The 143,129-nt window shown below is 46.1% G+C and overlaps 4 protein-coding genes across 18 annotated transcripts; 3 read left to right on the top strand and 1 right to left on the bottom strand.

Moving 5' to 3' along the window:
• Positions 1 to 1,852: 1,852 nt before the first annotated feature.
• Positions 1,853 to 22,857, top strand: LOC108178954 (uncharacterized). Of its 2 annotated transcripts, XM_017350820.3 has the most exons (4): positions 12,375 to 12,740; positions 13,474 to 13,519; positions 14,097 to 14,157; positions 14,415 to 22,856. In XM_017350820.3, exons 1-4 carry the CDS (start codon positions 12,591 to 12,593, stop codon positions 21,364 to 21,366), a joined length of 7,209 nt encoding a protein of 2,402 aa, XP_017206309.2. In that variant the 5' UTR covers positions 12,375 to 12,590; the 3' UTR covers positions 21,367 to 22,856. The 2 variants fall into 2 exon arrangements, with proteins under 2 accessions (XP_051689664.2, XP_017206309.2); XM_051833704.2 differs by lacking the exons at positions 12,375 to 12,740; positions 13,474 to 13,519 and adding an exon at positions 1,853 to 2,069 and having other exon boundaries at positions 14,415 to 22,857.
• Positions 22,858 to 28,293: 5,436 nt separating this feature from the next.
• On the top strand, positions 28,294 to 50,404 carry LOC100353975 (spermatogenesis-associated protein 31D1). 3 transcript variants are annotated; one of them, XM_017350822.3, is made up of 4 exons: positions 28,294 to 29,563; positions 40,667 to 40,712; positions 41,300 to 41,360; positions 41,643 to 50,402. In XM_017350822.3, exons 1-4 carry the CDS (start codon positions 29,354 to 29,356, stop codon positions 45,532 to 45,534), a joined length of 4,209 nt encoding a protein of 1,402 aa, XP_017206311.2. In that variant the 5' UTR covers positions 28,294 to 29,353; the 3' UTR covers positions 45,535 to 50,402. The 3 variants fall into 3 exon arrangements, with proteins under 3 accessions (XP_017206311.2, XP_051689663.1, XP_017206312.1); XM_051833703.2 differs by having other exon boundaries at positions 29,425 to 29,563; positions 40,445 to 40,712; positions 41,300 to 41,470; positions 41,643 to 50,404; XM_017350823.3 differs by having other exon boundaries at positions 29,425 to 29,563; positions 40,445 to 40,712; positions 41,643 to 50,403.
• An 18,064-nt stretch (positions 50,405 to 68,468) lies between these two features.
• Positions 68,469 to 142,267, bottom strand: LOC100353727 (spermatogenesis-associated protein 31D1). 12 transcript variants are annotated; one of them, XM_051833676.2, is made up of 6 exons: positions 141,892 to 142,091; positions 92,832 to 93,051; positions 79,625 to 79,754; positions 73,788 to 73,833; positions 72,845 to 72,905; positions 68,469 to 72,584 (listed from the first exon to the last, which is right to left on the bottom strand). In XM_051833676.2, the coding sequence occupies exon 6, from the start codon at positions 72,542 to 72,544 to the stop codon at positions 68,606 to 68,608; it is 3,939 nt and encodes a 1,312-aa protein (XP_051689636.1). In that variant the 5' UTR covers positions 72,545 to 72,584; positions 72,845 to 72,905; positions 73,788 to 73,833; positions 79,625 to 79,754; positions 92,832 to 93,051; positions 141,892 to 142,091; the 3' UTR covers positions 68,469 to 68,605. The 12 variants fall into 12 exon arrangements, with proteins under 12 accessions (XP_051689636.1, XP_051689637.1, XP_051689634.1 ...); XM_051833677.2 differs by lacking the exon at positions 141,892 to 142,091 and adding an exon at positions 94,698 to 103,486; XM_051833674.2 differs by lacking the exons at positions 92,832 to 93,051; positions 141,892 to 142,091 and adding an exon at positions 142,101 to 142,267.
• LOC100353475 (NUT family member 2G-like) lies at positions 108,644 to 122,542 on the top strand. Its single transcript, XM_070061123.1, is given in 9 exon segments — positions 108,644 to 108,746; positions 110,149 to 110,320; positions 116,316 to 116,827; positions 116,830 to 116,932; positions 118,747 to 118,875; positions 119,979 to 120,102; positions 120,461 to 120,814; positions 121,074 to 121,190; positions 121,659 to 122,542. Coding segments are annotated over 9 exon segments (2,430 nt in total). The 3' UTR covers positions 122,475 to 122,542.
• Positions 142,268 to 143,129: the final 862 nt, after the last annotated feature.

The following is a 143,129-nucleotide window of genomic DNA, read 5'->3' as shown; positions in this document are numbered from 1 at the left end:
CTAAGGGCTTCTGAGCACCCAGCCTCCCCCTCCCCAGGTGCTCTGAGAGCACAGCCTTGTATGTCCACCTGGCCCCTGACAACCCAACCTCCTCGTGTGCATCAGGCTGAGGCAGCACCCCTGGAGGGAACGGCAGCCTTGGAGAGGGGTCTGCAAGTCCAAGGTGTGGGAACCACCTCAATGTGGTGGGTGACACGAGAGGATAGCCTGCTTCCCAACAGGGGGACACTGCCAAGGTAGATTGCTGGGCAGGCAGACCGCATGGATTCTCACAGTTGGGGGTCAGTCACTCTCTCCAATGTGAGGGTGAATTGTTAAAAAAAATACTAGGGGCCAGAGATGTGGCATAGCAGGTGCCCTGACCTGCAGTGCCAGCATCCCATATAGGCGCTGGTTCTAGTCTCGGCTGCTCCACTTCCGATCCAGCTCTCTGCTATGGCCTGGGAAACAGTAGAAGATGGGCCATGTCCTTGGGCTCCTGCACCCACGTGAGAGACCCAGAAGAAGTTCCTGGCTCCTGGCTTCGGATCAGCGCAGCTCTGCCCGTTGTGGCTATTTGGGGAGTAAACCACAGGATGGAAGACCTCTCTCTCTCTCTCTGCCTCTCCTCTCTGTGTAACTCTGACTTTCAAATAAATAAATAAATAAATATTTAAAAATACTAAGTATATTCCCTTCCCTTTCAAAGTAAAAATCCCCCAAAGCTTATTTTTTAAATACTATTATTATAATTTATTTATAGCTCTATCCAAAAATGATACGGAAGATATTATTTACAGAACCTAAATATAATACATAAAATAACATGCTTATACAAGGAAAGACTTCTAATTGACAAATCTTATAGAAACATACTTCTTTTGCCATGGCAGAAGTCAGCTAACAAGTTGTCACAGTTCTGCAAGAAACAAACCAAAAAACCAAAAAAAACAAAACAAAACAAAAAAAACAAACAACAAAAACGAAACAAAACAACTATAAGGCTGACGGAAGGAAGAGGCTGAAAGCAGCGATGGCAATTGCAGGGAGAAAGGAATGAAGGGCCAAGGAGAAAAGCATGCTTCTTGTTGATGATAAAACCCCATGGACAGGGATCGGCAGCTCCTCCATTCCGTCACTGCATGGCCAGTCTGTCCTTGTATTGCTGAGAATGATCTCTTTCCTGTCTAGTATTGAATGTTACATAACTTTCCTGCTTTATTCTACCCCCAAATCAAATACTTAACTTGTAGGGCTTTTTTGATAATGCTAGTGGTAGGGGGGGAGAAAAGCTCCTTTTTATCCCTACCTACATCATTATAATTCACATTAAAAGAGTGTCGTTAGCCAATAAGCTACTGTCTCCTTCTATTTTACATTAATAACTAGGATAGAGGTCAGAATCTGGTGTGAACAAGATGAAAAGGGAGAACAAGGTTTCCCGCAGCACCCATAGCACCAAGGTGATGTCTGCACAAGGAAAGAAACAGCCGCTTTAATCTTCTCTGCCAATTTCTACCACTGTAGAGGAATCATCACTGAACTAAGGTGAGAGCGCTGGAGATAACAAAAGTAAGCCCTCTCTAAAACCATGGCTCAGATAGCTGGGGTAATAGGTAAGGAGCTGTGCTCACAGCATCAAGCAGAACAATAACAACATTATCTCCGTTCTGGACCGAACCCCCTCCTTGCAGGCTGGACCGGTGGGTGCCAGGACAGCTATGTGCGTCCCTTTCTGCTTCCCGAAGGATGCTGGACGCGGTGCCTTGGTCGCCATGGAAACAGCGGCGGGGCGGAACAGCCGCCGGGAAGGCGGAGTCTGGCCTTGGTTGCCCTGGAAACGCCGGAAGCCGCGGCATGGGGGGATGCCGGAAGTGCCGAGAGAGACTTCCGGCTTCCTTGCCTTGCCCAAGATGGAAGGGGAAACCGAAAGTGGCTTCTGACAGATTCTTAGATTTGACAGATGGTCAGGATCACCCAGGTCGGAATCCCAGTCATCGGAGTGTACTACTCTTGTCCCGCTCAATCAAAATCTCCACGCCAGGACCGGGAATCTGGGTTTAACCAGGAGGCTTTTAGAGTGTCCAGAGGTTCGTAGAAACGGGGTTCGGATATTTCCTTTTCTCAGCTCTGCACCATCGTCTCCATTCCACTTAGGGGGAAAGAAATTCTGCACCCCGCACCGCAGTTTCCTTCGCAGTGGCTCTAGGGGAGGGTGCCGGGTGGGTGGAGTGGGTCCTTGGAGCTGGGCTATGAGGAGCCCTTTCAGGTCCTGGAAACCAGGTGCAGGTTTATTGGAAGCATGGCTGCTTTTTGCGGGTTTCCACTGTGGGGCAGCCACGTCCTTTGCGCCTAGGCCTTCTTCAAAGCAGGAATCCACCCAGTGGATTCCAGTTCGTTCCTTATGCAGTCTGCTTAAAGTAAGCAGCCAGAGCTTGGATGCAGAAAATGCTGATTAGGCAGAATGGACAATGGCAGAGCCTAGGGCTTTACATGGAAGACTCCCTTAACTCCCAATTCCTGGTCACAGTTAGGGTTCACAACAAGGAATCTGTGCTTGTCAAGCAATGATGCCCTTTGAGGACAGCGCACACTGGAACACAGATTTCTCAGCCCTCTGAGCTTTATTCTTTACTGGGCAGTCAGGTGGGGCTTTAAGATTTTCACGGACAACCACTGGCCCTGGTTGGAATATGTGCTTTGGGATGTTCAAATCTTTTTTGTGTAGAAAGGGGCCCATAGTCAAATAAGTGTGTAAATATTTTATTAAATGTTTTCCTGTACTGGAGATTGTGTTTTGGAAACTCCAGCAATATAGTGTGTTTTGTGACTCTTTAAACTAAAGCTACCATGTGTAGCATTTCTAACATTTCCCATGGAACCCTCATTGTAGCATTGTAGCAGCAACGTGTAGAGCAACTCTTCTGCTGAACATGCTGTGGCAAACAGTGAACTGGCATAATGATGACCTCCTCAGGGTGTTTTTTTGTAAGGTAGAGTGGTACAGAGCTGTAGGACACTTGGAGCTTTTCGATGTGGCAAAATAGGATTGGGCTGCCTTCTTCCAGAGAAGGATGGTGTGGCCTTTTGCAGCAGAGGACGAAGACCTTGAGAAGGACCCAGGAACATTTATGTGTCAGGTGTGTGGCATTCTTTATTCCTCACACACCCGTGATCCCATGGCCAGGAGTTGAGGTGATGGGGCTGATGTTGGGAGCCAGTTCTTCCCCAGCTCAGCACCAGGCAGCTATCAGAGATAGGGGAGAAGAACTGAGCTGGTCTTCATGGTCCACCTAAGTAATACATTCATGGTGAAAAGCAGGAGTAGAGGGCAGTGGGCTTGCAAATAGCACAAGAGAGTCTCCATCATCAGGTTTGGGCTGTGGACAGGAAGTCATCCTTCTTTATAAGATATGGTCAGGAAAAAAGTGTGAAATTCATTTTGCTATAACTTCAGTTGCAAATAAAGGAAAACCTTACTCAAGGGAGAAGACTGAGGTGAAAGGAAGCCATTGCTGCTCATGTGGACCTGGGAAAGCTGGTGGTGTGGTGCATTCTAGGTCTGGATGCCTGACAGGGAGTCTGTGGTGTTAAGTCTCAGTAGAGGGCAAGAGAAGACTCATGTCCCAGCTCATTCAGGCAGATAGGACAGGGTGAATTCTCCCTCCTGGCCATTTTGTTCTCTTCAGGCCTTCAAGGGATTGGATGATGCGCATGCACACTTTAGAGGACCATGTGGACTCAGGTCCACCACTTCAAATGTCAGTCTCCTTGGGAAGTGCCTTCTCAGACACAGAAATATGTGTATTTAGTTAGCATGATCCAATCTAGTCCCAGCTGCTCCTCTTCTGATCCAGCTCTGCTATGGCCTGGGAGGGCAGTGGAGGATGGCCCAAGTGTTTGGGCCCCTACACCCGCTTGGGAGACCCAGAAGAAGCCCCTGGCTCCTGGCTCCTGGCTTCAGATCAGCTCAGCTCTGGCCCTTGTGGCCATTTGGGGAGTGAACCAACAGAAGAAAGACCTCTCTCTGAACCACATGATCCAATCACATTCACACAGTAACTTCAGCATCTTACCAAGGCTTTACAGGGGAGTGGGTCCCTCAGTCCTCTGTTCCTTGAAATATACATGGTGAAGGATGGGTTTGCCTTCTTCTCCACCTCCTTCTGTGCACTGTGGACTGATACTTGTGTGAAATACAATAAAAATGAATCAGAGGCAAAATGACACACGAAGCAAAGACATACAATTCTCAAGTTTCATTATTGCATTCAATTACCTTGCAAATTGCAAGACATGTTTCTAAGAACCCTTCATTTTATAAGTCGGCCATACATATCTTTGGTTTAAAATTACTTTTATTTTTTTAAACTTAACATATTATTATTTTTGACACTATATATTTTTACTTAACATTATAATCAAAAGCTAAGTGGCTCTGCTAAATAAAGAGTTCTAGAAATGTTTCGTTCTTAATTTGGGGTATTGATTATGTATGTGATCAGATGACCAAAAAACTCTTTTATCTGTATACTTACGTGCATTTTTTAAAAAAGAATTTATTTATTTGAGAGGAAGAGTTACAGACAGTGAGAGGGAGAGACAGAGAGAAAGGTCTTTCTTCTGTTGGTTCACTCCCAAATGGCCACAACGGCCAGAGCTGAGCTGATCCGAAGCCAGGATCCAGGAGCCAGGGGCTTCTTCTGGGTCTCCCAAGTGGGTGTAGGGGCCCAAGCACTTGGGCCATCCTCCACTGCCCTCTCAGGCCATAGCAGAGCTGGATTAGAAGAGGAGCAGCTGGGAATAGAACTGGCGCCCATATGGGATGCCGGCACCGCAGGTGGAGCATTAATCTACTGCTGTATGGCACTGGCCCCTACATGTATTTCTTAGTATATAAATTGTATTTCCATAATTTTTTTTAAAAAAGTAAAAATAAAGAATTTAACAAATAAAAAGTAAAAAGACCATAGTCCATCAGGAAAATAGGCAAGAGCTATAACAATAATCAAATGAAAATATGTTCAATTTTAAAATAGTCACAGAATCAGATAAACTGTAGTAGCATATAATTCCTATCAATTTGACAAAGATTTAAAGCAGAGTTTGACAAAACATTGTATTTGCAGTAAAACTGATACACATGGGCATGTCTGTCTGTATCTGTCTTACTTCACTTAGCATGATGTCATCCAATTCCAGCCATTTTGCTGCAAATGCTAGAATTTAATTCTTTTTTATAGCTGAATAATATTCCATTATGTGTGTGAGTATGTGTGTGTGTGTTTGTGTATCATATCTCTTTATCCATTCATCTGATGATGGACACGTTGGATGATTTCATATTTTGCCTACTGTGAGCAATGATGCTATAAACATAGTATCTCTTTGATACAATGAACTATGTCTTTTGGGTATATATACCTAGTAATGGGATTGCTGGATCATATTTTTAGTTTTTAAGGAAATCTGTATATTGTTTTCTACAGTGGCTGCACTAATTCAAATTCCCCCTTTCTCCACATCTTGCCAACATTTATTACTCTCTTTTTGATAATAGCCATTCTGAAAGATGATTTTCTTGTTGTGGTTTTGCTTTGCATTTTTTCTGATGGCTAGTGATATTGAGCATCTTTTCATGTATTTATTGACTGTATCTTTCTTTTGAGAACTCTATGTTAAGGTCCTTTGCCCATTTCTTAACCAAATTTTTTTGTGATGGTGTTCTGGTTGAGTTTTTTGAGTTGATGATTATATATATATATATATATATATATATATAAATCCTTTGCAGGATAAGTAGCTTGCAAACATTTTCTCCCATTCTGTTGCATCTACATCTTTCCATTCTATTGATTGTTTGCTTTTGCTGTGCAGAAGCTTCTGAGTGATATAATCCCATTTGTCTAGTATTGTTTTTGTTGCCTGCACTTTGGGGTCTTATCCAAGAAGTCGTCACCTACACCAATTTCTTGTAGCATTTCTCTTACATTTTATTCTAGTAATTTCATAGTCTCAGGTCTTAAATTTAAGGCTTTGATTAATCTTGAGTTGATTTTTATATGTAGTAAAAGTTAGGGATCTAATTTCATTCTTCTACATTTATACATCCTGTTTTGCCAGCACCATTTATTGAAAAGACTGTCCTTTCTCAAATGTATAATCTGGGCATTCTTGCCAAAAATCAATTGGCTTTATTACATGGATTAACTTCTTGGATCTCTATTCTGTTCCACTGATCTTACTCTGGTTTTTATGCCAGTACCATATTGTTTTAATTACTGTAGTTTTGAAGTATGCATTAAAATCAGATATTGTGATGTTTCCAGCTTGGTTTTGTTTCTGTGCTCAAGTTCATTTTTCCTATTCTGGGCCTTTTATGATTCCATTTGAATTTTAGTGTTTTTTTTCTAACTCTGTAAAAATGACACTGGTATTTTGATAGGGATTATACTGAATCTGTAGACGTTTAATGATGTTAATTCTGCCAATCTGTGAACAAGGAATATCTTTTCATATTTTTTTTTGTATTCTTGATGATTTCTTTCATGAATGTTTTATAATTTTCTTTGTGTAGATCTCTCACTGCTTTGGTCAAATTATGACTAAATATATTTTTTGTGGCTATTTTGAATGCCGTTTATCTCTTGATTTCTCTTTTGGTAACTTCATTTTTGATCATAAAATCCTATTTTTGTTTATTTGTTTACTTTGTGACCTGCAAATTTACTGAATTTGTTTATCAATTCTAATAGATTGTTGATGGAGTGTTTAGGGTTTTCCATTTACAACATAAAGTCATTTGCAACATGGGTATTTTGACTTCTCCTTTCCAATTTTGATGCCATTTATTTCTGTCCTCCCTAATTGTTCCTGCTAATACTTCCAAAACTGCATTGAACAACAGTGGTGAAAGTGGACATCCTTGTCTTGTGCCAGATGTGAAGGGAAATTCTCTTTCCTTATTCAGTTCAATATTGGCTGTTGATTTGTCATATAAATGTATGTAGTTCTGCAAAAACACAAAACAAAACAAAAACAAAACAAAACAAAAAGAAAACAAAACAAAAAAACCAAAAAGCCAAAAAACAACTATAAGGCTAAAGGAAGGAAGAGGCTGAAAGTAGTGATAGAAATTGCAGGAAGAAAAAAATTAAGGTGCCGGCACCACGGCTCACTAGGCTAATCCTCCGCCTGAAGCGCTGGCACACCGCGTTCAAGTCCCAGTTGGTGCGCCGGGTTCTAGTCCCGGTTGCCCCTCTTCCAGTCCAGCTCTCTGCTGTGGCCCTGGAGTTGCAGTGGAGGATGGCCCAAGTGCTTGGGCCCTGCACCCCATGGGAGACCAAGAGAAACACCTGGCTCCAGGCTTCGGATCAGTGTAGTGCGCTGGCCTCAGCGGCCACTGGGGGGTGAACCAATGGAAGGAAGACCTTTCTCTCTGTCTCACTTTCTCACTGTCCACTCTGGCTGTCAAAAAAATAAATAAATAAAAAAAAAAATAAAAAAAGAAAGAAATTAAGGGCCAAGGTGAAAAGCATGCTTCTTGTTGATGATATGAATCCCATGGACAGGGATCGGCAGCTCCTCCATTCCGTCACTGCATGGCCAGCCTTTCCTTGTATTGCTGAGAATGATCTGTTTCCTGTCTAGTATTGAATGTTACATAACTTTCCTGCATTATTCTATACCCAAAACAAATACTTAACTTGTAGGGCTTTTTTGATAATGCTAGTGGTGGTGGGGGGGAGTAGGGGGGGGAGAAAAGCTCCTTTTTATCCCTACCTACATCATTATAACTCACATTAAAAGAATGTCGTTAGCCAATAAGCTACTGTCTTCTTCTTATATTTTATATTAATAACTAGGCTAGAGATCAGAATCTAGAATTTACCCATTTCTTCAAGGTTTTCCAATTTGTTAGTATATAGTTGTTCACAGAAGTTTCTTATGATCATTTATATTTCTGTAGTATTGTAATCTCTCCCTTTTAACCTCTAATTTTATTTCTTTTTTCTTTTTCTCTGTTAGTCTTGCTAATGGTTTGTCCATTTTGTTTATCTTTTCACATAGGTAATCTTTTATTTTGTCAAATTTTTGTATTTTTTCAATTCCATTTATTTCTGCTCTGCTTCTTTATGGTGGTTCACCTTCTAGTAATATGGGTTTTGGTTTGTTCTTCAAAAGAAGAGTCCTTGAGATGCATAATCAGACCATTTGTATTAGATTTCTTTTAAAAAAATTTATATATTTTATTTGAAAGTCAGAGTTACACACACAGAGAGAAGAAGAGGCAGAGAGAGCGAGCGAGAGCAAGAGAGAGAGGTCTTCCATCTGCTGGTTCACTCCCCAGCTGGCCGCATCGGCCGGAGCTGTGCCGATCCAAAGCCAGGAGCCAGGAGCTTCTTCCAGGTCTCCCATGTGGGTGCAGGGGCCCAATCACTCGGGCTTTCATCTACTGCTTTCCCAGGCCATAGTAGAGAGCTGGATGGGAAGTGGAGCAGCCGGGATTCGAACCAGTGCCCATATGGGATGCCGACACTGCAGGCGGTGGCTTTATCCACTATTTCACAGCACAGACCCTATAGACATTTCTTTTTAAATTAAGCACTTATTGCTATAAACTTCCTTCCTAATACTGCTTTTTCAGGTTTTGATATGTAGTGTTTTAATTGTTGACTCATGTATACCTTATTGGCAGTCATATGGATAGTCCTTGGAAGCAGATATTGAGAGTGTGATAGAGAAGAAATATTCAGACACTCATGTTAATAGTGGGAGGAGAAAGTTTCTTAAGAGGTGACAAGGATACCATAAGAGCTTTTCTTTATTTCACATATTTCAGCATTTGCTGGACAAAGCGGATATTCTTAACCATACAGTTAATTTAAAAAAAAAAGTTTATATATTGGAAGGCAAAGCATCAAAGACAGAAGGAGAGAGAGAGAGAGAGAGAGACAGACAGACAGAGATCGACCTGGAGAGAGATCTTGGGGAGTAACCACTCCCTAAATGGCCACAACAGCCAGATCTAGGCCAGGTGAAATGTTGGAGCTGGGAAGTCTGTTGTGGTCTCCCACGTGAATGGCAGGGGCCCAAGTACTTGGATTATCTTCTGCTGCCTTCTCAGGCTCATTAGCTGGATAGGTGACCAAATAGCCAAGACTCAAACCAGCAGTCCTATTTGAGATGCTGGCATCACAAGAAAAGGCCAAACCAACTGTTCCACATCACAGACACCAACACAAACTGCTTTAATCTTAATCCCAGGGCATTTGTATGATGTACAGCTGACATTAATAGAAGGTGTGAGAGCTATGAATCTAAGCCATTCAATATCAGTGGTTATTTTTGTTGGTACCAAAAAAGTTGTATTTTTAGTCTCTTGTTCCTTTAAGTTTTGAAGAAGCTTGTGCAAAGTTATTAAAAGGAATCTTAGCATCCGGAGAAAAGCTTTTTGGCTGAAATGTCTTTTATGCTGTATGTAAACCTTGTTACATTTATTATGGAAGGCTATCAGAGATTGTCATTTTAAAAGAGAATGCTGTTCTTTGGCCATCTTCTCAAGGAAACTTTAATTAGCATCAGAAAATCTGGAAGGGTAGTCAAGGAGGGATGCCGGGCTGAGTAGCAGGTTGTGTTGGAGTCCTTATGACTCACAGTCTCTGATCTAGTCCAGAGATGACTGACAATAAAACTGGGGGCCAGGAGCTCTCTGCATTTATATAGCTCTTGAGCTGGGTGGGAATTTCACCTGTGACCACACCATTTGGTCCAAACGACAGGCCAATGACTTATAGATGCATGCATCTCCCAGTTTCTTGCAGTAAGTATTTATTAAATGCATACTTGGCTGAGGCTGCATATCAAACAAAAGAGGAGATGGTACCTGTTGGCCCATTTTCACTTCCAAGTAAGAGATCTGTTCCTGAATAATTGAGAAGAGACTGCCAGACAGGGAGCTTGTCCTACTCCTCAGCAGAGATCAGGAAACAGTGCCGTGTCACAGGCAGAACGCAAAGGGCTTCATGTTCAAGAAAATCATGGGGATAGGTGACAGGTCAGGGGACAGCTGTCATGGCAGTAGAGTTTAGACAAGCAGGTGTAGACAGAGTGGAGGAGGGATGTTGTGATGACATAAACCTGACAAGGAGCCTGAGCAAAGTGTGTAGGGGAGTTGATTTCTAGATTCTTGCAGATCTTCCCGTTCCTTTCCCATGGCAAGGCACTCTATGGAAATGTTTGCATTTCCATGGCCCACAAAGGAAATCTCATGAAGCTGCTTCAGACCAGATTCTGCCCAAGACTCTGATCCTCCTAGGATGCACCCTGCCACCCAGGACTCTGAGGAATTAGCACCTTAGCACACTGTAACCTGTACCTGTTTGAAAGAGTCATTTATTTATTTATTTATTTATTTATTTGACAGATAGAATTAGACAGTGAGAGAGAGACAGAGAGAAAGGTCTTCTTTCCGTTGGTTCACCCCCCAAATGGCCGCTACAGCCGGAGCTACACCAATCTGAAGCTAGGAGCCAGGTGCTTCTCCTGGTCTCCCATGGGGTGCAGGGCCCAAGCACTTGGGCCATCCTCCACTGCACTCCCAGGCCACAGCAGAGAGCTGGCCTGGAAGAGGAGCAACCGGGACTAGAACCTGGTGCCCATATGGGATGTCAGCGCCGAAGGTGGAGGATTAACCAAGTGAGCCACAGTGCCGGCCCTGAGGAGTCTTATTAATACTGAAAGTCTAATCCTTGTCAACAGTGCTGAATCAGAATAATGAAGACAAGGTTTGAGGGTAAAGGAAAGAGAAAGTTTAATTCACTGGTGAATGAGGATGGTAGGAGACTGAGGTCTCAAGAACTAATCAGTGTGGGAGGTCTGAGGCTTTTAAGGAGTGCAAAAGGAGGGTTGGGATGCTGAGGAGGTGACTAATGGCAAGTCAGTAGTAGATAATCAGGTCCCAAGGCTGGTTGTGAGTCTCATAACAGTATTTTATCAATCTTGAATGTCAATGTGGTTCCTTGAGAAACTTGTTTGATGACTTTCCTTTATGATGAAGAGGGAGTAGCAAGATTTTTTGTACAACTAAACCATTACAAAATGTTATTTGACTGGCATCTGAATGAGGCGAAGCATTGTATCAAGAGATTCCCTTGTGGGGGCTGGCGCGGTGGTGTAGTAGGCTAAGCCTCTGCTTGCAGTTCTGGCACCCCATATTTGGCACCAGTTCCTGTCCTGGCCTCTTCTCTTCCGATCCAGCTTTCTGCTTGTGGCCTGGGAAAGTTGTGGAAGATGGCCCAAGTGCTTATGCCCCTGCACCTGTGTGGGAGATCGGAAGAAGCTCCTGGCTCCTGGCTCCTGGTTTTAGATCATCTTGGCTCTAACCATTGTCGCCATTTGGGAAGTGAACCAATGGATGGAAGACCCCCCCCCCATTCTTCTCGAATAAATAAATAAAAAATTTTAAATATATTCTTTTGTTTCATTAATTAGGATGAAGTGCACTCAACCTTAAGTCTATATTTATTGTGACCTTGGTTATTCGTACTCCTTTACATACTGTTAAAATACATTCAGTCCTCTGGTCGTGTTGACTGGGAAGGACCAGATTACTTTGCAACTTCAATTGGTTTTCCTAAGGCTGATTTCTGGAATTACAGCAAGCATTATTTATGCGTTTGTACGGACACTCTAATTAGTCCCAAACACAGCAGCAAGCCTTTGTTAATCAGAATAAGAAAAAGAAAATAATGATGTATTTGGTGCAGTTACAAGACACCTGTGGTGATGTTGATATGGAAGCCAGGGACTGTCTGTAATTTAGGCCACATTAGAAAAAGTGAAATGATAATATGGAAGAGAAGATCGAAATAAAAGGAGGAAAAGATTGACCCTTACATTTGAAAATATGGATCTGTCAAATTACATGTATGTGCATGTGCATACATAAGTGAATTTGATATGTATCAAGTATGTTCCAAAAGTGTGCAGTCCAAAGTTCATTAACATCAGAAAAATAAGTGGTATAAACTTATTTATGACATTCCTATTTATGACATTTATAGAAATTTATCCCATTCTCATTATTTTTGTGATTTTTGAATAAAGAACTGTTAGTAGTTTTAATGTCAGCAAATGCTGACTGGAATTGAACTGTTCAACATTTACAAGAATAAATAAGTATAAAAGAGTGTTAGATTTACATCTGGGTTAGTGTAGGTCAGATGGACTTGAGGATGTATGTGGTCCTCTGAGTGTAGATGTCTGTGTACCAGCAAAAACCCCAGGCAGTGATTCAGACTTTCAAAGCCATGGAATTGGTGGGGCCCAAGTCAGGGGCTGCAGACATGGAAGGGGTCTCAGTTCACATCTGGGTTATAGAAGGGACAGAAGAATTCTCCTTGGCGGAATGGAGTGGCTGTGCTGGACAAAGGGATCTGGGGGCTGCATGTGGGGGAGGGGCTGTGACCACAGCCTCCTCTCCTTGTTCTTTCTCAACCTTCACAAGCCCTTTGTGACTCTCCCGTGCTCTGTGATGTAGGCCTGGGACTTTGGTGGAGCCTGCACACTCTCAGAACTCAGTTGCCTCAGGGAGCCATGCAGTTCCGACAATGGAGCAGGTTCTCTTGTTTCTAAAGAGCCACGCTGAGCCCTGGCAAAGCTTCAGCTCCGTGTACTTAGATACTGTCCCCAGCTGCATCTTTCTGATTGTGGTGGGGCTGCTGCTTCTCTACCTTTGCTACCTGCTGTTACCAACCAAGGTAGGGAACCATGGGGGAACCCCCAGGAGAGATGCTTTGTTGTTGGTGCTTCCCATTTCTAGTGTCACATGTCTACAGAAATGTGGTTGGGTCAGAGATGGCTCAGAAGGGAAGTGTGAGGAAAGGACAAGACCTCGCTCTTGTAGGGGAACAGGTTGGGTAGAGACAGGGGTTCAGAGAGTATTATGGTTTCTATCTGTAGCTTACAGAGTACCTATCTTGTGCAGTAGAGGCTGTCAGGACATACAATCCCAAACACAGTGATGCTGTGGTCCTGTCTGGTTTCATTAGAGGTTCTCTGATGGAGAAGTGTGTCTCTTCATCCTATGCCATGAGTCCTATTCCCAGAACAGGGGTTCCTCGACCAAGCCTTCCTTCCTGTAGGACTGAGCAGGACAGCAATGCTGAACCTCTCAGGCCTTTGAGCAGAGGCTGTAGCCTGAGCTCTGTACCCAGGACAGAGCATCCTCTGAGAACACAGATGGAATTGATGCCACAGATCCTATGCCTTGCTTGAGCAGAGGACATCAGACTAAGAACACTGGGTAATGTTTTACAAAGAAGGAAAATTGATAATATTTGGTCACTTTGAAAAATTAATAATAAAAAGGAACATATATTTGTTAATTAAAATAGAGAAGCATACAGTTCCTGAAAAATGAGTGTCAGATCCTCCTAGAGAAGAACGAGAGATGTGGGTCCCAGGTCTGCATTGTTTTCTTTCTGTTTCCAGCATCCGGGTAGAGCCAAGAGGAGGCAGAAAGGTGGAACATTCAGAGGTATGGTTCTCTGTATTTGCCCTGAGCTTTCTGAAGAACTTTCATGTTCCTTCTATTGAGTCCCAAGTCATGATCTCTGAAGCTGTCAGTCACCAAAGGCAGTACCTCTGCAAACAGAGGTGCAAGGGAAGGCATTGAGAACTGAGGCCCTTCTCATAGTCCCTGCTCTTTCCATCCATGGTCGGGAAGCATGGACATGAGCAATGGGTACTTCCCAAAACATGATGTGAGATGTGGAAGAAGTACTATTGGTTGGTTGGTTTGGGATAAAAATTTTTGTACACAACTTGTGTAAGTCATTTGACATCCTGAATTATCACTTTTCCTCTTTGAAGTCACCACTGACATCTATGTTTTGTATGTTGGTTTTTATTATCACGACAGAGGATATATGTGGAAATACTTTCTTACTGAAGGCACATGCACATCAGAATCTTGTTAATATTGTTGGCCATTTGACCTTGTCTACCATTTTGGGATTTCAGAGTTTCATGACCCAAATGTTTCCAGAAAAGAACATCTTTATGATTCTTGTACTTCTATTTTTTTACATATAACCCATCTCCTGGTTTTCCAGGTTGGAGATCTCATAGGAGAAAAACAGAGGAGACAAGGAAGCTGCTTTCCATTCTTAAAAGGTGACGTATTTTCTTTTCCTGTTTCCTTTTATAGCCTTCCCTATGCATGGCAAGAATTAACAGAGCCTGCCATAGTCATAGGGGAGGGTATGGGATTAAGGCTTGGGGAGGACTTATCAAGTGGTTTATAAAGTCATGGACGTGGGAAACATGAAGCAGGAAATGGGCTTGGGGTTTCCCCAATCCCGTTAGGCTAGTGGGCCCTCCTTTCCTTTTTGTGGTCCTGGCTACAGTTTTGTACTTCTTTTCTTCTGCAGTCCCCTGGGCCACCACCATGACAGCACACCCTTCCGTCACATGTTGTGTCCAGAGCCCTCCTGTGAGGTGTGTAATAGAACAACAGCAGAGATCCAGCAGCTGCTGTCCCAGGGGTCCCTGCAACATGCTGCACTCTCTCAGTATTTTTCACCATCCTCTGATTCTATGATCGAGTCCTCAGTAAGTCTCACCTCTGACCTCTTGGCAATAGCTCCAGGAGACCCAATACCACCCCCTGTGCCTGAGCCTTCTCCATCTCCCTGTTCAACTCTCTCAACTAACCTGGATACTTCCTTTGAAGACTTAATTTCCCCCTCAAATTTGCCCCCAAAGCCTACTCCTGGCTTGGATTTCTCATTCCCAGGGGGACATTTTCCAACACAACCGCTTCGCATTCTTCCTCCTCCACCTTGTCCAGGCCAGGGAACAGATCCTGTTCTCCAAGGAGAAGTCACAGTGACTCTGGGGGACAGCGTTTGTGGGTTGCCCACCCATGAGCCAAAAACCAAAGCCACTCAATCTCCTGACATGGCAACATCAGAAATCTGGCCTCAAGGTCGTACCAAGCACTTACCCATCTCAAACTGGGCACAAGGAGATGCCAAGCAGAATATTCTTGCCCTCAGTTCATCCAAGGCACCCATTGGGGTTGACCGTGAAGCCAGCCTTCTAGGTAATCTCTTATTTCTCAGTCCAGATGCCCTGGCACTCCTAGAGAGACAAGTCAGAAAGAGGGGTGACTTTCTGATACACAGGGAAAGGGAAAAGACAGCAGGACCTTTTCCAAAACAACACAGGCCAGATGTCCCACTTCATTCTCCAGGGAAAATGCTAGAGTCAGTTTCTGTCAAGCATGACTCAGCAGTGTCCCTTCCTCATTGGAGCAGCAAAGGCAAACCACAGGAGATGCACTTGGATCAGCAGTCCCTGTATTCTAAGACCTTTGAGGACCATCTTCAGAAAAAATGTATCCAGCTTCCCTGGGATCGCCCAGCTCTGAACCATGACTTCCTTTACCCTGCTGGCCTTGTCTCAGGTCGTTGTTCATCAACCCTTGTCGTCTTCAGTAGTGTGTATGATACCTCCACAGCACAGGAACCCCCAGCGGTTCCTGATCCCCAGGCCCAGGAATCCCCAGAACTGCCTGATCCCCAGGCCCAGGATTCCCCAGAACTGCCTGATCCCCAGACCCAGGAATCCCCAGAACTGCCTGATCCCCAGGCCCAGGATTCCCCAGAACTGCCTGATCCCCAGGCCCAGGATTCCCCAGTGGTTCCTGATCCCCAGGCCCAGGAATCCCCAGAACTGCCTGATCCCCAGGCCCAGAATTCCCCAGATCGTCCTGATCCCCAGGCCCAGGAATCCTCAACAGTTCCTGATCCCCAAGCCCAGGAATCCCCAGAGCTTCCTGATCCCCAACCTCTGTTGGAGCCTGAAATCCAAAGTCAACCCTTGCCTCAAGATATGCGCCAACCTCAGTCTCAAGTTCCCACTGAGAATCAACCTCAATCCTCTGTCCCAATCTTGCCACCTTATTCTCTACCTCAGATTAGCACCAGTGGAGTGGGTCTCCATGAACTCTTGAATGAGGCAGAGGCTCTCCTGCCTTCTGAAACTCAACACTTGGAACATCACTTGCTGAAGAAAAAGCAGGAAAATTTGTGGGGTTTACCCTCTGTTGTCTGTAAATCTCAGAAAGACTTTTGTCCTCCAACTCCCAACCTTTCATTGGTGAGCCAGTCCTCCAAGCCTCACATTTCAATTTCCATCCTTCCTGGAGATTTTGTCCTAAACAGTGAGCTTCGGGAGAAACTAGAGCACCACCTTCTAAAGAGGCTTATCCAAAATCGGTGGGGCCTGCCTTGTAAGGTCCTTGAGTCTTTGTTCTTGATTAACCCTCAGAGAGATGGTTCTGATACATCTGAGTCAAAGAGCAATCAGGATCTCTCAGGGGTTTGTTTATTTAAAGGTCAGATCAGTAAGGATGTAGTGGATTTGGGCTTGAGCCAACCTGGAAGCTTCTATAAGAGGACCTTGGAAATTCTTCCTCTAGAAGATGTGAGGAAGTCCCGGAGACCTACTCAGGAGAGCGGTTTAAGTGATCACTTGATGAGTGACTCAAGGAAGTCCTCAGATATGGATCTATGGTCTGATTCTGAGGAAGACCTGGAATGTCAAGTGTTGAATTTGTCAGGAAATAATTCAAGGGCCTCCTGTATGAGCCTAAATGAGAAACAACTTGAAAATGATCTGAAAGCAAATTTGAGCAAGAAAGGGAAGGAAATAAAGGAGAGTCCAATCCGTAGGACTCTTCCTGGTTCACAGCATTCTATCAAGAAGACATTGCCTCTTTCTGAGAAATCCTGTAGACGAGGGAAACAAAAAGATTCGGTCCCATTGGTTAGTAGAACCAGCAATGTCAATACCTCCAATGAAATTTCTTTCCTTTGTTCCAGCAACAAAAAGATGTTGGAATACCATATCAAAAGTTTTCGTCTGAGGATGATATGGGGCCTTCCGAAAAAGGTCCTTGATTCCATTGAAGTCTTTAAAATGAAAGAGGAGCTAGCGCAGTGCACTGACCACTATAACTTTCCCTCCTCAGCCAATCTTATATCAGAAGTGGATTCCCAACTTAGTGTCTCCCAGTCCTTTACAGACTCCATATCTTTGCTTGAAGACAAGGTGGGAACAAGAATCTGTGATTCCGATTTGGATCATCAGTTCCCTGCCACCACAGCTGTGCACAAGCCCTGTAGAGGAAGCTCTATATCTTTGCATGGAAACAAGGTGGGAACAAGAGTCTCTGATTCCAGTCTGGATAGGTCTTTCCCCACCACCTCACCTGTGTGCAAGCCTTATAGAGGAAGCTCTATATCTTTGCATGGAGGCAAAGTGGGAACAAGAGTCTCTGATTCCAGTCTGGATTGTCCATTTCCTGCCACCTCACCTGTGTGCAAGCCTAGTAGAAAAAACTCTGTAGCTTTGCATGGACACAAACTGGGAAGAAGAGTCTCTGTCTCTAGTCTGGATCATTCTTCCCCTGCCACTTCACCTGTGAGAGAGCCCTTTAGAGGAAGCTCCATATCACTGCATGGAGACAAGGTAGGAACAAGAGTCTGTGTTTCTGATCGGGATCATCCATTCCCTGCCATCTCAACTGTGTGCAAGCCCAATAGTAAAAGCTCGGTAGTGTTGCAAGGACACAAAGTGGGAAGGAGAGTCTCTCTCTCCAATCTGGATCATCCTTTCCCTGTAACTTCACCTGTGTGCAAACCCTGTAGGGGAAACTCTGTAGCTTTTCTTGGAGACAAGATAGGAAGAAGAATCTCTGTTCCTGGACTAGATCATACGTCCCCTGCCACCTCACCTGTGTGCAAACCCCACAGAGCAAACTCCATAGCTTTTCTTGGAGACAGGACGGGAAGAAGAGTCTCTGATCCCAGACTGGATCGTCCTTCCCCTCCCACGTCACATGTGTGCAGGCCCCATAGAGCAAACTCCGTAGCTTTGCTTGGAGACAGGACGGGAAGAAGAGTCACAGATTCCAGACTGGATCGCTCTTCCCCTCCCACATCACCTGTGTGCAGGCCCCTTAGAGGAAGCCCCATATTTTTGCATGGAGACAAGGTGGGAATACGGATCTCTGTTTCTGATCCAGATCGTCCTTCTCGTGCTCCCTCACCTGTGAATGAGCCCTATAGCGTGAGCTGTATATCTCTGCATGGAGACAAAGTGAGAACGAGAGTCTCTGATTCCAGTCTATGTCGTCCTGCTGCCACCTCACTTGAGTCTGTGCCCTGCAGAGGAAGCTCCATATCTTTGCATGGAGGAGAGATGGGAAGAAGAATCTCTTCCTCCAGTCTGGATCATCATTTTCCTGTCACTTCACCTGTATCCCAGCCCTACAGAGGAAGCTGCATATCTTTGCATGGAGACAAGCTGGGAATAAAAATCTCCTTTTCTGATCTGGACCATCCCTTTCCTCTCACCTCACACATGTACAAGCCCTATAGAGGAAGCTCTATAGCTTTGCATGGAGACAAGGTGGGAACAAGAGTCTCTGATTCCAGTCTGGATCGTCCTTCCCCTGCCACCTCACCTGTGTGCATGCCCTGTAGAGGAAGCTCCATATCTTTTCATGGAGACAAAGTGGGAATAAGGATCTCTGCTCCTGGACTGGATCATGATTTCCCTGCCACCTCACCTGTGTGTAAGCCCTATAGAGGAAGCTCTATGTCTTTTCTTGGAAACATGATAGGGAAAAGAATGTCAGTTTCCAATGTGGATCATCATTTCCCTGCCACCTCAACTGTGTGCAGATGTTACAGAGGAAGCTCAATATCTTTGCATGGAGACAAGGTGGGGACAAGAATCTCTAACCCTGATCCAGATGATCTTTTCCCTGTCACCTCACCTGTATGCAGGCCCTATAGAGGAAGCTCAATATCTTTGCATGGAGACAAGGTGGGGACAAGAATCTCTAACCCTGATCCAGATGGTCTTTTCCCTGTCACCTCACCTGTATGCAGGTCCTATAGAGGAAGCTCAATATCTTTGCATGGAGACAAGGTGGGGACAAGACTTTCTATGCCTGGTCTGGATCGTCCCTTCCCTCCCCCTTCACCTGTATGCAAGCCCTATAGAGGAAGCTCTATATCTTTGCATGGAGACAAGGTGGGGACAAGACTTTCTATGCCTGGTCTGGATCGTCCCTTCCCTCCCCCTTCACCTGTATGCAAGCCCTATAGAGGAAGCTCTATATCTTTGCATGGAGACAAGGTGGGGACAAGACTTTCCATCCCTGGTCTGGATCGTCCCTTTCCTTCCCCTTCACCTGTATGCAAGCCCTGTAGAGGAACCGCGAAATCTTTGCAAGGAGACAAGGTGGGGACAAGACTTTCTATCCCTGGTCTGGATCGTCCCTTTCCTTCCCCTTCACCTGTATGCAAGCCCTATAGAGGAAGCTCAATATCTTTGCAAGGAGACAAGGTGGGGACAAGACTTTCTATCCCTGGTCTGGATCGTCCCTTTCCTTCCCCTTCACCTGTATGCAAGCCCTATAGAGGAAGCTCAATATCTTTGCAAGGAGACAAGGTGGGGACAAGACTTTCTATCCCTGGTCTGGATCGTCCCTTTCCTTCCCCTTCACCTGTATGCAAGCCCTGTAGAGGAAGCTCAATATCTTTGCAAGGAGACAAGGTGGGGACAAGACTTTCTATCCCTGGTCTGGATCGTCCCTTTCCTTCCCCTTCACCTGTATGCAAGCCCTGTAGAGGAACTGCGATATCTTTGCATGGAGACAAGGTGGGGACAAGACTTTCTGTCTCTGGTCTGGATCGTCTCTTCCCTCACCCTTCACCTGTGAGCAAGCCCTGTAGAGGAGACTTTACAGCTTTGCATGGAGACAAGGTGGGGGCAAGAATCTGTGCCATAAGTATGGATCATCATTCCTCTGTCACATCACCTGTGTGCAAGAAAAGGCAGGGGGTCTTAAGGAAAACATCCTGTGATATTACCTATGAGCGAATAGATGACATTCAGAGACTTAATGATTGCAGGAAGCACTTTCTGCCTTGCACAGATGATGCCATAGACAAAGCAAGACAGAAACCACCTGCATTAGCCAATAGATGCAGTCCAACGCTACCTAGAAGGCAAATTATGGCAGGGCCTGAACCAAGTGATAATACAGGAATCTCAAGAAATAGAACAGAAAGGCTTCAGGGAAAACACTTGAAAAACCTAGAACATTTCCCCACAGATAAGAAGTCCGTGGAGATATTCAGGGCAAGGGAACGCTGTGCTCTTCCATCTCCATGGAGTAAAACCTTCACAACCAATGAGCCAAAAAGCTCCCCAGTGATAGGAATGACTTTGGGTGAAAAACGAACTATGTTGACCTCTAAACATCCTCCACCAAAAATATCTGAACCCAGAAATTCTAAATTATCAGGCATTAATACTAAGTTGCTTTGTGAGTTAAAGTTAAACTTGGATAACACAGATGATAGACAGACTCATGACCATTCCACTGATCCGTCCCTTGCCTCAGGGAACTTAAAATGTAGGCCTGCCTTGACTTACACCCGAGGCACCCACACTAGGCACACAGCAGATTCTCAGGTGTGGCATGTCCATGGGGAAAATACAGGGATCAGCAGGGAGCAGATGCAGGAGCCCTGTGTCCCTGTGTGTGTTTTAAGGAAGAACCAGGGTAAGAATCTCCCAGCAGCTTCCAAGACAGTAAGCCCTCCAGAACCCAAACCAGAAGAGCTTGGTGGAGGAGATGCAGGCTTAGGGCCATCCCAGCCTAGAAGAAGGATCCGTGCTGCTCAGGGTGGGACATTAAAGGACACGCTTGAGAGCAAATATTCCCCAACCCAGCCACTGAAGGGGCAGCCCCCTGCTGAAAGCCATTTCAGAAAACGGATGAAGCACTTTCTGCAGTGGATTTGGCCTAGCAGAAGATGTGAAAGGCAAAATCGTTTCCTGGAACAGGGACGTTCCCTGTCATCTGAGCAGAGCATGGGCCCAGGTAAAAATCAAGCCACGTGCATCGGGAACACTGAGGTTCAATCAGTGAAGCCAGCTAGTGGGAAGGTTCCAGGGAAGAAGCTGGGGCATGATCACGGAACAGGTAAGACCTGCCACCAAGTGCCCCTTTCGACCCAGGTCAAGTTTAGCAAAACTCAGCGGCAGGCAGAATTGCAGATGGGGGCAGCACCTGTCCAGGGCCATCCCTTCAATCACAGGGTCACTTCCTGTAAAGGGACAAGTACCAAGTCCTGCCGCCAAGAAGCTGCATTTGCTGGCCAGAGTTATCCTGCAAGGAATACACACATGAAACACAGAGACAGAGAGCCCAAGAAAGTTGTGCCATTCAGGGACCAGCTATGGTGTCAGAGGTATCCAGAGAGAGCCTGTGCCACATCCAAACCCTGCTTGTAGGTGTCAGTTTGGCCAGAGGCCTTGGGCTGCCGTTGCCACTACTGGCGGCTCTTAAACAGAGAATGCTTCTCCAGCTTTTGCATGTAGCAAAATTACTCTGCTAAAATCATTAAATCCTTTTTGAAAATACTGATTCTTCCCAATAAATATTCTCAAATGAGAATGCTATCTTGTCTGTGTACTATGTTGGAGGTGTGGGTTTGGTCAAGGAAGGGGTCAGATAAGCTCTTACTGTTCACCTCTGTTAGTGTTTGAAAGGTGACCAGTCTCTCAGAGCTCCATTGAGAATGTATGTTTAAGTGCCTTTCCATCTCAATGAAGTTTGAGGAGATGAGCTCTGTTTCCTACCTCTTCGTTTAGCTTTAATGACATTGTATGGAAGCCTGCACCTCTCTCCTCACTGACTATTTCAAATCCTTTAGTATAGTAAACAAGATAGGTTTTTCATATCCAAAAAGATTGTCAAGGACTGATGCATTTTCTAGAATATAATGGCTTAGTTATTTTTGGGGAATGTTTCCAGTGACCCCAGAGTCACATCATTGGGTGTCTCTTGAGTTGGGAGTGTCTGCAGAGTATTGCTTGTGGGTACTGGGTTACTTGTTGTGAGGTCTAGGATCAGGATAGGTGATTCTGTAATGCAGGGCATGATAATATGTTGGGTAAACATACTTTGTCCTTACCATTGAGGTTTGGAAAATCACCTTTTGTAAGTGATCCCTCATTTTGGGGATTTTTTCATGCTCTTGGGTTAATTAAATCTTTTTTCAGTACAAAAAGATCACACGGCTGTCAGGGGTAGGAATGTGCATCAGGAGACACCCTCCTCCCAGGGCAAAATAAAACGGCGTGTAAGGAAGAAATGCCTTAGATCACGTGGTAACTAAGGCAAAAGTGAAGAAGGGGAAGGATGATCTTGGGGGAAGAAGAAAGGCATATGCCTCATACTTCTCACATCATGGCATTTCCTGCTCACCCCTTCCCACCCTGATCTTTTCAACCCAGGTACCATTTCCCTGATGCTGAGCAAGGCACTGCAGAGCTTACTAAAGTCACATTGAAGAAGTGTACATGGGACTGTTCCTTAATCACTAACGCTTTATCTGCAGGGATTGTGTCAACCATGGCACCCTCTCTTTTTATTTTTTATTTTTTTTGCCAGGCAGAGTTAGACAGTGAGAGAGAGAGAGAGACACAGAGAGAGAGTTATAGACAGAGAGAGACAGAGAGAGAGGTTTTCCTTCCATTGGTTTACTCCCCTAATGGCTGCTACAGCAGGTGCTGTGCCGATCCGAAGCCAGGAGCCAGATGCTTCCTCCTAGTCTCCCATGCAGGTGCAGGGGCCCAAGCACTTGGGCCATCCTCCGCTGTCCTCCCGGGCCACAGCAGAGAGCTGGGCTGGAAGAGGATCAACCGGGACTTGTACCTGGCACTCCGACTGGGACTGGAACCGAGGTCCCCAACCTCAGAGGAATTACCCTTCATCAAATGTCCTATTGAGTTTAAGTTAAATTACTGACCCACCCCTGCCAGCTGTCCTTAGTTGCTACCTCCATCTTTTCATGGATAACAATGTTTGTTTTCTAAAAAGAATTTCAGGGGGCTGGCACTTTGGCTTAGCAGGTAAAGCTGCCACCTGCAGTGTTGGCATCCCACACGGGTGCCAGTTCAATTCCTGGTTGTTCCACTTCCGATCCAGCTTTCGCTATGGTCTGGGAAAACAGTAGAAGGTGGCCCAAGTCCTTGGGCCCCTGCAGCAATGTGGGAGACCTGGAAGAAGCTCCTGGCTCCTGGCTTTGGATCAGTGCAGCTCCAGACATTGCGGCCAGTTGGGGAGTGAACCAGCGGATGGAAGACCTCTCTCTCTCTCTCTGCCTCTGCCTATCTCTCTCTGCCTCTGTCTCTCTAACTCTGCTTTTCAAATAAATAAATAAATAAATAAATCTTTAAAAAAAGAATTTCATTAAAACATGTTTACACACACAAGAGCAAATATGGCAATAAAACTACTCTAGTGCTCATCACCAAACTTGCAGTGTTTTATTTGACATATGCAATACAGTTCACTTTTATACTATGACTGAAGTACAAGTGCCCATTTAAATAGCTTGTCATTCACATATTAGAATATATACTATGAATCCTATATCAGTGCCCTCCAATTTCTTAGATATTTATCTCATGAGTAACATATTCATAATACATGTCTACAGCATTGCTGAATAAAAATGGTTGAACTTTATAGCCATTGTTCATCAGTTCTGCTCTGCCTTTTTTTTTTTGACAGGCAGAGTGGACAGTGAGAGAGAGAGACAGAGAGAAAGGTCTTCCTTTGTCGTTGGTTCACCCTCCAGTGGCTGCCGGGGCCGGCGCGCTTCAGCCAGCACACCGCGCTGATCCGATGGCAGGAGCCAGGTGCTTTTCCTGGTCTCCCATGGGATGCAGGGCCCAAGCACTTGGGCCATCCTCCACTGTACTCCCTGGCCACAGCAGAGAGCTGGCCTGGAAGAGGGGCAACCAGGACAGAATCCGGCTCTGCTCTGCCTTTTAGTCTACCCTGAGGAGTCTTTTAAGTGAATCCCTATCCTACGTCATGGGAGTGATATTCAAGGCAAATTCAGTACATAATATTCCAGTTGATTAATCACACAGTAACTGCAACATGAAAATAGTGTACAAATAGAAAACTATGTGTGGATAGAAAGCTAAGATTCCCTTTTTCAAATGTTTAGAAGAAAATTACTTTTCCTGTCCCACATTCAAAATGAGATTTTGTGTTTCTAGATAATAAATATGAAAGGGGTTCTAAAACTTCTTTGAAAATGCACATCCACTTTCCATGGACTTTTTGAATCCCCCTGTGTACAGGGGCTTCAAATAGACATTTCTTTTCATTTCCAAAATAAGATTATTCAAAAGGTGCTTAATATCATTACTCTTTAGGGAAATGCAAGTTAAAACAATTATGAGATACCATGGCACACACCCAGTAGGTTGGCATGAATCAAAACCATCAGATAGTCAAGTTGGGAATTGATAATTTCTTTCTTTCTTTCTTTTTTTTTTTTTTTACAGAAGATCAGTTTAGTGTACATTAAGTAAAGATTTCAGTCGTTTGCACCCCCATAGAAACACAAAGTGAAATATACTGTTTGAGTACTCGTTATAGCATTAAGCCTCAGTGTACAGCACGTTAAGGACAGAGATCCTACATGAGGAGTAAGTGCACAGTGACTCCTGTTGTTGACTTTACCAATTGACACTCCTGTTTATGGCATCAGTAATCTCCCTATGCACCAGTTATGAGTTTCCAAGGCTATGGAAGCCCCTTGAGTTCTCCGACTCTTATCTTGTTTAGACACGGATTTCATCATCATTTAAAAAAAATCATCTATTATTTTTCACTTTATGTTTCTGTGTGGGAGCAAACTGTTGAAATACTTACTTAAGGTATACTAAGCTGATCTTCTGTATATTAAGATAATCGAAAATGAATCTTGATGTGAATGGAAGGGGAGAGGGAGTGGGAAAGGGGAGGGTTGTGGGTGGGAGGGACGGTATGGGGGGGAAGCCATTGTAACACATGAGTCGTACTTTGGAAATTTATATTCATTAAATAAAAGATTAAAAAAAAACCATCAGATAAATAGCCTCGTAGAGACTGTAGAAAAATGAAAAGTGTTTGTTCCACAGCATCATCCAACCGTACCTCAAAATGTTAAACAGAGTTTCCACATGACTTAGCAATTCCCATCTTCGGTATATGCCAAGGGGAATTAAAATACACATTTACACACAGGCTTGTACACAAATGTTCACAACAACATTATTAATAATAGCCAAAATGTTGGAAAAACACAAATGTCCGTCAACTGACCAATGGAGAAACAAGTGTGGTATATCTGTACAATGGGACATTCTCCAGTCATAGGAAGGAGTAAAGAATTGATGCAGGCTTCAACAAGGATGAATCTTGAAAACATTATGCTGAGAGACGGAATGAGTCAGAAGTAACCACATATTATATGTTTCTATTCTTATGGAATTTCTAGAAATGGGAAATCTGTGGAGGCAGAATGTGGATGGTTTTTTTTTTTTTTTTTTTTGACAGGCCGAGTTAGATAGTGTGAGAGAGAGAGAGAGAGAAAGAGAGACAGACAGAGAGAAAGGTCTTCCTTCCATTGGTTCACCCCCCAAATGGCCGCTACGGCTGGCGCGCTGTGCCGATCCGAAGCCAGGAGCCGGGTGCTTCCTCCTGGTCTCCCATGCGGATACAGGGCCCAAGCACTTGGGCCATCCTCCACCACCCTCCCGGGCCACAGCAGAGAGCTGGACTGGAAGAGGAGCAATCGGGACAGAATCTGGCGCCCCAACTGAGACTAGAACCCGGGGTTGCTGGCGCCGCAGGTGGAGGATTAGCTTAGTGAGCGCGGTGCCGGCTGGATGGGTGGGTTTTTCATTGCTAGGCTGTCAGGGGTGACGAGTAAAGCTAAAGGGTATGGAGTTTCTTCCTGAAGTCATAAAATGTTTGAAACTGGATTCTGGTGGAGGGCACACAAAGCTGAATATACAAAATACTCCAGGGTTATACACTTCAAATGCATGACTTGGCCTGTATGTGAACTATATTTCAATAAAACTGTCAGAAACGTAATGGGTTTGAAAAGGCTAAGTTCTTGAGTTTGGTAAGAGGAGAGAACAGCAGAGGCCAGGCTGGCGCCGTGGCTCACTAGGCTAATCCTCTGCCTTGCAGCGCCGGCACACCGGGTTCTAGTCCCGGTCGGGGTGCCGGATTCTGCCCCGGTTGCCCCTCTTCCAGGCCAGCTCTCTGCTGTGGCCCGGGAGTGCAGTGGAGGATGACAGGTGTTTGGGCCCTGCACCCCATGGGAGACCAGGAGGAGCACCTGGCTCCTGGCTTTGGATCAGCGTGATGCGCAGGCCGCAGAGGCCATTGGAGGGTGAACCAACGGCAAAAGTAAGATGTTTCTCTCTGTCTCTCTCACTGTCCACTCTGCCTGTCAAAAAAAAAAAAAAAAAAAAAAAAAAAAAAAAAAAAAAAAGGAACATGAGGCATGGGTGGCACTGAATAAGAAAGAAATGGATTTCAAGCTGAAAACATGGTTCCCTGAATTTCTTTCTTTTCTCTCTGTCTCTCTGTCTCTCTCTCTCTTTTTTTTTTTTTTGACATTGTGTATCACTAAAAACATCTTTGGTGATCTTTTCCAGCAATGTGTAAAACCCTGCTGAAATGATAGTTGCTTCAAATGTGGAAAGAGTGCCCCAGGTTGTTGCCTGGGACAGAAACTGCGACATCTGTTTGCTGGGGGCTGAGTGTGGTGGTGGCAAGTCCAGGAACTAAAGCCGAGTGTCTCAATGGTCAGGTGAAACTCAGAATAACAGAGGCGATGATTTGTTATTAAAATGTGTTTTTTGAAGGTCATTAAACTGGAAGAAATGTTGCATGGGTGACAAGCATCATACTCTATGTTCAGATTTACCTAGTGTAAACTTGATTTGTTGGGGGACTCTCATCTGTCTTTGTCTGTGTTTCACACACACAGACATATGGGCCAGAACAATATGCATACACTTGAAATATATGAAAATACATTTTATGTATCATTTATTTTCTCTCTAAACATTTCATGGTATTTATTAAGACAATTTTCTTGTGCACTCAGTTATACCCATTAGAAATTTAATATTGCTGTACCACTTTCAGTTCATCTCCCATTCATATTTTCGGCAATTTATCCAGTAGTATACTTTATGCCTTTCAAAGAATGCTTATGTATTGATTTTTAGTCTACTTGCAAGGCAGAGTTAGAGAGAGAGAGAGAGCGAGCGAGCGAGCTATTCCATCTGTTGACTCACTGTCTAAATACCTACCACAGTCAGGGCTGGGCCAGGCCAAAGCCGGGAGTCAGGGACTCAATACAGGTCTCTCACATGGATGAAAGGGGCCCACATGCTTGAACCATTGTCTGCTGTCCTCCAGGATGCATTAGCAGGAAGTTGGATCTGGCACTCTGGTATGGCATGTGGGCATCCCAAGCAGTAGCTTGAGCTGCTGGGCCAACAATATCCACCCTATGTGCCTTTTTAAAAAGTATCAGCACTGCAGGATTCAGTCTACAATCATGTGCTATGTTTAGTTTTATGTGTCTTTAGTTTCTGTTAATCTGGAACAATTTCTCAACTTTTTATTTTTAGTGACATGATTATTTTGAAAGAAAAAATTCAATGGGCCATTTTATAACCCCTTCTCACCTGGATTTTTTAATGAAATTTATCTTGCTCTGATTTCTAAGCATGTTTTTGCATTTGTGAGTCCCAGAGACCTAAGGGGTCTGCCAAGATTGTACTTGCTTCAAACAAACAACAACAAAAAGTGTGAGAGAAGCAATGCTACATGGAAGGATTTTATGAGCAGAGAGCACTACCATTACTGGTAGATCTTTATCATATGAGAAGGAAAGGATTAAGTGACAGAGTAAGGCAGATTCATTGGATTCAGGAAGGAATGTAGGCAAGCAATATAAGAAAATGACCTGGAGGGCCGGCGCCGTGGCTCAATAGGCTAATCCTCCACCTTGCGGCGCCGGCACACCGGGTTCTAGTCCCGGTCAGGGCGCTGGATTCTGTCCCGGTTGCCCCTCTTCCAGGCCAGCTCTCTGCTATGGCCAGGGAGTGCAGTGGAGGATGGCCCAGGTGCTTGGGCCCTGCACCCCATGGGAGACCAGGAAAAGCACCTGGATCCTGGCTCCTGACATCGGATCAGCGTGGTGCGCCGGCTGCAGCGGTGGCCATTGGAGGGTGAACCAACGGCAAAGGAAGACCTTTCTCTCTCTGTCTCTCTCTCACTGTCCACTCTGCCTGTCAAAAAAAAAAAAAAAAAAAAGAAAATGACCTGGAGATTAATTTCAGCAATTTATCATTTAAATAATAACACTGTAAGAGTTATAACAGTTAAAAATACCTAACATGGGATAAAACAAATTCAGATACACCATCAACTAAAATCACATCATGGTTAAAACCTCCATACATTTTGTACAGAGGAGACTATTGGAATTTTGGTGAAAAGTTACCACGAAGATGGGAAGAACTCATATAAAACCTGCCATGGAGCAAGTGACCATTGTGTGAAAGCATCGCTAAGTGTAAGTTCACATGTGCTCATCAGGGGTCACAGGTTGCTAAAGAGAAGACTGCTCCTTGAAGGAAGATGGGCTTGGCTGTGCAGGTTGTAGCCCAGGACAATCTCTGTGAAGCTGAAGCAGAATTTTAAATGTTGGGAAGGAGACAGGGTTTGGAAGAGGGAAGAATGAGGGAGCACCAGAGAGTGCACAGCATGGGTGCAGGGCACTAACTTTGAGACCCCTTAGGGGCAGAATAACCCCAAAGGGGTTCTGAGAAAAAGAATTACTGAGGGATTATAACTATCTTACCATGGGCAGGTTGCTCCTGTCTCCCTTTCCCCCATGCTTTTTGGCTTTGGCTCAGGCTACTCTGTTCTCTAATGGTTGCTGGTAAATGGAGATGCTTCTGAAGAAATGGGGAATGGGGTCAGTTTCTGTTCGGTGGCCTCTTTTTCTTTATTTTTATGCAGATTATTAACAACACTGAGTGTGTGGGGACAGAGTAGAACCGGAGGGTGCAACTCCCTGGGCCTGTCTGACACTGTGAGATTTTGTGGTGCTCAGAGGGGCTCGCCAAGCTGGGAACGGGTCTTAGGCAGTAGCTAGGCTACAGGTAGAGTAAACGGGAAATGTCACTAAGGCCAAAACACCTTATAGAGCACAGGTCAGGATCAGGGGTAGGGAGGAAGACTTAAAGGGCCCCAGGGAGATGGACAGTTCTGCTGGCCCAGAGGGTGGGGGACGACTGTGGGTTCATGGCCCAATGCTGCCCCCTCCCCCGCCCTCAAGAACCCCTGCTAGTGTGCTGAAAGCTCTGTGATGTGGGCCTGGAACTCTGGTCTAGAATGTGCACTGCAGTGCCCAGCTTCTCCGAGCGGGGACCACCCTCCTCGTCCGAGGGGCCTTCCTGCACCATGGCTGAGCTCCAGTTTGACCTCCTGGGTCTTCCAATCCCCGACTTCCTGTGTGGGCTCGGGATCTTCTTTCTGTCCCTGTGCTACCTGATGACGAGTCTGTGTTTCCCACTATTTTGGAAACAGAGAGACATCAATCAGGTAGGTGAACCAGAGCTGCTCAGGGATTCTAGACCTTTCTTCTTATTTAATCATATGGATTTCAAGCTCTCACTTCCCCTCTGAGAATGGCTTCTGATGAATCTCACACATTTGGATAAATTGTTTTTACATTTTAATTTAGTTTAAAATATTTTAAATTTGTCTTGATACTTCTTTGACCAATGAGTTGGTATTTTTAAAAAAAAATTATTTTGTGGCCGGCGCCGTGGCTCACTAGGCTAATCCTCTGCCTTGCGGCACCGGCACACCGGGTTCTAGTCCCGGTCGGGGCGCCGGATTCTGTACCGATTGCCCCTCTTCCAGGCCAGCCCTCTGCTGTGGCCCAGGAGTGCAGGGGAGGATGGCCCAAGTGCTTGGGCCCTGCACCCCATGGGAGACCAGGATAAGTACTTGGCTCCTGCCATCGGATCAGTGCGGTGCGCCAGCCGCAGCACGCCAGCCGCGACAGCCATTGGAGAGTAAACCAATGGCAAAAAGGAAGACCTTTCTCTCTGTCTCTCTCTCTCACTGTCCACTCTGCCTGTCAAAAAAAAAAAATTATTTTGCTTATTTAAAAGGCAGAGGCAGAGTTGTAGAGAGAGAGGGAGAATGGTCTTTTAATCTACTGGTTCACTGTCCAAATGGCTGCAATGGCGGGGGCTGGGCCAGGCTGAGGTCAGGAACTGGGAGCTTCATCTGGATCTCTCACGTGGGTAGCAGAGGCCCGAGTACTTGGATCATTTTCTGCTTTTCCAGGCACATTCGCAGGGAGCTGGATTGGAAGTGCAGCAGCCAGGACTTGAGCCAGGACTCATATGAGATGCCAGTGTTGCCAGCCCCTATATATATATATATATATATATATATATATATATATATATAGTTGACAGGTAGAGTTGTAGAGAGAGATTAGAGAGAGACAGAGAGAAAGGTCTTCCTTCAGTTGGTTCACTCCCCAAATGGCCGCCATGGCCGGCGCTGTGCCAATCCGAAGCCAGGAGCCACGTGCCTCCTCCTCCTGGTCTCCCATGTGGGTGCAGGGGCCCAAACACTTGGGCCATCCTCCACTGCACTCCCGGGCCACAGCAGAGAGCTGGACTGGAAGAGGAGCAACCGGGACTAGAACCTGGTGCTCATATAGGATGCCAGCGCTGAAGGTGGAGGATTAACCAAGTGAGCCATGGCGTTGGCCCCTTAATATTTTTTATAATCTGCAAGTATATCTGGATTTGTATCTGTTTATTTTTGTTGATGTATAGTTTAATTCTGCTGGGAAATTTAAAACATTTTGTATGATTTCTGTTTTTTTTAATGCTAAAGTCTTAAGGATTTATTCACTAAGCAGCATTCCTGAATCTATCATAGAATTATTCTTTATAGGTTTCTCTGCTTAAGTTATTATTGCCATATAATCTTTGGGTAAGACAGTATAAATAAACAGTAACAATAACCCAACATATCATAACAGTGTCTTTGTGTATGTGTGTGTATGTTTTAAAATGTGTTTAAAAGCCCAGAACATTGTCTTTCTTAGTGTGCTTGAGAAGAATGTGTATTCTGCTATTCTTGAATGAAGTTTTAGATACATGTCAATTTGATCAAGTTGATTGATGGTGCTATTCAGGCATACTTACTGATTTTCCTCCTGCTGAGACATGTCAAACATCTGCACCATGTGTCTCTTTATATTCAAATATTGTAGGCAGCATACAGATTAGTCTTGACTTTTTAAATCACTCAGAGTTTGCCCTTTATTTGTGAATTTGGATCATTCATATTTAAAATCATTTTTAATATGGTTGGGTTAACAGCTGCCTTTTCTGTAAATGTAACTCACCGAACCTGTACTTTCTGTCTTCCCCTTTTTCCTTCTGTTTATAGTTTTAAAGAAGAATTAACTTTATTTTATTTAGTATACTTTTATTTGGATAATATTTTATATGATTTTAATTGTATGTATTTATGGTATATGACAAATTGTGTATGTTTAAGTAACTGACTCACTTTCTCATTTCCTTCTTTTACTCCCTCTCCTCAGATAAAAAGGGTTCTACTCCGTATGTTTTCAACTTTATTTTTAAAGATTTATTTATTTATTTGAAAGGCAGAGTTACAGAGAGGCAGAGGGAGAGAGAGAGAGAGAGAGAGAGAGAGAGAGAGAGAGAGAATCTGTGGTTCTCTCCCCAAATGGCTGCAACAGCCAGAGCTGGGCTGATCCGAAGCCAGCAGCCAGGAGCTTCTTGCAGGTCTCCAATGCAGGTGCAAGGGCCTAACACCTGGGCCATAGTCCACTGCTTTCCCAGGCCATAGCAGAGAGCTGGATCGGAAGTGAAGTAGCCAGGACTTGAACTGGTGCCCATATGAGATGCTGGCACTGCAGGTGGCGGCTTTACCCTCTGTACCACAGTGCCGGTCTCACTGTTTTCAACTTTTTAAGCAAGCTTCCACGTGTGAGATAACACACTATTGGGTTATTTCACTTAGCATAATGTCTTCTTCTTTCATCCATGCTATGGCAGATGGCAGAGCTCTTTTCTGAATCTCAATATAGCCATTTTCCCCAGGCATCCCTTGGTTATTGTGAATCATGCTTTAATGGACATATGATTGCTGACTTTGCTCTGAGGTGCTGATTTCACTGCCCTTGTGTATATACAAAATCTGTTTTGTCTGATACGTTTAGCTACCTCTGCTTTCTTTGAGTTATCATTTACATGGAATGTTTTTTTCATCCCTTCTCTTTTAGTCTATGTGTACCCTTAAACATCATGTGTGTGTCTCTATATATTTATGAACAGATCTATTTATTTGAAAAGAAGTGTGGAGGCCAGCACTGTGGTGCAGTGGGCTAAAGCCCTGGCCTTCAGTGCTAGCATCCCATATGGGTGCTGGTTTGAGTCCTGGCTGCTCCACTTCCAATCCAGCTCCTTACTAATGTGCCTGGGAAAGCAGCAGAGAATTTCCCAAGTCCTTGGGCCCTTGAACTCACATGGGAGACCCAGAAGAAGCTCCTGGCTTTGGATTGGCTCAGTTCTGGCTATTTGGGGAGTGAATCAGCAGATGGAAGACACCTCCCACTCAACTCTGTTTCTCTGTCTCCACCTCTCTCTCTAACTCTTTCAAATAAACATAAAAGAAGAGTGAAAGAGAATGTTAGGGGAGAGAGAGAGAGAGAGAGAGAGAGAGAGAGAGAGAGAGAGAGAGATTTTGCATCTACTTGTTAACCACCCAAATGGCTATAATAGCCAAGGCTGGGTCAGGCCAAAGTCAGGAACCAGGAGCTCTGTCCTGGCCTCCCACAAGGGTGGCAGGAACCCAAGTGTTGAGCTGTCAACTGCTGCCTTCCTGGGCACACTAACAGGAAGATGGATTGGAAGTAGAGCAACTGGGACTCCAACTGGCATTCTGATATGGGATGCTGGTGTCTCAAGCAGTAACCTAACCAGTGTGCCACAATGTCAGCCCCCGAAGTGTGTCTCTTAGAGACAGCATATAGTTGGATCTTGTATTGTTTTAAAATCATTCAGTTATTCTGTCTTTTGGTGGAAATTTTAATTCTTTTATATTTAAAATTATTGATATGTAAAGACTTACTATTTCTATACTGTTGTTTCTGTTTTGTTGTTTCTTCATCCTTCTCAATGTTTTCCCTTAAGATATTGTCAAACAAACTTTTTATTGGATTCAATTTTCTTTCCTCTCCTAGCTTACCAATTGTATTTCTTTTAAAATTTAATATTTTCTCTAGAGTTTGTAATACAAATTTACAGCCATTCAAAGTACAATCTCAAACAACCCTAGACTGTTTCACAGATAGTCCAGGTTCCTAAAAATGAAACTTTCCAAATCCTTGTCTCCTGTCCCTTATAATATTGCTGTCAATCATTTCACTTACACATATACTGTGATCTCAGAATTTGATGTTGTTGCTATTGCTATTATTTTTTATTAAGAATAAGAAAAACAGTTTTATTTTACTTTCCTTTATTCCGTTGCTGGAGTCCTTTCTTTCTTCATATAGGTCTGTGTGATCAGTTCCTTCTCCTGATGGAGCTTCTTTTAACATTTCTCACAAGAACAGGCCTGCTGGTGATGGATTTCCTCTGGTTTTAGCTGTATGAGAAAGTTACTAATTTTTCACTTTTGAAAGATATTTTCCATTTTAATTTATTCTGTGGCCCATTGTTCATTCAGAAGCATGTTGTTCAGCTTCCATGTGTTAGCATACTTTCTGGAGACTGATAAATTGTTAATTTCCAGCTTCATTCCATGTGGTCAGAAAAGACATATAGCATTATTTTAAGTTTTTAAAATTTGTTGAGACTTGCTTTATTGCTTGGAATATGGTCTATCCTAGAGAAAGTTCCATGTGCTGATGAAAAAATGTTTATTCTGCAACTGTGGATAAAATATCATGTAAATATCAATTTGGTCCATAGTGTAGATTAGCTCTGTTGTTTGTTTGTTTTCTTTCTAGTTGATCTGTCCATTGATGAAATTGGGGTGTTGAAGTTCCCCATTATTATTGTTTTGGCGTCTATGTCTCCCTTTATACCTATTAATGTTTATTTTAAATAGCCATGCACCCTGGCATTGGTGCATATATAATGGCTACACCTCATTTTTGCTTTTCATTAACACGGAATATCTTTTTCTATCCTTTCAGATTTGGTCTGTGTGTATCTTTGTTGGTGAGTGTGTTTCTTACAGGCAGCAAATAGATGGGTCTTTTTTTTTTTTTAATCTAGTCAGCCAGTCTATATCTTTTAATTGGAGAATTTAAGTCATTTATATTCAAGGTTATTATTGGTGAAATATTACATGATCTTGCTGTTTTTAGATAAATATTCCCATTGTTCGCTTTGGATTTCTTTTGCGCTTTTAAGAGGAGATTTTCTGCTTTCACAGTCTGTCATAATGATGACTATGATTCTCTCTATGTGTAGCACATCACTGGATGAGTGGTGACAAATTCTTTTAATTTCTATTTGTTGGAAAGTCTTTATTTTACTTTCATTTATAAATGAGTTTTGCAGAGTATAGCATTCTGGGTTGACAATTTTTTTTCTTTTAGGAATTGTGCTATATCTCTCCATGCTCTTCTAGCATATAGGGCATCTGATGAGAAATCAGCTGTTAGTATAATTGAGGGTCCTCTGAAAATAATCTGGCATTTCTCTCATGTACATTTTAGACTCTTTTCTTTATGTTTTACTGTTGAAAGTTTGACTATCATGCATCTTCACTGAAATAAAAAAAAATTCTAGAAAGAAGATGATAACACAACATATCAAAACTTATGGGATACAGCAAAAGCAGGGTTAAGAGGGAAGTTTATATTAATTAGTGCCTAGAAAAATGAGAAAAAACCCCAAATTAGTAATAGGAAATAAAAATAGAATTAAAATTAGAGAAGAAATAAACAAATTTAAAACCAAAAATAATACAAAAAACATCAGTGAAGAGCTGGTTTTTTGAAGAAATAAACAAAATTGATACACCATTAACCTAACTAACCTCCCAAAAGGAGAGGACCCAAATTAGTAAAATCAGAGATGAAAATGAAAATGTTGCAAAAGATTTGTAGAAATAAAAATAATCATCAGGGATTAGTAGAAACAGACATATGCCAACAAAATAGAAAAATCTAGAAGAAATGGATAGATTCCTGGACACATACAATCTACCAAAACTGAGTCATGAAGACATTGAAAACCTAAACAGACCAATAACCAAGACAGAGCTTGTATCAGAAATAAAGACCCTCCCAACAAATAGGATCCCAGGACTAGATGGCTTCACTGCTAAATTCTGCCAAATCTTTAAAGAGGAACTAATTACAGTTCTTTCAAAGCTGTTTAACATAATTGAAAGGGAGACAGCCCTTCTAAACTCCTACTATGAGGCCAGTATCACTTTAATTGCAAAACCAGAAAAATAATGCAACAAAGAAACAGAGCTATAGACCAACATCCCTGATGAACATGGATGAAAAAATCCTCAACAAAATATTACCTAATCAAATCCAACAACACATCAGAACTATCATTCACCCAGACCAAGTGGGATTTACCCCTAGTATGAAGGGATGGTGCAACATAGGCAAATCAATGAATGTGATACATCACATTAACAAATTGAGGAGTAAAAACCATGATTATCTCAACAGATCAGGGAAAGCATTTGACAATATACTTTTTTGATAAAAACCTTAAACAAATTGGTTATAGAAGGAACATTGCTCAACACAATCAAAGCAATATATGACAAATCATCAGTCTGCATCATCTTGAATGGAGAAAAGTTGGAAGTATTTCCATTAAAATCCAGAACAAAACAATGACACCCATCTTCACCATTGCTGTTCAGTATAATCTTGGAAGTTTTAGCCAGAGCCATCAGGCAAGGAAAAGAAATCAAGGGGTTACAAATTGGAAAGGAGAAAGTCGAATTATCACTGTTTCCAGATGACATGATCTTACGCACGGGGGGATCTAAATACTCAGCTAAAAGACAATTGGAACTCATCAGAGAATTTTGTAAAGTTGCAGGATACAAAATTAACACACAAAAATCAATACCCTTTCTATACACAGACAATGGCATGGCTGAAGAAGAACTTGTAAGATCAGTACTATTCACAATAACTACAGAAAATTAAATACCTTGGAACAAATTTAACCAAGGACATGAAAGATCTCTACAATGAAAGTTACAAAACATTAAAGATATTTGAGAATGTACAAAAATGGAAAAATCTTCCTTGGTCTTGTAATTAGAAGAATTAATATAATCAAAATGTCCCTACTATGCAAAGCAATTTATAGAATCAATGTGATCCCAATTAAAATACCCAAGTCAATTGTTTTCAGATATAGTAAAAATGATGCTAACATTAATTTAGAAACATAAGAAACCCAAAGAGCTAAAGTAATCTTAAACAATAAAAAGAATCTTGAGGGATCACAATACCCGATTTCAAAGCAGACTGCAGGGCAGTTATAATAAAAACATAAAAAATAGACATGTTGACCAGTGGAACAGAATAGAAACCTCAGAAATTAATCCAACCAGTTAACCTTTGATAAATGTGCTAAAGTCAATCTCTGGAGGAAGGATAGTTTCTTCAAAATGGTGCTGGGAAAACTGGATCTATGCATGCAGAAGTATGAAACAAGACCCCTACCCTACACCTTATGTAAAAATCAACTCAAAATGAATCATGGATCTAAATCTACAGCCTAATTCCCTCAAAGTACTAGAGGAAAACATCAAGGAACCTCTGCAACATGGCATAGACACTGACTCCTTGTGAAAAAACCCAGAAACACACTCAATAACTGAAAAAATAGACAAATGGGATTATTCAAGCTAAGAAGCTTATGCCTGCAAAGTAAACACTCAAGGAAAAAGGCAATCAGAATGGGAGAAAATATTTGCAAACTATGCAGCTGATACAGGATTAATATCCAGGATCTATAAAGAACCCAAGAAACTAAAAAACATCAAAACAAACAATCCAGTTAAGAAATTGGCAAAGGACATGAATAGGCATTTTTCAAAGGATGAAATTCAAATGGCCAACAGACACATAAAAAGATGCTCAGGATCACTAACCATCAGGAAAATGCCAGTTAGCATGGCCATCATCCAAAAATTAAAAAAAATGCTGCTGCTGATGTAGGGTCAAAGACACCCTAATCCACTGCTAGTGGAAATGTAAACTACTGCAATCTTTATGGAAGACAGTATAGAGATTCTTCAGAAATCTGAAAATAAATCTATCATATAACCTAGCTTGTTGGGATTTTACCCAAATGAATTGAAATCAGCATATGAAAGAGTTATTTGTACCCCATGTTTATTGCAGCTCAATTCACAATAGCTAAGATATGGAAATCAACCTTGATATCCACCCACTGATGACTGATAAAGAAAATGTGGCATATATACACTATAGAATACTACTTAGCTGTAAAAAGAGTAAAATTCTGTCTATTGCAACGAAATGGATGCAGCTGGAGATCATTATGCTTAATGAAGTAAGCCAGTCCCCAAAATACAAATATATATTTTCTCTGATACGTGGTAGTTAATATAGAATACAAAAATATATAGGGATGAAAAGGACATTTTGTAATATGATTTTTGTTTTTAGTTCCTGTTTATTCTCCTTTGAAACTCTGGTCTCCCTACTTTCTACTTGCTCAAAATTATGATTAGCTGTGAATTAAGCCTGTGAATATAGGATGGCTTACAATTATATCTTTGCAAAAACTTATGAGAGGAGAGAGAGCGAGGGGGATGAGTTTGAGGCAGGGAGTAGGGGAAGTGTGGATATCTTCTTGGAACTGTATCTATGGAATGCATACAATCTATTCTCTCTCTCTCTCTCTCTCTCTCTCTCTCTCTCTTTTTGACAGGCAGAGTGGACAGTGAGAGAGAGAGACAGAGAGAAAGGTCTTCCTTTTGCTGTTGGTTCACCCTCTGGTGGCCGGCGCGGCCGGGGCACTGCACTGATCTGAAGGCAGGAGCCAGGTGCTTCTCCTGGTCTCCCATGGGGTGCAGGGCCCAAGCACTTGGGCCATCCTCCACTGCACTTGGGCCATAGCAGAGAGCTGGCCTAGAAGAGGGGCAACCGGGATAGAATCCGGCGCCCCGACTGGTACTAGAACCCACTGTGCCGGTGCCGCTAGGCGGAGGATTAGCCTATTGAGCTGCAGCGCTGGCCTCTATTCTCTTTATATTAATAAAAAAGAATTAAAAGAGACAGAGAAATAAAGAGAAAAAGAAAAAAATTTTCCTTGATATAGAAGTGTAGTTTTTGGTGCATTTTTTGTTTTCTTTCAACACTGTAACTATTTCACTCCACTTTTCCTGATTCACTATTTATGATGAGAAGTCTATAATTTTTATTCTTGTTCCTCTGTAGGATGGTGTTATTTCTCAGCCCCTGGAAGATTTGTTTTTGTTTTTGTTTTTGTTTTTTTTTTGTATCTCCTGCAGTTTGAATATGATATGCCTAAGTATAGATTGTTTTGTATTTGTTGGGTGTAGTTTTGTCTGAGATTGCATGATCAATGGTTAATTTGTCACTAATTAAAAAATCTCAGTCATTATTTCTTTAAATATTTATTCTTTCTTCTACTTCATTTCCTGTCTCTTCTACTTTCAGTTACTACAATTATACATATTTAGAAATTTTGAGACTGTCTCATAGTTCTCAAAATTCAGAGAATCTGGGTTTTAAAAGATTTTTGACTGCTTTCCACTTGTGTTTCAGCTCAGGAAGATTCTACTTGCATATATTCAAACTCATTCATTCCTTGCTTGGCCACATGTGGTGAATTGATGAACCCATAGAGGCATTCTTCATTTTCGTGATGATATTTTTTTTCTCCAAAACATTTCCTTTTGGTTACTATATTAACATTTTCACCTATTCTTCTATGTTTCCTACTTTCTCCATTAGAGCCCTTAACATACTGATCATAAACATTTAGTTTCCATGTATGATAATTCCAAAATTGGTACAATATCTGAGTATGGTCTGATGCTCGCTTTGTCTACTCAGGTTTTTTTTTTTTTTTTCTGACTGTTTGCCTGCCATGTGAGTCTTTAAGACATGATGAATTGGATAATAGGATTTGAGGTAAATAGGCCTTACATGCTGGAATTTATATTAATCTGGTCAGTTTACTGTAGCTTCAACAAACACAGGCTTCAGTTTCCTGTAATGTTCACATCTTTGACTCCCTTCATCCCTTAGGCTTTCCTTTGATCACTTCCTTGGGCAGAGTCTACACTTTGCTGTTCTTTCAGGTACTATGCCCTGACACCATATTAGAGCCCTATGAATGTGGTGGTAAGGTGTGCAGGAGGAGACATTAAATCTAAGTCTTTCTGTGGTCCCGTGTCCCTGGGCTGTGGCTGTGGTGTTCACAAGTGTTTCTAAGCTTTTCTCGCACTTTTTGATGAGATATAAAGACTAGAGAGGGATAGAGTTGAGTACCCTGACTTCTCCCATGTGGGACAAGGCTCTTGGTAGACTTTTCCCTTGCTTAGTAGGTGTCTTAAGCAGAACATTCAGAATATATTAAAAAATTTTACCTCTCCTCTAACCTGTCATAAATATGATGGTTTTCTGCTGGTTCTTTATTATGAGAACTTGAAGGGGGTCATAGATGGGAAAACCCAGGCAAACCGGAGTCTCCCTAAAACTGCAATCTCAGGAGCTTTCACTCTCATGTTAACCCATGCTCCTCATCCAGCAATTCACCAAACATCTAAGGAAGTGTTCCTACCATTTCTGGCTCCAGGGACTTCTGTTTGAAGTAGGCTGATGTCAACTATGATTCTCTTCATTCACTTTTTCTGAAGATTTTTAGGAGTGATTCTCTCTGATCTCAATTACCTGATGGTTCCAAAAAAGTCAATTTCAGATACTTCAGTGTCTTGCTTCTTCTAGAGATTGGAGTGTGACTTTCAAGCTTTTAAATGTCAGAGCTGGAAGCAGAAATCTCTCACCAGAGAATGATTATTTCCACCTGAAGCTCTCAGACTACGTATCTGATGAGGTGGAGGATGCCAGGATAAAATTCTAGGCACAGTGATGCCATCCACGTTCCTGAACTGACTTTGCTGGGGAGTTTGCATTCTCTGAAAGAGAAGAGTTTCTCCTAACTCTTAATCATGAGTCCTACTCCCTTATCAGGTGTCCCTTGCAAGCCTTCCTCCCTGCAGGGCTGAGCAAGACCACAGTGCTGAGCCCTTTAGAGTCTCTGAGCAGAGGCTGGGGCAGAGGCTGACCTTGGGATGTGAGGTCCTCTGAAAAGCAGAGATGTGACTGCTGGCCTTGGGTTTTGTCCCTTCTTTATTCAGACAACATCACATTGAGAACCGCAGGGGTGGATCCAACAGATACCATTCTCCTTAGCAATTTTGAAAGAAGGAAAAATGGAAAATATTTGATCACCAGTAAAAACAAATGAGAAGAAGTGAAAATGTTCTATTATTTATAATTGGGAGGAAAATGATTCTTGGATAATGAAAGGAGGGAGAGAAGTGAGCCCTAGCCTCTCATCATTTTCTTTACGCCCTCAGTGTCGGGGCAGAGTCAAGAGGAGGAGGAAAGGTGGAACATACAGAGGTAAGGTTCTCTCTATTTGACCTGAGCTTTCCGAGGATGACCCTTCATTGTCCCTTCCATGAATGCCCAGGTGGATGTAGTCACTTAATGCTGTCCGTTAGCAAGCAGAAACCTCGGAGGCTCAAGGAGGGCAGGCGGAGCTGAGACCCTCCTCAGAGTCCCTGCTGCACCCATCCATGTGCAGGAATCAGAGATGGACCTGAGCAGCGGCTACTGCCCAATACCTGGTGATGTAAGATGTTATGGAAAGACAGCTAGTTTGGGAATCAGGACTTCGGTTTCCAGTTTTGTGTAAGTCCTTTGACATCCTGGATGCTCAGATTACTTTTTGAAGTCACCACTGACATCTGTGCTTGATGTATCGGTTTTGAGCTCCACAATTCTTGATGTATGTGAAAATGCTTTATTAATGAATATACATACACAAATGAACTTTTTAAATATTATTGTTGACCATTTGATTTTGTATACCCATTTTGGAGTCTTCAGAGTTTTCTAATCCAAGGGGCTCCTGTAAGGGAACGCCTGTATGATCGCAATGCATTTACATTTATTTCGTATAGTAATCCACTCTCCTGGTTCCCCAGGTTGGAGAACATGCCAGAGAGAAGCAGAAGAGAGAAGGAAGTTGCTTTCTATGCTGGAAAGGTGATGAGTATTTCCCTGTCTTTCCTGGCTCTGTTATGTAGCAGGTTCTCTGCATTCCAGGGAATCAGTTCAGCCTGCTTTAGTCATGGGCAGAAGTGGTTCTGGAACAGGTATGTGATGAAAGCCTTGGGGGAGAGTCTGTGAAGTTATTGTGAAGACATGGGTGTGAGATAATGTGCAGGGGGTAGCAGCAGTCAGCTCATCTCACCCCAAAGAGCCCAGCAAGCTGTCCTTTCCCTGTTCTGGTGCTGGATAGAGTTTTGCACTTCCTGTCTTTTGCAGCCACCTGGGCCAGCATCATGCCATCATTCACTTTCGTCACCTGCTATGTCCAGACCCCCTCTGTGAGGTGTGTAATAGAGCAAGTGCTATGGTCCATCGTCTGCTGCTTCCGGAGTGCCTGGATGATGCTTCCTCTGCTGCGTCTTCGTCTTCCACATCTTCTGTGATTGAGCCATCGTTTCCTGTGACCTCCACTGTCTCTGCAGTCCCCTCAGGAGACGCAGTACCAGACACTTTATCTGGGCCCTCTCCAGGCACCCCCTCCATCATCTCACCTAAGCCAGCCACCCCCTTATCTGACTTTCTTTCACTCTCACCACTGGGTGACTCTGTGCCACCAGAGCCTATTTCTCCCTTGAATTTCAAGTCGCCAGAGGACCATTTCTCATCCCAACCACTTGCCATTCCTGGCCCTCAATCACATGGTGATAAGAGAACGGTTTCTATTGTTCACGCAGAGGCTGCTTTGTCCATGGTGAGTCACCCTGGCGAGTCATCCACCTACATCCCCACCACCAGCAGCACTGACGCTTCAAGTCTGGCTATGTCAGGATTATCTCAGTGGCAGGCTCCTACCAGGAATGTAATATTCCCCGGATTACAACACGGAGACTTCCAGCAAGCGCATGTTTCCCACCCTCCGCCCAGGACCTGTTTCTGTAGAGACTTTGATACTACGAACATGGATGTCAGTAGCCTTTTTCTCCTTGGCCTTAACATAAAGTCACTCTCAGAGACACAAACAGGAAAGGGAATGGCTTTTGGGACTTTGGAAAAGAAAGAAAATATGAAAGAAACACTTTCAAGCCAAATGGGGTCAGAACACCATCTGACTTCTTCAGGCGACTCTTTGCTGCCTCTTGTGCAAGAGCAGGATGCCACAGCCACCAAAAGCGGCTTGGGCACCGAAGGCAACCCAGCGCCACTGTGCCTCTGTCAGCAGCTCCTGTATGTCAAGAACTTGGGGGAACACTTGAAGCAGAAGTACAGCCAGCTCTTCTGGGGTCTTCCTTCTCTGCACAGTGAGTCCCTGGTGGCCACTGTCCTGGTCTCTAGGAGCAGTTCTTCATTTGAACATCACTTTGTCTTATTCAATGGAAGCTGTAATGCTTTCGCACTCCAAATACAGGAGCAAAACCTTCCGCATCTTCCTCATGTCCACACCCTTCCCCTCACTAACCCACATCACCAACATTTTCCTCAAAGCAAGCTCCAACCACAGATTCTATCCCCAGCTCATGTCCATTCCCATGCCCAAGTTCAGTGCCCTTTCACTCTACTGCCGTCATCCTCACCCCAGATCGAGGGCCACAGAGTATCTTTCCATAGACTACACAGAGGAGCTGATTCTTTCATCTCAAATGAAAATCAGCAGCTGGAATGGCATGGGTTTCAGAAACAAGAAAGTTTATGGGATTTAGTTCCTGGGCTCCAAAAATGCCAAGAACTCCCTAGTTCTCCAGATTCCAACTTTCCATTGCTCAGGCAGCCCTCCCAGACTCCAGTATCCGTTTTTCCTGACCATTTTCATATCGACAGTGGACATCAGGAGAGACTGGAGCTTCGTGTTCCAAAGAGGCTAACCCCATGCTGTTGTGCCCATGTCCACAGGAGTCAAGAATTTCCAGCACTGACCGAACCTCAGTGCAACTCAACAGGAACAGTTCAGCAGAATTTCAGACATGCTCACCCTCAACTCTCTGAGCTTCAGTGCCACAGAAGCAAGGATGCAGGTAACATGGAATTGCCAATCCCAGGAAGTTTCCACGAGAGAGTCCACACAAGTTTTCAGCTGAGGAAGGACATGGCAAAGAATCTTGGAAATATCCTGGGAAGGTATTCATTAGACAACCCAGCAACAGTGTCTGAATGCTACCCAGTGAAGACTCAGCAGGTTGTGTCTGAGACAAAAAATGACTTGATGAGAGACGACTCAACGAATGAATTACGAAGGGTCTCAAGGAGGGCCTTATATGAGAATCAGATGAAAAGCATCCTCAGGTTACATTTGAAAAGGAAGTTTTGGCAGATATCTGAGGGTAGGATTCCTTTACTAGTGTGTTGCTCGTGGCTGGCTGGTGATGATTCATTACCTCTTCCTCAGAGTTATCATGTCAGTATGCAAAATGGACATTTGGCACCCGTGGTGCATAGGACCTGCTACCAGATTACCACTTTTGTGCTTTCCTTTCTTGATCCCAAAACCCAACAGGTACTAGAAGCTCATATTATAAGGTTTCAGCTAAACCAGAAGTGGGGCCTACCCTTGAAGGTTCTCGAATCCATAAAACTCTTTACAACGAGAGAAGCAAAAACATGGGCGCTTCCACAATTAGGCGTTCGCTTGTCTGCCACCCATATTCCTGGGATGGCTACCAAGGCTAATGGCTCTAAATCCCTTGACAAAAGCTCCAAATCTTTGCATGGAGACAAGGTAGAAACAAAAAGCCCAGCTCCCGGGTTGAATTTTTCTCTTCCTGCCACCTCCCCTGTGGGAAAGGAAGGGCAGGAGTACCTGAGACAATCACCTGCTGACGCCAGCTGTGTGCTTTCAGGGAAGGATGAGACAGTCGGAGATGGCAGAGGGGCTTCTGGGCCCCTCTCTCACCGCATCTTTGACAAAGCAAGTCAGAAACAGGCTGTAACAGTGAAACGCGAGGGCCCAGAGCAGCCCGCAGTGCAAGCTGAAGCTGGCTGTGAATCACGATGTGGGAAAGTGAGATTCAGTGATCACAGTGAGCGCGTAGACGTGCGTCAGGAAAAGAAGATGCAGGATGAGGATTCCGAACACTTTTCCACATCCAACATGCACAGGGAAATGTTCAAGGCCCGTGACTTACCCCTGTTTCCACTACAAGCTGGTGACAGCTTAACCATCACCAATGCCCAGAGGAAAACTGTGACTCCAAGTGCGGCGGACATTCCCAGCACCAGTGAACACTCCCCACCAGGAATCCCAGGCCCTGAAGAGCCTGCACTACATTCCTGTAAGGAACAGCTGCTTAGGGAGCTGAAGCTTAAATTTCAGAGTGGGGATCAGAGCCAGAGTCAAGACTGTCCCAGTGATGCATCCATTTTTCCAGACAGTGTGACTTCTGATTCCTCACTGTCTGATTCCTACAGTGTTTCCAGTAGTGAGATGGCAGACTCCCAGGTGCTGCATTTCCACTGGAAGAGCAAAGGGTCGGGCCTGGTGCCACATCAGGAGCTCTGGGACCATGATCATATCCTAAGGGGGTGCCTGCGTAAGAACACCCCACCAGCGGAGAGGAGACTGTGCCCTAAGGGACTCACGGCAGGAGAGCGCAGATGTGAGGACACAGGACTGGGGACATCTAGAGCTGTAAGGAGGCGCCATCTTGCTGAGGACGGGAAGTTAGAGGGGACGTTTGAGACCCTGTCACAGAGGGAACCACATCCTCCTGAAAGCTACTTCAGAAGAAAGATGAGACAGTTTTTTCAGTGGCTCAGTCCCAAGAGAAATAGCCCAGGGCAGGAAATCCCTGAGAAAGACAGAGCTCTCTTTATGAGCTGTGGACCTCCTGAAGCCTATGAGCTCATGGCAGCCCTTGGAAAAATTCTAGAGGACACTCTGGCCTGCAAGCGGGGACTCGAGGCCTTGCAGTTAAATCAGCAGAAGGAGGACCTGCAGGCCCAGGCAGAACCCTGTAGGAGACAGCTCTCCCACTGTAGAGTGCCCTCTGACCTGTGGTGGGGAGAAAGGCCATGTCCTCACTTTAACAACCAGGAAGCCGGCTATCATGGCTCAAGTTGTCCTACAAGAGCTCGACAGACATCAGACAGGATCAGGTGTCCCCAGAAAGTTGTGGCTTTCAAGGACCGGCAATTATTCTGTAGTCACCCCTGTTCCCAGCCTGCGGAGAACTGGTGACCTTTTCAAGCCTCACTCACATGCAAGGACGCCAAGGCTTCCTGCTGCCCTCATGCCTGCTGAGGGCACCTGGTTGAGAGATTTCACTCTTCTATGCAAACAGGAAAAAAGCTTGCACAGCACTTGTGGGAAGGCAGAATTCTCCAAAATTAACCCAGGTCTTGTTGGAAGAGCTGCAGAGATGACAGTACATCCTCACCTGAGAACAGTCTCTCCCCTTAGCATAACAGAGAATGGCTATCTCCCCATTAAACATTTCTTTTAACAGACAGCCTGTTCTCTGTGTCCTGCACTGGGAGCATGGGATTTGTGAATCTGAACTTGTACTTAGGGAAAGGAAGGAGTTAGCTTGGCTCTTGTTATTGTGTGGTTTCCTTTTTGGCTTCTAAAGATGATCCATCCTGTACCCAAGAGTCTGTCAATGGCTGCCTCTGTCTTATCCTGAGGCCTCTGTTTTGGTCATTTTCTGATGTTTTAAATTTTAAACGCTTTATTTTTCATAAAATGTGCATAATGTACTGTAAAACCTTCTAGTCTTTTCAAAGTTAGAAAATCAAAGGTCTGAAACCAATAATTTAACTGCTTCCCCAGTCTCCTAAATGATTCACAGCTGTGGAGGAGAACATTCTGGAATAATAGAGCCGCAAATCCCTCTTGCTGTACCAGGAAGTCTGGGAAGTGGAGGCACGGGAACCTGTAGAAACTAAGGTCTGTGGTAGGGAGAAGTCCCCCTCCTGGGTTTCTTGGTGATGGATAAATGCTTCCTGCCCCACAGACCCAGCCCTCTCTCCCTCACGAAATGTGCATCGATGGGTCATGTTCCCTTCCTTTGTGAGCACATAAAATGGGGAGTGGTTCACCAAGTCCCTTCTATCTACATTTTTTGAAGCAGTATAGAGGACAGAAAATGCAGCTTTGAATGGGGCAACGAATAGGAATAATTTCCTGAGATGAGTGCTTGTTGTCATTAAAATGATGGCTGATTCTAGCATGTCTCAAAGGCAGTGGTCACGGAGTGGGGCATGTATAGATGGATTTTTCTCTTGTGGACACTGTGTCAGCTGGGGTGGGGTCCAGGAACTGGGTGGGTGCTGCTGACAAATCTGAAAGTTTGTCTGTCTGAGAAGCACACTTGGAGCTGGAGAACGAGGGGTGCTTGCTTGTTGGGGGAACATAAGGCAAGGGAGGAGCCCACCCCAGGGGACCTCTTCAGGTTGCCTGGCTGAGATCAAGAGGTCACCTGGCATTCTCTTGTAGGAATGGACATTAGACAGCTAACTTGAATTTAGGAAAGAGGAAGGTGTAATGATAGAGTGATGGGACAAGGAATACAACAAGGAGGAGAGGAAAGATAGAGCCCATCATCCAGACATGACCCCATCCTGGCTGTTCCCTCCACTTGCTACTACCTTTCCAAGGCCTCACCTCTTCAGGCTCATAAGGGCAGAAAGCCTGCCTGCCTGCCTACCTCCCTCCAGGTTTGTTTATTTATTCAAATGGCAGAGAAGAGAAGAGAGAGAGTGCACGTGAGCTGCTTCACTCCCCAAATGTCTGCAACAGCTGGAGGCTGGGTTAGGTTGAAGCCAGGAGCCAGGAGCTTCTTCTGGGTCCCATGAGGGTGCAGGAGCCCAAGGACCTGGGCCATCCTCTGCTGCTTTCCCAGGCTCATTAGCAGGGAGCTGGATCAGAAGTGGAGCATCCAGACTTGAACCAGCATCCATATGGGATGCTGGCGCTGCAGGCAGTGGCTTAACCTTCTATGCCACAGCGCTGGCCCCTTGTAAGGGCTTTCTGGAGCACAATGAGTGCATTTCCATGTAAGAAGGTGAGGATGCTGTTTGATCATGGGGAAACTGCAGATATGTTACTGAAGACCATATCTTCCTGTTTGGGGAAGGTAAACTTGGTCTCTGCCTTCCAATCATGCTATATCTTACATGCTACAAAATCACACTGATTTGCAGTTGTGTGTGTTTTCTATTGTTATCATTGGTACCTTAAAATTGAATGCCCTCCCCAAATTTTTGATTCACAATTTTCTGGGTGAGGAATCCAGACATGACCCACTTGGGTTCTCTGCTTCTGGGTCTCTCCCCAGTGCTGCAATAAAGATGTCGGCTGTGGCCAGGGTCTCTGGAGGTTTATCTGGGAAGGGATAAATGTGCCTGTTCATTTTTTTGTGTGTCCGTGGGCAGGATTACACTTCTCAAGGCCTGTTGGACTGAGGGCTTAAGTTCCTTGCAGGCTCCTGGCTGGAATTACCTGGAGGTCACCCTCCATTCTGGGCCCTGTGGGACTCTCCCATGTTGCAGTTTCATCAAAGATGGGAAAAGAGAAAGATTCCAAGCATGACAGAAGCTATAAATCTTTTGTGAACCACAGTTATAAGTAATATCCCATAATATCTTCATTATTCCTCTTATTAGGAGCAAATTAATAAGTCTTGATGACAGGAGGATGGAAAATTACCATGTGTGAGTGTCCAGATGCAGGGTTAGTGGAGCCATCTGAGAAGTCACCAGAACACTTCTTGGATACCACAGTGAGCTCGCTGAAGCCAGCACTGCCAAAGGCATCAAATGGATCTCTGTCCTCATCCATAACCATGTCTTCAAGGTGACAGTTGAGTAAAGGGGTGGATGGAAAGAAAGCCCCAGAGCTTGGAGTGTCTGAAGGACCAAAAATTGGTGTTAAGGTAAATGTGGGTGCGGGGCCATCATGAATGGTCAAGACACAGGAGCCCTGGAACCACCTGGCCTAGCACTGCCTGAGTCAGACCTGGAGGGGAAGAGGAACTAGGGGCAACGTGGCTCGTGCTCACCCGAGTCTCTCTCCTGGGACTTCACTCCCAGACAGAAGGAAACAACCTTCAGCTACTGCTGGGAAAGCCAGGCTGATAGAGAAAACCAGTCCATAGCATTCAAGATTTAATTTCTGCTCTTGTGAATATATTCAATACAGCATAGCCCTCACTTCAACTTTGATTCTCAGAGCTTGAACATCCCAGAGGATGAGTCAACTCGCTGGTGAAAAAATATATTCGGAAGCAACTCAGAGCATGCAACTTCCATGCGGGAATGTTTTCCATGTACCTATGGCCTGAAATTCTAACCAAGGTATATTTGGTGGCATAAAGAGGCCGAATTACTGGCCAAAGGGTCATAGAACAAGTCGTACCTGGTGCCCATGTGCTTGCTTCCATCAGAGAAGCATTGGTTGAGGCAGTGAGACAGTATTTTCACTCACAGAGCACACAGTGACCCAATGACAGTGCGGCACAGCAAGTGATCCCACTTGGTTATGAAGCACATTTCCCAGCACTGCCCTGTGGGAGGGGCTGTGCTGACATGAATGAGGGGGCAGTTTCCCCTGTGGTACCTGAGCTCTACTTATTCAGCCAGTATTACGCCTTCTGCATTGGTGGCAGGATCATTTACCAACCTATTTGTTTCCATTTCTGCTCCACGTCAATAATGATGTCAGAAACAATCAGAATTGATTTTCCACTTCTGTTGTCCAGAAAATTCCGGGTTTTTGGTCTCAGCATTGTTAATAACTTTATTGTTTTCTCAACACAAACAGAAGCTTTGGAGCATGCGAGAGACTCTCATTTGGGAGAGTAATTTGACTGGGTTTTCCTAGATGGCAGAAGCTGGGAGGGTGACACAGATGCCTGGTTTAAGAGGGAGAATTGACTAAGGATAGCAATGGTTCCAATACTTTGAGAATAGGGTGAAAAGATGGGTTGGTTGAAGGGATCAATTTTGTGTGGAAATACTCTAGGATACAGTACGATCAATAAAAGGACAAAGTGATGTTTGTTGAGATGACTAAACTTCAAGCAAGTCGGCTTGAGGGGTGCCGTGAAACATTGCATTGCCTGTGTTTAGCACCTCTGTTTGCTCAAGGAATGACTGATGCTGTTATGCTCCTACCTTTGAAATGGCTTCTCACAGGAGATGCTGAATCCTGGTGATGCCTCTGCCGCCCAAACTGCTCTAAAGCATGGGCACTGGGCTGCACCTGCTCTGAACAGCTAATGGAATTTGATAGTGAGGATTATAGCACCCAGAATAGCACTAATTAGATGACTATTGAGGCTTCATTTTGCACTGGTTGCATGCTCTTGCACATGGAATCTATCCTAAGTCATGAATTTCATCTGTTAATGTTGAGGGATACTAATACCCACTAATTGGGATGACCCTGAGAACTGGAAAGGACAGTGAAGAGGTTTGTCCACTCAAGGGCCAAAGTTGAGGAATGGGCTGAGGGCCCTGACATGGTTACTGTTTGGGCTGTGCCAGTCCTCAGAGAGCCCAGTGTCTTGGAAATGCCCACACTGGACAGAAGACAGTGTAAGCCATCAAATGCCAACGCAGACACCATAGTAAGGAAGCATCCTCCCTAGTTCTCTGCAGGATCAGTTGTAACTGGAAGAATGCTCACTAGCCACTCACTCTCAGAGGAGTCAACATGTGCTTTTTCCCCTTCCCCAGTGTACACAGCAGTGAATTTAGTAATAACAGTTGATGGGAATCAGGGTAAAGGCTTATCAGAGCACTGTTCTAGAAGCCAGAAATGAAGTCTATTCTTGGTTGTGGAAATTGTGGAATCAGAACCTCTAGTTAGGCCCCTTGAGATGTAGGATAGCAATACCAGGTGCTCTGCGGTCAACTACTTTTGATTTTACATGTGTCATTATAGTCACATGTTTACTGGGATCTACTATGTGCTTGTGCTCCCTATTAGATAGGAGCTATATATTTATATTCATAAGATATGGGAGGGAATGCATTTGTGACTGTTTTCTTTTAAAAATAGTGTCTAGCAAATTCAAAGGACATGGAAAAGTAAAAGGAAGAACCCCACAGATTCTTATCTTTAAAATCATTACTCTTTTTTTTTTTGACAGGCAGAGTGGACAGTGAGAGAGAGACAGAGAGAAAGGTCTTCCTTTTGCTGTTGGTTCACTCTCCAATGGCTGCCGAGGCCAGCACGCTGCGGCCGGTGCACCGTGCTGATCCGATGGCAGGAGCCAGGTGCTTCTCCTGGTCTCCCATGGGGTGCAGGGCCCAAGCACTTGGGCCATCCTCCACTGCACTCCCGGGCCACAGCAGAGAGCTGGCCTGGAAGAGAGGCAACTGGGACAGAATCCGGCGTCCCGACCAGGACTAGAACCCGGTGTGCCGGTGCCGCAGGCGTAGGATTAGCCTATTGAGCCGCGGCGCTGGCCTAAAATCATTACCCTTAATAGTTTGATGTTTATATATTTTGCTATGAATATTTTTCATTGTTTAACTATGTATTCTAAAGGAAAATCGCGAGCTGACACCCTTAGCAGAGGTTACCACGTTGCTTGGAATGCCTTCATCACCTATTGTTGGAGTATTTGAGTGTTTGAGTTCAAGTCCGGGCTCCTCTTCTGATTTCAGCTAATGCTCACCCTGGGAGGCACCATGTGATGGTTTAAGTGACGGGGTCTCTGCCACCCACATGAAGAGCTGGATTGAGTTCCTGGTTCTCAGCTTTGCCATCAGCTGGTGTTGGCTCTGGCATTTGGGATGTGAAACAGTAGATGAGAAGCCCTTTGTTTCTCTCTCTGTCTCAAAAACTTTTAAAAAGCACACTATAGGAGCCGGCACTGTGGCACAGTGGGTTAACGCCCTGGCCTGAAGCTCCGGCATCCCATATGGGTGCCTGTTCGAGACCCGGCTGCTCCACTTCTGATCCAGCTCTCTGCTGGGCCTGGGAAACCAGTGGAAGGTGGTTCAAGTCCTTGGGCCCTGCACCAGCGTGGGAGACCTGGAGGGAGCTCCTGGCTCCTGGCTTCGGATCAGCACAGCTCTGGCCGTTGCAGCCAATTGAGGAGTGGACCATTGGATGGAAGACCTCGCTCTCTCTCTCTCTCTCTCTCTCTGCCTCTCCTCTCTCTGTGTAACTCTGACTTTCAAATAAATAAATCTTTTTAAAAAAGCACACTATAATACACATTTATTCTATGAACATTCTTAAAATATTTATTTATTTGAAAGCCAGAATTGCAGAGAGGGACACACACACACACACACACACACACACAGAGTCTTCTGTCCACTGATTCACTCCCCAGATGGCCACAACAGCCAGGACTGAGCCAGGCCAAAGCCATGAGGCAGGAGCTTCATCCAGGTCTCTGACATGGGTGGCAGAAGCCCGAACATTTGGGCCATCTTCCACTACTTTTCCAAGACTATTTACCTGGGAGGCCAGGAAGCTAGATGGGAAGTGGAACAGATGAGACATGAACTGATGCCCTTATGGGATGTCAGCATCACAGGCAGTGGCTTTACCTACTATCCCACAAGGCTGGACCCTCTACGAATGCTTTTTGTAATGTTCTAGTAAGTGGTATTAATTAATTAAAAATTAAATTTAAAAATTAAAAAAATTCTAATTAGGGGCCGGTGCCGTGGCTCAATTGGTTAATCCTCTGCCTGAGGTGCTGGCATCCCATATGGGCACCTGGTTCTAGTCCCGGTTGCTCCTCTTCCAGTCCAGCTCTCTGCTGTGGCCCTGGAAGGCAGTGCAGGATGGCCCAGGTGCTTGTGCCCCTGCACCCACATAGGAGACCAGGAAGAAGCACCTGTCTCCTGGCTTCAGATCGGCACAGAGCCGGCTGTAGCGGCCATTTGGGGGGTGAACCAATGGAAGGAAGACCTTTCTCTCTGTCTCTCTCTCTCACTGTCTATAACTCTACCTGTCAAATAAATAAAAAAATTCTAATTAAAAAATTCATTTATTTGAAAGGCAGGGAAAGAGAGACAGCTGGGGCTGGGCCAGGCTATGAGCCAGGAGCCAGGAGCCAGGAACATCATCCTGGTATCCCACAAGGGTGGCATGGGTTCAAGTAGTTGGGTCATCATCTACTGCCTTCCCAGGTGCACTAGCAGGAAGATGAATTGAAAGCAAAGAAGCCACAACATGAACCAGAGCTCCAATATGGGATGGTGCTGTCACAAGCAGTGGCTTGACTGTGCCACCAAGCTGGCTCCATTAAAAGTATCTCCTATTTTGACTATTTGTTCATATTGTACTTGATTATAAACTGTACTACCCCAAACAACATAAAATTTTCTCTAAATGTTTGGTTTCTGCCTAACTCAGGATCCTGCCCTTGTCTTACTACTTTTACTTTGGCTCCTATAGATGAGTTATCCACTCATGGGCTTAGCAATTTCGAAACTTGATGCTCTCTGTTTGAAGGTTAAGACATAGCTTGCTAATCACCCTCAATGTAGCATCTTCCTCTGTCACTACATTTTTTTTCCTCTTTTGTTTCCGGTAACAGCTGTTAGCATGGGGACATCAAGCGTGAAGCAGAGGAGCCATGCTATACTCTTTCTATTTTCCCCATGACTACCAGGATGATATGGACATGTGTGCTGGAGAGAGAATCTTGAAGTTCTCATGCACACTGCATTCCCCTAACTTGACTTCAAGGTCCTTCAGGTCATGAATGTGCTTTTGAAAGCAAGTTTAAGTATGGTAACAGTACATGTTCACATTCTGATTCTAAATTAAGACATTCTTTAAAAGTTAAATATCTCATTCAGCAACAAAAACGCATATCCCATTCCATGTCAATTTTTCTATTTCCTTCGTTCCTTACTATTTATATTGATACAAACTCTTTCTTACCCGATTACATTAGTCTGGTAATGTCAATATTGATTTTGGTGCCTGACCTGGTACAAATGTAGCTGCTTACATCAATGTAGCCACTGACTTCTTTTTCTCTATTATTTTCTATTAACACCATCTCTATTAATACTATTAATTATCTATTTATACTATTAATTCTCTATTAATACTATTCTCTATTAATACTATTCTCTATTAATATCTCTATTATTTATTCCTTTCAAAATGATGCTTCTGGCTCATTTTGTCCTTTCCTGATTTGTGTTCTGAGTCTAGCCATTTCTTTGTATAATTTTGCTTCCTTTAATGGAGAATGCATTTCGTAGTCAAGGCCACTGTGCTACTTGTGCTCATAATTATTAGCCTGTTACTATTTCTTGGTCCTCTCAGTGGACAGAGCTATAGAGTGTGTGTGTTTGTGTGTGTACTGGTACATTCAAATCTTGATCTGTCTCTCTATATTAAATGTTGAAAATCACGAGTCCACACAAATACCTCCAGTTGCAATCCAGTACCGCAGGCTTCATTCTTGTGTTTTCCTTTCTGTGTTAGTTACTTCTTTCTTGAACAGTGAAAAATCTGCTCCCTATTATCTTTAACCTGTTTGCTTGCTCAATCCACCCCCCCTGTCTGTAAGCAATCTCTCTTGGCTACCATCTGTCTTTGTCACATCTGTGTCTGATGTCTTCTTCCTCCCACTTGGGCTCATGCATCTATGCACCTGGCACTGTGTTAGGCAGCCACCCTTCTGAACCCAATGTGTATCCAACACCTTGAACCAGGTAACACTTCCATTCCACCATCCCCGGACTGTGACCTTCCACTCTGGGACACCACTACAGCTCCCTAAGTGTCCCCATCACTTCCCTTTTAAATGTTGATGCCTAATTAACTTGTTTTACCTAATGGTTATGAGATTAAATTATTCAAAAAGAGAAATGCTGCAACATTCTCCCATTTTGTTGAGGTTTAATTACCATGAAAAAGACTGCATATATTTAAAGTGTAAAATTGGATGGATTTGTATATATGCATATTAAGTTATCAAAATCAAGATAACATATCCATATCCTCTGCTGAGTTTTTTAAAATGATTTTATTTATCTACTTGAGAGGCAGAATTACAGACAAAGAGAGGGAGACACAGAGAGAGAGGTCTTCCATCCACTGGTTCACTCCCCAGATAGCTGCAAGGGAAAAGCTGGGCTGATCTGCAGCCAAGCACTTGCACCATCTTCTACTGCTTTTCCAGGCTATCAGCAAGGAGCTGGATCAGAAGCTGAGCAGCCAGGTCTCGAACCGGCGTCCATATGGGATGCCAGCGATGCAGACAGATACTTAACCTTCTATCCTTCAGTGGCAGTCCCTGCTTTTTTTAATTAAAACTTTTTGGGGTCTGGCATTGTGGTGTAACAGGTTAAACTGCCATCTGCAATGCCAGGATCCCATGTTGGCACTGGTTCGAGTTCTGGTTGCTCCACTTGTGATCTAGCTTCCTGTTAATGCATACTGGAAAACAGTGGAAGATGACCCTGCCACTCAGATGGGAGACCTGGATGGAGTTCCAGGCTCTTAATTATTTGAGGAGTGAAACAGCAGATGGAAGATCTCTTTCTCTCTGTCTCTCCCTTTCTCTGTCATGCTGCCTTTCAAATAAATAAAATAAATCTTCTTTAAAAAAGAAATCTGTGTCTGTACTCTGTTTTCAAATTTATTAGTGATGACTTGTTCATTAAATTTCACTATTCATTAGTATTTTTAAGGATGTTGCCTTTATAATTCTTGATATAAGTAATTTAGTTCTTTAGTTCTTTCCTGGCCAGTCTGGAGAGAGTCTGCGGGCCAGCTGCACCAGTTGAACGGAACCTAAGGGAGGGAGAGGAACCTAAAAGAGAGACAAGTGATCACAGAGAATGGAGCCAATGAAACAAGGCTGATCAAGGCTCATTTATTCCAATGTCTCGGTGGTATTTATACATAACCAGCTGCAGAACAAAGAAGCACAAAAGATAACAACATACGTAAGCAACTTATTGGGGCCTCTGGTGGCACAGATAATTTTAACAGAGCGTTCTTGATTATCATCCTCCTTCAGGATGGGAGTATGTGACTTTCTTATCCCAAGAACTCCACAAGCCAAGACTGACCTTGATTTGTCCAAAGGCTGCCTACAAGAGAGGTTTATCAATTTTACTGATATTTTCAGAGGCTTACCTATTGCTTTCATTGGTCTTATTGTTTCATATATTAATGATTTCTTTTTTTACTTTATTATTTTTTTACTGTGAATTTAGGTAACTGGTTTGTAATTGCTTCAGGTAGAAGGTAAGGTCATTGATCTGAGAAATTTCTTTTCTAATAGAGGCATCTAGCATTAGCAATTTATTTCTAAGCAGGGCTTTAGCTGCTTCTCAGAAGTTTCAGTATGCTGTGTTTTATTTTGTTTTGTTTTTCCTCTTGGAGACTTATCTGGTATATTAATAAAATTCCTTCCTAGTAGGAAAATATATTTTGTCTAAATTGAATATTTTTTGAGATTTATTTTTATAACTAAAGATACATTCTTTTTTTATTTTTTTATTTTTTTAATCTTTTATTTAATGAATATAAATTTCCAAAGTACGACTCATGGGTTACAATGGCTTCCCCCCCCATACCGTCCCTCCCACCCACAACCCTCCCCTTTCCCACTCCCTCTCCCCTTCCATTCACATCAAGATTCATTTTCGATTATCTTAATATACAGAAGATCAGCTTAGTATACCTTAAGTAAGGATTTCAACAGTTTGCTCCCACACAGAAACATAAAGTGAAAAATAATAGATGATTTTTTTTTAAATGATGATGAAATCAGATCAGACCTATTGTCATGTTTAATCCCAGTGAGAGTCAAGTTGGGAATTGATAATTTCTTTTTTTTTTCTTTTTTTTTTTTTTACAGAAGGTCAGTTTAGTGTACATTAAGTAAAGATTTCAACAGTTTGCACCCCCATAGAAACACAAAGTGAAATATACTGTTTGAGTACTCGTTATAGCATTAAGCCTCAATGTACAGCACATTAAGGACAGAGATCCTACATGAGGAGTAAGTGCACAGTGACTCCTGTTGTTGACTTTACAAATTGACACTCCTGTTTATGGCATCAGTAATCTCCCTATGCACCAGTCATGAGTTTCCAAGGCTATGGAAGCCCCTTGAGTTCTCCGACTCTTATCTTGTTTAGACACGGTCATAGTCAAAGTGGAGGTTCTCTCCTCCCTTCAGAGAAAGGCACCTCCCTCTTTGAAGACCTATTCTTTCCACTGGGATCTCACTCACAGAGATCTTTTTGCCAGAGTGTCTTGGCTTTCCATGCCTGAAATACTCTCATGGGCTTTTCAGCCAGATCCGAATCTGGAACACATCATGCTGAGTGAAGTAAGCCAGTCCCAAAGGGACAAATACCATATGTTCTCCCTGATCGGTGACAACTGACTGAACACCAAAAAGGAAACCTCCTGAAGTGAAATGGACACTATGAGAAATGGTGACTTGATCAGCATAGCCCTGACTGTTAATGGACAACTTAATACATTATCCCTCGTAGTATTTTTTTTTTTGTCTGTTCTACTTAATATGACTGGTTTAATTCTGTAATTATCACACAGTTATTCTTAAGTGTTGAAAATTAACTGAAATGTGATCCCTGTTAAACATAAGAGTGGGAATAAGAGAGGGAAGAGATGTATAATTTGGGGCATGCTTGGGCTGACTTGCCCCAATTGGTAGAGTTGGAAACATACCAGGGGATTCCAATTCAATCCCATCAAGGTGGCATGTGCCAATGCCATCTCACTACTCCAAGTGATCAATTTCAGTTCACAATTGATCATAATGAAAGGACTAAGAGTCAAAGGGAGCACATAAACAAGTCTAGTACCTGCTAACACTAACCGATAGAATAAATAAAGGGGAGAGTGATCCAACATGGGAAGTGAGATACTCAGCAGACTCATAGAATGGCGGATGTCCTAAATAGCACTCTGGCCTCAGAATCAGCCCTAAAGATACATTCTGTCTTGGTAAATCATGTGTGTGCACTTCTATATTCTCTGTTTCTTGTGGAGTTTTCTATAAAGGCTCATCACGTCTAATTGAATGATAGTATTTTCAAGTATACTATGCCATTACATGTTCATAGTTTTATTTTTCTGGCAATTACTAAGAAGGAGGGCACTACCAAATACGTCACTGTTCATTTGCTTCTCGTGGGGATGTTGCTTTCCCTCATTCACTCTGGAGCTCTTCTCAGTGCAGCAATATTTAGGGTTCTTATATTTGATTAATTCATCAACACATTCATCTTTTTTTCAAAAAATATTTATTTATTCACTTGAAAGAGTTACAGAGATAGGGAGAGAGGTCTTCCATCTGCTGGTTTACTCCCCAAATAGCTGGTGGAAGCCAGTACCCAAGAGCTTCTTTCAGGTCTCCCACGTGGTGCAGGAGCCTGAGCACTTGGGCCATCCTACACTGCTTTCCCAGGTGCATTAGCAGAGAGTTGGATCAGTAGTAGAGCAGCTGGGACTCGAATTGGTGCCCACATGGGATGTTGGTGTTGTAGGCAGTGGCTTTACCCCTACACCACAACACCATCGCCAATACCTTCATCTGTATAAAATGGATCCTTCTCCCTTTTTTTTATTTGACAGATAGAGCTAGACAGTGAGAGAGAGAGAAAGGTCTTCCTTCCATTGATTCACCCCCCAAATGGCCGCTACGGCCAGAGCTACGCCAATCTGAAGCCAGGAGCCAGGTGCTTCTTTCTGGTCTCCCACATGGGTGCAGGCGCCCAAGCACTTGGGCCATCCTCCACTGCCTTCCCGAGCCACAACAGAGAGCTGGGCTGGAAAAGAAGCAACTGGGATTAGAACCCAGTGCTCATATGGGATGCCCGTGCTGCAGGTGGAGGATTAACCAAGTGAGCCATGGCGCCGGCCCCATATTCTTCTCTTATATAATACTTTTTTTCTATGAAGTTTGCTTTGATGTTGATGGATACTACAGCTCTCTTTTTTACTTTCTTCTCCTCAGATTGGTTAATTTCATAATTTTCTGTTTTTCACAATGTATTTTTTTTTTCATTTCATTTGAAAGGCAGAAAGAGAGAGAAAGGGAAGAGAGAGGAGAGAGGTGAGAAGAGAGAGAGAGAGAGAGAGAGAGAGAGAGAGAGAGAGAGAGAGAATAGATATCTTCACTCTGCTGGTTCGATCCCCAAATGCCCATAATAGCCAGAATTGGGCAAGGCTGAATCCAGGAGCCCACCACTCAATCCAGATTTTCTACCTGCGTCAGGAATCCAGCTTAGCCATCAGTTGTTGCCTCCCATGTGTACATTAGCAGAAGCTAGATGGGAAGCAGAGTTGCTATGACCCAAACCAGGCAACCAAACGCTTGCTCCATGCTCTCCAAGTTCACTGGTTCTTCTCCATGCCGAAATCCACTGTTTATCCCTAACAGTCAGGTTTTATTTCATTTATTGTAGTTCCAGCTTCAAAATTTCTATGTGGTTTCTTTTTATAATTGTTGTCTCTTTTGTGATTTTCTATAATTGATGATATGTTGTTTTCCTGATTTCTCTAAGTTTTTTGTCCATGTTTTCCTTTAGCTTTTTGAATATATTTAAGACAGTTGATTATTAAGTTTTTTTCCAATATATCCAATGTCCGTACCTCCTAGAGATTTTCTTTTAAATTGTTTGTGTGTGTGAATGGACTACACTTTTTTGTTTCTTTGCATGTCTTGTTTTTTTTTTTAAACTGAGAATTTGATTTTGTGGATTACAGTGTAGTATTTGGAAATCAGATTGCTCCTTCTCTCCAGGATTTGTTATTCTCCAGGTAGTAGAGTTTTTGCTTGTTTAATGACTTTTCAGAGCCTTATTGAGACATAATTCACATACCACACTGTTCTCCTATTGGAAGTACACTACTCCATGACTTCTAACATATTCTAAGATATATGGACCCATCACATAGTCAATTTTGTTCTAAACTAATTTTTCAAAGCCTGCATATTTTTGTCCTATCTCTGAAGTTTCTGTCCTTTTATCTTACTGGTCTACTAATGGTTTATCTTAAAAGCCTGGAGACAGGCCAGCCCTCTGCTGTGGCCAGGGAGTGCAGTGGAGGATGGCCCAGGTGCTTGGGCCCTGCACCCCATGGGAGACCAGGAAAAGCACCTGGCTCCTGGCTCCTGCCATTGGATCAGCGCGGTGCGCCGGCCGCAGCGCGCCGGCTGCGGCAGCCATTGGAGGGTGAACCAACGGCAAAGGAAGACCTTTCTCTCTGTCTCTCTCTCTCACTGTCCACTCTGCCTGTCAAAAAAAAAAAAAAAAAAAAAGCCTGGAGACAAAGAAAGGGGAAGAGGATGGCAAAAAGAAAAGAAAGGAGAGAATATCCTAGGTATTTGCAGATTGGCCTTGTGTCTCTGAGGTTTTCCAGGTCTACATTAGCCTTCACTTCCTGTTAATTCTGAACAAAACGGTCAGAAGCAGAAGGAAATTTGGGGTGGTCTTGGGTATCTTGTGAGTATCTGTCTTCCTGTGTGCATGTGTGTGAGTTTTTAGTTTCTTGAATATATGGAGGAACAGGCTAAGTGTTTTGTGTGTGAATTGTCTTCCTTTACTGTTAATGTTTGCCTCAGGTGGAAGTGGGTTGTTCATTTATAGGCTACCTTTTAAGAGACAATTGTTTAATTTTCTATGTATTTTACATGTCAAATTCACAGTCCAACAGTTCATAAACTCACATTATAACCTCAAATAATATCACACACATGATGAATTTCCCAAGTAATTATGATATGATCATAAGTGGAAGCAGTCTTACATACAATAAGAATCCATGTTCTCTGTTGTCTTAACTATATGATTTAAAGAAATTTCAGGGGTTACTGAGAAAAAAAACTTAGTCCCTTGATGATTGTTAGGAAATTTCAATTCTAGGTATTAACAAAGCTTCCTTTTTAGAAAAACACACAAAATACATAAACTCTGCACAAAGAAAAATGTAAAACTTCTGGAATATCATGTCGGATCACACTGTACAACTGATTAATCATTTTTCTGCCTTAAGCATTCCTAGGGATGGATTTTGAGCTAATATTTATTAGTTCAGCAGCATGTGTGGGTAGCACAAGATTTCATTTTGAAATGCACCAATTTTCCTTATTGTAATGGTTTTCTGTTGTTTTATATATATGTATTAAAGATTGACTTATTTTGGCCGGCACCACGGCTCAATAGGCTAATCCTCTGCCTGCGGTGCCGGCACCCCGGATTCTGTCCTCTTGCTCCTCTTCCAGGCCAGCTCTCTGCTTTGGCCCGGGAGTGCAGTGGAGAATGGCCCAAGTGCTTGGGCCCTGCACCTGCATGGGAGACCAGGAGAAGCACCTGGCTCCTGCCTTCGGATCAGCGCGGTGGCTGCAGCGGCCATTGGGGGGTGAACCAATGGAAAAGGAAGACCTTTCTCTCTCTCTCTCTCACTGTCCACTTAAAAAAACGATTTACACCCATACAGAAACACAGAGTGTAAAATACTGTTTGAGTACTAGTTATAGCATTACTTCACATTGGACAACACATTAAAGACAGATCCCACATGAGGAATAAGTACACAGTGACTCCTGTTGTTGACTTAGGTGCAAACTGATGAAATATTTACTTAATATATACTAAATCGATCTTCTGTATATAAAGATAATTAAAAATGAATCTTGATGTGAATGGAATTGGAGAAGGAGCAGGAGATGGGAGGGGTGTGAGTGGGAGGGAAGTTATGGGGGGAAGCCATTGTAATCCATAAACTGTACTTTGGAAATTTATATTTACTAAATAAAAGTTAAAAAAATAAAATCAAATAAAAGAGATTTACTTATTTGAAAATCAGAGTTACAGAGATAGAGGGAGAGGGACAGGAAGAGGGAGAGGGAGAGGGAGAGAGAGAGAGAGAGAGAGAGAGAGAGAATCTTCCATCCACTGATTCCCTGCCACAGCCAGGACTGGGCCAGGTTGAAACCAGGAACCAGGAACTTCATCTGAGTCTCCCAATGGGCAGCAGAGGCCCAAACACTAAGGCCATCTTCTGCTGTTTTCCCAAGGCCATTAGTGGGGAGCTGTATTTGGGAGTGGAACAACCGAGACACAAATCTCACAATGCCCATATGCAATGCTGGCATTGCAGGCAGTGGTTTTTTACCCACTACGTCACAACACTGACACTTATTGTTATATTTTTGAAAGGTAACAATTTGTAGAACAAATTATTTTATTTTAGTGTTTATGCATTTTTTAAAATTGACTTGAAAGACTCCATGGAGGAGAGATTATCTTCCATCTACTGGTTCACTCTCCAAATACCTGCAACACTTAGGACTGGGCCAGGTTGAAGTCAGGATCTGAGAACTCCATTTGGGTGTTAGGGGCTGAAGCACTTGAGCCATCATCTGCTGCCTCCCAGGATGCTAAGCAGGTGGATATGAAGTGGAGTATGTAGGATTCAAACTGTCATTCTGATACAAGATGTGAGTGGTGGCTTCAGCCGCAGCACAAAAACACCTACCCCAGAACAAATGTTTAACTATACTCACTTGCTACTTCATAATCGCCAGCTACGATAATTACAGAAGGTTAAAGACCATGTGGAAAAATCCACCCCTCCCCACCACGGTCTTACTCAAAGCTTTCCCCTCACTCTCATTTGTGACCTGGATGGGGACATGCAGGCGTCTCAGACAAGAGACCTCTGATTTTAAGTGAGTAAAAGGACAAGTATAAGACAAAAGATTCTGAGTTAAGACATGTTCCATGACCCAAGGAGGTAATTATGTGACAATCTAGAAAAAGTGAGACCTTCTGATGAGCCCAAGAGTCTTTTTAAATTTTTTTTTATTTATTTGAGAGGTAGAGTTACAGACAGAGAGAGGAGAGACAGAGAGAAAGGTCTTCGTGTGTTAGATCACTCCCCCATTGGCCGTAATGGCTGGAGTTGAGCAGATCCAAAGCCAGCAGCCAGTAGTTTATTCTGAGTCTCCCACATGAGTGCCGGGGCACACGCACTTGAGCCATCTTCTATTGCTTTCCCAGGCCATCAGCAGGGAGTTGGATCGGTAGTGGACCAGCCAAGACTCAAACTGTGGTGCGTATGGGAGGCCGGTGGGTAAGCAGAGGCTTAGCCCACTATGCCGCAGCAGGGCCCCTAGGGCTCTAACAGTCTTAAATCTGTAGCAGCTGAGCAGCAAGGAAGCCATCTGACTTGACTCTGAGGCAGTTCCCACTGCCTGTCATGGAAGGTGAGACTCCAGTGCTGTGGTTACTGTAGACGCACGTGTAGCTGAAAAGGTGGCACTAAATCACAATACTATACTATAGAGCAATACACACTGAGGGCTATGTATGGTTCTCAGGTGTTCTGCGTAAAGACAGATTAGATAAAGGGAATTGGCAAGTGAGTTCTCTAAATAGAGTCTGTGAATTTGGTTTTCATGGTAAGATGAACTCATAACATGCATTTTGCTACTGATATTTCCCTAAAAGCTGCCAACTGTGCAGAAGTATACCTTGGGAAGAACTTCAATTGAATTGCTGAGGAAATAGCCATATCTGGTAGATAGTGACATATTCCCTCTTGTGGAAACTCCGAGAAATGTTTTGAGACAGTCCTGAAAATGGCAAATTAGGTCCTTTGTCCAAATAGGTACTGGACCACACAGAAGTAGCCCAAATCCGCAGCTGGTGAATTAAAATTATTTTCTTGTGAAACAAGGTTTGGGGTGGTTGAGTTTCTGTAATATTAGGAATATTTGTAATTCACTCCAACTACAGTAGGCTTTGCTGAATGTTATGCCTGTGAATGAGAAAACAAGTGAGGGAGAAAATATATAATTAATTTGGAATGATGAAATAAACCAGAGACTGATGTCAAACGGGCAAGAAGCTGAGAAAATGCTTTGAAGGGAAAAAAAAATAAGTGAAAGGGACAGTGGGAGATACTATTAAGGCATCTGAAAATTTTTCACATGACTTTGGCTTATTATAACTATTTTCCAAATTTATTTATGTATGAAAGGAAGAATAACGGGAAGAGTGAGAAGCAAGCATTGGAAAAACAATGCAAATAGCCTGAAAACCCTACACAGCAACCTCACAGCTTGCACGTGTCATTCAAATGTGACAAAGTGAGGGTCCCTCTCCCTGTGGGGTCGCACGTGGAGGGAGCCTTTGCCCCAACTCTGTCTCTCAAGAGGTGTGGGCGGAAGTTCCCAGCAAGGAGCAGGGCGTGGCGGTCCCCACTGGTTGGAAACGACCAGATTTATGTCGGCGGAGACCTGGGCTCGTGTCCGTATTGCCCCCGGACCTATGTCAACCGGCTCTCCCCAGTGCTCCACCTCATCCAAGACTGTTCAGGGCGCATACAAGGAGTGCGCGCCTGGCTTCTGGTCGGGTTCTCAAACAAGCCCAGCCCTAGCGTCGCTGTCCTGGGACTCTATTCCGCTGACGTCTCCCATGCAGCACCGCCGGGCTCTCCCTGCGCCCCTTTCCTGCTCCTGGACAGCCCGCGGTCGGCGTGCTGCCCGCTCCTCCCAGCAGTGCTTGGTCCTCGCGCTCTCCGTGGAAGCTCGGTCCTAGTCGTCCAGGGTCCGCGTCGCGGCCCTAACGCGTGCCTGTCGGCGCAGCTGCTTCTCATGCCGCCGCCGCCTCCTTCTGGGAAGTGGGGACCAGGGCGAGCGCAGCGCCGGGGATCCGCGTGCGCTTGTGGGGCTGCCAGCGAGGGCGCTGAGCCCTGGAGCCGGCTTCGCGATCCCGCTCCTGAGAGCACCGAGGCCGGGGTGGAAGCGCCACCGCCGGGGGAGCCGCGACGCCGGCGGCTTGCGTGGAGCCCTCGGGCAGCCCGGCTGCGCACTGCCTCTCCTGCGCCCGTGCCGCTGCTTCTCTGCAGGACACAGGGCGCAGCTAGGAGAAACGAGGGCGAGCCCCTTGCTCTGCCCCTCAGGGAACTCTCACACGGGTCCAGACACGCAAACTGGACGCCTCGGGACAAGGCGGGCCGTGTTCCCCGGGGAGCACCATAGCGCCAAGACGCCCCGTGCTCGGGGCAGTGGACGCGTCGAGGGCGAGCTTGAGCCGCTGCGCTCTGTGCAGAGTTTCGGCGTTCTGCTCCTGGTCAAGTGTGTGTATGTTGTAACCCCGTGGCTGTGTCCCACGGCGCTCCTGATGCGGATTCTGACCGTTTTTTCCGAGTTCCGTCGTCTGCCCTTTTGCAAACTTCACTCTCCTCTGTTCAGCTTTCTTGTGATTAGCACGGTTTGTCTTCTGCTGTTCTTTTCCATCGAACACATCGATTTATATTTAAAGCAGATTTCTCATGGGCATTTATAGGTGGATGATGATTCTTAATCGAGAGTGGCAGTTGTTGTTTAGTGCGCCGTTACACCATGGCGCAGGCGCACATAAAAAAGACCCCATAGATATCCATGCCCTAGTCCCTGGAACCTGTGAGTGTTCCTTTCCTTGGCACCAGGTCACCAGGTGTAGGGTGGAATTAAGGATGTTTACCAGCCGACTTTAAACGGGAAGCTTCTGGTTTCTCCACATAGGTCTCATCTAAACATAACAGCCCTCAAATGCAGGAGTCAGAGAAATTGCCAGCCAGAAGCAGAGGCAGAAGAGAGTCCAGGTGTGACAGGTTCTCCTTCTGCTGCAGGTGTTGCAGGTGGAGGAAGGGGACTCTGAGCTCAGGCACCCAGGCGGTTTCTAGACTCAGAGGCTGTATGAGTCCTGGGCTCACAGACAATGCCAACGAGACCTCAGTCTCTCCACTGCAAGAGCCTGAATTCTGCCAAAAAATAAATGAGCAAGGGACCACATGTTCTTGCCCCCAGAAAGGAATGCAGCCTTGACCTTGGTTTATCCAGGTGAGACCTGCACCAGACTCCTGGTGGAAGGACCTGGGAAATGACAAATGTGTGCTCTATCCAGCCACTGGAATTATGGTAATTAGCTATGTCAGTGACAGAAAATATAGACTCTTTTTTTTTTTTTTTTTGACAGGCAGAGTGGACAGTGAGAGAGAGACACAGAGAGAAAGGTCTTCCTTTTGCTGTTGGTTCACCCTCCAATGGCTGCCGCGGCCGGCGCGCTGCGGCCAGCAGGAGCCAGGTACATATCCTGGTCTCCCATGGGGTGCAGGGCCCAAGGGCTTGGGCCATCCTCCACTGCACTCCCTGGCCACAGCAGAGAGCAGGCCTGGAAGAGGGGCAACCGGGACAGAATCCGGTGCCCCGACTGGGACTAGAACCCGGTGTGACCGCGCCGCAAGGTGGAGGATTAGCCTAGTGAGCAGTGGCGCTGGCCCTCTTTATGTTATTGTTAAAGACTTATTTGAGAGGCAGAGTTACAGAGAGAGAGAGGAAGAGAGGGAGGGAGAGAGGTCTTCCATCTGCTTGTTCATTCCCCAAATGCTCACAACGACTGGAGCTGGGAGCCAGGAGCTTCTTCTGGGTCTCCCACATGGGTTCAGGGGCCCAAGCACACATTCCACTGATTTCCCAGGCCGTAAGCAGAGAGCTGGATTGGAAGTGGAGCAGCTGGGTCTTGAACTGGTGCCCATATAGGATACTGGCACTGCAGGCAGAGGCTTAACCTACTATGCCACAGGGCTGGCCCCAACTCTTTGTTTTTATATGATGTTGTTATTGATAGAGTCATAATCACCTCTACTATAGTGTTCACTTTCATTCTCCACAATTTGGCCACATCACAACCACTAGAATCTCCATTCTTTAGCAACCCCATGCTTCACACACTGCAGTATCATTGGTGTAACTCAGGACAGGATGCTAGAAGTATGATAAAGGGAGAGGGCTGGAGTGAACATTTTTTTTTATTTTGATATTATCTGTACTTTAAAAAAACAGTCAAATGTCTCAATTGACCTGTAGAGGGGTCACCTCATTTTTTTAGACCCCATTAGTATAAGTAATTGTTGTCTTCCCTCATGGTCTCTATTTTCAGGGTAAGTTTATGCACAATTTTGGCTAAAAAACATTCTGTGAAGGTCATTGTGCATTCTCAAAAGTCTAACCCTGGTGCGGAGTCCAGGACTGCCATCTGGATCCTGAGCTGCCTGGGGCAGATCTACCATGCTTCAGAAACCCATGAAGATCAAAGCTGGAAGATCCACCCTTACAGGTGAAATTGAGACACTAGGGTGAAGTCTTGCAAGTTCTCATGTGGCATGGATGGAAGGCAGGCAGGCAGGCACCTGGATCGCCTGGTGTGATCCTTAACAAGAGGGTGCCATAATTTAGGGTATTTTTGCTTTTTACTTGTTAAACTTCTTATTCGGGGGGCTGGTGCCGTGGCTCACTTGGTTAATCCTCACTTGGTCGGCATCCCATATGGGTGCCGGGTTCTAGTCCCGGTTGCTCCTCTTCCAGTCCAGCTCTCTGCTGTGGCCCAGGAGGGCAGTGGAGGATAGCCCAAGTGATTGGGCCCCTGCACCCACATGGGAGACCAGGAAGAAGCGCCTGGCTCCTGGCTTCGGATCGGCTCAGCACCAGCCATGGCGGCCATTTGGGGAGTGAACCAACGGAAGGAAGACCTTTCTGTCTCTCTCTCTCACTGACTGTAACTCTACCTGTCAAATAAATAAATTAAAAAAGTATTATGCCTTTTTACTATAATGAAGATTAAAAATGTTATAAAAATTTTTAAAAAAGGGAGAAGGAAGGAGGGAGGAGAGAGGGGTAGGGAGGGAGGACGGGAGGATCATTATGTTCTAGAATTTTTTTTTTTTTTGACAGATGGGATGCTGGTGCCACAGGCAGAGGATTAACTAAGTGAGCCACGGCGCCGACCCCACGTTCTTAGAATTGTATCAATAAAGTACACTGAAGCTGTCAAAAACTCACTAAAATTGAAATAAATTAATATGTAAATAAATAAATCTTGAAATAATATAAAAAAGAGAGGATGCCGTACCTGATAACAGTCCTGTAGATGGTTTTAGTGATCAAAGAACAGCCTCATGTACAATTCTGACAATGTGGCCCTTGTAAGCTTTGTGCTGCCCATCAAGGAAATGGTTCTGGGTCAGATTGGGGGGGGTAAGGAAGGGCCATGATATGGGGATGAAGGGGCATAAACCTTTGTTCCTCCAGGAAGATCATCTTTTACACCCCTTTTCTTGCTTACTTGCTCAAGGCATCTTTTCTCTACTGACCACTGATCCTTTTGAACTGGAATGATAAAAATTAAAAAAAAAAATCCTCATTATCCAAGAAGCACAAGGAAATGCCCAGGGTACAGAGTCACTTCCCAAAGGTGATTTTCCAAACTTCAGTGGTGAGAACAAGGACTGCTTCCCCAACAGAGTATCATGCCCTGCACTACAGAATCGTAAGGATCATCTCCACTGATTCCATACCCCACCACAACCAGCCCAGTGTCCGGCAGAAATACTCCCTCGAACTCCTTACTCAAGACACACCCACTGGTGTGACCCTCTGGTCACTGATAACAGACTCTAAAAATAAATCAGCCACTGTATTCTGAAAAAATACATCAGTTTTTGACTCGCTTTTTGGAAGAACCGTCTTATTTACTGTGCTAAGGGATGTGAAATAGCCAGTGAGGGGAGAGGTGCAGGTGGCCATACAATGTCATTAAACTAAGAGAGTGGTAAAAAGAGCTCTTCTCGGGGCTGGTGCCATGGCTCACTTGGTTAATCCTCCACCTGCGGCACCGGCATCCCATATGGGCGCCGGGTTCTAGTCCCGGTTGCTCCTCTTCCAGTCCAGCTCTCTGCTGTGGCCCAGGAGGGCAGTGGAGGATGGCCCAAGTGCTTGGGCCTCTGCACCCACATGGGAGACCAGGGGGAGGTACCTGGCTCTTGGCTTTGGATTGGTGCAGCTCTGGCTGTTGCAGCCATCTGGGGAGTGAACCAAGCGAAGGAACACCTTTCTCTCTGTCTCTCTCCCACTGTCTAACTCTATCCATCAAATAAAAAAAAAATAGAGGTCTTCTCCAACTTTGTTTGGAGGGAAGGGCACTTAAATACACATCCATGATAGAGCTCCAAGGGACTGGTCACCCTTCAGACACCAACAGAGGCAGACACTGAGAGCTTATCTGACTCCTTCCTTTCTCTAAGCAGAGGCCCTGTGATGACCAAAACCCACACCCCCAACACAGTACACAGAGAAGACAGCATTCTTTGTGAATATTTATTGGGAAAAATCAGTATTTTCAAAAAGGATTTAATGATTTTAGCAGGGCAGTTTTCCTCCCTGGAAATGCTGGAGAAGCATTTTCTATTTAAAAGAGGCTTCAGCAGTGGCAAGGGCAACTCACGGCACTTGGCCAACCTGACACCTGCAGGTCGGGCTTGGATGTGGCACAGGTTCCCTCTGGGACACAGCTGAGGGGTACCTCTGACACCATAGCTGGTCCCTGAATGGCACAACTTTCTTGGGCTCTCTGTCTCTGTGTTTCATGTGTGTATTCCTTGCAGGATAACTCTGGCCAGCAAATGCAGCTTCTTGGCGGCAGGACTTGGTACTTGTCCCTTTACAGGAAGTGACCCTGTGATTGAAGGGATGGCCCTGGACAGGTGCTGCCCCCATCTGCAATTCTGCCTGCTGCTCAGTTTTGCTAAACTTGACCTGGGTCGAAAGGGGCACTTGGTGGCAGGTCTTACCTGTTCCGTGATCATGCCCCAGCTTCTTCCCTGGAACCTTCCCACTAGCTGGCTTCACTGATTGAACCTCAGTGTTCCCGATGCAGGTGGCTTGATTTTTACCTGGGCCCATGCTCTGCTCAGATGACAGGGAACGTCCCTGTTCCAGGAAACGATTTTGCCTTTCACATCTTCTGCTAGGCCAAATCCACTGCAGAAAGTGCTTCATCCGTTTTCTGAAATGGCTTTCAGCAGGGGGCTGCCCCTTCAGTGGCTGGGATGGGGAATATTTGCTCTCAAGCGTGTCCTTTAATGTCCTACCCTGAGCAGCATGGATCCTCCTTCTGGGTTGGGATGGCCCTAAGCCTGCATCTCCTCCACCAAGCTCTTCTGGTTTGGGTTCTGGAGGGCTTACTGTCTTGGAAGCTGCTGGGAGATTCTTATCCTGGTCCTTCCAAAAGGCACACACAGGGACACAGGGCTCCTGCATCTGCTCCCTCCTTATCCTTGTGTTGTCGATATGGACATGCAGCACCTGGGAAGGGGCTGTGTGTCCAGGGTAGATGCCTTGGGTATGTGTCAGAACAGGCTTGGGTTTCAAGTTCTCTGAGGCCAGAGGCATGTCAGTGGGATGGCTATGGACCTGGCTACAATCTCTGTTAGCCAACTTCAACTTTAACTCACAAAGCATACGATTTTTAAGGTCTGACAGTTCAGGATCTCCAGGTTTGGATAGTGTTGGTGGAGGATGTTTAGTTGTCAGGGTAGTTTGTGTTTTTTCCAAAGTCACACCTATTACTGGGGAGCTTTTTGGCTCATTGGTTTTCAAGGTTTTACTACGTGGAGATGGGGGAGAACAGAGTTCCTTTGCCTTGAATATCTCCCTGTACATGATATATGTGGGAAAATGTTCTGAATTCTGCATATTTTTGCTCTGAAGCCTTTCAGTTCTATTTGTAGAGCTCTCTTTCTTAGCATATGATTCCGGTATATCCCCGTCCTGCCTTGTGGGCAGCATCGGTCTACTTCTATTTGTTAATTTGGGAGGTTTCTGTTTTGCTTTGTCAATGATGCCATTTGTGCAAGACAGAAAATGCTGTCTGCAATCCTGAAACCCCTGAATGTTACCTACTGGCTCCTGAGAGATATCACAGGGTATTTGTCTCATTTCCCTCAGTCTTTCCTTGCATACAGGTGAGGTGACAGGGACAGTGAAATCCAGACTGGGGCCAGAGACTGTTGTTTCCAACTTGTCTCCCTGTGAAGATCTGGAGCTTCTTCTGATGGGCTTGGAGACTCTACCTTGGGAATCAACCTCAGAGATAAAGTTACTTGAGGAGGGAAAGTTTGAATGACAACTGCACTGGGATGGGTTCCCTTTTGTTTTAAAAATTTCTATGGATTCAAGGATTTTTTTGGGAAGTCCCCACATTATCCTTTTGCGAAAACTTTTGATATGGTCTTCCAATGTCTTTAGCTTGCTGGAACAGAGGAAGGAAATCTCAGAGGAGGTATTGATATTACTGTCTAAACTCACCAATTGAGCCAAGTCTTTGTGTTCCTCTTGGTTATATGACTTCTCAGGGAGAGGCAATGGTTGTTTGATAGAATACCATGAATTATATACACTCATAGGGATCTGACTGTCATTGATTTGCATAACTTTCTTGCTCAAATGGGCTTTCAAGGCATTTTCAAGTTGTTTCTGATTTACACTCATCCCTGAGACTCTTGAACTATGTCCAGAAAGATTTACCATGTGACTTTCTCTCTCAGAGACAGACCACGGACTCATATCTGAAGATTTCTTTGCATCATTAATTAGATGATCATATAAACCACTCTTCAAAACAGGGCCCTGGGACTTCCTCACATGTTTTTCTAGAGGAAGCATTTCTGAGGTCCTTTCATAGAAATTTCCAGGTTTTCTGAATTCCAAATCCATTGCATCTGTGCTCTTCTGACCTGTAAACAAACACACTCCTGAGCGTCTCTTATTGCCCATTGATTCAGATGTCTCAGGAATGTCTGTCTGAGGGTTAATCAATGACAGAGACTCTTGGACCCTGCGGGGAAGGCCCCACCGATGTTGGATTAGCCTCTTCCGAAGGTGGTGCTCTAGTTTCTCCCGAATCTCACTGTGAAGGGAAAAATCTCCACTAAGAATGCAGATTGGAATGCAAGCCTTGGAAGACTGGCTTGTCAAGGATAGGTTGGGAGCAGGGGGACAAAAGTCTTTCTGAGACAAAAGAACCACTGAGGGTATATCCCACAAACTTTCCTGCTTTTTTGTCAATAAGTGGTGTTCCAAGTGTTGGATTTCAGATGGCATGAGAGCCTCTGCCTCATTTGGGAGTCCAAGGAAATGTACACCACAGGAGTTACACTGAGGTACAGGAGAGGGTGGCAGGTTCAGGAGAAAGGATTGAGGTTGGTCTTCAGTGAGAATTTGGGGCTGGGGTTGGGGCATGGCTTGCAGCAGGGGTTGAGCTTGGATCTCAGGCTCAGACAGAGGTGGGGGATCTGGAAACGCTGGGGGTTCCTGGTCTGTGGAGCTGTCCTGCATACTACTGAAGACGATTAGGGTTGAAGAACAACCACTTGAGACAAGGCCAGCAGGGTAAAGGAAGTCATGGTTCAGAGCTGGTTGACCCCAGGTGAGTTGGATACATTTCCTCTGTAGATGGACCTCAAACATCTTAGGAGATACTGGCTGCTGAATCATCTGCAGCTCCTGTGGTTTGTCCTCACTGCTCCAAAAAGGAAGGGAGACTGCCAAGTCATGCTTGACAGAAATTGACTCTAGCATTTTCCCTGGAGAATGAAGTGGGACATCTGGCCTGTGTTGTTTTGGAAAAGGTCCTGCTGTCTTTTCCTTTTCCTCGTGTATCAAGAAATCACCCCTCTTTCTGACTTGTCTCTCTAGGAGTTCCAGGGTATCTGGACTGAGAAGTAACAGACTCCCTGGAAGGTTGACTGCAGGATCAATCTCAATGGATGGCCTGGATGAATGGAGGCCAAGATTATTCTGCTTGGCATCTCCTTGTGCCCAGTTTGAGATGTGTAAGTGCTTGGTATGACCTTGAGGCCAGATTTCTGATGTTGCCATGTCAGGAGATTGAGTGGCTTTGGTTTTTGGCTCATGGGTGGGCAACCCACAAACGCTGTCCCCCAGAGTCACTGTGACTTCTCCTTGGAGAACAGGATCTGTTTCCTGGCCTGGACAAGGTGGAGGAGGGAGAATGCCAAGCGGTTGTGTTGGAAAATGTCCCCCTGGGAATGAGAAATCCAAGCCAGGAGTAGGCTCTGGAGGCAGAAAGTCACCAAGATTTGAGGAGGAAGTTAAGTCTTCAAAGGAGGTGTCCAGGTTAGTTGAGAGAGTTGAACAGGGAGATGGAGAAGGCTCAGGCACAGGGGGTGGAATTGGGTCTCCTGGAGCTATTGCCAAGAGGTCAGAGGTGAGACTTACTGAGGACTCGATCATAGAATCAGAGGATGGTGAAAAACACTGAGAGAGAGCAGCATGTTGCAGGGACCCCTGGGACAGCAGCTGCTGGATCTCTGCTGTTGTTCTATTACACACCTCACAGGAGGGCTCTGGACACAACATGTGACGGAAGGGTGTGCTGTCATGGTGGTGGCCCAGGGGACTGTAGGAGAAAGGAGATACAAAGTTGTAGCCAGGACCACTAGAGGAAAGGAGGGCCTGCTGACCTATGGGGGTTAGAGGAACCCGGGAGCTGCTATCCCCTGCACACTGCCTCACTTCCAGGACTTCACAATGAACTTTCTATCTTCTCCTCAAGCCTTCCCCATCTACTCCTCCCTGCTCCTAGAGCAGGCTACACTGTTCCCCTGGAATGCATAGAACAGGCTATAAAAGGAATCAGGGAAGGGGAAGACTCTTCACCTTTTCAGAATGGAAGACAGCTTCCTTCTCTCCTCTACTTCTCTCTTGTGAGATCTCCAACCTGGGAAACCAGGAGAGTGGGTTATATGTAAAAAGTTAGAAGCGCATGGATATTCTTTTATGGGAGCCCCTTGAGTCATGAATCCCTGAAATCCCCAAAGTTGACAGACAAAATCAAATGGTCAACAATTATTAATAAGTGTCATACATGCATCTACATCCAATAACAAAGTATTTTTAATCTGCTTCATTCCTTGGTGATGCTGAGAACCACCACATGGGTGCAGGCTTTGTGGGCAGCATCTTACGTCAGCACTTGGAATGCCTGAATCTCATATTGGAGTGCAAGTTCAAGTTTCGGCTGCTCCCCTTCCAATCCAGCTTCCTTCTATATATGTGAGGCACTAGTTGATGGCTCAAGTACTTGAGTCCCTCTCACTGACAGGGGAGACTGGGATAGACTTCTAAACTGGCTTCAGACTGGCCTACCAATAGTGTAATGAACTAACATTGGAAGATCTCTTTCTTTTTCCTTCTGTTCCTGTCACTCTTCCTTCAAATAAATAAATGTGTAAATCTCTCTAGACGTGTCAGTGGTTACCACAAAGAGGAATGTGACCACTCAGGATGTTAAAGGACTTATACAAAGCTGTAAGTAGAAGTTCTGGCTTCAAACATGCAGTAATCCTTCCTCAACATCTCATGTCACCATGTATTGGGCAGCACCCATTTGCCATGTCAACTCTGCCTCCTGCTCGTGGGTGCACAGTTCTCAACGTGAGGTTTCAGGTCTCAGTGCCTTCCCTGGGCCTTTGACAATTTCTGTTTGCTGAGGGACAGTATTTAGTGACTGACATCCTCAGAGATCATGGACCTGCACCTTCATGGAAGGGATAGGAAGAGTCATCCTTGGAGGGTTTGGGTCGAATGAGCAGAACCTTACCTGTAAATGTTCCACCTTTCCTCTTCCTCTTGGTTCTGCTCCGATGCTGAGAACACAAAATAATGGGGAGTGGGTGGGTTGAGACACAATTCTCTCACTTTTTTCTCCAGGATGATTTGCACCTCATTTCTCAGGACTCCTACACTTCCTTATTTTAATCAAAATGGGGTATTCCTCCTTATTTTTTATTTTTTCAAGGTGATCAAATATTTTCAAATGCTCCTTTTTTTTTTGTAAAACTGAAAGAAGGATGGTGTCTCTGGAATCCTCAGGTATTCTCACAGTCTGACGACCTTTGCTGGCACAGGATCTGTGGCCAGCTGTCCCACCTGTACTTTTCAGAGGACCTTGTGTCCTGGGGACAGAGCTTGGGCTCCAGCATCTGCTTGTGGGCTCTAATAGTCTCAACCCAACATGATGGAAGGCTTGGTCAAGGAACCCCTGTTCTGGGAATGGAACTCATGGTGTAGGGTGTAGATACACTCCTCTCTGTTGGATGATCCAACTCCCAAATCAAGCCAAGCCAGGACCACAGCTTCACTGTGTTTGGGATTGTGTCCTGGCAGCCTCTACTTCACCATGAAGATTCTCTGAGAGCTTCACATGGAAACCTTAGTCCTCCCTAATCCCCTGTCCCTGCCCAACCTGTTCCCCTACAAGAGCGAGGTCTTGTCCTTTCCTCACACTTCCCTTCTGAGCCATCTCTGACCCAACCACATTTCTGTAGACATGTGACACTAGAAATGGAAAGCACCACCAACAAAGCATCTCTCCTGGGGGTTCCCCCATGGTTCCCTACCTTGGTTGGTAACAGCAGGTAGCAAAGGTAGAGAAGCAGCAGCCCCATCACAATCAGAAAGATGCAGCTGGGGACAGCATCTAAGTACACGGAGCTGAAGCTTTGCCAGGGCTCAGCGTGGCTCTTTAGAAACAAGAGAACCTGCTCCATTGTCAGAACTGCATGGCTCTCTGAGGCAACTGAGTTCTGAGAGTGTGCAGGCTCCACCAAAGTCCCAGGCCTACATCACAGAGCACGGGAGAGTCACAAAGGGCTTGTGAAGGTGGGGAGGGGACAACATGAGGAGGCTGTGCCACGCTCCTCCCTCAGCCATAGGCCCCAGCCCTGCCATTCTGTTGTCCACTTGCTCCCTTCTTTCACATCTTACATCCATCGTAGAGGACTTTTCTCCATTCCCTCTGTGAGAAACAGCCTCACCTGTCCACTCAAAGAATAAACTCAGACTCAGGGAGCACAGCACAATGGAAACTTTATTAATACTCTGCAAGATCAGATGCTTGGTGGATGGTTTACAGCAAGCCATTTATTACTTTTATTTCATTTTATTAAACAATTTTTTTGACAGGCAGAGTTAGACGGTGAGAGAGAGAGACAGAGAGAAAGGTCTTCCTTCCGTTGGTTCACCCTCCAAATGGCTGCTGCTGCCGGTGCACTGCGCCGATCCAAAGCAGGAGCCAGGCGCTTCCTCCTGGTCTCCCATGGGGGTGCAGGGCCCACGCACTTGGGCCATCCTCCACTGCACTTCCGGGCCACAGCAGAGAGCTGGCCTGGAAGAGGGGCAACCGGGACAGAATCGGGTGCCCCGACCGGGACTAGAACCCGGTGTGCCAGCACCGCAAGGTGGAGAGACAGAAGGAGAGACAAAGAGATTCATCTTCCATCAGCTGGTTCATTCCCAAAATGGTTGCAATGGCTAGAGTTGAGCTGGTCCAAAGCCAGGAACCAAGAGCTTCTTCTAGGTCTCCCTTGTGGTTGTAGGGGCCCAAGTACCTGGGCCATCCTCTACTTCTTTCCCAGGGGCATCAGCAGGGAGCTGGATCAGAAGTGGAACAGCTAGGACTCAAACCAGCAGTCATATGGGATGCTGACTTTGCAGGTGGTAGCTTAAACACCTTCGCCACAATGCTGGCCCCTTATTTGCTAATATTTTCAAAACGCATACGTTCAGGGCTGCTTGTATAGAATTGGAGAGCTGTTAGAAGCTTTTGTTGGCCGGCGCTGTGGCTCACTAGGCTAATCCTCCGCCTGTGGCACCAGCACTCCAGGTCCTAGTCCCGGCTGGGGCGCCGGTTCTGTCCCAATTGCTCCTCTTCCAGTTCAGCTCTGTTGTGGCCCAGGAAGGCAGTGGAGGATGGCCCAAGTGTTGGGCCTGCGCCAGCATGGGAGACCAGGAAGACACACCTGGCTCCTGGCTTTGGATTGGCACAGCGCCGACTGCAACGCGTCGGCCGTAGTGGCCACTTTGGGGGGTGAACCAATGGAAAAAGGAAGACCTTTCTCTCTGTCTCTCTCTCTCACTGACTAACTCTGCCTGTCAATAAATAAATAAATAAATGCTTCCCCAGAATGCCTTAATTTTCACCACCTAATACATCCATAAATATTCTTCAACCCTTAGCAAATTCAGCAAATTCTCCATTCATACTTCCTAGACAAACTTTACCATCATTAAGATAACTTAAGTTCATCATCATTGTCCTCTCAATGTTGCTGGGCGTCTCTTTTGGTTGTTCCCCCATGGTTCTTTACCTTGGTTGGAAACAGCAGGTAACAAAGGTAGACAAGGAGCAGCCCTTCTCTACCTTTGTTATTCTTAGCTCTTCATTTTTTCCCATGTTGCTGATAAAAAAGAAAAAAAAATCTTATAAGAGAAGGTTGTATTTCCCAAAGTGTGTTTTAGGGACAAAATGGATTGTAGGCTGTTAAATGACTTAAAAAGAGACCTATGGAGCAGTTGGTAAACACACTATTGTGCATATAGAATCCACAATGAAAGCACTGTGCCTACTCCCCAAACTTAGAATACATTTCCCTTACATTTCATATGGTTCTGTGGTCTACTGTTCTGAAGGAAAAGACAAGGGAAATGCTAGGAAAGGTGTAGAGAAGACGGAAGAAAAGTGTTTTACCCAAGAAAAACAAGATTATCCTTTCCACTAGTAAAAACAGTTATCTTCTTCAAACACATTTGCCAGAGAACAAGACACAAATTGTGATATAACAAACAATAACAAGGCTGACACATCTTATATGTGAATCAATTATTGTAACATACAGTCATGATTCTGATGTTTATGACAAGTAAACACCAACATGACATAAATGTGACCTGCTGGTGTGTCTTATTAATGTATATAATCCTATGAAATGCTTAATTAAACCCTAAACTAAATTAGATTCTCATAAATGTCAGCTTCTTCCAATAGTTCTTTTGTGGTATGAGGGAAAATGATATTTAGTAACTGCAATTCTTTTTGCTCTATTAAAATAGATTTTTAGTATTATACAGTGTGTCACAAAAATGAAATCAGGTAGCCTTTCCAATTTTTCATATTTTTTTACTTCAGTCTATTGAGTTTTGATTCAGCATGGTAGTTGGAAAGTTTAGAAATGTGAAGTGTAATAAATTTCAAAGATTTTTAAAAATTGAGAATTGTATTTTTAAATAATTTATTATTTTTAATTTATATATAAAATTTATATGTACATGGTTTTAAGAGCATGATACTTCCCACCCCACCCTCCTTTCTCTATTTTTTAAAAATATTTAATTAATTTATTTATTTGACAGGTAGAGTTACAGACAGTGAGAGAGACAGAAAGGTCTTCCATCTGATGGTTCACCCCCCAAATGGCCACACGGCCAGAGCTACGCTGATCTGAAGCCAGGAGCCAGGTGCCTCTTCCTGGTCTCCCACATGGGTGCAGGGGCCCAAGCACTTGGGCCTTCCTCCACTGCTTTCCCGGGCCACAGCAGAGAAATGGACTGGAAGAAGAGCAACTGGGACCAGAACCCAGTGCTCATATGGGATGCTGGTGCTGCAGGCGGAGGATTAACCTAGTGCACCATGGCGCCGGCCCCCCTCCTTTCTCTTTATCTTATTTTTCTTTTAATTTTTACAATGACATACTTTTTATTTACTTTATAATCACAAGCTTAATCCCCCACTTAATAAAGACTTTAACAAGTCGTATTTTATGTCTACTTTTGTGTCATTTTTCCAGTGATTCATTTTTACTGAATTTCACACAAGTACCAGTCCACAGTGGGCAGCAGGAGGTGAAAACAAAAGCAAACCCACCCTTTGCCAAGGATGTTTTAAGGAATGGTGGCCTGGTGTACATATGCCCCTATAAAGACTTGGTGAGATACTTAAGCATCTGTGTGAACTTGACTGGATCACGTGGTGCCCAGATATGAAATACACATCACTTCTACGTCTGAGAAGGTGTTTCCCAAGGAGATTGGCAATTGAATTGGTGGACTCAGTAAAGCACTTAGCTCTCCAAAGTGTGGGTAGGCCTCACTCAATCCCGTGAGAACCTGGCTGGAGCAAAAGGGAAAGGAGGGACACCCACCTTGTCCTCTGCCTGAACGAGCTGGGGCGCCGGTCTTCTCTTGCCCTGCACTGAGACTTACGCTAAGTACTCCCTCAGGCATGTGGACGTGCACTGCAGCACACCACCAGCTTTCCTGGGTCCATATGAGCAGGATGGACTTCCTTTCATTTCACTTTTTCCCTGAGTGGGATTTTCCTTTATTTGCAACTGAACTTCCAGCAAAATGAATTTCCTATTTTTTCCCACGCTATCTTTTTTTTTTTTTTATTTTTTTGACAGGCAGAGTGGACAGTGAGAGAGAGAGACAGAGAGAAAGGTCTTCCTTTGCCGTTGGTTCACCCTCCAATGGCCGCCGCGGCCGGCGCGCTGCGGCCGGCGCACCGCGCTGATCCGATGGCAGGAGCCAGGAGCCAGGTGCTTTTCCTGGTCTCCCATGGGGTGCAGGGCCCAAGCACCTGGGCCATCCTCCACTGCACTCCCTGGCCACAGCAGAGGGCTGGCCTGGAAGAGGGGCAACCGGGACAGAATCCGGCGCCCCAACCGGGACTAGAACCCGGTGTGCCGGCGCCGCTAGGCGGAGGATTAGCCTAGTGAGCCGCGGCGCCGGCCTCCCACGCTATCTTATGCAGAAAGATGACTTTCTGTCCACCATGAAAAGCTGATGTGGGGCCTCTTTTGTTCTCACTCTTTGTGAGATGAATGACTTTTACAACCGCTCCTCAGCATTGGTTACTTGGGTGGCCAGGAAGACAAAATCAGTTCTCTTCTGCTCTGCTGGCTTCCTGGCGCTGAGCTGGGGAACTCAGCGTTCTAAAGATCTGCCTCTCAACATCAGCCCCGTCACCTCACTTCCTGCCCATGGGACCATGGGTGTGGTACTGAGTATTTCCTGTCAGACTCCCTATCTGTGGGATGATGGATATCTACCCCGGAGTGGCTGTGAGGAATGAGGAATGCCACACACCTGACACTTTCTTGCTCCTGTGTCCTTTCTGTCAAGTTAGTTATCCTCTGTTCCAAAAAACTGAAGAAAGCAGCCCAATTCTTTTTTTTTTTTTTTTACAGAGTTAGACAGTGAGAGCAAGAGAGAGAGTCAGAGAGAAAGGTCTTCCTTTTTCGTTGGTTCACCCCCCAAATGGCCGCTATGATTGGTGTACTGCTCTGATCCGAAGCCAGGAGCCAGGTGCTTCCTCCTGGTTTCCCATGCGGGTGCAGGGCCCAAGCACTAGGGCCATCCTCTACTGCAGTCCTGGGCCACAGCAGAGAGCTGGACTAGAAAAGCAGCAACCGGGACAGAATCCGGCACCCCAACAGGGACTAGAACCTGGGGTGCTGGTGCCGCAGGCGGAGGATTAGCCAAGTGAGCCTCAGTGCTGGCCTAAAGCAGCCCCATTCTATTTTGTCACATTGAAAAAACTGGATTTCCCAAAACGTACCATCCTACCTTACAGAAACATTTTGGAAAAGTTAAAGTTACCTGGTTTAGTGCTCGCTGAAGCTGTTCTGCGGAATAGCTGATCTTGCTTGCACACTGCTGTCGTAAAGCACGGGAACTGAGAAATGCTGCTTTCGTTTAAAGGGTCACAATGCATGTCTTGCTGGAGTTTCTGAGGAAGGTCACCCAGGAAAACATTTAATGAACATTTTGTGAAACATTTACTCACCTTTGGACTCTGGGCCTCTTTCTTTTTTTTTTTTTAACTTTTTATATTTAATGAATATAAATTTCCAAAGTACGAATTATGGATTACAATGGCTTCCCCCACATACCGTCCCTCCCACCCACAACCCTCCCCTTTCCCACTCCCTCTCCCCTTCCATTCACATCAAGATTCATTTTCGATTATCTTAATATACAGAAGATCAGCTTAGTATACATTAAGTAAGGATTTCAACAGTTTGCTCCCACACAGAAACATAAAGTGAAAAATAATAGATGATTTTTTTTAAATGATGATGAAATCAGATCAGACCTATTGTCATGTTTAATCTCTGGGCCTCTTTCTTACATAAATCCATTTGTATTATCCCAAAGGACATATTGTGATCTACTCCCTTGGCCCTAACCATCTCAGTACCTTTACCCCTTTTAATAATAATCAATGATATGCAGGTTGGAGGAAGGACATTCCTGGCTGCTGTAGAACAAGCTGCTCCTATATGCCCTGCTTTCAAAAACACAGCAGTCAGTCTTATGAACAAGTTATCAAAATAAGGCCTGGGAAATGTGTATGGTACCAGGGAGCAGTGGAGTGTTTCACTCTATTAGGCTAAGAGGTGTGCAGGCATCAGTGGTCCCGAGTTTACAGTCAGGACTCGCATTAGTGTTGATGGGCATCCCGTGCCACCCTGTGCCGCGTCTTGAAGGCTCATGGTTCCCCAGAGTCCAGCCAGGGCCAGGGCTTGTATTTGTCAATCCTGATGTTCCCACCTGATAATAAGGGATAAAGATCAAATGACTGAGAAATCTATCTTCCAGTCCATGTATTATCCTCAAGAAGAACAGTATTACTTGAGAATCCACGAGTCCCTTATTTTGAACCCTAACTGTGAACCAGGAATTGGAACTTAAGAGCTTCTATGCAAAGCCCATTCTGCCTCAGGAGCCTTCTGTCTCTGCATCTAAGCTCTGGCTTCTAGATGTGCTTATATCAACCAAGTGGCAGGAGTAATGAATCAGAATCCACAGGGTGGGTCCCTGCTTTGAGGACGGCATAGGAGTAAAGGTCACATTTGTCCCCAGTGGAAACCCGCGGGGAGCAGCAATGTCTCCTATCAGCCTACACCTGGTTTTAAGGAATTGAGTGGGCTCTGTGTTCCCGGCTCCAAGGACCTTGCTTTCTAGGTTCATACACACACACACACACACACACACACACACGCTCTAACCTGAGCATGTGGGACATGAAAAGAACAAAGGAAGGGGCCGGCGCTGCGGCTCACTTGGCTAATCCTCCGCCCTGCGGCACCAGCACCCCAGGTTCTAGTCCCAGTTGGGGCGCCGGATTCTCTCCCAGTTGCCCCTCTTCCAGGCCAGCTCTCTGCTGTGGCCAGTGAGTGCAGTGGAGGATGGCCCAAGTGCTTGGACCCTGCACCCCATGGGAGACCAGGATAAGTACCTGGCTCCTGGCTTCGGATCAGCGCTGTGTGCCGGCCACGGCGGCCATTGGAGGGTGAACCAATGGCAAAGGAAGACCTTTCTCTTTGTCTCTCTCTCTCACTTTCCACTCTGCCTGTCAAAAAACAAAAACAAAAACAAAGGAAGGGCTGCATCTCCAGGGTTCTGACTGACACCAGTCAGCTCTCCAGGCTGAAGTAAAGGTCAGTGGGTGACTGTGGGCTTCCCTCTCAGCTAAGACTGAGAGCCACAGGATATTTGGCGGCTTCTTCCTAACTTGGGTGGTAAGAGGACAGCTCACAGCTGGAAGCCTGCAGTGCTACATACCTAACTGCACCTGTGTCCCTGTCTTCTCTTGTCCCAAAGGGACTATGTTTGTAAACAATGTTTTTCATGTCTCCTCTGACAGTTTCCATCCGTCAGACCCCTGTGCTCTCAGAATACCTGGGGAGGGGTGGGCTTGGCACAAGGAAGTCCTCAGAACTATTCCAATCAACTCTCCTTACCTAGGGGTGCTGGCTTTCCTGCTTGTCCACCCATAGGCTTGGCCATACCCCATAAGGTGCTATGAGTAGCTTGGTCTGCATGTCCCAGCTAGGCAGGTCCTACCCCAGAGGTCTGTGGGTCTGCGAGGGCTTATATTTGGAAAGGTGTAATGGACATCAGGACCCTGGAGGACACCAAATTCAGGCTTTGTTTCTGGGGGTCCTTTGACTGTCTAAGCTGGCCAAGACTGCGCGGGAATCTAGACATCTCAAGAACCTGAATGACATGCGGGCTGAATGCCCATGGAGAAGTAGAATGCTCAAATGTTGCAGGTGTTGTGGCATTTTGGATTTAAGATTTCCAGATTATGCATACTCAACTGTTTTTGGTAATGGGTTCTTTGAAGAAAAACGAGATGAAGATGAGCTGCCTGCACTCAGCAGGGCCCAGGGCAACTGTATGAAGACACTCGCCATCTGCATCTTTCGGCCATCACACAAGCAAACACCTTTCTGGGGTTGACTGGTAACAGATGTCTTCCACAGCTTGGTTCATAACTTTCTAGATTTCTTTTATGAAGGTTAGCTGATGCCAGGGTGTGCACCTCTGGAGCCTTATCCAGGTCAAGAAACTGAAAGTGACTCCAACAGGGAAACCTGGTGGTGCTTCCTGGAGCACAACGTTCTGTACGCTTTCTGAGCATGTCACGAACTCATCACTCTACCTCCAGAGTTTCACAAACCACACAGGCAGTTCTAAAAGTGCACAATTTAATTGCACTTAAACTGAATACGGAGCTTGACACTGCCATATCATCTTATTTTTTTGCTCAACATTAGTGAATTCCATCCATATTTCTGCTCAGAGCTTATTTAGTCTATTCTCTCTGTTGTATGTACAGCTTTCCACACAACAAATGTGCCACAGTTTATTTCTACATTTATCTGCTGGTGGGTTTTTGACTTGTTTAAGTTCACTACACACTCACAGTGCTCCCAATTTTCAAAAGCAGTTGCACCAGTCCACATGTCAATGACCAGTGAATTAGGGTCTCTGGTGCAGTACAGCTCTTGCTATTTTTAGAGTTCTTACTTTCCGCCAATTTCAAAAGTAAGTTTTTTTCCCCCAAATTTCAGAATTAAAGAGATTAAACAGTAATTTCCATGTTTACAGAGTATTTGGATTTTCCCCTTTTGGGACAATTCTGATTAAACTTTTTGTCCATTTCTTTAAGGACTACTCGCTGCTTTCATAGAGATTGGCAGAGGTTCTTCATTTACTCTGGATACTGGTCATATTTTGTATTTATGCATTGTAAACAGATTCTGCTATTCTGTGGCTTAAATTACCACATTTTTCATGTATTTTAACATCCAGAAGAAATCCCAAAAGCAAAACTTGAAAGGGTCAAACTACTTCCAATTATTATTAATTATAATAATAAATATAATAATAATTATTAATTTTAGGCAAATGTCCCCAAATTTAAAATAATGCAACCTAATCTAGCAACCAAAATGCATGAAGCAAATAATGAAAAGAACAGAAAAAGCCCAATTATATTTGGACTATTGTCGCTCCCCCTCTTCGTGGAGGAACGACACAGGACCCTGTGCTGTTCTTTTGTCTGCTCGGCCCTTCCCGGGTTTGCTGCTGGTCCTTCCCGGGTTGGCTGGCAACCTCTCCACCTCCGTGGAGGGGCGGTTCCCCCTGCCACTTTCCCCACTTCCACGGGGGAGCGGCACACCACTGGCTGGCTCTCTCGGGGGCTGCACAGGTGTTCCTTCAGATAGATGTTCCTGGTGCATGTTGTCTCTCTCCTCCTTTATAGTCCTCTTCCACCAATCCCAACTCTGCTACCCACATGCCGAGCACGCTGCTCTCCTCCAATCAGGAGCAGGATCAGCTCCTGCAGCTCATCAGTCAAACTGGCGAGAGGCAGCTGTGTAAAAGTTGTTTACTCCTCTCCCAGCGCCATATTGTGGGAGAGCAGATGCATAGAATAAGTCTTAATTCCAGTAACTTAGTCTAGTCCAAGTTGCTCCCCACAGTTCCCCCTTTCTTTTTATTCTTTGGCGTTGATACGCACCTGTCTTCAGTGCCCCACAGCACACACTCTGCTCTGCTTGCTAGAGTTGCCCACAGGTGCTTACAAGCCCTACCAATCAGGCAAACCGAATCCGGGTCCTCTCTTCGCCATGTTGTGAGGAGGTTTTTAGGCGCTGATGTGTGCCTGTGTTCGGTGCCCTGCAGTGCATGCTCTGCTCGAGCTGCATGCAAGTGCTTATCGCCTTACTAATCAGGCAAACCAAATCCCAGCTCTCTCATTGCTGTCTTGTGGGGAGACTTATTGGTGTTGATAATGTGCCTGTCTTCGGTGACCTGCAGCAGATATTCTGCTAGCCGCCCGCAGGTGCTTATCGTCTTACTAATCAGGCAGACCGAATCCAAGCCCTCTCATTGCCGTGTTGTGGGGAGGCCTTATTTCTCTCTATTTCTCTATCTCCGGGCATTCCTATTTCTCTTATTTTACTTCTATCTGCCAGCATTCCTATTTCTCTCATTTTACTTCTATACTTCTGTTTCTCTTATCCCCGCGGTTTCCCGGCGCCCGCCCCGCGGCGGCTTCTCAGCACCCCGCACCGCAGCGGCTTCCTGGCTCTGCACAGCTTCAGCCCGCACTTCTCTTATCTGTGTGGCTTCCTGGCTTCGCGCGTGCTCCACGGTCTCCGCGCCCTTCGCGTCCACACCACAGCCTCCGCACCAGCCCCACGCTCTCCTATCTACTCGCGCCCCATGCGCTCTCTCCGCTTGTGCCCCGCGCACTCTCTCTGCGCGTGGCGGCTTCCGTGAATCACAGCCTAGCTTATGTCTCTGCTTTTCAGTTTGGCTTCCCGTCTTTTGCTCCCCGGGCTGACTTGACGAATTCCAACCTAGCTTACGTCTCCGCTTTTCGGCTTGGCTTCCCGTCTTTTGCTCCCCAGGCTGACTTGACGAATTCCAACCTCGCTTACGTCTCCGCTTTTCGGCTTGGCTTCCCGTCTTTTGCTCTCCAGGCTGACTTGACGAATCCCAACCTAGCTTACGTCTCTGCTTCGGCCTGCCCCCGCGGCTTCATTTTCCCTAACATATTTTTCTCTACCCGGTATATTTCCTAACTTTCTTCCAACAATATTTCTCTCTCATTTCTCCTGGCTTCTCCCCACAGTCCGTATCCGAGTCTAAGTTTTTTCTAGCTTTCACTTTCACTTTCAACCTGCAGTCTGTATCCGAGTCTAAGTTTCTTCTAGCTTTCACTTTCGTTTTCAACCCTAGATTTCTTCCGGCACTTTTTCCATCCGGCTTTTTCCTAGGCTCTTTGCTAGTCTCTCTCTCCGGTATTTTCCTGATTCTTCCCTCTTCTTCCCTAGTCTCTCTCTCCGATATTTTCCCGCTTCTTCCCGCTTCTTCCCTCCTAGGTTTCCTATCCGAGTCATGGCACCATTATCCCTCCTAGGTTTCCTATCCGAGTCACGGCACCATTATGTCGCTCCCCCTCTTCGTGGAGGAATGACACAGGACCCTGAGCTGTTCTTTAGTCTGCTCGGCCCTTCCCGGGTTTGCTGCTGGTCCTTCCCGGGTTGGCTGGCAACCCCTCCACCTCCGTGGAGGGGCGGTTCCCCCTGCCACTTTCCCCACTTCCGCGGGGGAGCAGCACACCACTGGCCGGCTCTCTCGGGGGCTGCTCAGATGTTATCCGGATGTTCCTGGTGCATGTTGTCTCTCTCCTCCTTTATAGTCCTCTTCCATCAATCCCAACTCTGCTACCCACATGCCGAGCACGCTGCTCTCCTCCAATCAGGAGCAGGATCAGCTCCTGCAGCTCATCAGTCAAACTGGCGAGAGGCAGCTGTGTAGAAGTTGTTTACTCCTCTCCCAGCGCCATATTGTGGGAGAGCAGATGCATAGAATAAGTCTTAATTCCAGTAACTTAGTCTAGTCCGAGTTGCTCCCCACAGACTATAAGTCTTTTTTTTAAAGATTTATTTTTGTTTATATGAAAGATAGAGCTACATAGACAAAGACAGACAGAGAGGTTTTCCATTTGCTGGTTCACTCCTCAGACAGCTACAATGGCCAGAGCTGAGCCAATCTGGAGCCAAGAGCCAGGAGCCTCTTCTGGGTCTACCACATGGGCACAGGGATCCAAGGACTTGTGCCATCCTCTGCTGCTGTCTCATGTGAATCAACAGGGAGCTGGATCAGAAGTGGAGCAACCGGTACCTGAACTGGTGCCATATGGGATGCCAGCACTGCAGGTAGGGACTTTAACCTGTTGTGCAACAGCACTGGCCCCTGGACTGTAAGTCTTGTCTCAATAATTAATAGTGTAAGTAGAGAAGAACATAATAATGATACATAAGATATAAGAAATAACACCCCCATACTTGAATTTAATTTTTATTTATAGAATACTAGATCCCAAACAAAAGAAACTCCATCTTTTCATGAACAAATGGAACAGTCAGATTATATAATGTACCCTAACAAAGTCTCTATAAGTTATCAAGTTAAAGTTGCAGGGTATCTTGTTTGAATAAGAATAATTAAGTTAAATATCTATAACCAAAAAATTGGGAAATATGCAAGTTTTTGGAAGTTAAACTTCTGAAAATCAAAAGGTCAAAAACAAATCCCAAAAAATTATCACAAACTATGTGAAAATAAAAGCACGAAGTATGAAAATCCGCAGAACGGATCAGAAGTAGAGATTGCAGTTAAATATATAGCCTTATAGCTTCAAATGAATAAATGAAGAAAACTCTCAAATAGTCTAAGCTTCCATTATACTGAGAAAAAGAGCTGATAAAAGGGCAAATTAAACCAATTTAAATACAAGAACAACAAGAAAATAAAAAAGTCTGAAGGAAGTGTTAAGAGTTGGAATGGTTGCTATTTCTAATTTCAAAGGTTACCACACACATTTACAGCAGTGGACTTCACAGAGATCATGGAAAAATGGAATTAAATGTTTACTTTGGGGTGGGATTGTGTTACGCAGGTTAAGTTGCTGCTTGTGAGACTAACATCCTCTATTGGAGTTCCAGGTTTGAGTTCTGGCTGCTCCACTTCCAATCCAGCTTTCTGCTACTGTGCCTGGGAAAGCAGCTGATGGTGGCCCATTTGGGAAGGGAAGCAACAGATGGAAGATATCTCTCTCTCTTCCTCTTTCCCTCTCTCTTAGTTACTCTTCTTCTTAAATAAATTTGTGAATGCTTTAAAATTCTTGATTCCAGAAGATGGTGGAATAGGAAGGGAGCTTACTGTTCTAGTCTAGGGAAGACAGTTAAAAAAAGTGGAGAGAGTGCAATCTCAGAGACCAGGTAGGGAGAAAACTGTAGTGGAAACTCCAAGCAAGTTAGAGGGATACTGTGGATTTATGTGTAGAGTCTGGATGCACACCATGAACGTGGATAAAACACAGGACTCCAGCAGCCGACTCAGCACCAGCTTTGGAGAATGAGGTGAGACCAGACGGCAGCAGCCCAAGCCATTGGTGATAAAGCTGCGGGGAGATCATGGAGTGAGTCTGGCTTAAAGCTCTGTTGGGTAAAATGTACCTGCCAACCCAGAGGAAGAAAAACTGGCATGTTTCTCACTCCCCAGCCACCTGACAATGATGACTTGTAACTAGTTGAGATAGGGCAGGCGCCATTTTGGACATATGTAACTGCTACACCAGCTTGTGTTCATGAGCCCAGCAACCAGCCTACAGGAGACACCTGAGTCTAACTGGGAGCACTGACAGGGGTCTGGGGCTTGTGACTGTAGGAGCCTTGTATGTTGGGACTTTTAAAACACTGGCTTTGTGGGAGGGCACAGGGTGTGGCCGGGTCACTGGGCAGTTGCTGTGGGAGGTTCCATATGCTCCGGGTTCATTGATGGCATGGAGAGGGTCATAGCTGTGGGATCTGTGTAACATCGAGGACTGCAAGGATCTTTTGTGTGGCTCCAGATGCCTACTGCACCCACTGGGGATAGCAACCAGGCACTGGTCTCCTTGGAGGAGAGGAGGTGAATGTGAGATTATGCCAACAGAACTGATCAAACCCACCCCTCTGATAAAGAAGAAGAGATTAACCATGCCCAATGTGGATGTCACCTTGGACACTCCCCTCACCCTGGAGCACTGAACAGAGCTCCCTGGCTACACCCAGCACACACCTCTGGGTATTCACTGAAACAGCAGACACTTCACTAAGTCACAGAGGCATAGTCCAAAGATAAAAGCCATCAGATGGGAAGAAACCAACAAACCAATGAGTATTTCCAGAAATGCCTAAAAATAAATTCAGAAATTCAAAAATCAAGAATAAAGAAGACAACATTATGCATCCCCCCAAAATACAACACTTCAATACTAGTTTGTGAAAATGAGGAGACTGAGGGAATGCCAGAAATAAAATTCAAACAAGATGACCATAGGATTACTTAGATGTAATAGAAGCAAATCCACGAACTCATAAATCCACATATGTTCCTGATGAAGAGCAGAGCAGGTTGAGACATGCTTAAGAACACAAAACAGAAGAGATCTCACCAGTATGAAGGCAAAGGAAAAGAGGAAGAAGCACAGGAAAAGAAGGAAATGCTAGTTTCTTAGCAGCTACCCAGGAGGTTGCAATGAGCAGTTTCTGGAGACTGGTGCCATCTACTGAGACTGAAAAACAGAGGCAAAGGATTGGGCAGAGGCTCACGGTGAGATACATCTGGTCCATGTTGTACTCAGAGTATCTGTGAATTACAGATGCATGTTCCACTGCACAGCTGGTTTTGTGACTTTATAGAAGAGGTCTAAAACGAAGATCAAGATTTGGGAGACATTAGACCTTAAGGGTAGTCACCATAGAGAATCAACTGACTCAGAAAGGCCAAATAATGTAAACTGAGAAAAGGACAAAGTGCAGAATTTTAGAGAACATCAAAATTTGAAAGCTTAGAATAAGTGCATTCATAGTGGGAAGAGAAGTTGGACAAAGTAGAGTGCTAGAAATCAGGAGAATATTTCATGCATAATACTGGCAGGGGTTTAAAAATCTTGGAAACCTCACATATTGTTGGCAAAATAGATATAGACCACTTGGGAAAATAGAATGCTAGAATGTTAGTATCTTATGAAATCAGCCATGCAGGCTCATTAATCATACTCACTCTTAGGTAATCCCAAAAGAAAATGGAAGATATATGTCAATGCAAAATGCCTGAAAAATGAATCCTTATTTTCTCAAAAGCCAAAACCTGGATAATACTCAAGTGTCCACCAATGGCTTAACGAATAGTGCCACATCCATCCACCTAACACAGAGATCTTCCCTTGGACATCGCAACACTACATTTAAGGTTGGTAAGGATGACTTGCAGGTCCTATGGTTTTCATTATAAAAATGATAAGGTTCTAAATGTAGATAGAGTGTCAGTTAATTGTCACCAAAGGTGCCTGCCCTCCTCCCCTGCTGAGAGTCAGCGGGAGACTCCCGCGGGTGTTGAGTAACTCCGTGGGCAGCAGGGGGGGGGTCCAAGTTTGGGATGGGAGGATTATTTTGGGTATTGAACTCTACTTCTTTGAGGACTGGGACACAGGTAGTTACCTGTCATTTTAATTTACAGTTCCTGAAGAGTACTACAACCATGTTCATACTCAGATTCAAGTAGTTTCTCATGTCACTTTTGGGTGGAAAAATAATTTTTTTAATTGGCAGCATCAATTACCATTCTATATATTCTTTTTTTTAAGTGAGCTCTTGCATGAATTATCTTGTGTTACTATCCTGAATAAACATTTTATTAAACAGAAAAAAAAAAGCAGGCAGCGACGGGTGAATCTCAAATGCATTATGCTGAACAAGTATGAAATGCAGTGGTGTGCAATACCTCCCATGATGTGTCCTCCTCTGCCTCCTCAGTTCTTCTCCAGCCGTGCTGGCCTGCTCTCTGTTCTTGCTGTAGGATCTGCTGTCATTGCTGTGGGATCTGTGTAACATCGAGGACTGCATGGATCCTTTGTGTGGCTCCAGATGCCTACTGCAGCCACTCGGGATAGCCTCTGCCACCACCCTGCCTTATGACAGCTTTCTCAGGTTGAAGCATTTTCTAGATACCTGAAAAGTTTGTTCCATTATATTCTTCAATAGTTCTTCAAAGTCTTCTCAGGGAAGCTTGTCTCATCATTTTATTTAGATTTCGATTTACATATTTGGAAATTAGTAGTGTTATATACTAATAACAAAATATTTAAAAAAAACTAAGTATATGATCCCACACACAATATCTACCAAAAATATTTAAAAATAAATTAACCAAGGAGGTGAAATATCACTACACTGAGAATTATAAGACACTGATAAAGAATATTAGAAAAGATACAAATAAATATAAAGATATTACATGCTTATGAATAGTTGGATTTAATATTGTTAAATGTCCTTATTACCCAGAGTGATTTACAGAATCATTGAAAACGCTATCAAAATATCATTGCATTCTTCACAAAGATAGAAAAAACTCTAAAATTCCTATGCAATGGGAAAAAAAACTCCCAACAGCTAAAACAATCTTGACCAAAAAGAAAAAAAGCTGGAAGCATCATACTACCTGGTTTCAAAATGTTCTATAAAGCAATAATACTAAAAATATTACTAGCATAAAATGTACACCTTGTTCAATGGAACAGAATAGCCAACACAGAAATAAACCCGTGAAGCAGGTGTGTAACGTAATAGTCAAGAGTGCCTTGGTTCAACTCCCAGTGCCTGACTCAGCATCCAGCCAACACAGACCCTGGCAGGCGGCAGTGATGGTTCACATAACTGGGTTTCTGCCAACCGTGTGGGAGACCTGGATTGGATTCCTGGTTCTCAGCTTCAACCCAGCCACGTCAGTCTATCCAATACATGGTTCTTAAAATTAAAACATAAAAAAGTAGTACAAAAATATGGTTTTGGTAAAACTTGGTATCCACAGGCAGAAAAATAAAGCTGAATCAAATCTCTCTTCATGTACAGCAATTAACTGAAAATGGATTAAAGACTTAAATGAAAAGCCCCTAAATGAGAAGACTAGCAGAAGATAAAAAATACTGGACATACTTCACAATGCTGTTCTGGGCAGGGTTTTCTGAGTAAGAGCCCCAAAACACAGGCAGAGATATTCAAAGTTTCACATTTGGGTTAACTGGATCATATTTTTGCACGTTCATGGCTGAAACAAGGTCTTAACAAAACTCAAAATTGACAAATGAAATCATGTCACATTAAAATGCTTCTGTACAAAAGACAAGGTTTTATTTGTTTGTATGTTTTTATATACCTGACTCTGAAAACCTTATGCTGGGGCTGGTGCTGTGGTGTAGCAGGTAAAGCCGCTGCCTGCAGTGCCGGCATCCCATATGGGGGCCGATTTGAATCCTGGCTGTTCCACTTCTGATCCAGCTCTCTGTTATGGCCTGGGAAAGCAGTAGAAGATGGCCCAAGCCCTTGGGTCCCTGCATCCACTTGCAAGACCCGGAAGAAGCTCCTGGCTCCTGCCTTTGGACAGGCGCAGCTCCTGCTAATGCGGCCAACTAGGGAGTGAACCAACAGATGGAAGACCTCTCTCTCTCTCTCTACCTCTCCTCTCTCTATGTAACTCTGACTTTCAAGTAAAATAAATAAATCTTTAAAAAAAAGCTTATGCTAAAGTTCATTTGCTTGAATAGTGTGTGGATAGGTAGGAAAATTATGAAAACTAAGTGTTACAAAAGTGGGTTAGCCTTACTATACTATTAAAATTCATAATAAAAATAAAGTAACTAAGAGCATGCTACATGATTCAATGATAGATCAAGATCACATAATATACAAATAATTGGTACACAGTGAGGTTTTAAATGTAATACAGATAGATTTTCAAGCTAGTAAGAACTAGGTTGGAGCCAGTGCTGTGGCACAGTGGGTTAAAGCTCTGGTCTGAAGTGCTGGCATCCCATATGGGCGCTGGTTCTAGTCCTGGCTGCTCCTCTTCCAATCCAGCTCTCTGCTATGGCTTAGAACAGCAGTAGAAGATGGCCCAAGTCCAGAAGGCCCCTGCACAAACATGGGAGACCTGGAAGACGCTCTTGGCTCTTGGCTTCGGATCGGCTCAGCTCCAGCCGTTGTGGCCATCTGGGGAGTGGACCAGCAGATGGAAGACCTCTTTCTCTCTGCTTCTCCTTCTCTCTCTGTGTAACTCTGATGTTCAAATAAACAAAAAAACTTTAAAAAAATAGGTTATTAAATTATGGTTCATATTAATTTAGATGAAAAATATGCATCTCTGTTTCAAGCCTTATTTCTTTTTTTTATTTTTTGACAGGCAGAGTGGACAGTGAGAGAGAGAGACAGAGAGAAAGGTCTTCCTTTTTGCCGTTGGTTCACCCTCCAATGGCCACCGCGGCCAGCGCGCTGCAGCCGGCGCACCGCGCTGACCCGATGGCAGGAGCCAGGAGCCAGGTGCTTTTCCTGGTCTCCCATGGGGTGCAGGGCCCAAGCACTTGGGCCATCCTGCACTGCACTCCCTGGACACAGCAGAGAGCTGGCCTGGAAGAGGGGCAACTGGGACAGAATCCGGCGCCCTGACCGGGACTAGAACCCAGTGTGCCGGCGCCACTAGGCGGAGGATTAGCCTAGTGAGCCGCGGCGCCGGCCTCAAGCCTTATTTCTTATAAAAGATATTTAGGTTGAAAAAAATGAATTCCTTTAAAAAATGAAGATGTGACAGCCTTCCAGTGCATAATTCCCAAAGGCCAGGAAGTGAGACTGGTGAGTCTGACTGTGCAACATCTTAACCCTGTTTCATGATCAGAAACAACAAGGAGCTGGCAGGTCTTCTGGCTGAGGACCGGGGTCTGTGTTCACCAGGCATAGGAGATGTTTTCTGGGAATGAAGCTGCAGGGTTTTGTATTTACGTATTTATTAAATACACACTTTCTAGAAGGATTTAGACATTTTGTTTCAAATCATATCTTAACTCCTGTAAAGGTTATTAGTTCTGAAATTAACTTTAATTTTACACATGTAGTCTTACTTTGGTTCCAGACACTGAACGGCAAGTCCTCCGGGGGCTCATGCGATGTCCCACACTACCACACCGTTGTCAGCACCACTTTTCCCATGTTGAGATTCTCAAGTCAGATTCTACACCAGTGTGTGTAGTCTAGTGGTGCCAAACTGTTCATCTGATGTTATTTTTCAGCACATTCTAATCAGTATTGTGAAATGTATGTCACTTTAACAGCTCTTTTTGCCTATCAAAGAAAATATAAAAATGATAAAAATATACTTTGCATTTTTTAAAGATTTATTTAGATTTATTTATTTATTTGAAAGTCAGAGTTACACACAGAGAGAAGGAGAGACAGAGAGAGAGAGAGGTCTTCCATCCACTGGTTCACTTCTCAATTGGCTGCAACAGCTGGAACTGTGCTGATACGAAGCCAGGAGCCAGGAGCTTCCTCTGGGTTTCCCATGCAGGTGCAGGAGCCCAAGCACTTGGGCCATATTCCACTGCTTTCCCAGGTGGTAGTAGAGAGCTGGATCAGAAGAGGAGCAGCTGGGACTTGAACTGGCATCCACATGGGATGCTGGCACTGCAGGTGGTGGCTTTACCCTCTACATCACAATGCCAGCCCCTCTTTGTATTTTTAAATTCTTGTTGGGATTTTGCCAAGGGATGCTTAGTCTTATGTAGGGATTTATTATTTAATCAGATATTTTTCAGTTTTGTGTTTTAAACATGATTTGTACCCAATACATGATTTGCACCTTCAGAATGATCTGTATGATCACCTTTGGGGCTGGTGCAATGGCATACTAGGTTAATCTTCCACCTGTGGTGCCAGCATCCCGTATGGACACCTGTTCTGGTCCTGGTTGCTCCTCTTTCAGTCCAGCTCTCTGCTATGGCCTGGGAAAGCAATGGAAGATGGTCCAAGTGCTTGGGCCCCTGCACCCGCGTGGGGGCCAGGAGGAGGCTCCTGGCTCCTGGCTTCAGATCGGCGCAGCTCTCGCCATTGTGGCCATCAGATGGAAGACCTCCCTCTCTCTCTCTCTCTCTCTCTCTCACTGTCTGTAACTCTACTTGTCAAATAAATAAAATCTTAGAAAGAAATTTGTTCACCCTAAAAAATAAACAAAATAATGCAAAAAGAAACAAAAAATAATTTTATTATTTTGATTTTATTTCAAAGGGATGGAGGAGAGAATTGAGAATGGGAGAGAGGGAGGGAGAGAGAGAGAGAGAGAGAGAACTTCGATCCAATGATCCTCTTCCAAAATGCCTGAAAATACTAAGATTGAGGCAGGCTGAAGCCAGGAGCCTGGAAGCCCACCCACCCAGATCTTCACAATGCCTGGTACAGACACAAATACTCGTGCCATCACCTGCTGACTCCTAAGCTATGTGCAGTAGTAGGAAGCTGTGGCTGGAAGTAGAGCAAGGACTCAAACCCAGGCTATCCAGTATGGGATGTAGGTATCTCAAACTGCATCTTTACGTGCTGCACCACATACCCATCCCTCTTTAAGACCTCTTGATCCATGGATTATTTGGATTGTTGCTTAACTTCCTGAGTGTTTGCAGTTTTACCTGTCTTTCTGATATTGATTTCTGGTTTATTCATGGTTCTGTTTCCCTATTTCCTATTTACAGTTAGAGGAGCTGGTGGCTGGTTCCCACTTGTTACTGCCCTGGAGGTCACAGCTGTGGCCACATGGGGACGATTTGGGAGCCCTGAGTGAGCAGATACCTCCTGAAGGTATGTGGTGCCCAGGGGAACCAGAAGCAGCACAGGTGGTAAGAAGGCATCAGGTATGTTCTTTATGGGAAAACATACATTATTTTAAATCCATTAAAATACCAAGTCAGAAAGAGAAACACAATCTGCTAACTTACTTGAAAACATTTTCCAAGACATGGTAAGATGTCAACCATCCTTTAGGGTGCACTGCACAATTCCTAGTGAAAGGCAGGGGGAATGGGTAAAGATTTATTTATCTAATTTGAAAGGCAGACTTACAAAGAGGCTGAGGTGGAGGGGGGAGGGGAGAGAGGTCTTCCATCTGCTGGTTCACTCCCCAGAAGGCTGCAATGTCCAGAGCTGAGCTGATCTGAAGCCAGGAGCCAGGAGCTTCTTCCGGGTCTTCCAAGCAGCTGCAGGACCCAAGGACTTGGGCCATCTTCCACTGCCTTCCCAGGCCATAGCAGGGAGGTGGATTGGAAGTGGAGCAGCTGGGATTAGAACCAGTGCCCACATGGGATGCCAGCACTGCCGGCAGGGGCTTTACCCGCTGTCACAGTGCCGGTCCGTCTAAGAGCATTTTTTACATAGTCAGTTGGCAGATTGAACTTGAGAATTCAACCTTGGTTTGAACCATGTTTGCCACAGGTGTAAGCAAGGGTGTAGGATTTGGGCAGGAGCGGGCCACAGGAACAGACACTGAATCTGGAAAGTTCACCCACCTCAGCCTGTTTCTCAGAGAATGTTCTCGAAGGCCTCTCTCGCTACACTGGACTAGAGGGTGGCCCACCACTCATGCACCTGGTCTGAGTCAGAGTCTCACATCTACAGGGTGTGAGATGGATGTGGCTTGAGCAGGAAGGGCCCTCCTGTCACCCAGCCTTTCTCCATCCTGGACATTCCCCTCACTCTGGCTAAAGGATCCGTGGAAGACTGCTTCTCAGAAAGGCCATTTCTTTAGGGAACTCAGCCTTCCCAGTCTCCCTTCCTTGCCACCATCCATAAACCGTTCCTCTGAACAACTCCTGCTTGGTGACACCACAGAGAATGGGCCCTCGTGTCTGCTAACAGTGGGCTCCTCCTATTTATCGTCAGGTTCTCACCAGTGCCACTTTAATTTTACAGAAGTAATTGTGTCTGTTGGACAACTGCTGATGTTATGACCACCATTTCTTTTTTTTTAGATTTATTTATTTATTTGAAAGTCAGAGTTACACAGAGAAAGAAGGGGACACAGAGAGAGAGAGAGAGGGAGGTCTTCCATTTGCTGGTTCACTCCTCAATTGGCCGCAATGGATGGAGTTGTGCCTATCCGAAGCTAGGAGCCAGGAACTTCCTCCAGGTCTTCTCATGTGGGTGCAGAGGCCTAAGGACTTGGGCCATCCTCCACTGCTTTCCCAGGCCATAGCAGAGAGCTGGATCAGAAGTGGAGCAGCTGGGTCTCGAACCAGAGCCCATATGGGATGCCGGCACCTCAGGCGGCAGCTTTACCCGCTATACCACAGCACTGGCCCCAGCCCACCATTCCTGAAACAGGGTCTGCTGATGTCACTGGCCCCTTGCCCTGCCATACAAACTTGACAGAATAAATGATTCATATTCTTTGATATTCTACCATCTTTTTCTGTTGCAGTAGTGTCAGATAAAGTTAACCTAAATTAATAGTTTGTTTTTAAAATGTTAGTCCTCTTGATTAGTGAAAATAATGGATCTCTATAAACTTTATCATCATATCTAATTTTTTCTATGGCTGTGTAAGAGTTACTGCAAACATGGACGGCTTGAAACAACAGAAACTCATTATTTTCTCACTGCTGTGGAGGCTGCAAGCTCAAAATCAAGGTGTTGTGGGGACCAGGCTCTCTCTGAAGGTTTTAGGGGAAAATCCTTCCTTGCCTTTTGCTGCTGTTCACTGATTTCCCTAAATCCCTGGAGTTCCTCTGCTTGTAGATGCTCTCCCTGCCCAAGCCTCTGGCTAAGTATTTGCATGACCTTCTCTTATCTTCTCTTTTTCTCACCAAGACAGCAGTCATCTTGGGTCTCTAAGAGCCCATTCTTCTCTGTAGGAATTCATCTCATCTAATCACATCAGCAGAGGCCCTATTTCTAAGTAAGGTCACAATCTGAGTTCCCTGAACACTTCAACATATATTTTAAGGAGACACAATTTTTAAAATGATTATTTATTTATTTATTCAAGTGTCAGAGACAGAGATAGAGATAGAGAGAGATAGAAAAATCCTTCATCTATTCTTTCACTCCTCAAGTTGCTGCAACTCCCAGACCTAAGCTGATCCGAAGTCAGAAGCCAGGAGTTTCTCCCGGGTCTCCGACGCAGATGCAAGGGCCCAAGAATTTGGTCCGTCTTCCACTGCTTTCCCAGGCCTCAAGCAGAGAGTTGGATTGGAAGAGGAGCAGCCAGGACACAAACCTTGGAACTAGCATCACACCAAGTATCTGCTCCTGCTGCAGGGCCTAGCAGCTGCCAGGCACAGGAGACAGAAAGCCTCAGCTGTCAGTCGGTACAGAGTGCTAGAACAGGCCACTCTAGGCCCCACATGCTCCACATCCCCTCTATCTGCCCTGTGGAGCTACTACTCATTTCCTCAGGGTCCTGAGAAGCCATCCTGGTGCTTACTGCGGTTACAGTGCACACACTCTGGATTGCTCTCCTCTTCCTCCCCAGAATCAGAGGGCTGATACTGAAATCTGTAGGGAGGCCATGGTCAGTGGTGTCCACTGCACAGCATCTCCCTCAGCAAGGCTTCATCTGTCCCAGGGACCCTTCAGTCCATTCTACATCATAAGGATTTTTCTCTAAAATACCTGGTTATTTTGTTTCTCCTTGTTTTACATTCACTGTTTTCTGTTCTCAAATTTGTTTACATTCTTTTTTATTTATTCAGAAGGCTGAGAGCAAGCAAGTGAAAGACATGTCTTCCATCAGCTGTTTCAGTCCCAAGTACCTGCTTTAGCAGAGGCTGATGTGTGCTGAAACCAGGAGCCTAGACCTCAATTTGGATCTCTCTTGTGGGTGGTAGGGACTCAAGTAATTGGGCCCTGACCCGATGCCTTCCTGGGTGCACATTAACAGCTAGAACTGGAATTGGAGCTGGGACTCAAACCTCGGGACTATGATGTGGGATGTTGGTGTCTTAATCAGAGCCAAATGACCACCTGCACTGCCTTATTTAACATTTCTCTCGTTTCCTTTTCTTACATGGTGTGTTAGACACGTACTACTGCAAAACAATATCACTACAGTCTTAGAAGCCCAATACAAACCATGTATCACCTCACTGTCCTGTGGTTGGGAGCAGACAGTGTCCAGCTGAGTTCTGTGAGAGGCTGCAATCAAGATGCCGGGCAGGGCTGTGTTCACTCCCTGATTGATTTTGTTGGCAGAATTCAGTACCTTGCAGCTGAGAACTGAGGAGCTTGGCTTACACTGTTGTCACCAGAGGCTGACTGTAACGCCTCGCCCCTGACCTTCCCGACATAGTGTTGGTAAAAATTTCAGGAAATGTTGGTTTCGAGCAAGCTTCTGATTGGGTTCAAGCACCCAAGACTGGACATCAACATGGAGTCGCTCATGCTAAAGTTCCATCAGAACCAACTGTAACTAAGTCGTCATCCAACCCTCCTATAAATCAAGAGAAGCAGACAACAACCACATTTACCAAACAGGGTGCTTCTAACCTTCGTGATGAAGTTCCCTCTGCTTTCATTCTCAGCCAAGCGTATCCTCAAGAAACCTGACATTAACCAGTTATTCTTCTGATACTAACTTGGAAAAAGAAATCCCTACAATGGGTCTGAACCTAAAGGGAGGAGGAAGAGGGTGAGTAGAGACACTCACGGAAGACTTAGAGACGTGTGTGTTAAGTGGGGTGTGGGGGTGTGCAACAGGGACATGAAGGATCCAGGCCAGGGTAGAGAATTTCCCAAAGCCAGTAGTGGTAGCAGCAGCTGGGACCTGACAAGTGTTAGGGGGCTGTGACAGGGAGTGTGGAGTCTCTTTCACAGGCAGGGAGAAAGGGGAGGGTGGAGAGGCTCTGTTGTCTCCCCCAGGGCCTAGTCCATCCCCGAGGCCTTGTTGTTACTTGGACAATCAGTCCCACTCTCCCTCAACAGCAATGCAACTCACCTGGGTCTCAGAGGAGGAAGAACAGAGGTGTCAGCATGGGCAGGATCCCGAGCAAGTGAAGCCCTCTATGCCAGGTGCTGAACTCCAGAGATATGTGCAGCGTGGTTCCAAGGTGGGCCTTGGGCATTTTTTCCCCACCAAGATTGGGTGGGCTGCTTTACATGGGCCTGAAGAGCTGGGTGGCTGCTCCTCCCTTGGCCCCTCTGTGGTTTTTGACTCCTGGGCAGGTGGGGAGCATCCTGAGACAGGCTCAGGGAGCACTGTCTCCTGAGGACAGGGCTCTCCCATAAGCAGGGCCCCTGCCGCTGGACCCTCTGGGTCCTGGACAGCACCAGCACACCCTTCAGTGATGGGGTTCCTGGACCTTTTCCCAGTCCTGGGAGCTAGAGTGGAGGCCTGAGGCCCCAGGAGCCTGTTGGGGGCTTGGTCTGTGGCAGGAGGCAGATACCCTTTCTCTTCTTCCACATTTGCCTTCCCTTCCTCAAAGGGTGGCTCATGTGCCCTCTCGTGGGTGTCCATGGGGCTGAGAAGGGCGCCAGGGCCTGGTCCAGGATCCACAGCTGGGGCTGGGAGGAACACAGCCTTGTGCACTGCTATCACTCGGGCCAGCCTCTGCCATCTGTCCTAGGCTAGTTCCTGGCTGCCAGTTGCAGGGACTTTCTTCCTGCAAGGACTGCGGTCTCCCATGGAGGACAGCAGAGCCACAGCCCGGATGCCCAGGGTCCCTTCTGCTCAGCCTGTCCTCATGGCATGGGGTGCAGGCAAGGGAAAGAGGTGTGGGATCAGTGCTATCAGGGGGAGCAGTACTGAGCTATAAGGGCGCAATGCAGTGCGAGCGCCCCAGATTCCTGAAACAATTCCCCACTGGGGTGGGGCTCTCCTCATTCCCTCATGGAGTGCTCACCTTGATCACACTGCTCAGTGTAGTGCTCGCCAGGTAGCATCAGTCAGAACAGCTGAGAATGTGAGGACAGGGCTGAGGGAGGGAGTCTGTGAGCTCTCTGTAGTGGAGGAGGGTAGGGGACAGGCTGTCAACAGTGGCACCAAAGGGCACAGGCCCCGTCCTAGCCCCTGGCCCCTGAATGGCTCTCCACGTGGTCAAACATTTAAGCTACTGGCTTTCTCTCAGGTCATACAAGCCCTTCCAGGCTTTGACCGCATGCTTTGTGATTCCAGGATGTGCTCTGAAATGTGGCACTTCCTTACCATCTATGCACCAGCCATCTTTGTGCTTTTATTCTCTTTAGGATACTCAGCACCAAAGCATACCTATAATGAGCATGTGTGTCCTCCTAGGCACATGTCATAAAGACATGGTCCTAAGTGGCCAAGGCCCACATCAGCCTCCTCCAAAGATGCAGGGCAGGGGTCACCTGTTGTCATTGTAGCATCATGCCCATTTCTTGTCAACTGAGCCTTGGGCTCTGTTTTTCTTTTTGCTTAGTTTAAAGGCTTGCAAATGTAGAGTAACATTATCAATCAATGTTGATCTCTTCTGAAAGAATTGTGCCAATGGCTTAATTCTATGAAGATAAGAAGCAAATTTCTCTGACCTGCATGGGATAAGTCTAGAAATTAAATGCATCCTTTCCTTGCAATTCATAGTGGAGCACTGTACTGGATAACAGTAAGATGAACACACTTTGCATGCAACACAGCTGGGTTCTCTCTCTTCACTATGCACTGCTGTCACCAAAATGTCACTCTGGATATTCTATGTCCTAGAAGGGTCACTTAATACTGGGTGTAGGACTAGGGAAGCATGAGTCACCATCCTGAGAGCTAGACACTTCATCATTATTAAGGTGTGAAAAGCCAGACAAATGGCTTTTTAAAAGCTGTACATTTCTCTTCTTTTGCTGACTCCATCAGAGCCTTTTTCTATCATGTGGCTGATAAGGATCAGACATATGCCGTGTGGAAATTTCAGAACCAACAGTCAGAGGTGTCAGTAAACATATTTCATGTATTTTTATTAAAGTCTAACTACAATAACATTAAGCATAATTCATACACTTCAAAATTAGTTTTGGCCTCTGTTCACAAGATTCATGTGACAGTATCATCAGAGCAGATTGAGCCTTCCACCTCCAGACATTGAGGTTGATAGGACACAAAGGGTTTTCTACCCCAAATTCTGTTTGAACAGAGGAATATTCTAAGCACTTTCTGACTCTTGCAGGGGTACAAATGAGGTTCAACTGTGGCATTTGAGTATAACCCCTTGATATTATTTGAGGAGAGTTCAATGTGATTTTATTTGGACAAAAATAACAGGCAAGTACATACTTTGAACAATGGTTACCTACAGGAATGCTGAAAACGGTGACCTCATATCACATATATTTGAAAGCAGTGCATTTTAGTCATACTATATTTACAATACATTCTTATCAAAGAGGAAAACATCATTTAACATAGGATGGATGTTGGGACTTCATACAATGAGAGGGAATTTGGACAAGTGGATCCAAAAAATGTTTAACGAAATTTGTTAGAAACAGAGGTATATGCGGGTACTGTTCTTGTTCTCCATGTTAAAATGCTTCTTCAGGGTTGTACAATCCCTTAGAAAAGATTGTGCTCCCAGCAGCCAAATCTTGGGAAGACCACACAGAACTCTTGGGAGACCTAGAACTGGGTGTAATGGCAATTCTTGTGATTTGGTACTTCGTGGCTTAGACTAAAGTCAGGCCATTTATTAAAAGGAATCTTTTGGACACTTTAAAGCAATATGATGAATTTGCAAATTTAAAATTGGAAGTGGAGGACATCATGTTGAGTGAAATGAGCCAGACACAGGAAGACAAATACTTTATAATCTCCTTTATATGTGGGAAGTAAAATTAAAAAAGAAATGCCATGTCTATCAGTTCTGTTGTATATAGAGTGTTTTGTCAAACTTTGGTTTAAATATTTGTCCAATGAACTTATTGGAATGATATATCACTATAGTATTCATGATTCTGTGACTTTTAAAGCCTACATGAATGAAGTTGAACACCTTCCCATTTGATCATTCTTATAGCCTTTGCATATTTTCCTGCTGGACTATGGTCGTTCTATTTTTTATCTGTTTAACTTGTTATTTAGCCGAGGCTTTATGTTATTGACAATAATCTAATTAAAATATGTTATCAAAATAAACTATGTTTTTTTTTTTTGGACAGGCAGAGTTAGACAGAGAAAGAGGGAGACCGAGAGAAAGGTCTTCCTTCTGTTGGTTCACCCCCGAAATGGCTGCCATGGCTGGTGTGCTGCGCCGATCCAAAGCCAGAAGCCAGGTGCCTCCTCTTGGACTCCCATGCGGGTGCAGGGCCCAAGTACTTAGCCCATCCTCCACTGCTTTCCTGAGCCACAGCAGAGAGCTGGACTGGAAGAGGGGCAACCAGGACAGAACCAGCGCCCCAACCGGAACTAGAACCTGGGGTGTCGACACCGCAGGTGGAGGATTAGCCCAGTGAGCCGTGGTGCTGGCAAATAAACTATGTTTTAAAAAGGAAGATGAGTGCAGTATCTTAGGAACATTTTGTAATCAATAGAGCAGCATTTTGGCAAAAAGGGGCACAGGAACAAGAGTGCAGAACCTGAAGCAGTTCATTAATCACAGTTTGATTTTCAGAGGATGTTGGAAGAAGCATTATCTTGTAACACTACACTCACAGGAAGCCAGACCACCAGAAACAAGGAAGGTTGAAAGACATATTTCTGAACATACAAAGTATGAAGATGTATTTAGGTGGAATAGGAAGTGCCTACTTCCCCCATCCTATATCCTGGCTGTTTATTATAAGCAAGAAGGGACTCCTCTTCTCGGTTTTTTACATCCTGCACACTCCCCTAACCCTCGCTATGAAAGCCCTAGAAAATCACTTCTTGGAGAGGCAGGTTCCTCAGGGAATTGTAACAGCCCACTGTCTCTTTACTTTTCACAAGAAAATGAAGCTAACTGTTGAGCAACTGCTGTTTCAGACTAGTTTTCTGGCAACACCACAACAGAACTGTCCCTTTGTGTCTGTGAACAAAATAAAACACACACATATAGGCATGTGCACACACACACACACATACACACAGTTGTGAAGTGTGTAGTGGTGCACTTTAAATGCTTAACAAGATTCCCTCCACGGGTATGGAAGAGGCTTTGTATTTTCACGTTTATCTGGTGTAAATATCCCACTATGACTAATTTCAAGCTACCAACCTGATGTCAATGAACACAGAACTGGACAGAGATATGCGCCAAGCTTCTATGAGCCACATTAAGCTCACCTGTATTCCATCATATGAATCTGTACACACATTCCAATTGCTCTGCAAGTAGGACCCTATGCCCCTACCTCAGTAAAGCCACACTACATTGCTGCAGAATGTACGCCCCAGGAAAATTCTGCATACTCATATACACCGAAACAGAGTAACCATTCCTACCTCAATTTTTACAGAAAAAAACTTACTTTCCCTGAATTCTCACATGCCATTCCTACAAATACAGTCACACATATACACACACTCACACAAACATGCATCTGTATGCAAACATGTACAAAGGAGGCAATGCCCATATACACACACTGAAAACCTTACATATACAGGCTGTCAATGAATATAAACAATTGGGGCCCACACACCAGAAAGATCTACATGCAATACCCAGCTATAAAATATACACATACTACAATTCTTTTTTTTCCAGAAACCTTTTATGGAATATAAACTTCATATGTTTCATAATTATAGCTTTAGGAACATGGTGATTCATCCCACCATATCCACTCTCACCCACACTCCCACCTGTCTTCCTCCTCCCTCTCCTACTCCCATTCTTATTTTTCACTAAGATCTATTTTCAATTAACTTTATACACATATGATATGATTAACTCTATGTTAATTGAAGAGTTCAACAAATAGTTTGAAAAAAAAAAAAAACTTCTCCTCAACAGTGGTGACAAGGGCTGTTCAAAGTCAGTGCTCTCAATTTTATTTCTATAGATTGTCTTTTACATGCTCTATTAGTTATTACTAATAGAACATATGGTATTTGTCCTGAGACTAGCTTATTTCACTAAGTATGATGTTTTTGAGTTTCACCCATTTTATTGCAAATGACAGGATTTTGTATTTTTTTGTTTACTGCTGTGTTGCATTCTATGGAGCATATACCACAATTCTTGAAAGCACATATAACCTACATAGCTTCTCTATTTCCAAACACACACACACACACACACACACACACACATTGAAATCCAATGCCCCCAAATACATATTTCTTATGTTCTATAACCTAAAGTACATAAAGAGCCACAAACAAGCTGTATCAGATAAATAAGAACACAACGCCAATGCTAGGATGATACATGGAAACATCATTACCAAAATCTTCGAGTTATGCTCCATAGTAAACATAAAGTATATGATCACCTTATATACATTTGCCAACAAAGCTCATGAATTTGTGTCAACCACTCAAGATACATACACACAAAAACATAAAACACTAAATATCCCTGAACACAGACTAATACATACTCAACTAACAAATTTAAACATATACATGCATACACGCACACTCCCAATCACAGAATATATATATCTTTAACACACTATACTATATGCCATGTCTTCAGAATACAGCCTCCTGACTACACACCCCAACATTTCCAAAATATTTAGAAACACCCCAGAATTCTTCCCAATGTGCACAGGTTTTTCAAAATGCACATGTGAAGGAACTTTCTGAAGATCTCCTATATGAATGGAAATAGCAAGTTCTTGCAAAAAAAGCAAACTTTAAATTCCACGTCCAAGAATTTTTATATTCTCTGTACACACAACCCCAAATAACCTGCATATACATAATCATGCAAAACAGAGTACTCACATGGATATAACGCCTCCTTCTCCCTAAATACAGAATCATTTACAGCCCAAAGTATATAATCAGTTCCCAAAAATCTTTACAAATATGCCCTCACACTTTTATTTTTTATTTTTATTTATTTATTTATTTATTTATTTTGACAGGCAGAGTGGACAGTGAGAGAGAGAGACAGAGAGAAAGGTCTTCCTTTTGCCGTTGGTTCACCCTCCAATGGCCACCGCGGCTGGTGCATTGTGGCTGGCGCACCGCGCTGATCCGATGGCAGGAGCAAGGTGCTTCTCCTGGTCTCCCATGCAGGTGCAGGGCCCAAGCACTTGGGCCATCCTCCACTGCGCTCCCGGGCCATAGCAGAGGGCTGGCCTGGAAGAGGGGCAACCGGGACAGAATCCGGTGCCCTGACCAGGACTAGAACCCAGTGTGCTGGCGCCGCAAAGCGGAGGATTAGCCTATTGAGCCACAGCGCCGGCATGCCCTCACACTTACAATATGCCTAAACAACCACTAAAAGTCACCATCAACCCACACATAACTGCAAAGTATACTCCCAGTAAAAAAAAGGATTCTTTATCTCAAATATACAAATTGCATTGCACAGCCAAATAAGCTTTTTATACAGCAGCTATGTACATGCAGATAATTCCTGCAAGCTCATTTCACACATATACACAAACACACACATAAACTGCAATATTCTTGGGAAAAACAGATAAAATACTCTTACAAATCCAAAGTTACTAACAGTCAACCTGCCAATCCTTGAGTGCACATGCACTGCATCTCACACGCCTCAAATACACTCAACAACACAGACTCACAGGACCAATGCCGAAGCCTACTTGAGGCTGGGCAAGTGTCTGCAAGGACATTGTCCCCTATCAAACTGCCAGGTCCAGTCCCAGCTGCTTCACTTCCACTAAGCTCCCGTGGTTACGTGCCTAGGAAAGCAGCAGAAGTTGACCCGAGAACTTGGGCCCCTGCTACCCATGTGCAAGACCCAGATGGAGTTCCAGGTTCCTGGCTCCTGCCTGGCTCAGCCCTGGCTATTGCAGCCATTTGGGGAGCCGAACAGTGGATGGGATCTCTTTCCTTCTGTGTCCCTCACTCTGTCACTCTTTCACATAAATAAATATTTAAAAAATACAGACTCACAAAGAAATCCTCATCCACCCTTTATACCAAATATGCACAAAAACAACACCACCCACACATATGTGCACACAAATAAGATTCTCACTAACCTCTTAAAGACATAACCAACCCAAGAAGGAATACAAACAGATTCCTAAGAGGCCAGCACTGTGGTGCAGCAGCTGCTTCTGACACAGCATTGTCAGTCTGTGTCCTGCTGCTTTGTTTTGAACAGCTTTGCTGCTAATGTACCTGCTGTCACCGGTGCAGGAGACCAGGATGGAGCTTTTGGCTCCCAGGTTTCACCTGTCCCAGACTTGACAGTTACGGATTCTTGGGTAATGCAGCAGTGGATTGAAGATCTCTCTACTCTTCTCTCTGTTGTCCTGCCTTTCAAGTAAACAAATCTTAAAAAATACAGTCCTACCAAAACCCTCCAAAAACACAAAAATAGCAACATACATGTCCTGAACTCCTGAAAACACCAAAACACTAACAAATACACAGTCATACCTTCAGATACCCACAACCACCCTGTAATTCTCACATGCCCTCCAATTCAACAAGACTCAACATCCTCAAAAAACACAGTGCTCCCCAAATCCCATGAATGCACACCCATACCAGTGTGCAGTATGTGGCACTGATGTTAACAGGTGAGTAGCAAACACGATACAAACCATAGCATATACAAAATTCTGTACTGTAAGTTCTATAAATGTATTCTTTTTTTATAAATTTCATGCAGTGAGATGCATATCTCAGATCCCACTTTTAAAGATTTTGGCCTAAATTTTGCATCCACTTCTAACCTATGCTGGCAAGACGACCATGATCTAACATCAGACTAGGAACAAAAAGCTTATTATTAAAGTGAGCAGACCAATGACATAGCTGACACACGATTGTAACAAAAACACAAGCGCTATCTGTTCCTTACTTTCAGGAGATGCTGTATGTGAGATATGGACTCCGTCCTTGCAGCCCTGGATCGGGGTTTTAGAATCCCAACGTCTTCCTTACACAGTGTCACCCACAGGGCACCCGGGTCCCTCTGCAATATTACAGCAGCCTCACGTCAAGTTCGGATGTCTACACAGCAAGGACAAGCACCAGGATCGGCGGAGGCCAATTTCCCACGGAGCCCCCGGAGCCACACAGACCAAAGGTGAGAGCAGTGACGCTTAGTTCGCGGCGAGCCTGGGTATCCATTACTTCCTGTCTGCAATGTACCCTAGTCTCCACTAATGGAGCAACAGACCATCGGGAACCCGCTTTCTTCTCATGCCTGCGCCTCTCCTGGGACCCACTGCCGCTGCAGACACTGGAAGACGACGAAGGGCGGAGGCCAAGCTCTGGGATGTGCAGTTGACAGAGGGCGTGCGCATGCGCAGTCCTGGCATCCTGAAGGGGCCAGGGACACCGAGAGCAGAGTACTTGTGATCCGAAAAGCCTCTGGGGCTCAGCTGCTAAGGGCACTGGTCCTTCCTCGACTTCCCGAGGCCATCTCTCCTTTAACTAGCCCCAGGAAACATCTCCGGTTTTCAAAACCACAGAATCTCTCACCACGCAATTTCACCCTTGGTGAAAGACTCTGCAGTGGTGCAGCCTACAGCAAAGTCCCTGCAGTTGTGACATCAGAATATGGGTGCCATATGACATCACCGTGTGCTTCCTAATAAACTCCCTGTAGTAATAGGCCTGTGTGGGTTTTGCTAATATTCAGAGAATTCTGAATAGCGGCATAAATGAATGAGGCAGCGTACGTTTTTAAACCTTTTATTCAGTCAAAGAAATGCATAGTAGAATGAGGGCCCTATCTAAAGAGAGAGGGAAGGCTGGCGCTGCGGCTCACTAGGCTAATCCTCCACTTGCGGTGCCGGCACCCCGGGTTCTAGTGCCGGTCGGGGTGCCGGATTCTGTGTGGCCCAGGAAGGCAGGGGAGGATGGCACAGGTCCTTGGGCCCTGCACCCACATAGGAGACCAGGAGGAAGCACCTGGCTCCTGGCTTCAATTGGCGCAGGGCGCCGGCAGTAGCGGCCACTTAGGGGGTGAACCGATGGAAAAAGGAAGACCTTTCTCTCTGTCTCTTTGTCTCTCTCACTAACTCTGCCTGTCCAAAAAAAAAAAAAAAAAAAAAAAAAAAAAAAAAAAAAAAAGAGAGAGAGAGAGAGAGGGAAATCTGGATTCATACTGAGCACCAGGAGTCAGCCACGTGGAGGAGCACGCAGGCCAGGAAGCATGGAGCGGGTGGCCTGAAGGCCACATGCCCTGGAGGTGCAGGACAGCATGGACCCACACTGGCAAAAGTCCAAAAAGCCAGCCAGCGCCGCGGCTCACCAGGCTAATCCTCCACCTCTGGCGCTAGCACCCCAGGTTCTAGTCCTGGTCGGGGTGCTGGATTCTGTCCCGGTTGCCCCTCTTCCAGTCCAGCTCTCTGCTGTGGCCCGGGAGGGCAGTGGAGGATGGCCCAAGTGCTTGGGCCCTGCACCCGCGAGGAAGACCAGGAGAAACAACTGGCTCTTGGCTTCAGATCGGCATGGTGCACCGGCCACAATGTGTTGCCAGAGCAGCCACTGGGGGGTGAACCAACGGAAAAGGAAGACCTTTCTCTCTCTCTAACTGTCCACTCTACCTGTCAAAAAAAAAAAAAAAAAAAAAAAAAAAAAAAACCATCCAAAATGCCAAAAAGTCTTCTGGGGTGTGGTTGCAATCCTTTGGAGTGTGTGTGCCTTGTCTGTTTTGAGTAACAAAAACTTTTCTACTATGATGAAATACTATTGCAATTTCATAGCATTTTGACACTGATAAACTGGCAATTCTTCACAATATCACAATATGAATGATTCAACTTTCTGATAAAGGGATGTGACAATGACATCCACTCATGAGATGATGACCCTGGAATCCAAAGAGCTACATTCTGTGATGCAGTCAAGATGGGCCAGCTAGATGGGAGTGACAGATTGAGAATGAGAAGTGTGTTTGGCTTGGGCAGCAGATTTTTAACTCCTCGAGATTCAAGGGCTCTAGGAAAGCCCAGTAAGTTTTATGTTAGAGCAGAAGAAAAAGTCACTTGCCTCTCTGTCCCTGACATACAGCTCACGTTCCGCTAAGGATAGATAGTCAGTATTCTGGGATGGCTACTGCAAATTCAGTATCATCAAAAAGGACTACAGTTCTGTTTCCTTGCAACTACTGTACTTGGTCGTAGAGCCACCGTGACCATTCACTCTCTTTACTTCAAATTCTGCTTTTAAGAGTTAGAAAATGATAACAGCTTAATATTACACTGTGTAGACAGCAATTTCAGATACAATGCAGGGAACCAATGAAATGTAAATAATAAAAAGTTATCAGATAAATAATAAAAAATTTCAATCTATGGAAAATGATTATATTCAAAACTACCTCTCATATCTGAAATTCAAATTCAACTTGGTATCATTTGTTTATATTTGATAAATTTGGACACATAGCTCTTTTGGGTACTAGGAGTTTTTTTAAAGAAGTAGATAGGCAGATCAGCATAGCTCCTAAACTCTGCTTCACTCTCCAATACCTTCAAAGTCTAAGTCTATGCAAACACAATGCTGGGAACTTGGACTTGGAAGTCAATCCAGGACAGTCACTTGTGTGCATGTACCTGAATACTTGAGCCTTCCATTTGCCTCTTTTGGTGCATATTAGCAGGAAGCCGAAAGGGAAAAGGAGCTGTGAGTCACACCCAGACACTTTGATATAAGATAGGCATGTGTTGACTCCTAGAAAAATGCCTGGCCCTAGGGGACTTGAAATTTTTATGAACTATACAACTTCTTGTTAGAGGATGTTACAGTATGAAATGAAGAGCATTACACACTGAACAACAAACACTATCAGTAACAAAAAGCAGAGAATTTCTGTGTTAGTCTGCAGACTTTAATATTACTCATTATTGAAGTGAGGCTTTATCGAAGGGGATCAAAACTAAGAGGGTCCTTTGCAGAACACAGAGATTTTAGCAGGGAACAGTACTTGGAGAGACAAGAATGAATCCTTCAGGATGAAGTGTCCACAGGAGACCAATGTACTGATTACTGAGAGGCCTTACTCGCTACACCCACTCCTATAGCATCCCAAAGCAAGCATGCCCTCATACTGTGCTCTGAAATGGAGGAGCAAGGGCAGCCATTCTGGAACATCCTTAGAGCCTACTTGCACACACGGGAAGCAGGGTGGGTGAGGCCTGCAAAGGAAGGCTTCTTGAGATGGAATGGAGTGAAAGGGTCACCAAGTACAAGCTTCCTGTTGGGAATCTGCAGCACTTTAAAATGGCCTAAAGACACAGACATCCCTTGTGTGTCAAATGTGTCACTTGTGGTTCTAGCCTGCCTGCCAGAACCCCCATGGAATGTGTCCCCAGCCACACCCAGGCCATCTCTTGCCTCCCCTCCCCCACCAGGGAAGCCTGAACCCAACATTCCGTTCCAGTTACCTTTAAATTTGTCCCAGCAGCAGTTGGACTCTGAGCAGCCCGCTCCCTGCCTCGGTCCTGAACTGGTGATTTCCCACTGTGGAGGCGGCCAGCCAGCCCTGCTGAGTGTCCAAGCCCAGGGAGACAGCTCCAGGAGGAGGTAAGTGTGAAGGGGAGGGGCTGTGAAACCAGATTCCCTGTCACTCCTGTGATCCATGGGAAAGCACACTAGACATTTCCCCTGGGGACAGGGCATTGGGCCAAAGGAGAAGGCAGGCAGAACCTCCTGAATCCACATGCACGACTTCCCTAGAGAGGCTCAGCAAACTCATGTTGACCTGAGGATGCTGCAAAGGTGGAGAAGCAACTTAGACTCCTCACGATGCCCTGGTGCAAATGTCGGGTGAGGAGAAGAGGTGGGGTACACATGGATTGATTCTTTGTACAACAGAGAAGGAAACAGGCCACCTGAGCATGGGTTCGTAGAAAGAAGAGGGATGGCGATGTGGTGGAGACAGAGGGAGGGTTCAGGGAGACCAGAGCCCTAGCCTTATGCAGATCCTGGAGCTCGCCCTAAGTTGCTTCTTAGTGCTTTTCCTTGGGTGTCTCAGATTCCCGCAGCACAGGGGAGACACAGACCTGGCCATCAAATGACTCACTGCTGTTGACTTCCCTGACCCACTCTGCACTTAGCTCTCCTCGCATGGGTCAGGCTGGGAGTTACCCCCACCCCCTCGGCCCACAGCCTCCCAGCTCCTTCCCACCCAGTGACGGCTTCTTTCTTTTCTAGTAGCTGTTGTCTTTTCTTCCACAACAGGGTTGCCACTTACTTTCACCTGCATATGGCTTGGGCCACCCTAGTTCCCAAAAACTTGCTCCCCTTTACCAGATGCTCACCTCTCTCATTCACTTTATGCAATCCACATTACACGGTGGGCCCTCTGTCCAAGTCTGCCTTGAACAACACTGCACTTCGGGGCCGGCGCCGTGGCTCACTTGGTTAATCCTCCGTCTGCGGCACCGGCATCCCATATGGGCCCCGGGTTCTAGTCCCAGTTGCTCTTCTTCCAGTCTAGCTCTCTGCTGTTGGCCGGGAGGAGAGTGGAGGATGGCCCTGGTGCTGGGGCCCCTGCACCCACCTGGGAGACCTAGAGGAGGCGCCTAGCCCCTGGCTTCGGATTGGCGCAGCGCTGGCCATGGCGGCCATTTGGGGAGTGAACCCACAGAAGGAAGACCTTTCTCTCTGTCTCTCTCTCAACTCTAACTCTACCTGTGAAAAACAAAAAAACAGAAAAACAAAAAACAAAAAACGAAAAACAAAACAAGCAAACAAACAAAAACCAAAAAAAACCCAATACGGTGCTCAGTTGACTACCTACTCAGGTACGCCCATCTGTGTAGTGTGGCTGATGGAAGGCACAGCTGTGTAGTGTGGTTGATATTCATAGGGAGTTTCCCAGCACTCTGGCCTCAGAATCACCCCTTAAAGCATGCGGATCCGGCTGAAAGCCCATGAGAGTATTACAGACATGGAAAGCCAAAACATTCTGCCAAAAAAAAACCAAACCAAACCAAACCAAAACAACCAAACCCTACATGAAAGATCTCCGCGAGTGAGATCCCAGTGAAAAGAACAGGTCATCAAAGAAGGAGGTACCTTTCTCTGAAGGGAGGAGAAAACTTTGACTTTGACTACGACCTTGTCTAAATATGATCAGAGTTGGTGAACTCAAAAGGCTTCCATAGCCTTGGCGACTCATGACAAGAGCCTAGGGTGGTTACTAATGCCATAAACAAGAGTGTCAATTTGTTAAGTCAACAACAGGAGTCACTGTGCACTTACTCCTCATGTAGGATCTCTGTCCTTAATGTGCTGTACATTGAGATTTAATACTATAACTAGTACTCAAACAGTATTTTTCACTTTGTGTTTCTATGTGGGTGCAAACTGTTGAAATCTTTACTTAATATATTCTAAACTGATCTTCTGTATAGAAAGAGAATTGAAAAGGAATCTTGATGTGAATGGTGTCGCTCCCCCTCTTCGTGGAGGAACGACACAGGACCCTGCGCTGTTCTCTTGTCTGCTCGGCCCTCCCCGGGTTTGCTGCTGGTTCTTCCCGGGTTGGCTACTATCCCTTCCACCTCCGTGGAAGGGCAGTTCCCCCTGGCCGCATTCCCCACTTCCGCAGGGGAGCGGCACACCGCCGGCCGGCTCTTCTCGGGGGCTGCACGGGTTCCCTTAGATGTTCCCCATAGATGTTCCCGGTGCATGCCGTCTCTCTCCTCCTTTATAGTCCTCCTCCGCCAATCCTAACTCGGCTGCCCACACGCCAAGTACGCTGCTCTCCAATCAGGAGCAAGTCCTACAGTTAATTGGTTGAACTGGAGGCAGCTGTGCGGAAGCTGTTTACTTCTCTCCCAGCGCCATATTGTGGGAGAGCAGATGCATAGAATAAGTCTTAATTCCAGTAACTTAGTCCAGTCCGGATTGCTCCCCACAGATCCCCCTTTCTTTTTATTTTTGGCGTTGATACGCGCCTGTCTTCGGTGTCCCGCGGCACACACTCTGCTCTACTTGCTAGAGTTGCCACAGGCTCTTACAAGTCCTATCCATCAGGCAAACCGAATCCGGGTCCTCTCTTCGCCATGTTGTGAGGAGGTTTTTAGGCGCTGATGCGTGCCTGTGTTCGGTGCCCTGCAGCGCATGCTCTGCTCTGCTAGAACTGCCTGCAGGTGCTTACAAAACCTATCAGGCAAACCGAATCCAAGCCTTCTCATTGCCGTATTGTGGGGGAGACTTATTAGTGTTGGTTTGTGCCTATCTTCGGTGACCTGCAGCTCATGCTTTGGTCGAGCTGCTTGCTGGTGCTTACCGCCTTAAATCAGGCAGACCGAATCCAAGCCTCCTAATTGTTGCATTGTGGGGAAGCCTTACTGATGTTAATTCGTGCCTGTCTTCGGTGACCTGCGGCGCATAAGCTGCTAGCCGCCGCAGGTGCTCATCGTGCTCATCGCCTCACTTAATCAGGCAGACCGAATCCAAGCTCTCACAGTGCAGTGTTGTAGGGAGGCCTTTCTATTTCTCTATTTCTCTATCTCCGGGCATTCCTATTTCTCCCATTTTACTTCTATCTTCCAGCATTCCTATTTCTCTCATTTTACTTCTAAACTTCCCGCGGCTTCTCTTATCCCCGCGGTTTCCCGGCGGCGCTCGCCCCGAGGCTGCTTCTCGACACCTCGCCCCGCGGCAGCTTCACGGCTCTGCGCGGCTTCCCGGCGCCTCGCCCCGCCGGCGCCCGCCCCGCGGCGGCTTCACAGCTCTGCGCGGCTTCCCGGCGCCTCGCCCCGCCGGCGGGTTCCAGGCTCTGCGCGCACGCTCCGCGGTCTCCACGCACTTCGCGCCCGCACCACGGCCTCGCGCCAATGCCCCGTGCTCTCTCTGCACGCGGCGGCTTCCGCGAATGTTTCCGCCACCACCGGCATTCAGTCCAAGTTCCCCGGACTAACCTGGCGAATCCTGGCGGCCCACGTCTCTGCCTCTGGTTCCAGATCTTCGCCTCTTGCTCCCCAGGGTGACTTGAAGAATTCCAAGATGGCTTGGCCTGCACTCGCGGCTTCATCCTCCCTAACATTTTTCTCTACCCGGTGTGTTTCCCTAAGTTTTCTTCCAACAATATTCCTCCCTCATTTCTCCTGGCCTCTCCCCACAGTCCGTATCCAAGTCTAAGTTTCTTATAGGTTTCACTTTCGCTTTCAGTCTCCTAGCTTCCCCGCCATAGTCCGCATCCGAGTCTATGAAAGCTTTCACTTTCGCTTTCAATCCTAACTTCTTTCCCACAGTCCATATCCGAGTCTATGCCTAGGCTTTCAATAGCTTCTTCCGGCACCTAGGCTCTTTGCTAGTCTCTCTCTCCGGCATTTTCCTGCTTCTTCCTGTTTCTTCCCTCCTAAGTTTCCTATCCGTCCTAGGTTTCCTATCCGAGTCATTTCTTCCCTCCTAAGTTTCCTATCCGTCCTAGGTTTCCTATCCGAGTCACGGCACCATTATGTCGCTCCCCGTCTTCGTGGAGGAGCAACACAGAACCCTGCCTAGGCTTCATATCCGAGTCACGGCACCATTATGTCGCTCCCCCTCTTTGTGGAGGAACGACACTAAACCCTGCCTAGGCTTCATATCCGAGTCACGGCACCATTATGTCGCTCCCCGTCTTCGTGGAGGAGCAACACAGAACCCTGCCTAGGCTTCATATCTGAGTCACGGCACCATTATGTCGCTCCCCCTCTTCGTGGAGGAACGACACAGGACCCTGCGCTGTTCTCTTGTCTGCTCGGCCCTCCCCGGGTTTGCTGCTGGTTCTTCCCGGGTTGGCTACTATCCCTTCCACCTCCGTGGAAGGGCAGTTCCCCCTGGCCGCATTCCCCACTTCCGCAGGGGAGCGGCACACCGCCGGCCGGCTCTTCTCGGGGGCTGCACGGGTTCCCTTAGATGTTCCCCATAGATGTTCCCGGTGCATGCCGTCTCTCTCCTCCTTTATAGTCCTCCTCCGCCAATCCTAACTCGGCTGCCCACACGCCGAGTACGCTGCTCTCCAATCAGGAGCAAGTCCTACAGTTAATTGGTTGAACTGGAGGCAGCTGTGCGGAAGCTGTTTACTTCTCTCCCAGCGCCATATTGTGGGAGAGCAGATGCATAGAATAAGTCTTAATTCCAGTAACTTAGTCCAGTCCGGATTGCTCCCCACAAATGGAAGGGGGGAGGGAGAGGGAAAGGGGAGGGTTGCGGGTGGGAGGGAAGTTATCGGAGGGGAGCCATTGTAATCCATAAGCTGTACTTTGGAAATTATATTCATTAAATAAAAGTTAAAAAAAAAAGAAAAGAAAAAACAAAGGGAGTTTCCATGAGAGGATTTTTTTTTTTCATTTCTTCTGTTAAGATTTGCTGTATTTGTTTTATGGTAGAGTGACAAAAAGAGAGGACAGATAGAGACAGATATAGAGATGGGGGCTAGATGGACAGAGAGAGAGAGAGGGACAGCATTTCCATTTCCATGCTCACCTGACCAGTGAAGAAAATACCCAGGGCTGGGTCTTGTCAAAATCAGACCCTGAGAACCTCCAAAGGGGCTCCCAAGTGCATGGCAGGAATGCAAGTACCTGTTCCTTCATGTGCTGCCTCCAAAATACATGAGCAGGAAGCTGCCTTAGAAGCACACATTCGAATGGAAAGCAGCACTCTGCTATGGGATGTGGGCATTCCACGTGGAAGATTACCTGCTGTGCCATAACGCCACTCCCCAGTTTTCTTGTCAACAATGCAAACAGTAGGGCCGGTGCTGTGGCACAGTAGGTTAACCCTCTGCATCCCATCTGGGTGCTGGTTCTTGTCCCCGCTGTCTACTTCCAATCCAGATCTCTGCCATGGACTGGGAAAGCAGTAGAAGATGGGCCAAGTGCTAGGGCCCCTGCACCCACGGGGGGAGATCTGCAAGAAGCTCCTGGCCCCTGGCTTTGGTTCTGACCAGCTCAGCCTTCTGTAGACATTTGGGGATTGATCAGAGGGTGGAAGATCATGCTAGCTCTCCCTCTCACTGTCTGTAACTCTACACCTATCAAAGAAAAAAAATACAGTGCAAAAAGTATAGTACAACTAAGAAGGTACTGTTGAATGTGACCACAAGAGTTCAAATCATTAGGCATGTGTGCTACGTGTACTGCTTTCCTGCACCTGGGTTTATGTGGGTCCTCCACAGGGCTGAGTTCCTGACAGCGTTGTCCTACCTGCTGCCCTGCTCATTTCTGCAGAAATGCCCTGGGAGATTGTGCGTGGAAGTGAAAGCCGAGTGTTCCTTGCTGGGAACGTGGTGTTTCTGGGTCCTGGTGAAGTGGAAGGACAGGGTCTGGTGGATCCTTGGCAAATGTGGGAGCAGAGCCTGAGATGCAGTTGGCACTATGTGCAGACGGCACCATTCCTCCATTCCCATGGGTCTCAACTGTAGAGACTGTGGTATTGTATCGCAACAATCTGCTCTGGAGAACAGGAGAGTCTCCCTCTGGAGGGCAGGGGCCCTACTCCAGTCACCCCTTTCTTTTGTCTCCACAGCATCTCCAGTGCTGGCACTCGGCCTGACTGAATCCTGACACCTCCACGTTTCCCCTGATACTGCCACCGTGTCCCCACATCACTCTCGGCCCAGCAACCCAGACGCCCTGGGGGCAGCCACCCCCATGCCTCCTGAATGCAGTGTTCCCACCAGGCAGCCAGCTCGTGCTACCTGCTGCTTTGCCAAGGATGCCCATTGTGGCAGGAGATGGTGCCTCTGGCCATGTGAGCCTGGGAACGTCAGTGAGCCTGTGGTCTTCGACCAGGCCCCTCTCAACTGGAGTGCCATGGGGGGTCTCTGTGAGGCAACACAGCATCCTAGCCCTGCTTCTGCCAGGCTCTTCTGTGCAGAAGCTGGTGCCTGGGCCAACCACTGTGCACACGCTGGCTGGCCAGGGGGCTGCTGCCCAGACCTCCATCCTGCAGTTCCTCCTCCACCAGCCACCCAGCCTGCCCCCGTGATGCTGTTTCCAGTAAACCCTGGACCAGAGTCTCATGGCGGGGACCTGCAGTGTGGCACCGCCGCCTCCCAGGCCAAGGCCTCACGCAATGCCTCCTGCAACCCCTAAGCGTCTATATGCACTTCCGGCGCTGGCAGCATTACAAGGCCCTGGCGCAGAGGCACTGTCCACAAAGCCCTGATGCTGAAGCTCTGTCCTGCTTCCTCATGTGAGTGCTCTGCTCTGGGAGGGCCATGGGCTGGTAAGCTCAGGCTGCCTAGGGTTCTGGAGGGAAGCTCTTGAGGCAAGGAGAAGGCTGTGAGAAGCTTGGTTCCCAGCAGGGTTTGTCTGGTGTAAGCCTGCCAGTTTCAGGGGCTTCGCTCACTGGATCTGCCCCCTCCTCTGAGTGGTAACCCTTCCAGAACCTCCATGATCCCATTTCCAGAACACTTAAGCTCAGGGAGGACCATGGGATCAGGAAAGCCAAGCTTAGGAAGTGTGCATCTGTCCCCAAGGCAACCCTTGCCCACGGCGTGCACACACACACACACACACACACACACAGGTCACAGCTCATAGATTTCAGGAGCTGGGTGGTAAGAAGGGCAAGTACCCAGGAAGACTTTTTCCCAGCCCGCCCTCACTCTTCTGTGGATGTGCAGAAGGACAGCAAGGTGGTCGGGGACACACAAGTTTGTGCTGGGGCCGCATCCCTTGTGGCCGTCCTGGTTAGTCACCCACACACCCATCTCAGGGCCCTCATGCAACAGGGGATGAAGTTCCCCCCACCCCAGGGCACAGCAGAGAGCATCCACAGGTTTAAGCTCATGTACACAGCAGATGCCAGGGGATGTGCTCTGCCTGATAAAATGAGAAAAATAGCTCCTGCAATCATCGTGAGGAGTAGGCCTCGGAGAAGAGGGAGAGAGACAAAGCGAATGTCATGTGCACAGGGTCTCAGTGGATCCTCAGCCTTAGACGCAAGCCCGCGGGGTGCTGTGCAGGTGACAGAGAGACCTTCCTCACTCCCACAGTCACCTCTCTTCCCCAGGCAGGACTACGGGTATACTCAGCGTGCACCACTGAGACACAGCCCACGTTTCGTGACACGGGGAAGGTGTTCCTGCCACCCCATGCCTGTGGCCCTACAGTGCTTGCGAATGAAAGGGATCCATGTTTGGGGACACTATCATCTCCAGCCCCCTGTCAGCATCCTCTTAGGAACACAATTGCCATCCGTCCACTCCACCACCCGGGGTCTCCCCGTTTCCCTGAACCCTGGGTGCTGGGTCTGTCCCTGGAGTAACCAGGGAGGGGAGAAAATCTGCAGGGCCCCAGGCCACCTGTGAGTCCCAGCATCTGGTGTGCTAGGAAGTCTCAGAAACCCGAGGTGGTGACCTTGCCCCTACACCCTGACTCCATGCTCAGCACGAGGGCCCAGGACTTGAGTCTTAGCCCCAGGCCCAATCATTCTGTGCAGTGTCTCAGTAACCTTGGGCGGCCCTGCACAGTACCTCACCCCAGCTGACAGTTAGCCAGGGATGTCCATGTCTCGCATCTGAGTCTGGAAATCTGAGCACAAGGCACAGCAGGATTGAGAGCCCAGTCACTGACGTGCCTGCCATGTGACTCCATCTCCGAGGGTCCTGATGTCTAGACACACAGAGCTGTGATGTGCCTCTCTCTGCACGATAAAAAGGGCAGTTGTGGAGTGTACGCACATCACGTCACATGATCCAATCGCAGCCAATCCAACTCAACATTGCCTTCCAAATGAGCGTTTCCAAAGAAGTATTCTGGGTGATGCAAGCATTCCATCACTAAGGCACGAATGAAACTGAGGCCTCAAGGGCAGGCCGGAGCAGACCATGCAGCCCGTGGTGCTGAGGCCCAGGTGTGGGTGGGAATCCTGGGGATCCCGCACCAGAGAAGGACATGACAGGGACAGAGGGGAGGACAGTCTGGAGCAGAGCAGAGCTGTCCACCCTCAGCGCAGCAGGCAGGGAGGGCTGGCGCACTGGGACTCATCCTGCTGAATTACAGCCCAGTGCTGCGGACTCTGGCCCAGAGGAGGCCCACCATGCTGTTGGAGGAGGGCCTGCGGTTTGCCATGCGGGAATGGCAGCACAAGAGCAACTCTGACCGCGCGATCTTCTATGAGATGGCAGAAAAGTGAGTCGGGGGCCGTGAGCATGGACCTGCGAGTTGGGGGAGGGTGGGACAGGGCTAGGCCTGACACGTTGGACCTGTCAACAGAGACACTAAGAGGACACCTGTTCCAATACAACCCCTGCCTGGGCCCTGCTCTCCCCAGGAAGTTCCAACCACCAGCCAGATACTGAGTTCTCTGTGTCCCATCCACACAAGTTCCTCCCCCATGTAGCTGGCTGCTCACACAACTTTGATATTCGACTTCGAGGCTGCACACCCTGCACAGTTCACTGGCCTGATGGGCTGCACTTGTCAGCACACACACACTTACAGGAGGCCAGTTCTGTCTCTGCCCTTCCAGGAAGGTCCCGCGACTGCCTGCATGTCTGGGTTCCCTGCATATCCCCCCACGATCTCCGGCCTCACCTGTACCGGCAACTAATACTATCTTTGTGTTGAAGTTCAAAGTGCAACCCCCAGCAGTGTCCATTGTGTGTCCTCTGACCCCCGGAACTGTGTCCATGTGACAAGGTCCCCTGGCCATGTTCCTTCTGCCTCATGCCCTGGAGCTGGCAGATATTGAGCAAAGTGTTCTCAAATGCCATTGCAGAGCATTCTACAGAATGGAGCTCGGTCCCAGGGAACTGCAGTCTCACCGCGGGGCCCCCACTCTGTCTCTCAGGCATCCCATCCAATATACCATGAACACACACTCAGCTCTCAGAGGACATCCCTCTCAGCTAGGCTTACCCACACTCCGGGTTCTCCCTGAACCTCATCCCTGGTCTTTATGCAAAAACTCACGACCAGCCTAGTCCCTGAACCTGGACTGTGTCTCGGAGTCCTCTGGCAGGAATCATGTGCTGACCAGCTTCTGGCACCACACCGGATGGGCATCTGCATAGGGAATGGCAAGGCTGCAGGGAACCACCTTGGTCACTCGGACCTGCAATGGTGCAGGGAGCCCACCTCACAGGCCCTTTGAGTACAGGGGGAGTGAGATGTTCCCAGATCGTTTGTCCTGCTGGCAAAGCCCAAGGTTCACACGTCTCTGCCATCATTTGCTGGCTGGTGGGGTCAGCGCCTCAGACCCTCCTAAGTAGGTTGTGTCCCTTCTTTCCCAGATTCATGGAGTGTGAGGAAGCGGAGATGCAGACTCAGAAGCTGCCATGGATACAGGGCAGACTGGGCAAGCTTCCCCCAGGCCCACTGCCGCTGGTTCCACCACGGCCCCCAGCCACAGTGGCGGTCCAGCAGCCAGGTAAAGCTTCCCACTCCACTCCACAACCCATGACAAAGGCAACGGGGACCAAACGATTCCATCCCCACCCCCGTGGGAAGATTCTCTCGAGAGCAACGTTTGCCCTTCCCTGCAGAACGCACCACAAAGAGCCCAGGGTCCCTAATGCTTTGCCCACGATCTGGATATCTATGTGGTCATTTGTACTGCCACTCACCCCTCACCTCTCCAAGCACCCAACACAGTCTTCCCACGGCCTGAGGCATGAGCAAGAGAACACAGAGCGTTGGTGGCTGTCTAGGGGTTCTGCAGCTCCCATGTCCTCTCATGGCGGCAGGGTCAGGGCGCACTGCTCCCGCCTGATAGCTTGTGTCTCCAACAACTGACCTTCCCAATGGGGGCTGTGCAAGGCCCAAAGCCCTGACCTCACACTGTATACTGCATCCACAGGGTGTGGCCCCAGGAATGCCATCTCCAAGGCCCTGGCTGCCTGTCCCCTGCCACAGACACTGGCAGCCTCAGGGCACCTTGCCCAAGGGGATGCCCACTGAGACTGTGATGGAGGACGTGGACATCAAGGATACACCCATGTGGCCTGATCCACCCACCGAAGAGGACAGCTTCTGGAGTCCTAGGGAGGAGGGGAACTCTCGAGACCCAGAACTGCTGAACTACGTGGAGAAGCTCATCTCTCAGGAGGACTTCATTGCTTGGTGGGCTGTGAAATTCTGAGGTTTGTACGTCCTTGGGGATGACCATGACTCGCCCTCTGAACGCACTCAGGTGACTCAGCTCCTGACGTCCGTCTGTGTGTGTGTGTGTGTGTGTCGCGAATTTTTGGGTGTCCAGCTGGTTTTCCTATCATCTATAGTACCAAACGTGGATGTTGAAAGGGGGTGCACTGCTTTCTGCTTCTCCTTGCATCCCCTTGGTTTTCAGATGCTTCCTGGGCAGCAGAGATCTCTTTCTTGCTTTTCAGGTGGAGGCCATCATTCAGCCCCAATTCCTAGAAGCACTGCTTTCCCCAGATCCACAGCTGGATCTCGTGGCCCTGTCGATGGAGCTGGAGCAGGAGGAAGGGCTGACCTCTGGCCAGGTGAAGGAGGGAGGGAAGTCGAGCGAGTAAGGCAGGAGTGCAGGGACAGCAGGGAGGCGCGGCACGTGGGGCAGCAGGTCAACCATGGGAGCAGGCCCAGCAGATCCGTCTGGGCAAAGTGGGACAGCAGGTATCTAAGCGATCGAGCTACAAATAGGCAGATTGTGGGAAGGAGGGGCCCCTTAGTGCAGGCACAGGGAAACTGTCTACAGCTACCCTCCCTGGGATGTGTCTTTTCTGGGAATTGAGTCAGGTAGGCTGCAGGGGCAGACACGTGAGTTGGGCACAGGGACAGGTGAGGGTGCGGAGCTCTAGGGTGAGCAAGGGCAGCACAGCCCACTTTCCCCCTGTGAATCCAGCCCAGGGACTCTGCCCTTCCTGCTGCCTCCTGAACGCCCTGCGCTGCACCCGCCAATGCCCTGGCACCTGCCGTAGAGTCACTCACTCAGTGCCTTTTTCCTCCTGTAGGTGGTGGAGAAGACGTTTTGGCCTGTGACTGGGAATGGGGCTGCGGGGCTAACCCCCAATCAGGCTGCACCTGTACGGCACCCCAGGCCTGAAGCCACAGCCTGCCCAGGTGCAGACAGACACGACCAAGGCCCACAAAGATGGGTCAGTTCTGAGACCTGCCAACAAAGGGCATCGTCTCAGGAACCGCGGAGACACGTGGTCCCACCCAAGCCCCTCTCCAGACCTACCACTGCTGCTTCCTTCTCGGGGCTTCAGGAGTGCCTTTCGCTAGGGCCCACTGGGCCCACTTCTATCGCAGGAAGAAACAAGCCTGCCCCAAGAGGGCCAAAGGCTGCTTGGGGATTCACAGTCGAATCCTCTACTGAGGGCACCAGACCAGCAGTGGGCATGGCCACTGAAAATGAGGAGGAGCTGCCCAGCCTGGACTTCTTCCTCGATTCCCAGCGTCACCTGCTGCCTTTGGGTCTTGGCCGGAGCCCTGCTGAGGCCCCATCTTGCCTAGGACCACAGCAGCTCCAGAGAGTGCCCACGTCCCTCCGCTACCAGGGAAGAGGCCAGACGTGTGCTCCCACCACCACGGCCAAGTCGAAGAAACGAGGTTTTTGGAGAAGCGCAGGCCCTGCCAAAAAGAAGACCTGCTCAGGGCCTGGACACAGAGCCACTGAGGGGCAGGCCCTGGCTCTGGGGTTTGTGGCACAAGCCCAGGCTCAGAGGGGGACCCATAGCCCCTTGGTCAGCAGGAGGAGGAAGCAGCAGCATGGAGGCCAGAAGGGCAGGCAGGCTCTCGGGAGCCGGCCCATATGTGCAGCCTGAAGGGTACGGGCCCTCCCTGTGTCCTGTAAGCCAAAGTACAAAGACATTCACTCATCCAGTGCTGCACCTGCTCCTAAGATTGGGGGCTGGTGGCGCGGGGTGGAGGGGCGTGTGAGGTAAAGGTGGGACAGCCAGCTGCAAGGGACCTCTTGGGTGGGGTGGGTAGGTGTGCCTTTGGGGCATTATTTATTTGAATAAAGGAAGTTACATTGAGAATGCTCTCGGGGCTGCTGCTCTCTGTCATGGCAGCAGTCTGGTGAGGGTTCTGAGGAAGGATGGCCTGGAAGCCGCTGCTGGTGCGTGTACAGGTGACTTGCCTGGGACACATAAGTATCTGAAGCCATCGATTTAGAAGGATGTGGGAACTGGGCATCTGGTGCTAAGAGTGCGTGCATTTGTGGCTGTGCAGAGCAACCACAAGTCAGACTTGGAACAATGTGAACGTGGCTTCTCTATGCATCTGCTCACCGGTAGTCCATACTTAAAAACCTCTGTAGTGCTCCCTACTTCTCAGTCCCATAGAGCAACTGTGTGCTGGCTGAATGTGGGATGCAGGCCATGCTGTGGTGTTAAATTGTGGGAAGGAGGAACCCTTAGTGTATGCACAGGGAAACTGTCTACATCTACACTGCCTAGGGCAAATATTTTTGGCAAAATATTTCTTGAGGTGTGCAGGTGTAGACACTTGTGGTAGAGATGGAACAGGTGATTGTTCAACGTTCTAGAGCGAACAAGAGCAACAGAACCTCCTTTTCCCTCTGTGAAACAGCCCAGTGGCTCTGCCTTCGTGCTGCCTCCTAAATACCTTGCTCTCTAAGGCCAGATCCCCTGACACCTGCTGTAGAGTCAGTAAGTACCTCTTTATTCCTGCAGGTGGTATAGACAGTTTTTCCCATTAATGAGAATGGGCCTATGGGGGGAACCCCCAGTCATGATGCAACTGTGCTGCAACACAGTCCTGTATCCATAGTCCTGCCAAGTACAGATAGACATTAACATGTCCCCCAAAGAGGGGTCTGTTCTGAGACCTGCACACGAAGGTCATCGACCCAGCAACCGCGCAGATCCTTGGTTCTAGAGTATCAACTTTCCAGGCCTAAGGATGCTGCTTTCTTCTCTAGGAATAGGAGTGCCTTTCACTGGGGACCACTAGGCCCACTTCTACCCAAGGCCAAATATCCCCTGCCCCAAGTGGGCCAAAGGCTGCCCGGGATTCAGAAGAGAATCTTCTGCTGAGGTTCATGACCATCAATGGGCATCTCCAGTGACAACAACAAGGTGCTGCCAGCCTGGACTACCTCGATTCCCAGTATCACCTGCCGCTTTTGGATCATGACCAGAGACCTTCTCCTTCCTAAGCCCATAGGAGCTCCAGAGAGTTCATAATTCTCTCTCCTGCCAATGAAGAGGCCCCAGCTGTGCTCCCACAACCACTGTGAAGTCTAAGAAGCAAGACTTTCTGGGAGGCCCAGGCCCTGCAAAAAAGACCTGCTTAGGGCCTGGGCTTATTGCAATTGACTGGCAGGCCCTGGCTCTGGGGTTTGTTGGACACCCCCAGACTCAGAAAAGAAGAAGTGACTTCTTGGTCTCCAGGAGGAGAAAGAGGCAGCATTGAGGCCAGGAGGGGCAAGTAGGCTCCAGGGAGCCAAAAGAATGTATGTACACTCACTGTGTCCTGTAATACAAAGCACCAAAGGCATTCGTTCATCAGGTGCTGCACCCAGTCCTTAGGTTGGGGGTGGTAGTGAGATGTGTGTGGGTGGTAAGGCAGGGACTCTCAGGTGCAGGGGGTGCTATAGGTGGCATGGGGAAGCTTTCCTTTGGGGAAATAATTATTTGAATAAAGGAGGTCTGGGAACTGCTCTCTGGGCTGCTGCTGTTGTTATAGTGACACTCGTTTATGAAGATCAGGATGGAGGGAGTGGAAGTCCCTGCTACAGAGTACACAGGGTAGCGGGACAGGTCTTCCCTCCTGTTCACGCTTCTGTTCCCTCTGCTCTAGTAACTGAGGATGTCAACACTGCCCATGGATGCTCATCATTCCCTCACCATCTCGAGACCTTCCTGTGCCCTTTTACCATCTCTGTCCCCAACTGTCTTTGCATGGGAACTGGTTTTGAGCCTTCAGACATGAGCATCGTGAGCCCATTTGTGCACCTGAGCCTGGAGATGGCACCTTTCCCAGGGACCCTCATTCTGCTATCCTGAAAGAGGACACAAATTGGAGCTGGACCCACCCCTGCCAGGCCTGGCCCTTCCTGAGCATGGGGACTGGGCCCAGGAAAAGCCCTTCCGAAGGAATCAGAAGCTGCAGCACTTGGAGAAATGTCAGCTGACAATGAGAGCTGCATTGCTGGCCACCAACAGGAGCAGGCTGTGCTTTCTCAGTCACCAGCCGTGAGTCTCTCCATTGTTGCACTCAGGCCCAATCTCTGGCCTGGACACCCTCTTTCTCTTCCACCTCTCCCTTGCTGTAATCTTCCTCTTCATCTACCTCTGCCTCCTGCTCCCTGTTTTCATCATTATGAAGGAGGTCTCGAGTATTCTCTGCCTCCTCCAAAACTACCTTCTCCTCTCTGTGATCTGGGTGTTGCTCTCAGAGCCGGTGCCCTGTGCCTGACTCACGGGACATGTGGGTATATTAGGCAGTAAATTTAGAACAAAGTAGGAACCAGGGATCTGATGACAGAGTGCCGGCATTAGTGGCTGTGGACAGCAAGCTCAAGTCAGACTTGGAACAATGTGTGGGGGTGGCTTTTCTAAGCATCCGCTCACCTGTAATCCATACTTAAAAACCTCTTTAGTGCTTCCTGAGCTTCAGTCCCATACAGCAATTCAGTGCTGGATGAATGTGGGTGTATGAAATGCTGTTGTTGCAATCAACAAAAATTTCCTTAACTTCCCTGAACAGGAGCATCCTAGATGCAGTTTGCAATCCTGCAGTGCAGGTACCAGGGCCCTCCATCCCCTCTAGTTCTACACTCACTGCTTAACCCCTACTGCTTATCAACAAACGGGTTCCCATGAAGAAGACTTCAAACCAATCATGCTTGAAGAATCTCAGGAACCTCCAGAACTTCAGGTGATCTGGAGTCTCACAGAAACTTGAATGCAGGCCTCTCTGCTGAGAGTTTTACTCTCAGAAGCAAACTCCCTTAACAAGTGTAGACACCAGCCTAGTCATGTTAGAACACACCACTCCTCCTGCTATCCAGCCCCTCCCCACTGTGACACTCCCCACACCACAGAAAACCCTTGCCTCTCTACAACCACCCGAGTGGAAAAGAGTGTTCGTTAATGCTTACATTAGAAATCCAAACATTGTTGACAACTGTGTATATAACAGACATCACACACACACACACACACACACACACACGAGGGCATTCAGAATGTTTTTGAAACTTATTAAAAATAGTGAGTGTATTTGAATCCTTGAATCCAAATCAAATTTTCATTCCATTTTCCATCAACTTGTTGAAATACCTCCAGGATTTAGCAAAGGGCTCCTAAGCTTGCTGATGTCTACTTGCCCATCTACTTCAAGCAGAGGGCCAGGTTTTCGGCTTGAAACAGGACAGTGCAGACTAAGACCTATAACCCAGATTTGCAAGTTTCATTTGTTAATGGGATCATTTAGAAGACGTTTGAATCTAGCCCTCAATGTGAGGCATTACATCAATATATGATTTTGCATCCAAAAAGATAATCTTAATGTGGAATTATGTTACACTAATCATCTTTTTTAAAGGGTGAGGAAAATGGATTAGACCACATTCTTAAGTTTTTCATCAAAATCAACTAAAACAAAATTTAAAGCTTATTGAAAATCATACAGTTCACACACCTTAGATGTAACTGCATGTGAAACAATTTCTATGCTGTTTTTAGCTTGTGAAGCCAATACATTTATCCTCTTCCAAGTCAATCTCTGTAGATTTAGACTAAGTCACAGTAGAGGAAATGCAACAAATAACAAATACTAAAAATGGTATTCTCAGCACAAGACACATTTTCTATTATTATTCCCTTAGCAATGATCCAGAAACAAGTTTTAGGTCAATGACTTGTACATTTACAGTAGATTCCATTGAAATGAAATAGAAGATTTTAAAATAAGTAAATCACATCATAACAGGTTGGATATCAAGCACAAGTAATGAGATACAAAGAAATCAATGTTTCCCTGAGATAAAAAAAGGGTGGGCAGTTTTCCACCACTCAGTGGCAGTGGTAAAGACTTCCTCCTGATGGCTGTTCAGAGTTAAACAAACATGTTGAGTACTGTGCACCAGCCACTGATTTACATCCTTTGGATTAATTTATCTTTGTGACAAGCTATAACATTTATGTGATCATTTCATCCATTTTTTTTAAGTTTATCTGAGAGAAAGAGAGAGCAGACAGACATAGATCTCACTGATAGGTTCACGTCCCAAGTGCCTGCAACATCCTGGTTGAATTTAGGAACTTGGAACACAATCTAAATTTCCCACCAGGGAGCAGGTAACCACTACTTACATATTCACCCTGTGTACCGAGTCTGCCTCAACATGAAGCTGGAGTCAGGACTGGTGCTGGGAATTAAACCCAGGACACCACTGTTGGATGCAGGAGCCTTACCCACTTCACATCCACCCTGATTTCACCCACATTTAAACAAGAAACCACAGCTTATAGACAGCAGGAAATTTTCTCAAAGTCACAGACTCAGTGACTGGCAGGGCTAGATGAAAACTTGGGGTTCTGGCACAAGTATCTAAGCTCTCTGCACTGTGCACACTGCCTCTATGTCCTTTTTAAGATCACTGGCATCTGCATCTGTTTGCTATGAGTTTTCATCCTTGTTTCAGGGACGTTTGTCTTGTTCTGGCTATGGATTGCACTTGGGTGCCTTGTCCAGGAAAATCTGCCAAACCCAATACCCCATAAATGTTGTAGACTTCATTCCAGGAAGTCTGTAGCTGCAGCTTACACACTGAAGTCGCTGAACAATTTGAATTCTAATTTACACATGGGTCAATGTATGGGTCAAAACTCACATTTCTGATTTTTCCAATTCCTTTTGCCACGAAACTGTACATTCTGTACCATGATGCCTTTTACCTTTGTCAAAAATCTGTTGTCCACATAAGTATGGCCCCAGGAAGTATTTTATCTCATTTTACCATAAGGTCATGGCAGCCTGGGACTGTGAATTATCTCTTCAGGGGTCACACAGATACTAGGACTCCTCTGTGGCTGTGCGCTCCTCACCCAGCATCTGGGCTCCCTTCCACTGTAGTTTGTGGGCTTCCTCCTCCTGCATCTTCTGAAGGTCACAAACACCGATAGGGTGCTTTGGCACTGGTTACCATGCATGAGGTTATGGGACAGGGGGCGTTCAGCTTGGGGCACTCACACCTGCCACTTGAACTAATTTTGCCTTTCATGGAAGGACAGGTGCTCCAGGGAGGCCAGGGTTTCAAGTACCAGCACTTGGGCAGTGATGTCCTCAGCATGGTGAACCATGGGCACAGAAACTACATGTTGGCCAGGAGGCAGAACATGTCAGAGCGGGGGCTGATGGCTGCCAGCAGAACAGGGGGCCTCTTCCATCTTCCTTCCACTGCCACATGTGGGAGTGCAGCCTCCATGGCTCAGGGCAAAACAGCAGGTCCTGTCTGGGAAGATCCTTCTCCTTGCCCCATTGCGTCAGCTCCCAGTCAATGCAACTGCTTTCAGGATGTTCAGTGGACTATGCCTGCCACAAAGGGGTTGGTAACGAGCCCTCTGGCACCTCCAGGGCTATGGCAGTGCTTTTGTAGAAGCTGCCTTACGCAGCACAGTAAGGGATTGCCCACACTGTCTAGCCTTGGAAGATGTTGGTGTGAGCATGCTCAGCTGGTTTATGTCTAGGAGACGCAGGCCATACACACAGCCACCCTAGTGGAGCTCAATTGGGATATGAAGACATCCTCATTCTTAGGTCCTGGAGAACCTCCCTGTGATTCAGGGCCCATCAGGGGATGCTGATGCTCAGCTTCTTCCCAGGGGTCTTCTGGATGTCTGGGTGCTAGCAAGAGGCAGAGCTCTGACTGCTCCATGTGCACAGCCTTCCTGTACATTCTGCCTGTTTAGTGCAAAGATGGTGTCTCCAACCCACAGGTTTCTGGGGAGCACTTGGAGTTGACTGTGTGAGGCTACAGGACACCAACTAGATGGCTAGAATGATCATTACTCTCAATAGTGACAGGCCACAGTGGGCCCAGATTTTAGCACACAGTTCTACGTTATGTCTGGCCACTGAAGGGCAGCAACAATTAAACAGCAGACAGCCCTGGTTACCAAGCTCCTTGGGGCAGCCTGGGTGTTGAGGGCAGTGGCAGCAATAGGAGACAGGGAAGAATGTGAAGGATGCTGGGGGACAGACCCACCCAGCCTCCCACTCCTGCAGCAGTGTGATCGTGGGCGTGGTGGCAGTCAGCAGGGAGACAGCGTGGATGTGCCTGCCCTCATCCATGACCGCCCAGTTGATGGACCAGATCCAGTAGCTGACCTGCACAGGGCCCCCTGACTGAGAGAACAGGGCCCTCAGTGATGTGTGAGATGAAGATATCCACGTAGCATGCACATGAGAGTGTGGAGGCTTTCCTCAGCAATGCTGTTCTCACTGTGAACGGGGCAGGATGTGTGGCAACCCCGAAAACCCGGGGCCCTCAGGAGCTGACTGGGGCAGATGGGAGTCACCATGGGGCTCTGGCCACCCTCAGCCCACTGAGGTTTGATGGTTCTGCACTCTGGCCTCCTCCACGCATCCCCTCCACTGGTGTCTCATGGCTCGGCTCGCCTCTCAGAGGACCTCCCACCACTCCATTCACCCACTCAGAACTCGGCCTGTGCCACTGGGCCTCCTCAGACATGGACTGGATGAAGACGCCTTCCTTACCTTCCTCTGTGGAGTGAGCCCTTTTCCTGCACAGCTGATGGCCAGGCTCCAAGTCTGCCTCAAGATGCCGAGTGTGAATGCCTCCAGCGAGCAGGTTCTCGCAGCAGGTTACTGATCTGCTGAAATGCTGAGCCTTGGAAGGTCCTGAGGTCCCTCAGTCTATACCTGTCTTGTGTGCCTGTTATCTCTCTCACCCTCTCTCCCCTGCCCTCCAAGAAAATTGGGCCAGGCCAAAAGGCTAGATTAAACTGCCACTGCACATGCCTATGTCCCATATTCGAGTGTCTGCCTGATCTGTGCTTCTTTTTTTTCTTTTCTTTTTTTTTTTTGACAGGCAGAGTTAAACAGTGAGAGACAGAGAGAAAGGTCTTCCTTTTTCCGTTGGTTCACCCCCACCCCCCCCCATGGCCGCCACGGCCGGTGAGCTACGGCAGGTGCACCGTTCCAAAGCCAGGAGCCAGATGCCTCCTCCTGGTCTTCCATGCGGATGCAGGGCCCAAGCACTTGGGCCATCCTCCACTGCACTCCCAGGCCACAGCAGAAAGCTAGACTGGAAGAGGTCAGAATCCAGCGCCCTAACTGGGACTAGATCCTGGGCTGCTGGTGCTGCAGCCAAAGGATTAGCCTAGTGAGCTGTGACACCGTCCTGATCTGTGCTTCTTATACAGCTTCCTGCTAGTACTCCTGGGAGTCAGCAGACGATGGCTCAGTGCTTGGGTCCCTGCCATCCATGTGGGTCCCAGAAGGAGCTCCACACTCAAGCATGGCCTAGACCTGGCAATCATGGGAATTTGTGAGTAAACCAACAGATTATCTCTCAGCCAAATCATAATAAATAAGTATTAAAAATATCTAGAAATCAACAGCTAAAGATGCTTTACCAATTTTTAAGTACATGGACACTATACAACATGCTCGCAAAGCAGCAAAGGGACATTGAAGAAATGAAACAAAAATTTTTTACCATATTCAAATGAAAGAAATAGAAATGAAACAGAAACAAAACATGCCAACACTTATATAACTCAGCCAAAGCATTTTATATAGAAGTTCATAGCCTTAAGCACCACATAAAAAAACACATTTCAAATAATACTTTATTTTGTATCACAAGGACTTAAAAGTCAAGACCAAACCAAACCCAAAGTTAAGTAAAAGGAAAGAAGTAATAAAGATCAGAGCAGTATTAACCAAATAGACCCCCAAGAAAGAAAACAATGAAAAAGTTGATTTATTTAAGAGATGATACTACTTCGCACAGACTAAGAAAAAAGAGAAGATTTAAAACAATAAAGTGGTGAGGAAAAGGATAATTACAAGTGACACCACAGAAATACTAAAGATTCTAAGGGACCACCATGAGAAACTGTCAACAACTGGAAAAACCAGAGAAAATGATTGCATTTCTGGACATGAATAACCTACCACATTTGGATCCTGAATACATACAAAACTGGAATACAGAACAGCAGGGAGGAGACTGAATCAGAAAGAAAAAAGATCTCCCCACAAAAGAAGTTCAAGACATAACGGCCGCACTGAAGTTTTCTACTGAACTGAAGAAATAGCAGCAAATCTCAAAGACTTCCCAAAACTGTCCTAGGAGGGGAGGCTTCCAAATTCATCCTAACAAGCATCATCACCTTGATACCAACACCTTGAGCAAACCACAGAGGAGAGAACATACCAGTGTTTCCGTTGACTGCTGGTGCAGAAATTCCCAGGGCAAGCATTAGGCTCAGCAGCTAAGAGGACGCCGGGGCTGCTCACATCTGCCAGCGGTGGAGCTCCTACAGGCTGAGGGCTGCGCGGGCATCAGGTGGCATCAGAGCTGCCTGAGCACGGGCCCAGTGCTTGTGGAGGCCATGCCTGGCTCTTGCCACCTCCCCGATGATGCGGCCCTCACGCTAAGCCTGCCACTGGACCAGGTGCGGGTGCTGCAGCTGGGGCCGTGGCAACGTGGACACGGAACATGTGGCAGGTGGGGGGAGTCCCCACCAGATGTGTTCTGTGGCTTCACACCTCACCCTGCACTGCTGGGCCTACAGAGGCTGCTGGTGGAGATGTTCACGATCTGCTGCAACAAAAACAGCTTGAACTTGACCAAGTGGGTGCTGGTGCCCAGTTTGGAGCACCTTGCAGAGATCTGGGGAGCCAGGGGGAGCTTTCGCCCTAGGGGTCCCCAGGCTGGCCCCACACGATAGTTATACAGAGACTCACCACTGAGCTTTTTTCCTGCCAACCTGCACAGGAGAGACCTGGGTGTGGGCGGCCTGCAGCCTGAAAACCCTGATGTGCGCCAGGAGCCAGCTTTAAGACAATCTGTTAACTTCTACAGGGTGTGCTTTCCTTACATAAATGTGGGTAAAACAGGGGCGGGCATTAGGTGGTTAAGATGCCTGTGTCCCATATCAGTGTCTGAGATTTAATTCCCAGCTCCACTCTTGACTGCAGCAAACACAGAATACCCTGAGAATGGCTCAAGTACTTGATTACCTGCCGCCCACGTGGGAGAATTACATCGAGTTCCCAGACCTTCATTTCAGCCAGGCCCAGAGCTGGATATCACAGGCATTTGGGAAGTGAACTTGACTGGATCCATCTGTCTTTCTGTTCTGTCCCTCAAGTAAAGTTTTTTTGAAAAATGGAATAAACAAATGATCTTTGAAATACCTAGGAGGTTTATATGTTAACTGAATGTATTTAAAGCAATGCCTGGTACACAGTAGGCAACACAGCACTCAGCACCCACCAGGAGGAAATCCTTTACCATTGCCCTCTCAGTGGTGGTAAATTGCCAACTGTCCTCCCCTCAGGGGAGAATATGTTTCCTTTTTTTATTTTGTTGAACATTTGACCTCCTCTAAACCATAGCTTAGTATATGTTTTTTTAATTGTTTTTTTTTTTTAAAGGCTTTGATTTAAAAATCATCATATACAAATGTAAAGAAATTGACCTAAAATGTGCTTCTGGATCATTCCCACTGGGATAAATAGAAAAATGTGTCCAGAACTGAAAACACCATTGTTTGGTATTTCTTGTTGAGGCTAAGTAACAGCGAGGGGAAAGCAATAAACAGTACAGATATGGATAGTAATGGGGAAATACATCTCCTTTCATATCCAAAGAAAATACATTTGAGAAGTGAGGGCAGAGCCAAGATGACGGAATAGTGAGGGCGCGCACTGATAGTCCAGTCCGGGAAAAGATAGTTTAATAAAAGTGGAGTTACGGTAGCCTCAGGAAAAGGCTCAGGAAAAAATTGCAGAGGAAACTCTTCCGGATCTAGTGGATGTGACTCGGAGGAGAGCAAGGTCGCCCACTGCTTGGAAGCCGAGCCGCGGGAGCTGCGGGAAGGGGACGTGAGACAAAAACTTCTCGGTAACCCGAGACATTGGCGGGGAAAGGCAGAAAGAGCCTGCAGGGAACGAGGCCTGAAACCCCACTAGGGAAAGTTCACCAGGCTGGCTGGAGGAGAGAAAAAATCGAATAAATAAGGGGAACCAGCATGGACATTAGCCTCTCTCTCCACTCACCTTACAAAGCCGAGCAAGACAAAGGGCAGGCGCCATTTTACGTAAGTAAAGTGGGTGCCCCTCATTAGCCAAGCAGAAAAACCTGACTCTGGTGGGGAGAAATAACTGGAGGTTAACACCTAATGAAAGTGTGGAGCTAACCACTGAGACTGTGAAAAACTGAGGGGGGCGAGAGAACTCACCGAGTACACAAACTCCGTAACCTGGGCAACCTGGTGAGAGACTGTGGTGAAATCTGAGACCACACTGAGGGCTGCATAAACTCTTTGTGTGGTCCCAGCGGTAAGCAAACGAATACCCACAGGGGCCAGATTTCATACATCAACTACTCTCAATTCCATTCAGCTGTGTGGAATTACTTCCCAACTGAGTCAAAAAAAAAAGAGAGTGAGTGAGAGCAAGCAAGAGAACAATCACGGTGAATCACCTTTGGCACACCCTTAACCCTAAAGAACCAAACAGAGCTCTCTGGCCACACCCATCACAGCATCTAAGGATCCATCAAAAGCAGACAGTCCACTTAATCTAGAGTCACAGTATAACGAGAAAAAACACCACACCGAAGAAACCAAAGACTATCTCCAATATGCCAAATAACAAACACAAAAACAGAGGTAACAAGAACAAGGAAGACACTATGACACCCCCAAATGAAATAGACACCCCAATTCAAGATTATGAAGATGATGAGATAGAAGAAACGCAAGAAGCAGATCTCAAAAAATTGATAAGAACATTAAGAAGTTCTCAAAAACAAATTCTCGAACTACAGAAATCCTTAAAGGACAAGATAGAAAATCTCTCTCGTGAAAATGAAATATTAAGGAGGAATCAAAATGAAATGAAACAACTAGTAGAACATGAAACTGTGATATTGATGGGAAATCATAATGAAATGAAGAATTCAATAGATCAAATGACAAACACATTAGAGAGCCTTAAAAACAGAATGGGTGAAGCAGAAGAGAGAATATCAGACTTAGAAGACAGAGCACAGAAAAATATACAGTCAAACCAAAGAAAAGAAGAGGAAATTAGAAATCTAAAAAATATTGTTGGGAATCTACAGGATACTATTAAAAAACCCAACATTCGGATTCTAGGAGTTCCTGAAGGCATGGAGAGGGAGAAAGGATTAGAAGGCCTTTTTAGTGAGATACTAGCAGAGAACTTCCCGGGTTTGGAGAAGGACAGAGACATCCTAGTACAGGAAGCTCATAGAACCCCTAATAAACATGACAAAAAGCAATCCTCACCATGACAGACACGTTGTAATTAAACTCACCGCAGTGAAACATAAAGAAAAGATCCTTGCCATAAACAAGAGTGTCAATTTGTTAAGTCAACAACAGGAGTCACTGTGCACTTACTCCTCATGTAGGATCTCTGTCCTTAATGTGTTGTACATTGTGATTTAATGCTATAACTAGTACTCAAATAGTATTTTTCACTTTGTGTTTCTATGTGGGAGCAAACTGTTGAAATCTTTACTTAATATATGCTAAACTGATCTTCTGTTTATAAAGAGAATTGAAAATGAATCTTGATGTGAATGGAAGGGGGGAGGGAGAGGGAAAGGGGAGGGTTGTGGGTGGGAGGGAAGTTATGGGGAGGGAGCCATTGTAATCCATAAGCTGTATTTTGGAAACTTATATTCATTAAATAAAAGTTAAAGAAAAAAAGAAAAGAAAAGATCCTAAGGTGTGCAAGAGAGAAATGTCAGATTACTCTCAGAGGATCTCCAATCAGACTCACAGCTGACTTCTCATCAGAAACCCTACAAGCTAGGAGGGAATGATGAGATATAGCCCAGGTACTAAGAGAGAAAAATTGCCAGCCCAGAATATTATATCCTGCAAAGCTCTCATTCGTGAATGAAGCGGAAATAAAGACCTTTCATAGCAAACAGAAATTGAAAGAATTTGTCGCCACTCGTCCAGCCCTGCAAAAGATGTTTAAAGATGTGTTACACACAGAAACACACAAACACGGTCATCAATATGAAAAAAGTAAATGAAGGAAACCTCACACCAAAAGATCACAGGAAGTTCAAAGCAAATATTAGAAAATATCTTTGGCAAATGGCAGAGCAAAGTTACTACTTATCAGTAGTCACATTGAACATTAATGGCCTGAACTGTCCAGTTAAAAGACACCGATTGGCTGATTGGGTAAAGGAACAAAACCCATCTAATTGCTGCTTACAAGAAAAACATCTTTCCAACAAAGATCCATACAGACTGAAAGTGAAAGGCTGGAAAAAGATATACCATGCCAACAGAAATGAAAAAAGTGCGGGCGTAGCCATCTTAATATAGGACAACATAAACTTTACCACAAAAACTGTTAGGAGAGACAAAGAGGGGCACTATACAATGATTAAGGGATCAATTAAATAGGAAGCTATAACGATTATCAATGTATATGCACCTAATTACAGGGCACCGGTTTATTTAAAAGATTTGTTAAGGGACTTAAAGGGAGACTTAGACCCCAATACAATAGTACTGGGGGACTTCAATACCCCACTCTCAGAAATAGACAGATCAATAGGACAGAAGATCAACAAGGATACAGTAGATTTAAACGACACTATAGCCCAAATGGATCTAACAGATATATACAGAACTTTCAATCCTACAGCTAAAGATTTTACATTCTTCTCAGCAGTACATGGAAGCTTCTCTAGGATTGACCACATACTAGGCCATAAAGCAAGTCTCAGCAAATTCAAAAGAATTAGAATCATACCATGCAGCTTCTCAGACCATAAAGGAATGAAGTTGGAAATTAGCAACTCAGGAATCCCTAGAGCATACGCAAACACATGGAGATTGAACAACATGCTCCTGAATGAACAATGGGTCATAGAGGAAATTAAAAGAGAAATCAAAAATTTTCTGGAAGTACAGGAGGATAACAGCACAACATACCAAAACTTATGGGATACAGCAAAAGCATTGTTAAGAGGAAAGTATATATCAATAGGTGCCTACATCAAGAAATTGGAAAGGCACCAAATAGATGAGCTTTCAGCGCATCTCAAGGACCTAGAAAATCTGCAGCAAACCAGACCCAAATCTAGTAGGAGAAGAGAAATAATTAAAATCAGAGAAGAAATCAACAGGATTGAATCCAAAAAAACATTACAAAAATCAGCCAAATGAGGAGCTGGTTTTTTGAAAAAATAAACAAAATTGACACCCCATTGGCACAACTAACTAAAAAAAGAAAAGACCCAAATCAATAAAATCAGAGATGAAAAAGGAAATTTAATGACAGACACCACTGAAATAAAAAGAATCATCAGAAATTACTACAAGGACTTGTATGCCAGCAGACAGGGAAACCTATCAGAAATGGACAGATTTCTGGACACATGCAATCTACCTAAATTGAACCAGGAAGACATTGAAAACCTACACAGACCCATAACTGAGACAGAAATTGAAACAGTAATAAAGGCCCTCCCAACAAAGAAAAGCCCAGGACCAGATGGATTCACTGCTGAATTCTACCAGACATTTAAAGAAGAACTGACTCCAGTTCTTCTCAAACTATTCAGAACAATCGAAAAAGAGGGAGTCCTCCCAAATTCTTTCTATGAAGCCAGCATCACCTTAATTCCTAAGCCGGAAAAAGATGCAGCATTGAAAGAGAATTACAGACCAATATCCCTGATGAACATAGATGCAAAAATCCTCAATAAATTTCTTGCCAATAGAATGCAACAACACATCAGAAAGATCATCCACCCAGACCAAGTGGGATTTATTCCTGGTATGCAGGGATGGTTCAGTGTGGGCAAAACAATCAATGTGATACACCACATTAACAGACTGCAGAAGAATAACCATATGATTATCTCAATAGATGCCAAGAAAGCATTTGATAAAATACAACACCCGTTCATGATGAAAACTCTAAACAAACTGGGTATGGAAGGAACATTCCTCAATACAATCAAAGCAATCTATGAAAAACCCACGGCCAGCATCCTATTGAATGGGGAACAGTTGGAAGCATTTCCATTGAGATCTGGTACCAGACAGGGATGCCCACTCTCACCACTGCTATTCAATATAGTTCTGGAAGTTCTAGCCAGAGCTATCAGGCAAGAAAAAGAAATTAAAGGGATACAAATTGGGAAGGAAGAACTCAAACTATCCCTCTTTGCAGATTATATGATTCTTTATTTAGGGGACCCAAGGAACTCTACTAAGAGACTATTGGAACTCATAGAAGAGTTTGGCAAAGTAGCAGGATATAAAATCAATGCACAAAAATCAACAGCCTTAGTATACACAGGCAATATCACGGCTGAGGAAGAACTTCTAAGATCAATCCCATTCACAATAGCTACAAAAACAATCAAATACCTTGGAATAAACTTAACCAAGGACGTTAAAGATCTCTACGATGAAAATTACAAATCCTTAAAGAAAGAAATAGAAGAGGATACCACAAAATGGAAAAATCTTCCATGCTCATGGATTGGAAGAATCAATATCATCAAAATGTCCATTCTCCCAAAAGCAATTTAAGGATTCAATGTGATACCAATCAAAATACCAAAGACCTTCTTCTCAGATCTGGAAAAAATGATGCTGAAATTCATATGGAGACACAGGAGACCTCGAATAGCTAAAGCAATCTTGTACAACAAAAACAAAGCCAGAAGCATCACAATACCAAACAAAGGCGAAGGCATTGGAGTCCAGTGGCGGAGCCATGACCCACCCAACCAAGAAGGAGGTCACAGGTCCATCCATGCTCTGCCTTTGTGGGTGTCAAGGGAAGGGGACTCAGATCCAGGACAGACTGGCAGATTTCGTGCACAACATCTCAGCCTGCTGCACTCCTCTGGACATGCACCCCACTGTCCACCCTGGGTTCCCCTGAGCTTCCCCCTTTTGTAGAGGAGGGTGCGGGTTACCTCGGCCTGGGATTCCATGCCCAACTCTTTCTGCACAGACCCAGTCTCAGCCCTTTGCCTGGCACCTCCAAGCTGTCCACTGTGCTTCAGTCTTCCAGACCCTGAGTGGTTTTGGGATCATAGGCACAGCCTAGTGGTTCAGGATCCTAGTGTGTTCTCCTCCCATGGCCCAGGCGGCCCATGAGGTGTCCTGGGAGCAGACATTCTCAACCCACCTGCTGCCAGCTGCAGTCTCCTCCCTGAGTGCAGCCCTACTGTTTGCTGCCCCTGCCTTCCAGCTGTATGCTGGGCCTCTGGCTCCAGGTTCCAGGAGGGGAGGAAGAGATTGTGGGACATGAAGGGCAGGGAAAGACCAGAGGTAGCGGGACTGGGATTCCAACCCAGGTTTCTCCAACTGTGCCTCCCAAGGCAGAGACCCTGAAAGGCCGGAGAAGGGGCAGTTGGACCAGACATATCGAGGGCATCAGTGCGGTGGGTGTGACCTCATGCCACTTCCTTCCCAGACACTGCAGGTGCCTGGGAACAGGGATCAGAGCCATTGGTTCCTTGGTCACCGCTGGGACTGCAGAACCTCCCAGGGGCTGTCTCCCTTGCTGTATTTCAGAAACAGCGAGGGATGGAGGATGGGAGAGAGGGAGGAAAAGTAAGAGGGGGGTAGATGTTGAGGAAATGAATCAGGGAGGGAGATGAAGTGAGTGAGTGAACGATGGAAGATGTGAGTGAAGGAGATGAAGAGATTGAAGAAATGAATGAGTAATGGAGAGGGTAGGAGAGAGGGAATGAGTGAGGGAGGAAGTGAGTGAGTGAATGAATGAATGATGGAGTTAATGTGTGAAGTACAGAGTAGGAGGTGAGGGAAGGAAGCAGGGAATGTGCTGCTGATGAGTCTTGGCATCCAGGGGGGCCTGGAATTACTGCCTCTGAGTCCAGCTCTGAGGCCTCCTTGGGTCTCCTGTGATGCCTGGCTGAGTGGCAGTGTCTGCTCACCCACACTCTCTCCTGAGACCCCCCAGCCATTCTGAGGAGGGGGTGCACCTGCCCTGACATTTTGGGCTCTGGCCTGTGACCTGCAGGCCACCTGCAGTTCAGGCCATGGGAGCCAGGGATCCCTCCCCGCTAGACCATGAGCCTGGGGGTTGCCCATCCTGCCCTGGTCTTGGTGAGTCCCTGCCTGGCCTCTGGGCCCTGGTGCCCACTCCTGCAGGACAATTTGTCTCCAGCCTGCACCTGGATTGCAGCAAGGTGAATGACCCTCCCTCAGCCCTTTAGACCACCTCCCTATTACAAGTTAAGAAACGAGGCACAAGAGGGCGCATCCAGACACTCTCCAGAGCACCCACCCTCACAGCATAGGAGAGTGAGGAGGAATTTTGAGAAGTGTACACCCAGGGTGGCAGTCAGGGTGGGCTTCCAGCAAGCAGCAGCACCAGGCTGCAACACAGCCCAGAAGGGGGAGTGGTCTGAGGTTGGGGTGGAGGGAAGCACTACACATGGCAAGGACATGGTAGATAAAGGCCCCTCTAACACCCTTACCAGGCTGGCTCTGAGCAGCCACAGATTGGGAGGAAGCTGCAGCTGGGGTGGGGCTGACTTGGCTCCCCCAGGAGATCCACTGTCCCAGGAAAGAGCTGAGACTGGGGCCACAGCCCCCACGGGGTGGATTCTGCCCTGTTACCTACCCACTGATTCCCTGTGATCCTGGCTACCACACCCAGGCTCCTCTGATAGCCCTTCTGACAGTCCCTGCGACTGCCTGTCAGAAGGGCTCAGCCAGCTAACTTGGTTTCCCTCTGCCTCTCCCTTTCTCTGGATTCCAGTGCTTGCGAGAGCAAGGGCAAGCCTGATCACTGGCCCTGGCCTCAGTGTGGTCACATACCATGTCCTCCTGGGCTGAGGCCCTGGCTGCTGCCACCCATACGGGATGCCGGCACTGCAGGTGGAGAACTAACCCACTGCGCCACAGTGCCAGCCCCCATGAGAAAACTTGTTAAAACATTATATGCATGGATGGTGACAGTCTTTGGAAAAAAGAACATTATAATTCCATTTCTTGTGAAGTGTTTGAAGCTCTCTACTACAGACAACCCAAAACTACCTGCACAGACATGATCACGCAGTGTCGTGTATTCAAACAGATATAACTCCTCCCTCTTCCAGAAGACAAACTCCATACCCCAGCTGCACATATTCTGCTCCCACAACTGTTCACAGGTCTGCTCTCACACACTGAAATACATAATCACAATCCCTGATCATCACCAAAGCAACTCCACACGTAACCATACAGTGTGCTCTCACATACACGCATACACACACACACACACACACACACTCACAAACTGCAGCACTTATGGGGAAACACAGGACGTTGCAGGAACTTTGGTAATATGGCAGGGATCTTCCCCTCGAGGAAGAAGAAAACCAGCTAAAGGCAAAAACGGTAGTCTTTCAATCTGCTGCTTTCCAGAAACAGCAGAGTGGAAGGGAGCTTCCTGAGAAACACAAGGACAGCTACATCGACTGTGGTGAGGCAGCTAAGTCAACTGCAGCTACTCGGGGATATGCAGCTGCAACTTTGCATGGTGGCTGTGTTAGCAGTGTTGCAGCTCTAATATATCCAATCAAATTTAACTTACTTGTGCTAGGGTATATAAGACAATACAACGCACTGTTCAGGGCCCAGAAATGGGAGACGAACTCTACTCTGGGCCTGCACAAAAGAATAAAAGCTGTTTTCCAGTGGAGAGCCTTGGTGTCCCACATCTCTGGCTGAGATTCCAGCAACAGGGAAACACCCAATTTACTAACACCTAATCCCTAAGTGTCTACATGCACTGTATCTCCTACCACTCCAATATACTTTAAGATAGACTCAAGGAAAAATCACCCGGCTTTAATAAGAAATACTCACACAGACACCAGACCCCCCAAACATACATGTACACTCAGCAAATTCTCTCCAACCAATTAAATATGCATCAAGCCCTAAACTAGGAATATATTTACCCACACGGCTAAGGGCCAACACCGGGGTGCAGCCGCAGCTTGCTACATCACATCCTCAATGAAAGGGCCAGTCTGCACCCAGCTGCTCTGCTTCCAACCTAGCTTCCTGCTAATGCTCCTGGAAAGGTAGTGGAAGGTGGCTTTTATGCACGTGGGAGAACCGCAGTTTCTGGCCCCAGCTTTCAGGGTGCCCCAGACAGACCTGTACTGGCCCCTCAGGAGTGAACCAACAGAGAGCAGGTCTTTCTGTCTATGTGTGCTACTGCACTAAATTCATGTACATATGTTTTTAAACAACCACATGAATCACAGAAACCCCAGATAAAAATACACACCAAAAATCTCACATGCCCTGAATTCCTGCAATCACCCAAACAACCACAAATACACTATCTTATTTTCAGATATACAGACAACCTCCCATTCTCATATGCACAAAATATCACCAGGTGAATTTCCACAGATCCTCAAATACACAGGTTGACGCCCCAAAAAGCACGTGCCCACGTGTGCATGCGCTCACACACACACGCACGTGCAGTAAGTGGTACTGATGTAATTAAGTAGCACGTCATTGGCAGACATAACACATACGATATTCTACGTTATACACATCATGGAGACAACCGGTTCTCATGTGGCGCTTTTACTGATTCTGTGAAGACCTTGCACCCACTGCAAGCCTACTCTGGCAACTCTATCGCCATCTGACATCAGCCTAGGGACAAAGGCTTAGTATTAAAGTAAGCCGAGCTGTTCTCAGAACAGCACAGGACGGTAACAACAGCTTGTGTCCACGCCTCCGCTCATGAGATCGCTAAGGCCAGCAGGATGCCCCAGAGCGCCGCACTCGGTCAACCACACGAGCTGTCACGAGCTGTGTCCCTGCTTTGCCGGGTCAGGGCTCTCAGCTTCCGAGCGCACCCCAGCCTGTGCCTTACTGAGAGTGTACGGGTCACCGACAGGACCCACTGTGGGTCCCCCCGCGGTATTGCCGTCCCCCCACTCACCTTCAGGTATCACCCACCGACGGGAGGGGCTATGGCCGCGCTGCGGGCCAGACCCGGGATGTACACGCTCGCACTGGACCAGCCGTCCACGGAGGGCGCTGAGCCGAACAGGGCAGCGTCCGCCTCACGGTCCCAGGAAGGGACCCGACTCCTGCGAGGGAACGAAGTGTGGTAACAGCTGAGGACGCGCGCGTCTCAGAATCCATTACCTTCCTCTAGGACAGGGACGCGCGATGCCGCTCCGGGTGCGCTGGCGGTCGGGCAGCCGCTCTCCTCTCGCCGCCCTGGCGCGTGTGGGCTTCCTGGCCTCGGCCACCCAAACAGGGCGCTGGGAGACGTTGAAGGGAGACCAGTGCAAGCCGAGACCCGGCCCCGCCCCGCCCGTGAGCATGCGCACTGGCTGGGGCCCGTTATGGCCCCACATCAAGGCAGTTGGCCAAGATCCTGCTGGTGAGGAAGCACCTGAGTCTCCCAGCCAAGCGGACTCGTCCTTGGGAAACTCCGTGGCCAACTCTCTCCTAACTAGCGAATGGGAAACGATTTTTTTAAAAGATTTATTTGAGAGTCAGAGTTACAAACACACACACACACACACACGAGAGAGAGAGAGAGAGAGAGACAGAGAGAGAGACAGAGACAGAGAGAGGTCTTCCATCCACTAGTTCAATCCCCAGATGGCCGCAAGGGATGGAGCTGTGCTGATCTGAAACCAGGAGCCAGGAACTTCTTCCGGGACTCCCACGTGGGTGCAGGGGCCAAAGGCCCTGAGCCATGTCCTACTGCTTTCCCAGGCCATAGCGGAGAGCTGGATCAGAAGTGGAGCAGCCTGGTCTTGAACCCGTGTCCATATGGGATGCCTATAATCAACTACTGTTCCAGGTTGGTTATCTGGAAACACCCAAGTGAATAGATATATTGTGTATTAAACACACGACACACACAACATACACACATACACATAGAGCATACTGGTAAATACTTCATAAGAGTCCCTCCATGGGGACACAGAGAAGCTTTGAATCACAATGCTTAATTGGAGTAAATATCCAAATATGACAAATTCAACAAACAGTACCGATGCTAATGAACACAGCTGGCAAGAGATCTGAACCAGGCTTCTATGTGCCAAGTCAAATATACCTGCATTCTAGTATCCTATCATGAATGTATGCCCATAACCCACGGTCCTCCCAGCAAGACTCTCAACTCACCTGAAATAAACCATGAAATCCTCCACC

The sequence above is a fragment of the Oryctolagus cuniculus genome, chromosome 1 (assembly GCF_964237555.1).
Source record: "Oryctolagus cuniculus chromosome 1, mOryCun1.1, whole genome shotgun sequence".
Lineage (NCBI taxonomy): Eukaryota > Metazoa > Chordata > Mammalia > Lagomorpha > Leporidae > Oryctolagus > Oryctolagus cuniculus.
The sequence above is the reverse complement of the archived record's forward strand: the minus strand, read 5'-3'. Positions and strand labels throughout refer to the sequence as shown.

What these genes read in the sequence shown, in the direction of transcription:
- LOC108178954 (XM_017350820.3), top strand. Translation starts at nt 12,591, where the DNA reads ATGGAGCAGGTTCTCTTGTTTCTAAAGAGCCACGCTGAGCCCTGGCAA. An exon ending in ACCTGCTGTTACCAACCAAG is followed by an intron (nt 12,741 to 13,473) that starts GTAGGGAACCAT and finishes TTCTGTTTCCAG; the next exon opens with CATCCGGGTAGAGCCAAGAG. An exon ending in GAAAGGTGGAACATTCAGAG is followed by an intron (nt 13,520 to 14,096) that starts GTATGGTTCTCT and finishes CTGGTTTTCCAG; the next exon opens with GTTGGAGATCTCATAGGAGA.
- LOC100353975 (XM_017350822.3), top strand. Translation starts at nt 29,354, where the DNA reads ATGTGCACTGCAGTGCCCAGCTTCTCCGAGCGGGGACCACCCTCCTCG. An exon ending in GAAAGGTGGAACATACAGAG is followed by an intron (nt 40,713 to 41,299) that starts GTAAGGTTCTCT and finishes CTGGTTCCCCAG; the next exon opens with GTTGGAGAACATGCCAGAGA. An exon ending in TTGCTTTCTATGCTGGAAAG is followed by an intron (nt 41,361 to 41,642) that starts GTGATGAGTATT and finishes TGTCTTTTGCAG; the next exon opens with CCACCTGGGCCAGCATCATG.
- LOC100353727 (XM_008274896.3), bottom strand. Translation starts at nt 74,736, where the DNA reads ATGGAGCAGGTTCTCTTGTTTCTAAAGAGCCACGCTGAGCCCTGGCAA. An exon ending in GAAAGGTGGAACATTTACAG is followed by an intron (nt 72,906 to 73,787) that starts GTAAGGTTCTGC and finishes CTGGTTTCCCAG; the next exon opens with GTTGGAGATCTCACAAGAGA. An exon ending in CTGTCTTCCATTCTGAAAAG is followed by an intron (nt 72,585 to 72,844) that starts GTGAAGAGTCTT and finishes TTTCTCCTACAG; the next exon opens with TCCCCTGGGCCACCACCATG.